Consider the following 121,896-nt stretch of genomic DNA (forward strand, 5'->3'; position numbering starts at 1 on the left):
ATATTTTTTTTAGACTTATTCATTATATATTGCATTAAAATGATGTTTTAAAAAGTATGCAATTCCATTAAACTTTCTATAAAGCTAATAAGAAGTGCTAGACTATTAATGCTATGTGAAGAAAAACACAGATTATACATAAACTGACTATTGAAATCACATCGGCATCAATAGGTTCTGCTTGTAAAACATTAAAAATCATTGTCTGTTGATAGTTTCACCCATAAGGTGAGAGATAGGCTATGATCAAAATACATTTCACCTGTAGAGGTGAACACAATTACATGCTAAGCTGGAGGTGCGCATGACACCAAGCTGAGTGGTGTAGTTGCCACAGTGGAAGGTCGGGATGTCATGCAGAGGAATCTGGACAGACTGAAGAAGTGGGCCTCTGAGAACCTCATGAGGTTCAACAAGACCAAGTGTAAGGTCTGCACCCGGGTTGGGGCAATCCCCGTTTTCAGTACACGATGGGAGATGATGTGATTGAGAGCAGCCCTGCAGAGAAGGACTTGGGGATGCTGATTGATGAGAAGCTTGGCATGAGCCGGCAATGTGCGCTCGCAGCCCAGAAGGCCAATCCTGGGCTGCATCAAAAGAAGCATGGCCAGCAGGTCGGGGGAAGTGATTCTGCCCCTCTATTCCTCTCTTGTGAGACCTCATCTGGAATACTGTGTCCAGTTCTGGAATCCTCAACGTACGAAGGATATGGAGATGTTGGAACGGGTCCAGAGAAGGGCTACAAAGATGATCAAAGTGCTGGAGCACCTTCACTACAAGGACAGGCTGAGAGAGTTGGAGTTGTTCAGCCTGGAGAAGAGAAGGCTCCAAGGAGATCTTATAGTGACCTTCCAGTACCTGAAGGGGGCCTGCAGGAAAGCTGGAGAGGGGCTGTTCGTAAAGGCTTGTGGGGATAGGACCAGGGGGAATGACTAAAAACTGGAGAGGGGCAGATTTAGACTAGACATTAGGAAGAATTTCTTCACCGTGAGAGTGGTGAGGCACTGGCACAGGTTGCCAAGGGAAGTTGTGCCTCCCCCATCCCTGGAGGTGCTCAAGGCCAGGTTGGATGGGGCCTTGGGCAGCCTGATCTAGTGGGGTGTCCCTGCCCATGGCAGTGGGGTTGGAACTAGATGATCTTTAAGGTCCCTTCCAACCCTAACCATACTATGATACTATGATAACATTCAACAATGCTCAGTTTGTCTGCTTTCTCACTTCTCTAACAAAGCCAAACAAAGGACAGAAATTGTAAGGGAAGAACTGGATAATGACATGAAAACCATTATTTTGACTGCTTTTGTATTTTGAATACTGAGTGTAATTCCTGGTCTCCTCATCTTCAAAAGCATACAGTACTGTTCAGAAAATAGGAAAAAAGAGAGATAGAGAGGTTAATAGTAACAAGAGAAAATCAAATAGAAGAAAACTCTTCAGCTGGGAAAATACAGCACTAAGGAAAGATATAAAATAATGAGTTGAAGACAGAAAGTGAGTAAAGAGCAACTGTTCATTGTTTCTACCAAAATGAGAAGAATATCATCAACTAAGAGAGACAGCAAAGTTTAAAAAAACCCAAAACTACATTTCATGCAATTCATAGTCAACTGCTTTGAGCAAGAAACTCTTCTTGTAATATCCTGTGAATGCCAAAAGCCTACCTGGATTTAAAAAAAACTAAACTATAGGACAAATTTGTGGAATAAAAATCTACTGAGAACTGTTAAAAATAAGGCACTACTTTTGATTCAGAAAGTGCTAAAGCCACAGATGATTGTATTCAGGTTATTAAGTGATCCTATGATGTCCTATCTCTGTACTCTTCCTTGAGCACTTCCTAGTGTCCACTGCTACAAACATATATAAATAGGATATTTTAATGAAGACTACACTACCTGGTTATTTCTAGAATGCATTTATTTACATCTGAATGCAAAGGAATTGACAAATAAAGGATATTCTTAATAGCAAGATACATCTCAGCCTTGAAAACATTTACATGTATTGATTGTGCTCCAGTCGATATAAATAACATAGGAATAGAAGTAAATGTAAGAATAATCCCCAAAGGAACTTCACAATTTCTCTTTTGAAAACTTTTTAACAAGAATTCTGTACCATGATATTGGTACTAAGTATACAAAGCCAGTACAGAAATTCTTCTTTTTTGGGGGAAGATTGTAGAAGTATTTCTAAAGGAGGAAAGTGTATGACAGTGTTGAAGTTCCATCAATTTGATCTGCCTTTTGAAAAACAAATCATTACTTATTTCCATCTTCTTACGTACAGAAGTTACTTTGTTTGCCACTGCATATGTCAGTCAGTAATCATGCTGGATGGTTTGCTCATATTGTCAACTTTTAGGCCTGGCTCCTGCAGCAGCACTTCCTGCTACACCACAGCTTCCCCAAAGCAACTGCTACTCGAATGTTATTCAAATACAACAAATCACACGCAATGGCACCAAGTTATTTCAAGAATTCCTTGTTTCAATAAGCAAGAAAAAGGTGCAATCACCCACTTATCTGATGCGATTTCTAAATCAATTTAAGTAAAGCAGTACAATACAATGTGGAAAAGTGGCTCGAAGGACGTTTATTTTAAGTAATAAGGTACAGATGCAGAGTTATATTTTTAAAAGTGCTAAGCAGTTACTTTTCCAGAAACGAAGAGGAGGAATGAGCAAAAGCATACTCAAAATCCCATTAGCTGCCTATTTTTACTTACAGCCATCTAAATCCTTCTATTAGCCTGGTCCAAAATGATTATTTTGATCCATTCCAAAAGGATTAGCTGTGCAAATAATCAAACCTAGTTGAGCAATGCGTTCTAATCCATAATAAAGTTTAAAAAGACTGGAAAAAAAAAGTGTAGAAAACTACTGTAAACCATGCTTACTTTTCAGGTGTGAAAGAGAAAGAAGGAGAAGGAGGAAAAGAAGGAGGAAAAGAGAGAAGGGGGAGGAGAGAGAAGGGGGAGGAGAGGGAAGGGGGAGGAGAGGAAACGGGGAAGAGAAGAAAGGGGGAAAAGGGAAGGGGAAAAGGGAAGGGGGAAAGGGAAGGGGGAAAGAGAAAGGGGAAAGAGAAGGGGGAAAGGGAAGGGGAAAAAGGGAAGGGGAAAAAGGGAAGGGGGAAAAGGGAAGGGGGAAAAGGGAAGGGGGAAAAGGGAAGGGGGAAAAGGGAAGGGGGAAAAGGGAAGGGGAAAAGGGAAGGGGGAAAGGAAGAGGAAGGGCGAAAAGAAGGAGGAAAGTGGGAAAAGGAGGAGGAAAAGGAGAAGGGAAGAAAAGAAAGAGGAAAGGCAGAAAGGAGGAAAAGAAGGGGAAAAGGGAAAAGAAAAGGGAAAAGAAAAGGGAAAAGAAAAGGGAAAAGAAAAGGGAAAAGAAAAGGGAAAAGAAAAGGGAAAAGAAAAAGAGAGGGACGGTCCTTAAAGGAAAAACACTTCAAAGGGCTCTGTGCGCTCTAGAGCCCGCACGAACAACTTTTCCCGCAGTATCTCAAAACAAAAAGACACCGAACACCCTCGAAAAGTTAGAACAGCTCAGCGTTTCTGCCCTTAAACCGCTTGACCCCACGTCCCCTCGTGCTGCCGCTTCTCCCCCAAGGGCCCAGCGGGTCCCAGGACCCGCCTGTCACCCCGGGGCGGCCGCGGGAACCCGCCGGCGCCTCGCGCCTTCCCGCCGCCCCCGCTGCCGGGCGGGCGCGTGCCGCGAGGGGGGGGACGAGAGGGCGGGCAGGGGCTGTTCCTCCCCCCCCCGGGCTGTTCTTCGCCGCGCCCCCTTCCCCGCTCCCCGCGGGGCTTCGCGAGCGGCCGCGGCCGCCGGTGAGCGCTGGGAGGCGACAGCGAGGCCCCCGCCGCCGCCGGATCCGTTCGAGGGGTCGGGGAGGGGGGAAGAGTGGAAGCGAGCGAGACTTTTACCTCTTGTCTCGTTCCGAGCCCAGCATGCCGCCCGCGGAGGGGCCGCGGCGGCTCAGCTCCGCGCCTCCCTGCTGAGGCGATGCGGGCGGCGCGGCCGGGCCGGAGGTAGCGCGTCCCCCGGCACCATGAGGGAAGAGCGCGGCGCCGCCGCCTGCCCCGGGCCCGGCAGAGCCCCCCCGGCGTCCCCCGAGAGCCTGCGGAACGGCTACGTGAGGAGCTGCGCGACCCCGCTGCGGCGGGACCCGCCGGGCAGCCTGGTGTGGCTGCTGCCCGCCGCCCCGCGGGCGCTGCTCAGCCTGGGCGCCCTGGCCGCCCTCCTGCTCTCGCTGCTGGCCTTGCAGGGCCGGCAGGACGGCGGCGGCTGGCGGAGCCCCCGGCCGCTGCACGCCGTGCTGTGCCTGTCCCGCTGCCTCAGCCCCCTCTTCAGCATCGCCTGTGCCTTCTTCTTCCTCACCTGCTACCTGGGCGCCGGCGGCGCGACCCGCCGCTGGCTGCTGGCGCTCCCCGTCTGCTGCTACTGGGGGGACTTCGTGGCGCTGCAGTGGCTGCTGCCCGCGGAGGGGCGAGAAGAGGAGCCCCGGCCCCGCGCCGAGCCGCAGATGGTCCCGGGGCGGCTGCTGACCGTGCTGGGCTCGGTGGCGGCGCTGACCCTGCTGCGGAGCTCCCTGAAGTTGAGCCGGAGCCTCCTCGTCTTGGTCTTCTCGAGCCTGGTGTGGCTGGTGTCCCTGACCAGCCTTCACTCGCTACCCCCAGCCCTCAGACCGCTGCTGGCCGGCTCGGTGGCGGTGGCAGGCTGCCTCCTGGCACTCTGCGGCGCGGAGCGCGGCATCTTCTCGGCTCGGAGCCCAGAGGAGCACCACCAGCATCATCACCACCACCCACGGCTCCCCAGCGTGGAAGAAAAAGTGCCTGTGATCAGACCCAGGAGGAGATCTAGCTGCGTATCCTTAGGAGAAACTTCGGCCAGCTACTATGGCAGCTGCAAAATGTTTAGGAGACCCTCGTTGCCTTGCATTTCCAGAGAGCAGGTAGGTCTCGAAACCGGAGGGAGAAACTTTCCGAGGACTGAGTGTCACTCGCTTTTCCTAACTGCTGTATATGTCTGTGCTGGATGTCTGCTAACTGTCAAACTCCTGTTAGAGGAATGGAGGAAATTGCTAGTCCCTTAGCGGGTTTCTCAACTCGGTTCTGCAGAATCGATGTAATCCTTTATGTCTGCATAGACGCTAAATCATAATAACGTATTTCCTATAGGAGAGAATACTCGCTTGCTGTTCATACGATCTTAAATATTATAAAGCATTTCTTATTGATTTATACAAAACACCAGACCAAACATCTTCAGCTATCAGATGCCTTGTCATTTTGGTTGTTTCTTGTCCAAAGCCCACCACCTCCTCTGCTTCTGACAGACTACGAGAGAAAGAAACCGCAGCTTTCTAGCTGCTCTTCAGGTTCTTCCCGCTTTCTATCAACAAAATGATTGCCAAGTGGTAAAGAAAAATCAAGTTTTGTGGGATATTATTTATCACATGTTGGCATGTTTGTTTCTGCCTTGCAGATTACTGTCCCTCGTTTCTCTCCATTCCTCTCACCCTCTCTTCCTTGCTGCACATAAATTACCATTAAGTTTAGGTTGATGTGATTTAAGAAACTTCTTTTTACTGAAGAGAGAGCTGTTCAGCAGAGTCTGGAGGGATGCCCAAAACCCTCATTTTTCTTGAATGGAACTCTGTTGGTTTCTACCTCCCGGAAAACTTTTCAATGAGGCTTGTTTTTTGTAACTCAAACCCCTGCATGCGTGGGGAGTTTGTTTATATTTGGGAACTTGCACGTGAACTGCAGGAACATCGAGTTGTGTTGCCAGTGGAACTGGTCCGAAACTGCTGCAAGTGGATTATCAGCGAGTAGTAGGAGGGAGAATAAGAGGAGTGTATTTAATAAACGTGGAGTGGATAGTTTCTGGGAAGTGATTGTTGCTGCAGAATCTCCCCCATCTGCTACTATTGTGGCTGAAACTAATGGATACTAAATGAAATTTTCTAATATTGCTTTACGCATTCTGTAATGCACTTCTTGTGATCCACTGTGAAATAGGTCTGAGGAAATAGGAGGAAATGGTGGAATAGTTTTTAAGCATTTCTTTTCCCTGCGTTTCCATGATAAAACAGCGCAGTGGTAATTGTTATTGCATAAAAGGTTAAACTGCTAAGCCTTCAGAAAGAACTAATTCAATACATTTCAAATTATCTAATGCATACTATGAAAGAAACATTAAAATATTGTACTAACTAACAGTTAAGGTATGTAGGGAATATTGTGTAATTTACTTTCTCTGTTCCCTTATGGATAGCAAATGCTCTCTTTTTTCTGTTGCATTTGTCTGCAGTACAGAAAACTCGTAAAATGTGATAACATCTTTCATTAACCTTTCTAGATGATAGCAGATATTTGTTCTTATGCAAGTTACTGAATGCTTCCTTTGATATTCAACTCACTTCCGAAAAGCATGTGCATATTTCAAGTTAAGGCATTTATTATTCTTTAAGTAACATCATAAATGTCAACCATAACAAAATAAGTAGAATTTATTGGCAGTACTTAAATCATAGGTGTTCATAATAAAATGTTTGGTTGACTTCCCGAATTTGATATCTTTATTATAGCAAGAAGTGAACGGGAACAACAAAGAGATCTGAAGCTCTTTATTTTCCTAATAGTCTATTATGCTTTACAATAAGTGTTTGTGTTTTGTTAACTACAATTTAAATAGGATTCCTATATCTATGTTCTGTGTAGTATTTTATATGTGATTTTATAAGGAAAACACAGGTTAAATCTTCTGATCTCCTGTCTGATTTGGCAAGAGATCAGACATTGCAGACCTGATCAAACATCAGTTGTTTGTGTGTGTGCATGTGTGTGTGTAGAAGTAAGCCCGTAATGTGTGACTTTATTTGGATAAACACTATGAGGTTTTTATATTGCTTCCTTGAAACAGAAGAAATGTGTACACTTAATGCTTTTCAGAGAGTGCTTATGATGTGAATTTTCTTTAAGGACTGATTGCATGTTCTGCAGATCTTTATTACATATTATAATGACTCTTTCCCAATATTAGTAATTCAAAATAGTGAGTTTAATGAGCATTGTTAGGAAGATCAGTGGAGTACAAGGAATATGCTGTAGGTCCACTGTGACAGGCATATTTTGATGAATGAGAGCTAAGTTGCTGTTGTAATTCTCTTAGATGTATTTTATATGATTGTTGTGAAGCTGTTGTATGTAGAGGTTTGTATGAACCTCCCAAGCAGGGATGTGTAAGAACAAAAAAACAGGTGTAGATTTTAGTTACTTTTTGAGGAAAACAGGGAATGCTAGTATTGACCTTAAGTATTCAGTTACTTGTTGATTTGAAGTTATGCCTCACCCTCTGTCTAGTTAGATACATTAGACAACAATTATATCGAGTTGACTGATTTCTTCATTAATAAGCTCAAGCCAACAGTTCTAAGGGGTCTGTGTGCATGGAGAGTGTGTGGTGGGGAACAGGATGTGTAGCTAATGTTGTCAAATCAGATGGAGCTATCACTGTTGCTTGGGATAGAAGTGGAAAGAGTCTCTGTGATCATGATCTTGTAAATACTTTCTAGTTTGAGCAATCCTTATGTCCAATATTTAGATTATTGCTTTCAGTACTTGAACAGGTATGACAACTTTAGTGCTCAGAAGTTGATATGTTGCTTTTATTCTTACCTTTTACATGAATATCCATGCTTATTTTAGCTACCAGAGTCTACAAATTCATGCTGCATGTGGCTTTTCTGCAGTGCGTGTGGCTTTTCTGCAGTACACATGCCTAGCAATGTAGTTGGTAGGAGGGAGGAAGAATCTTGACTAGATTATGTCTGTAATTTTTTTTGTGAGTATATTGAAATGCCATTGTCAAAATAGATAAACATGCATAGAAGGAAGAAACATGACTAAAATTAAGGCTAAAATTTATGCAAATGCAACATCTATTCTGAACTTTCCTATATTTAACACTTCTCCTGCTCATAGAAATTAATATGATTTTAGCAGTTATCAGATTTCTTTTTACTTCAATATTCATCTTGGACCTAGGGAGGAATGGCTTATTAACAGTATGACTGCAGTATTGTTTGGCGTTACAGATTTTTTGTGTAAGATGTTTTGATTCCATGTGCTAATTGGTTGCTAATCTGTTAGCTGTACCTACCACTACTGGTACAAAGGGGTTATCTTCATTGGCTGTTGCATATCTTTTTTTCCTCCATGAAAGCTGAATCAAAAAAACATACTTATCAGTTTTGTAGATCTTGTAAACACTCTGTAGACTGAAAAATACTGTAGTAAACCATTCTTTTCCTTTAACATGATGGTGAAAACGTATATAAGAGCAAGTAACAGTGTATAGGAGCTCATACATGGGAACTTCTCAGAATCTAGAAAGAAGATGTGATTTCTAAAATCTGTATTTTTCCTTGAGTACAGAATAGGCCTTCCTAATTAAATATATGGGACATGTGTCCCAAACAATCTGCAAACTCTGATGATACCTTTCCCAGCTACCTAAGTAGGTTCAAACACATTAGGAAGGCTGGGTTATTTCATGAATAGACTGCTTTCCTGTTGCACCCTGTTAATTACAGGAAGAAATGTCTTGGGTTTAGGTTGTTGGATTGACCGCCACCTCTCCTCAGTTTCTGTCCCAAGCTATCTCGTACTTTTGCATTACCTTAGGAAGATCAGGACTCAATTTCAGGTGTCTAAAATATTTATGTAACTTGAAACTAATACAGTCCTTTATTTGCTTATATACTAAAAACAGTGTCTGTTTCCTATTTGTAAAACAAATAATATTTTTTCTCTAAGTACTTGGGTTATGAATTTTGTAGTGCAGAAGCTGTCTGTTAGTATGTATTTTACAGTATCTTAAAATTGTTAAATTTAGACACTGTTTGCCACCTAGAAATGTGAGTCTTTAAGTGCAGCCAATAATATATAGCTGTAACTCTTCTTGTTATGTATTTGACAAAGTAGCTCTTTGAAATGTTAAGTTTTCCAGTAATGGTTACAGTAACTATTACCGCAAGTGTACCTGCCTGCCAAGATTTGTTTCTGTTCTTAACAGAATCTTTGTATCTCTTCAGTTTTTATTCTTTGACTTACCTGGAAAATCAAGGTAGAAATGTAGGAGTGTTGAGGTGTGAATATAATCAATTTCAATGAAATGCATCTGGTTCTGGGGAATATACAAACAGATACAACTCATGGTTGCAAGTATATTGTTTGTGCCTGGTTCTCTCTGACCTCGGCAAAATGTTTTGCACTAGGTGAAACGTGAAATGAGAAGACTCTTGGTAAAAGTTGCATGTGTTTTTGTGTGTGTGTGTGTTTTTGTTTGGTTGTGTGTTTTTTTTTTCTCTTCCCTTTTTTTTTTTTTTTTTTTTTATCCTGAAGTTATATTCTTGGAGTGTCATACCAGAAAGAAAGGATGATTTGAGCTTGGTCTGCCCATAGAGACCTGTAGGAGAGGTCAGAGCTTAAGCCAAGTATCCTCTGGCAGAGTGACCACCAGGACTATACAGTAGTTCACAGAGAATGACAAAGAATGCTGTTAGGGAGACTGAATGCAGTTAAGAACTCTAAGACAAGTTTACTGTAAGCTAGTTTTTAGATATCCAAGATGTAAGCTAGTTTTTAGATATCCAAGACTTGGTAGCAGTTCACGTTGTGGACAGAAAAAGTATTGTAAAAGCAAGGAAAGGTGTCTGTAAGTTGTCAATATAGCAAAGGAGGTTGACTGTTTCTGCAGATGTAGTTTCCTGGAAAGAAGATGTAAAGAGAGAAAGGAAGAACGTCAAGGACAACTGCTGTGGAAATGCTGGAGAGAAATTTGGAGGAAGATGAGGTTGGTGTATTACAGGAGTGACCAGAGTCCCAGTAGGGAAGAAGTGGAAGAAGCTGGGAGAGAAAGTTCCAAGAACTGTATGATTAAATCTTACAGGATAAATTGGATTACATACTAATTTTCAGCCTTGACTAGGAAGACATTTTAAACTTATGAAATAAATTTGTAGAGCTGAGGAAGAAAAGGTTCCCTGGAGAATCTATAGAACGGCAAAAGAGGACAGCCTCCACACTGCTATTTGTGAACGGTATAGTCTGTGAGGTTAGACATGAAAGGAAGAGAATTACAATGAGATAGGTATATCCTCCTGAGAAAAAGACTTACCTTTTGACACAATCTATCTGTGTGCATCTATATGCCTGACAGTACGATCCTCCTAGCTGAACTTGACCACCAAACTGACTGACTACTATGGCCTTAGAAGTTTCAAAGATATCAAATTTCAGCAAGTTATATGAAAAATGCTGAGTGGAAAGTGAAGAGACCCTATGGAATTTGCCCTGACACAAGGCAAATCTGCAGTGTGAACTGAACTATTAAAAATCCGAGTAAGAGTGTCTCTCATGTCATAAGCAAATATCAGAACTGGGTAAGGATGGGGATTCCGTTAAAGCCTGGGCCTTGTTTGATATTTGATAGGAAAGTTATATACTTTTTTAAAAAAAAAAAATTTCCCTCCTGTTTTTGTTTTCTGATATCTAAAAATGAAAACTCTATGAAGCTTTACAAATTCAAACAAAGCACTAAGCAAAGCCAACTGTAATGGTTAGGTCTGCTGAAGATGGAAAAGAGTAAATCTTGTGTTTCTGTGCAATGATAAGCGTTACAAGCAGGGAAATTAGGAGATGTAGTCTGTTCTATTGTTAATGCAAAAACTTGGGGAAGAAAACAGATGAGAAACTTCTGCCTGCCAAATAAGAAGGGAGGGCAGACCACAAGAGGTTACAGTCATAGAATATTTTGTTGGAATCTCACCCAGCATAAACTAATGTGGAGAGGGAGCTGAAAGAATAATTTAAGATTAGAGTAATGGGGAGTGAAAGGAAATGTTGAATTTCAACATGACTTTTTCACTGGGTGAAAACAATACTTAGCAAGATGGAATGACACAACAGAATAAATTCTAATGGAAAAAAATAGCAGGAGTGGAAGTTTAAGGTAAAATATATGAGCAAATGTTAGTGAAGCATAAAAAAGGATCGATAACTGTAAGGATCCAGTGGAAGTAAAAGAGTACTAGAGCTTTCCAAACAGACAGGAATAATGGATGCTAATAAATTAGAGTTCACAAGGTAATGAATAAGCTGATGGATGATGGTATTCAGGAAGGAGGAGTGTGACAGAAACAGATTGAAGAGACCTATATTTTAGGAAGACCTTTTAAGTCATTGGCCTTATTGGTAAGGGTGGCAAAATCAAGTGTTCTAGGAACTAGAGATAGCATAACAATGAATGACTGCTGACATAGGATTGTAGTTTCTGAAGCAGTTTTAAATTTGAAAAAACATCATACAGCTTTGGGAAATGACACAATTCATATAAAAACAGGCAGCTGGTGACCAGGAGTAAGTTTTGATGTGATGAGCCATCCCTACTTATTCATAGCTTTTATATGTAGTGTGTTCCTTTAAAAAAATTGCAAATTTACTGGGAGAGGAACAGAATAGGGCATGGATATTCAAGTAATTTTTTTATATCCCTCTATTTGTTTGATAGTTTAATATTTTTGAAAACTGATGCCACTATGTGAAACAGTCATGACTACAAATGCTAACCTCACTTTGTACAGAGGGTGTGAAAAAAGCTGACAAGTTTCCAATAAAATGATTGAATAGTAATCCTGACACGTTTTGTTACCCAGTACTGAATTGCCAACCTTAATGTTCCTTTATGCAAACCCAAATACCTTCACTAAGTTAAAGGCATATTTGCAGCAAATGTTCTGTTTGTTGTTCATCTGATAAATAAAAATTTGTTTTACGGAATGCCAAGATGATCTTTTTCCTACATAATTTACTACAGTGTCTTGAATAGCTTAAAGAAGGGAAAACGTGCTATGTGATGCTCTAGTTGGGTGCTTTGGATTTAATTTTAAGAGGTCTTCTCTCTTTCATGAGGCACATTCCAGGCTTCTTGGGGTATGCTAGTTTAGCTATATCCATGCTGGTAATAGTGACTGAGGACTATACCTGGGGTTTAATTTGGAGTGAGTACTTTCAAAACAAGCCAGTGCTGCTTCCTCACCCCAGACGAACTGCACCACTGTTAGGTGGTGATACAGCAAGCCTGTGTCACAGCTGCCTGTTTATAGGCAGTTCAGTTTTATCAGCAAAGTTCATAACATAGTATAAATTCTTCCGAAAGTGTGTGAAACATAAGGTTGGCAAAGGGAAGTTTTATCAATTTTATTGAAATAACAGCTTGACTATGACCCCGTGCATGGGCAATATGATATTAGAGTGTCTCTTTTAACCTTCATTGTTGGACATAGGACATTTATTTTTTTATTAGATTAAACCCTCTTAAAGGGATGGAAGCTAAACTCCAGGTTAGAAAAGGCATTCTTACAGGAGACTCACTGCATCATTAACATTATTTGTGTTCCAATTTCCCCTACAACTAAAGGCCTATGTCTACTTTTAGGGTCTTTTTATTTTTCTTAGGATCTATTTAATATTGCAGTTTCAATCATATACTATTTTCCAGTTTTTAATTTTTTTTTTCCTCTCCTAAGCACTGTTATGCAATATCTCTTTGCCACCTCAGGAATACAGTTTTATTCCTTCTACCTGATGGATTCGCTTAAAGGAAGTGTATTTCTGGGTACTCTTAAATTACTAACATAGGATAAAAGAAGTACATTTATTTTTTTCTTAAGAACAGGTGTCAGTGAGTTTTTTTTCGTACTTCTGTCTCTCCAGAACAGTTTCCATCATGCAAATTTCTGATACACCTACTGTTTTTTCAGCATTTGATGACCTGTAAGGACTAACCCTCAGATATCTCATTTTCTTCTGTGCGAGGGTTGTATGGTGCCCATGCTTTACAGAAGCAAATGGCCATTTAGCTGGACTTGTAAGTGATAGATAAGAACTGACTTTGTGTGAGCTTTCTCTGAGGCAGGGATTGATCTCTGTATGTATAGGATACCATTAGTAGATAATAAAATTCATTGTCATCAGTAGTTTAATGATGCTAACTTTCTTTTTAAAGGAATGTATTTGATAGAAGTATTAAGTGATTTTCTTGATTAATGTCCACACTAGCCTGCATTTCATTTGGTTTGCCACCTAGACACCATGATGTACAAATGCTCTCACAGACTCTTTGCTACTCATTCCTGCAATTCCACAGTATGCCATAGATTCTGCCTGGAATTATCCTCATTACATAGTCTGAAATTAAATTTCAATTAATTTAAACTGCATCTTTGTAGATACAAAGGTGTGTGAGTAGTAGGGGAGGGAGATTTGTGTTGAAGCCTGAATGTGAGATTCACAGACTGAAAAAGTTTAGATCCTGCTGTGCCTGTGAAATGCCATCTGCTCAGGCACTGCCCTGAAGGAATTGGCTCAGACTCGAAGTAAAGGCATGCTAGCAGTTTTCCTCTTGACTAGCTGGATCTGCGAGAAGCAGGCTTTGCTTTGCTCGGAGAAAGATGAATAATCTGAGTTATACTGCTTCCATCAAGACTGTCTGTACAAAAGTGCACCGAAACTCTGATGTACATACTGTGTATTGTTGTTTATAGATTGAGGTAAATGAACACGTCCATTAATGGTGACAGGGCTTTTGTTCTTCCTGACATGCTAACACAGGACAGAGCAGTATATTTCATACCTTAACTAGAAAACACTAACATGCTTGTTTTGTCCACCCTGTATGGTGTCCTCTTTCTGTCCTTGTTTCAACCAACTGCATTCTTGGGGCAGCATAGTATCTATTTGGAGATTAGTGAAGCAAGCTTACAAAGCAAATTTCAAATGATACTTGCAATGAGGGAAGTTCAGTTGTTTATGCACACAGAAGTTTAACTAAGCATCTTCTAGTCTTTTTTTTTTTTAATTGTTAAAAGCTGGAGTGTTACTTAGGATCTTTCCAATGATAAATGAAATGCAGTATGTCTGTCTGAGGTTAAAATGTGTGATTGCTGTGATGTAAATAACTGCTTTGTGCTATTACAGCAAAGTGCAGTTGAAAGTATTTTGAATACAAGTATCTGTTAAGTTATTTTTATGTAGTTATAGAAAAGCATTAATTAGAATCAGAGTCTCTTGCTTCGTTTTATTCACCATAGCAGAATGTTTCGATGCCATGGTTGAAATGCTAGCTTTTCTTTCTATTTGGAGGTTTTGGTTGGACAGATTTGACTTAAAAAGAAGAGTTTGGAACAGCTTTTGTGTTAGTGACAAATCTTTTTTGTCATTAATTAATTTATTTCTCATACCTAACAGCCTGTTTGTTTGGTGCTAAAGAATTTTTAAAGATGTTTGAAAATAATTGGTTTGCAAGTGATTTTTCTATGATGTCAAGATGTAAATAAGAAAATGTAAGTAGATGAGCAGAGGGAGGTGCTTTTAAGGGTGATCTATTTTCAAACCCTCTGAGACAACGACTGTCATTGGAGACTTCTGCAGAATATTCTGAAGAAGAAAATAGTTCTTCAGTCTGTGTGTGAGGGATAACATTTTATGAATACTAAAAGTCAAAACTAGTTAAAAGACCCTAAACTTCAAACAATCATGTTAGAAATGAATAAATCTCTATGTTTAAGTATGAAAGATCACTAAGGATAAAATTTCAGGATAAAGTAATTTAGAAACTAATGTTATATCTGTAAATATGAAATTGATACCTTGTTCAGGAAAGTGTCTTACAATTTTAGAAAAGCTTCAAACCGTGCTTCATGTAATAAAGAGATCACATTTCAGGATGAATGGCAAATGTCAATATAACTTTAATAATGGACCTATAAAGGTATACAGTTAGTATTATGTAATTTTTCTTGTGTGAGACTAGTTGGGTGTTGAAACGTAGTTGCTAAAGACCTGTAAGCCTTACTTGCCTTAACACTTATTCTAGTAGGAAGCTCCCTAGAGTCAGGAGTACTTAAGCTTTCAAGTGGAAAAGAACATGAGTTTTGCAGTATTTAAGGACTGAAATTATAGTCCTTGTTTAAAAATTCACAGGCTTTAAAGTAATTTATAACTTTAGCTCTCTAGTAGCAAGTGTTAACAATCTCAAATGAATACATTCTTAAAGCTATGTTCCTTTCACCTGTCTGATGATGGACAGGACTGATGTGCCTTTTAAAGGCACTAAAGGCCCTAATAATTAAATTATTAGGCCTTTTAAAGGCCCTAATAATTAAAAATAGAGATGTGCCTTTAAAAGGCACATCTCTATTTTTAATTATTAGGGCCTTGAAAGTACAAGAAAGACAATTTCCCAGGAGATTAATGTTCAATAGTAAGTTGCTTTCTTGCTTGTTTTATCTTTTTGGAAACATCAGTTTTCTTTCTCTTTCCCTGTCCTTATCTGTTCTTGATTTTACCATAATTTTAACACCTCTTCCTAACAGAGTGTTCTTTTTATTTCTATATGTTACAAGATCAGTAACTTTATGACGTTCCAAAACTACAAGTATCTTTCAGTAAAGACGTAAAAAATGTTCTGTCTGAAAACAGTTTACTTTTTCAGAAACTTGGCAATGAAATTATTGGTTAAAAAAGTGTAGAAACATAATTTATAAAATAGAGGAAATAATTATTTCATTGTATTTACAACCTAAAAATGTTTCTAGAATCCCTTAATTCAGGTCTGTGTAAATTTCCATTATTGAAAAATGATACTTAATTAGACTGCATTTGAACAGGTGCTTACGTTTATTTTTTTTACATACTCTTACAGACCTAATCCTTTCCCTGGATACTATACAATACTCTAAAGTTCTTTTTTTCATTTTATTCTTTTAGTTCTGCAAGTTAGATGCAAGGTGCTTACTCACCTGCTTCAACCTCTGTAAGCACATCTGCAAATTTATTTGGGAGATCTGAGCTCTTAATATGTAGGCTTTTGTATTTAGGAGTAGTATCGACTCAGGTGCTGTAGTTGTAGCAAGACTAGCTGGCTTACTGCTAATGATAATAGTGAAAGAACTGTACCTCAAAAAAAAAAATAAGTACTGGAAAACTTACTGCCTTCACTTCTTCTCCATTCAAAATGGACGGAAAAAATAGAGGATTTGTATTTGTCAATGCATCTTCCTACATGATTTGAGAGCTATAAGAAAGCTTTGCCTGATTTTTATAATGCTGACATTCATATATTAATTTAATTGAAGTATTCCATTCTGATTACAGCTTAGGTTGTGACAGAGTCAGTAGGAGCAGAGGAATATTTTCTGTCCTAATGTCTTGAGCTTTATTTGACCTCTCAGGGCAAGCAAATTTAACTGGAATTCTGCAGGACTTTTTTTTTTTTCTTTTTTGAAGGGCAGTTTGAACTTTATTTCCAATTTCTGAGTAATACTTTAGCTCAGCATGACTGTTAGATTCCCAGCTGCGTCCCAGGTCTGTCTTTTTCTTCCTATCATCTCTGCTTCACTTGGAGATGTTTGGCAGTGGTATCCTGCAGATTTCAGGAAGAGGTGTAAGCCAAGAAAAGCCAGAGTCAAAAAGAACAGTGAGTTCCTTGCATCTGTATTGTCATAAGTGCCATTTGAGAGGTTCTACAGCTTGGTGGACAGAGCTCTATTTTTCTTATTGTATCCCGGTCAGAGTATAGCAGGAGAAAGAGTGTCTCATGCTGGTGGATTCTGTAGATGACGGGTTATTATAAGGCAGATAACAAATGAGTATTGCAAAAGTACTAAATCTTTAGTGTTTGGATAGACTTCCAAGCCTTATAGAGGCTGGCTTTCTGTCCATAATTGTCTTGTTCTGCATCAGTTATGCAATCAAAATGTTTTGGTCATTTGGTGCCTATGTTCCTTTTTAGATGTAAGTATTTTTTAGTATCCTTTGGAACTTGCGTTTGGATGTTCCTGCACTTGGTTCTAATCAGGGATCTGGAAACTCATTTTATCAAAGATGTCCTCAGTAAACATTTTACGTTTTAGTTTTGGAGGACGTATCTGCAACTTCAGTCCCATAACTTAAAGCCATCATGTGTCTTATGATTTTTCTCAGGGTTCCCTGATCCTTTATTGAATAAAGCTGGGGTAAGAATAGAGTAGAGTTGGGGCATAACACTGCAAAAGTAGTCTTGCTAGTCTGTGCTGGTTCACTTCCTCTCCCTACAGAGATATTTGGGTTCTTCGTGCATCATCATGAATTTTCTGCCTATTATTGCCCCTTCATCCTGAAACTTCTTGATCTCTTCCTGTTATTTCCATAGTCACATACCATACTGCATCCTATAATATTTTCTAAACTGTTTTTTCATTCAACTGAGGAAAATTGTCTACTGGTGAAGAAAAAATTCGTTTCTTTTTCTTTCTGCCTGCCTAACAACCTACTATGTGTGTATTGCAACATCAAAATTAAGAGGAATGCAGGAGTGTGGGAAGAAGCTAAGAAGTGATGCAAAGGCAAACTATACTAAGAGAGAAGAAAAGCTTGCTGATGGAAACATCTACATTTAGACAAAAACATCCCTGAGATGCTAAGAAGCGGTTAAATGCAGACTAAACCAGAATGTTGGCCGTGTTGTGTGAATGTGGTAGCCCTTTTTATTTCTTATTTTCTAGACAGGTATGATTGCCAGTGTATACCTGCATACTGTTCTTCAGAGTTTTATTTCAGGTCACTGATTTGTCTGTACCCCTTGGCTTTTTGGACTAACACCTGATATTTTGCTTTCTGGAATATTGATAAGTTATGATATGAGATTTGAGTAAGAAGGCCTCCCAGACAACTGGAGAATCCATGATGTATTTGAAAGAACGAGACTTCCAGATACTGGAAAATCAGGACTGGCTTAGATATTGGAAAATCAGGACTGTTTTAGATCTCCTTTTAGAGCAGTTCTGACTTGATATGAACCTGGCCTTCTAATTGAGTAAGCTTTTGTGAAAGAAATAGTGAAAAGTTCCTATAATGTTGTGTCTTCCCTGCAGCTTCACATCTTTGATACCTAGTTCTCTGTGGCAGTCAGAAAGCAGCTGTGACGGGTGGTTCTACCAGTCTGTCATCTGCCTATTTTAGAGCACTTTAGGGGATTTCCCACTTAAAACTGCACTGTGTAAATCAGTCAATGAAGGTGGGAGACTTTTTTTTAGCAGTAAATTTCCTGTGCATTTTGCTGTGGTGAAACATTGCCCAGAATTTTAACCAGAAAATATTACTTTATCTTGCCTTTTTACTTTCTTTGTGCTGCGCAACTATTCCACAGTACAGAAAAAAGTTACATGTTACACCAATAAGGACTGGCTGATGTCAGAATATAAAAGATTTGTGCTGGAAATAGTTTGTTTCATGTTTATTCATGTCTTGAAATAACCAAACTGACATTTAAAAATAAACCCTAAAATGATCTGATGTTTTTTGCACAATATATGGTCAGAAAGGCTAATGTTTGCATTTTTTTGATTAATATGTTTGATTTGTTTTTTTTCATTTTGCTCTAGACTCTGCAGTTCCTGTGAAAGATGACTGATGAAACCCATGTTCTCTACATTCTTTTAGATCAAAATGTAATTTTTGCTTTCTCTGGTACATATGATTAAAAATATTAAATATTAAAAATATGATACATTTTTAAAACATGCTTCTACTTATATATGAATACACATCTGTTTGAAGTGAATGAAAAGTAGTTTGATAGATCCTTTTATGTTTGTATCTAATTTTTTTTGGCTGTCTTATAAAATGAGGAAAATTCTGGAACTTTAAAGTTAAAATCAAAGTTACAGATAATTCAATATTTTATGTAATATCTGTAGTTGACTAATTTTTTTAAACTTAATTTGTGACAGAAACCTTCAGTAGCCTAAATACAAATTAAAAGATATGTATTTTTTTATTTTAGATTGTTTTCTTTCTCATGTTTTCTTTCTCAGTTACAAAGAAAATGCAGTGTAGACAGCTACTACAAGAATGTTATAAAATTAAAAACAAGCATGCACAAAACATCATTGTAAAAGTTAATGTATAGATGGGATAGGTTAGCTGTAAAGATGTTAGTCAAGGGTTAAGCTCAGTATGTTTCACTGGCTGCTGAGTGAAACAGGATGCAGTGACTACATTGTCAGACTGCTGGTGTGAGTGCAAACAGATGAGGAAATGCTGGATCAGGCACTTCAGCAACTTGGGCTGTTACCTAGGAAACTGCTTGCGTCATACTTGCCAGCAATTAGCTTACAGTTCTTTTATTTTTGATAGTGTTGCAAGCTGAACTCAACTGTTACAAAGGAACAGGACTTGCTTAATCGCAAACTTTTGGTTGTGACTGTGGCTATGGTGCTCATGAGAATTTGCAAAGTTCTGCTTCGGATAAACTGAAAAATTCTTTAAACTCTCCAGTCTACTTCTCCAAAGAACATTGTAGTTGTGCTTGATTCTGAAAGATGTACAATCAATTTCTTGTGTTCTATATGAAAAGGATTTCCCCTAGTTACCAGAATTAAATACTGTTCAAGTTTCTGTAGCGCTTTGGGTGTTACTGCTGTTTCCAGCAGCTATACTGAAGTATTCTTGTGCTACACATTAAAGCATAGTTTTCAAAATTAATGTTGTCCGAGGTTTAGCCTCTGAAGCAAGGGATTCTTTTTCTAAATACTATTTTCCTGCGTTGATTAAAATTCAGTAACTTCTAGCGGTTACCTAGCCACTAGTATAAACCAGTTAGTGTTGAAAGTAGTATGTGTTTTGTCTCAGAAAATCATCATGTCTTCTGCATTAAACTTAAAAACTGTTAACAAATCTAAAGTAACTGATTTAATATTGAGGCATGTTGCTAGCATTGTTATTGCCTATGGTTAGTTATTCTTTTAGGGAAAAATCATGCAGTGAAGAGGCTAAATGGAGAGTGTGTGTATGGTTTTTACTTTTTTTTTGGGGGGGGTTTATAGGCAAGCACATAAATAAACTTAGATTTGAATGAACTGGTACTATAACATAGTTAAAGGCTAAACTTGTTAAAATGTAAAGGTTAATACAGAATACACTTGTGTTTCTGTGTTTGTGTGAAGCTTAAGAATTTTATAAATTTTAAACATTTCAATACTAGGATTTTCAAATTGTTTTGGAAGAATTCTTCCATATAAAATCCCCGCATTTACTTCCTTGTTAAAAGAATAACTTTGACAGATCATCGGTTAGAGCTATGATAGTATCTGAAGTCTATATGCAAAGCTCTTGTGGAAAAAAACCCAACAAACGTAACCACCACACCTCCCCTGCGTCCCTTCCCCCATAAGCTGCTCCAAACAAAACCCTCACACTACACCTCCCCCCCCCAATTCTACTCTCCTTTGAACCTCTAAATACACGGCTTAGAAAGACTGAATATCTCTGTTTATGGACATTTAGGATAGATTACCTTGGGTGAGAGCCTAGCAGCCCATATTTTTAGGGCATTTTTCACTGTAGGCCAGTGCCATCTATGGTTAGGTGGTCATTGGGGTTGCATTACAAATAGTGATCACTCTCCACCTGGCTTGGGATCTTAGTATAGGTTTCTCTTCAATTCTATTTTATAAAAAAAAAAAAAAAAAAAAAAAAAAAAAATTGATGGGTGGGTGGAGTTGGCTAAAGCTGCACGTGCTGCCATTCTAAAGGAAAAGAAACTGGTTTTGCTGCTAGTTCAGAGTTGTTTGACTGACTTGTCCAACCTCAATAATATACCATTGCATGTGGCCATTGCTTTCTATGTGGTTTATTTGCTATCTATTCATAATAGTTCAATTCCGAATTACGAAATTTTACCATTGAAGTCAATGAGTCTTGGGATATAAATTGGTATGATTAATAAATAGCTAATGTAGATGTTAACAAAGCTAGATCTGGAATCTCAATTTTAAACTGTGAATTTTATGCTTAATCTTATTTTTTCCTTCAGTTCGGGACAGTAAAATGGAGGTTATAATGTCATAAGATCACCATTGGGTTCTGTGTCCAGTAACTTTGCGATTTATTTAGGGCAATGCCTGAAAGTTATGCTGTACATCAAATGTTGAATGTTTTGTTTTATCCTTATTTACTTATCTTCTTTCTGGCACTTGTTAGCTGTTATCAAAACACTTTTATGAGCTGACAATATTCAGTAGTTGTTTCCTGAATGCCATATTCTCAACAAAGCTGTTTGGTATACATGCATGTTTCCACAGATAAGTCTGTAATAAAAGATGGAACTGCAGTATAGTAGGACACTACTTGGCTAATTAATCTTTCAGTCATTAAAGTAAGGTACTGCATTTCTTTCAGCAAAGTCTGTGAGGTTTTGTGTGATTCCTGGGGAAACATTTGATTTACGTCTGCTGTAGTGCCTGGACTTCATAAGATAACCTAATACTGTATGTTCTATAACTTTCAGAACTAATCAGATAGGTGTGTGTGCTATGAAAGAGAAAAGGAATTAAAGTTTCTTCCATCTTTTTCTGATTGTGATTTTTATTGAGGGAAGAAAATCAGTAAAATGTTCTTTGCAGCTCTTATTCAATGAAGTATTTTATAGACAATTCCCCTGAAAATATCAAGAAGATGACTGGCAGTCCATCGTTTCCTTATGTATGTAGCTAAAATGGCCAGCAGTTGTATCGCTTTGCAGAGATAGTTTTCTGCATCAGGAACATTTCTATGCTTTAAGCAAAAAGGGTTTTTTTTTAAATTTTGTTTTGTTTTCTCATCACCTGGTTATGTTTCCAAATGATCAGTAGAATCACCTAAGATGGGCAAGATTTTAAAAATATTATTCCCATTGTCTAAATTGAATAGCTTTCTTCCAGGTCTTTTTATTTTCAAACCATCTTTGTCAGTAATGTTTTTTTTGTTTCCCTGTAATCGTCAGGATCAATAGATGAAATTATGTAGACATAGTTCTGTTCACTAGCCCTTTTCTCCTGATATTAAAACCTTCCTCCTTCCTCTGAATAGGAAGTTTCTCTACAGTTCCACCCTAGGACATCGAACTTCAGCATGCAGTAAACCTGTCATTGGGCTGCTTTGTTTGATTTGGATTTTCAGAGGATAAAAGCTGGGGGAATTACAGAAAGGCATGCCTTAGCCATCTCTCAATTTTCCTGGCATGTCACAAGTTTTCCTCTAATATTTGGTGATTTTCACCATTTATATATTGTTTGTGTCCAAGTAAGTTTCTTCAGTGTCAGGCTTTCTCTCAATATGTTTGGTATCCATGTAGGATTTGAGTCCTTAATTAATCAGGAGAATGTAACTATTCCCTAAAATCTCATGGAATGGAGAGCTCGTTTCTCCTTTTCATTGCCTTTGATGACAGTTGCAGGTGATTTTTCTTAGTCTTCATATCCCTCTATGGTTTTCTTCTGGGATAGTAATTTTATATTCATCTTTGACTTAAATGATTGTCCTCTGTGTATGGTAGCTATTTAGAGGAAGTGGTTTTGCTAATATGCACATTGGAAGCAGAGACTTCAATGGCTTTTAAGCACAAGTGATATAGGTATTAAAAAGTTACTGATATCACTTCCTATTTTTCTTTTCTCTCTTTTTAAATTTTGGCATATTGAACTCCTGTATTTGTCTTTGAGATCTTCTATTTTTTTTCCCCAGCCTTCCTCATTGTTCCTTCACATGTCACATATTGGTGTTCTTTGGTTTGGGAGGTTTTTTGCCTCTTTTCTGGCTGATAACGCCAGCAGCAGAACTAACTAAAATGTGTGGTGCAACAGCAGCTTTTGTTGGCTGAGAGGTACAATTGTAGTACAAGTCTTGATTAAAATTTTGAATTCTGGGGTCAGAGCAAGATGATTTTCTGATGCTAAGAATATGTCCAATTTATATTAGTCTTTATGTAGTCAAAAAAAGGATTTTAAAAAAAATTTTGGACATATTCTTTCTAATCAGAGCACCTCTGCTCAAATATTCCAATTCCCTGAACGCTTTGTGGTGCTTCCATTAAAAGGAGTGGTCCGTCCCAGCACTGTCTGCTCATTCCTGTCCTGGCACCATTCCCCTTTGTGCTGACACAAGCATTCATGAGACTACACAGTGAACTAAATTGAGGAACTAATCCATGTTAAAACTAATCAGTTCTATTTGTAGTTCCTTGCTGCGTGTCTGCCTGAATGCTTTTGCTGCATAAGGGAGGGAGTGATATAGGGATGGGAGTGAGCAGCTGGGGGAGGGCAGGACTGCTCCTTTACTGTGGCAATGCCAAGTTGTGCTGATTTAAGAGAACTAATGGCCCAGCAGTGTGAAGAATGGATGTGTTAGAACTTTCCAATAAATCAGTTAAAGAGCGTTCCCTCACACCCAGAGGCCTCTATATTTTTCCTATGTCTTGAGTCAACCGAATTGTTTATTTGAAGTTAAAGGAACAGAATGCTTCAATATCTGATAGCTGAAATATGGCAAACAGGTACTTAAAATGTACAATATTAGGCAATTCCAGTCAGATGTGGTACCACACTTGTGACATATAATACACACAGTTTTCACAAGGACCTTGACTGGAAAGGTGCAACTTAGATATCCAAGTTACACTTGTACAGTAAATGGGACAGAGGGTTTTTTTTTTTAAAAACAGTTTAATACCTATGGTAACAGACAGAATCATACCGTGTTCATATGTGAGAACAGGTTGAACTGGTAAAGGACATGTGAATCAGATTCTTCCTAATACTTCAGTATTTGGCAATCATTTAAAACAGTGCTTCAATACTGTTGTATGTGAAAATTCTTAATTATTTTCAAAATTAAGTAGAATCATAGAATCACTAGGTTGGAAGGGACCCACTGGGTCATCAAGTCCAACCATTCCTAACAATCCCTAAACCATGCCCCTCAGCACCTCATCCACCCATCCCTTAAACACCTCCAGGGAAGGTGACTCAACCACCTCCCTGGGTAGCCTGTTCCAGTGCCCAATGACCCTTTCCATGAAAAATTTTTTCCTGATGTCCAGCCTGAGCCTCCCCTGGTGGAGCTTGATGCCATTCCCCCTTGTCCTGTCCCCTGTCACTTGAGAGAAAATGCCAGCTCCCTCCTCTCCACAACCTCCTTTCAGGTAGTTGTAGAGAGCAATAAGGTCTCCCCTCATCCTCCTCTTCTCCAGGCTAAACAACCCCAGCTCTTTCAGCTGCTCCTCATAAGACTTGTTCTCCAGCCCCCTAACCAGCTTCATTGCTCTTCTCTGGACACGCTCCAAAGCCTCAACATCCTTCTTGTGGTGAGAGGCCCACAACTGAACACAGTACTTGAGATGCGGTCTCACCAGTGCCAAGTACAGAGGGAGAATAACTTCCCTGGACCTGCTGGTCACACCGTTTCTGATCCAAGCCAAGATGCCATTGGCCTTCTTGGCCACCTGGGCACACTGCTGGCTCATGTCCAGTTGGTTGTCAACCAACACCCTCAGGTCCTTCTCCTCTAGGCAGCTTTCTAGCCAGACTTCTCCTAGTCTGTAGCACTGCACAGGGTTGTTATGCCTCAGGTGCAGGACCTGGCATCTGGCCTTGTTAAACCTTATGCCATTGGTCTCAGCCCATCGGTCCAGCCTATTCAGATCCCTTTGCAGAGCCTCCCTACCCTCCAGCAGATCCACGCTTCCACCCAGCTTAGTGTCATCTGCAAACTTGCTAAGGGTGTACTCAATGCCTTCATCCAGGTCATTGATAAAGACATTGAACAGACCTGGACCCAGTACCGAGCCCTGAGGAAGCCCACTTGTCTTCTTGTCATAGAAGGCAATCACGTTAGTTTGGCAAGACCTGCCTTTCATGAACCCGTGTTGACTGGGCCTGATCATCCAGTTCTCTTGCATGTGCTTCATGATAGCACTCAAGATCACCTGTTCCATGACTTTCCCCAGCACCGAGGTCAGACTGACAGGCCTGTAGTTCTCCGGATCCTCCCTGCAACCCTTCTTGTAGATGGGCACAACATTAGCCAGCCTCCAGTCCAGTGGAACTTCCCCAGTCCGACAGGACCACTGGAAGATGATGGAAAGGGGTTTGGAAAGGACCTCCACCGGCTCCTTTAATGCTCTTGGGTGGATCCCATCTGGCCCCATAGACTTGTGGCTGGGCAAGCAAGTCTCTTACAACCTCCTCTTGGATCATGGGAGCGTCATTCTGCTCCTCTAACTCCTGGGTTTGTAAACAGGGGGAACAACTTCCCTTACTATTAAAGACTGAGGCAAAGAAGGCATTAAGTACCTCAGCCTTGTCTTCATCCCTTGTCACTATTGTTCCTTCTGCATCCAATAGGGGCTGAATATTCTCCCTGGTCCTCCTTTTCTTGTTAATGTATTTGTAGAAAGATTTTTTATTATCTTTAACAGACTTAGCCAGTTTGATTTCTAGTTGGGTAAAGTGAAAACATAAAAGTGTAACAACACTATTGTGAGTAAAGAAGCAAGACTATAAAAACATAAAATTTGTAATTAAACCTAACATCCAGCTAAATTCACTTGAAAATTTTTTTCTATCTTTCATGCCAATTATTCCTAGACAGAAGATGGAGTTTAAATACTGGGTTTTTTGGTACTATGTCAAAATAAGGATTTAGCAATTCTTAAGGCTTTATCTGATTGCTAGTGATTGTACAAGATAAGCTGTTGTAGATAATGCTGTGTGAGGTATGAAGGATGTTCAGGGTCCTCTGTCACTGGAATTCCCAGAATATGGTCTGTAAGGCCTTTAATAAGAATGGCTAGTTGGCAGATATATGCTCAAGACATAAAACAGTAAAAAGACTTTTCAGCTGAAAACATTATTAGAAATATATTGCTAGAAATATTTGAGGTAAATTCTGCATTGACTGCCACTGTTTTGGCCACCGCTTTTGAAGTGTAAGAGTGGCCCTTTAGCAGCCATCCACTATAATCTCTGCAGAAAGGTATACTGACCTTACAGCATCTCAAGAAATGGGGTGCAGTCTCTACTGTTTGTGATGGCTTTTAAACAGCTGTATATAATACTGCTCATGGTACAGCTGAGGCAATTTGTAGCACACTATGAAACCTACTCAGGAAATTGGGTTGACCATGGGTGGATATTTCATGTTGAATTCCATTCTGTCATTAATAATTTTTGATTAATTGAACATTTGGAAAAGTAGCCCACAAAGCTTATATATTTTGCCAAACCTTCTTGTTGCGGCTGATAAACTGTCTAAAGTTGAATGTTCTGTGCAATTGAGCCAGTGTTTTTTCTTTAAGTTGTCAGTGCTGACAGGGATATAACCCAAGTTCAGACTAGGCAATTCTAATCTGATATCCCTGCCTTATTTTCTGTGCCCCATTATCTGGGAGCCTCCAGGAAAACCTGATCTTTCTTACATGTTAAAGGCTTAGTTCTCTATTCAGATATGCTGTGTGCTGATTCAATTAGTTAATTACCTTGGCTACAGTTCTGTATTGGTTGCAGAAAATTAAGATTACATTTTTATCTATTAGTCAGAAACATGCATCAAGTAGAAGTGATTTCAGAATCTCTCAAGTGTTTGATTGTGTTGGTATTTAGTGTAACTTGATCCATGAGAAGGTTAGAGATTTCGTTGCTGTGTTAAAATGCTAAAAGAAGCTGTAATAAATTTGTACTTATTAGATTTCATTATATTAAATAGAGTTTTATTCTTTCCATTCTTGGAATGCTTATGAAGCAAATGAGTCTTATTTTGCCAAAATACTTAAAAAGGGGACTTAAAAAGGCATAGTATTTTGTCACGAAATTTCAATGAATTGTTCAAAATATTTCAAATTTTCAATATGAAAACTAGGAATATTGAGATTACCATGAATATTCTTTAATGAATTGATGTGGATTTTAATTTTGTTTTAACTACTTTTGTAGCTTTAATGTTTTTACTTTATTTATGGATCACTGCATTCTGCTGTGGCAGTTACTAATGACTGTTGGAACATTTACTTCAAACTGAAGAAAAAAAGGAATTAATTGTACCCTAAAATTCTACATTTTTGTAAAAAGAAAAAAGAAAACTAGAACGCCTAAGAGTCACGAAAGATTATTTTTTTCCCATCCCAGTGTCTGACCTGTGTGTCTAATGACTGAGTTGTTATGATGTATCTGAATATTATCAAGTGCCCTGTATGTTCACACTGAAATCTCAGAACTTCAAAGCAACTTTTTTATATTAGAAAAATTGTCAATGTAAAAAATATAATCTAAAAAAGCTGAAATTAAATTACAGTTTTTGCATCTTGACATTTAAAGCATCTTCTTTAGCATTTTGACTAGTTTCGAAACCTATATGGATGCTATAGTATTTTTTTTGAGCAGTTGAAGTCATTTTTAGTAAGTGTTTATACACACTGAGAAACTGCATTTTCTAGTTTGCAAAGTAGTAGCTCATTTTCTGTGTCCTCAGGCAATTAATTAAAACTGTTTAAGTGTAGTAGTGAAAGTTAACATTGTTTCAACACAATAGTGCGAGTCATTCTTATGGTGTTTATAATAACAAGCTTCCACATTGCTTTTTTTAAGCATCAATATGATTTATTTTTTTTATTGGAGTAGATAAATCGAACTGTTCATTTCTGCAAATGACTTGACATTTCTTTTAGATGCAGCTTTTTCTGGTCTTAACCAATTCATTTTTGGGAACTCCAAGTTGAGTTTCCTCTACACATCTTTTTGTTAAAGCTTTAGTCCTGAACTTGCACTTACAAGAAGCTAAAGTGTCTCTTAGCTATGTAAATATATTCCTAAAGTTTACATTGCAAGACAAAAGGTGTTCAAGAAATAATTCCCTGTCTCCTATTTTGTCTTCCTGTTAAATATTATTAAAAGACACTGACCCATGCTGTCAAATATCTGGACTTAAGTGAGGAATTTTTGTTACCTTACCACAGGCATCCAGTATTTTCCAGGTAATCTCTTAAGTGGCCTTCTTTTTGAGTGTACTTCTATAGGTTAATTTATTAGCAGTATAAGTATAACCCTGTATTACATTAAAGCCTTAACATTTTGTAAACAAAACTAATTTCTATTAAAATTTATGTGTGTGCATGCACACATCTCAGACAGTTTAATTAAATTATCTTATGTGATCATCCATCCCTAGTATCTTTAAATTAATTGGCTTAGTTCAGTTAAATTTGAGAGAGGATGACCATCTTGAATAATAGGTTTCCTGTAAATTTAATGAAAATCAGTAACTAGCAAAAAAAGAGAGCCTACTAGCATCCTCGTTATGAAAAAAGAGAGGAGAAGCTCAAAAAGATAGATAGAATGACTACTCTAAATACTGGAAAATGGTGAATTTACAGCTTGCATCTCCACGTTGTCGGATAATCTTGTTTTAAGAGAAAAGTTCCAAGTATCTCATCATTTGTTCTTCTCACAGAAATACTTACTCCTTTTTCCGAAAAAGTGTGTATACTGTTCTGGTATTTCTTGACGAGATGTTTTATTCAAGTTTTGGGAAAATGGTCTTCTATGTAGTGAAATGTGACAGAGTGTTTTCTGTCAAGTTATGGGACTTGATTCGCTGTTCTTCATTTACAGAAACAAGATGTCTGGTGATGACAGCTCCAAGATAAATGGAATGGTGTCTTATTTATTGGCTGGTTTATTTATGCTCTTAGCCTTTCTTGCAGGAGGCTATACATTTTTTCATTTGTAACAGCCTACTAGGTGGGAATGGCAATGGCCATTCTTTGAAGGAGGTCCTCAGTCAGGTTTTGAGTTAGCGTGAGGCATGCTTCACTGCTGTTGCTGGGATGTGAAAGCAAGTTGTCTCACTGGTATTTTATTTCGTGTTGTACCTATTCAGAACTAGAAGAATAGGTCAGTGTTAATTCTTGTGGAGCCCTGAATAGTAAAATGAACAGCAGCTAAAATAATGTAACAAAGAAGCTTGCTTTTCAGGGAAGAGATGAATTTTCATAGCATTTTCTTTTCTCAGAATGATGAGAGAGCCTAAAGTTTTATTAACATTGATTCCTACTCACTTTCCTCTCAGTCTTTTCTGATGCTCCAAGTTATCTTTTCCCCTCTAAGAAAAGTAACTTACGTGTGAATGAAGTATGTTTCTCCTTGTATATCAGAGTGAGTTTCATTTGCAGATAAGATTGTTTGTATGTTTATCATTTATTGTATTGTTTGTATGTATGTATTGTCTATTTCAGGAGTAAGGTAACTTTTTAAAACAAATTTTTTAAAACAAGCTTAAGAAGGAGAGAGTGAAAAAGGAAAAAAAGACACTTAAAACTCATCTGTTTCGACTGGTTGTTAGAACAACAGCAACAAGGTTGGTCTCCCTGTAAGTCTTCTTTATGGAGGTACAAAGCTGAAATCATAGGGGCAGAATTCTAACTAGAATTCTGCAAGTGTATGCTTAGTGAATTTGCTGCTTCTGGGTTTTTGCTTCCTACCGCAAGTTCTATTTGAGACATTATCATTGTGTGTTCTGAATGTCTCTGTATGGGAGTTCAACCAGCAATGAGCCTTGGGTGCCAGAGTTTTCTGCTGCTACTGTCCCTTGAAGCACAGCTGAACTGTGTTCTAGCCCCTCAAGAGTTGTCCAAGTATAGCAATTTTAACAGCTAGTTGTTCCCTTTGGCACTTTGATTGTTTCCAGATACAGCAGGAGAAAAACGATGCATTGTTTCCCAAGGGTAATAGAAAACCGGCAACTCAGTTCTTAGCTGTCATGGTGGGAGTTGTGATGAGAAGTAAATTCAGAATTTTGGAAAAGTTGACTTGAAGTCCTTGTATAAGAGCATAAATCAGAAAGCAAGCTGAAACAATTTCTGAACTCTAACAGAATAATTGAGGAAGACTTTGCTGAGTTTAGTAGAGCAAATTTTTAATTCGGTTCCCTCTGCCTGACTTCCAGATAAACTACTTAGGACTTTGGCTGGTGTTGGAATGTTTCAGTTTGGGATCAAATAGCTATTCTTGGCCCAAAGTACTTCTGGACATTGTCCAGAGACTATATTCTTTAGGGGTGCATTGAAATCACAGAAACAGCTTTCTCCTGCTTCTGGTAGCAGACCAGAAAAATACTATGATTAATGAAACCATGCATTAATATCAATTTGATCTGAAGTAGATACTTGCTTGTTTCCTTGTCTTGGTTTTGGACATGAATTGAATTAAATCTGTATAAAACTGTTCATTTGTAAAACTGTAAAACAGTTTACATATCAGGAAATCAATATTTAAAAAACAAGAGTTATCCCTGTTTACTGCCTTTTATATAGCTTTCATATTTTGCATATGGATAGTGGGTTTCTTTTAGTGGGGTAGAGGGGGAATGTTCCTGACTTTGATCACTTCCATTTGATATAGCATATGTTCTAGTTAGCCTTCCCAAATTCATACCAATTTTTATGTCAGCTTAAAGGAAGAAGCAGATTGTGTTCTCTTGCCACGGAGCTTCTTGATTGGAGATGTATACAGAAAAAAACCCTGTGATAAACGCATGCACAGCTTCTTGTGTTTGAGAAACTGATTATAGTTCAGGAGTTGAGAGTGCCTGTTGCATGTGAGGTTTCATATTGGAAATACGACAAAAAAATATGAAAATAAACATTTTATTTTTTGCAATATTTACTTGTATTATTCAGTTTTCCTCACTGCAATACCCTTTTTTTTTTTTGTCCATTCTAGTTTTAGCTTCTTCCTTCCTGTTTTCTCAGAGCTAGCAGGAGGAATGCAAGCACACAAGGTACAGACTCTCTCTGTTATGGTGTCTGACGTTACAGCACATTACTATTAGACCCAGCTCTGATGAGAAAACTGCTTAATTTCCATAGCCTGAATCTGGAGCATGCCTACTAGTTGTGTAATACCTAAATCTAGCACTTAATTTAAATAACATTTTTTGAGCTTATGCAAACCATGCAATTTTTTTTTTCTTATTCAATAAGTTTCAAAAAGTGTAACAAGTGGCTAGAAACTTTATAATATGTTGTTATATAATGGAAAATAGCAGGGTAGACAAAAGTTGGGCTTTATTTTTAAATTACTGTGGACTAATAAATAAATCTGTACATACAATTTTCACACACATTCTTTCTACATTAGAATTCTTTAACTGTAAAATTAAATCTATCTGGGAAGCTGTCACAACCAACTTTGCAGCTGCATAGCTTTTTGTTCTTTTTCCTTGAGGATCTTCAGGATAATTTTTGTATTCAGTTTTAAAAGTAGAGCAGTTCTAAGTTCCTTAAATTGTAGACTTTCTAACAATTTGAATATTCTGAAAATAACGATGGGATGATTATTTCTATTGGTGCAGGTGGTTATGTGAGATCTTTTGTTTTCCTGCTATGGGAACAACAGGGCTTTGTCCCTGTAAACAGTTACCCAGTGAAGTTGTTACTGCATTTGAATTTTTTGTTTACAGATTAAACAGAAGTGAAAGAAGCTCAAAGCATGCATTCCAAAACTGATTTTTTTTTGAAGGGTGGTGATGGGTGGTGGGAATAGAAGTTTTATCATTTAAATATTAAGTATATATATTTTTGTATTTAAAATATAGAAAATTAAATTTATTACTTTTAATGTTCAAGATATTTAAGCATATAAACATCCTTTGAAAATCTGATGAAGTTTTAGGAAAGATGTTTTGTAGTTTTTGATTTATGACTTTGTATCTCTTTTCCTGAAGCTATGGTGAGCCCTGCACACAGTCATTATTTTTCAATTGTAAACATAGTTTCGGTACTACCACTTTTGCACCAAACCCTGTTCCTAAGCGACTGCTGACGTCAGTTGGTGCTGCACAAGAAGGTTTGTGTGTTTATCTACTGTGGGCAGACTCTTAGAGAAGACGAAAGTATGTAACTAGATTAGGCCAAAGTGATTGCTGCTTTAAATAAGCATACATACTGTTTGCAAAGTCATACTTTATTTTTTACATATTTTATTTTGATTAGTGGTTGTATCTTCTATTGCATATGTCACAGCATCTAGTTTGCAGGAGATGATAAGGAGGGCTAAATAAATATCCTTTTTGCTATTGCTTTAAAGGGGTAGACTTTTTTTCTTTTTCCCTATAACATAGTTAGAATGAGAATTTAAAAGGAGTATGTGTTGTACTGTACAGCTTTCACATACCTGATCTTAAGCTTAGAAATAGGACTATTAGAAATGAAAGCAAACATACAATTTCCAGTTCAAGTGAAACATGTTTACTTAGAGATTTTTGGCCTGAGTCTATACATTTGGAAAAACCAGAATGATACTCTTGGAATATTTTACTGCATGCCTTTGTGTCAAATGGAGTTGGAGTGGAGTTGGCTTAATAATCTCTGTGAATTTTTTTTTTTCCTTGATTACGTTTGCAGTGACCCACACTGAATAAAACTACCTGTAGCAAGAGATTTATTTCTTATGAAAGTAAAGGAAATAGTAGTGGGACTGCATCTTTTTACTTTTCGTGTACCGTTACATTGTAAAATCCAGCCTGACCTTGAAAACCTTCAAGGATGGAGACTGCACAGCCCCTCTGGGCACTCAGCTTCATCTTCTCCCATGCTTGTCTGTCCTCATTGTGATTTTTTTTTTTCTTATGTCAAGTCTAAATTTTCTTGTTTCAAAAAAAATTCTGAATTCTCTTGTTTCAACTTTGCCTTTCACCTTCCCACTATGCACCAGTGGGTACAGCTTGGCTTTGTTGTCTCGATGGCCTCCTTTTAAACACTGGCAGGTTGCTGTTAGATGCCCCCCAAAAGCCATCGCTTCTCCAGACTGGACAAGCCCAGCTCCTCCAGCCTCTTCTCACAGAGTAGGTTCTCTAGTCCTGTAGTTGTCTTGGTGGTCCTTTGCAGAACTTGCTCCGTTTTATTGATGTCTGTCTTGTATTGAGGAGCCCAAAACTGAATTTACTGTTCTAGGTATGGTCTCACAAGAGCTGAGAAGAGGGGGCAATCATTTCCTTGGTCTAATGGCTGTGCTGCTGTGAATATAGACAAGCATGCTGTCGGTTACCCTTGCTGCTGGGGCGCACTGCAAGCTCATGTTCAGCCTGTCTAGGTCCCTCTGGCTGACAGCCCTGCCCCAGCATGTACTGCCTGATCCACCCAATTTGGTACAATCTCTTAACATATCTTGTAAATTTTTAGTGTTCGGATGAACATTGTGTGTTTTAATTCAGGATAATAAAAGTTACGTAGCTGTGGGTGCTATTACTTATTTGTCCTTACTGCTGCTTCTTCTAGGTCTTCATTGACTCTTCATACCCTTTGACCATATTCTCCTATTATAAGAATTTTTTCTCCAGTTTTTAATAGCAAAGTTAGAGTCAGGAAATTACATCTAATTCAGCAATCTGTTCTTAAACAAATGGTGAAATTACTTGTGAGTTTCCTTATTATAAAAACATAAAACGAGCTCAGATTAAGAGTTCATTTAACTTAATATCCTGTCTTTAATATCGGATCTTTGTCTAAGGTCAAGTTTAATATCTATTCTTATCAGCTAAATATCTTTTATATCCTTGACTTGATTTTGGGGACAAAAAGATGGATTAGAACTTCCTCAGTCTATCCTATGCATCTGCATGTTATTGCAGTGTCTCCAGAAGCAGCACACCAAGGGAAAAAAATCAATAAAAACAGTAATGGTAAGTTGCCATCTTCCCATCCATTACAAGGAGTAGTGTGCAATTAAATGCATTAAAGAACGGGAGGGGGTAAGAAAGTAGCTGTAATCAGAGGCTGATGGAAGGATAAAAATACATGATACTCTTTCACCTACCCCTGCTTCCTACACTCTCCCAGTTTCCACTTGTTTTCAACTCAGGGGACTTCCTAATGTGGTTTAGCTATTTAGCGCCTTTTCAGTCTCCCCTTCAACTTATGGGCACTTCTTCCTTTTGTCCTGTTCCCCCTTGACCTTAAACTTCTTGCATCCACAACTGCCTTTGATGAGGCAGGTTACTTACTGCCAGTTAGCAAAGAGCTGCCTCTTTCTGTCTTGGACCTGGCTTGTCCTCGCTCCTTCTAATAGTTTCTGGTTCTTGTGCTGTAAAAGGGTAGTCTGTTGAGTTTAACTTCCTCCTGGGTGGAATTTGAAACAATCATGACTTCAGTGTAGCAATATACATGACACCTAGCAGTGACAGTAACAAACTTGTTTAAAATTATTGTAAGACGATTTTAGAAACCAGCTTGATGTGTCAGAGTTAATGACTTTGTATATTCTTGGACTGATGGTATTGCAGTAATATAGAGGTTTACTGTTTCCTGGAAGTTTATAGCTGTCTGCCATTAGGACTGTTTGTTGCAGGATTATACCACACAAAGTTCTGCCCAACAATAGCAGATGTTCTCACGCAAAACACCTGGAGACATATGAAGACTAGAAAAATGTGCTCACTGAGAAATGATAACATGCTATTACATTAATTTCCTTTTGCAGGGAACAGCTGTTGATCACGTGTTGTGTAAGATCACGTGTTGTGTAGGATCACGTGTTGTGTAAGATTGTGTTGGAATTACTGTAACTGTCTTTGCATACTTGCAGAGGAATGGCTGCATCTTGAACTGCCCAATCTAGTGGGATGTCCCTGCCCATAGCAGGGGGGTAGAACTAGATGATCTTTAACGTCCCTTCCAACTCAAACTATTCTATGATTTTATATGTTTCGTGTTTCTACAAGTATTTGTTCTATAGGTTCTGCTCTTGTTCACAGAAAATAAACTTTGTGTTTTTGTAAATAAATTGATTATTCCAAAACTTATCCTTTCAGTGTCACTAACTTCAAAAGGCAGCCACAGCAGAGATCCCAAAATACAGTTTTACAGAGAGAGGAAAGCTCGCTCTTTCCTTGTTAGGTCATGTGTTAAAAGTAAAAATAGTAATGAATTATTATATATATATATTTTTTAAGTAACTCATTGCTTATGACTTATGGTCTTCTAACATCCTATTTCAAATGTTAAAAGCTGTTGCTCTGGGGTACTATTAAAATACATTCCATTTCTATAATGATTTTTTAAAAAATGAACTTGTTTAATTTGTTAAACAGTTTAAGCAGTTACTATGATCTCGCCTTGAACTAAGGGTATAAAATTTAAAATCAGATTTTAAAGAAGGTCTGTGGGTTAGCCATAGTAATCTTAAATTAAGACAAAGCAACAGGTTTTTATTACATTTTCTAATTGCAGTACAACCTATAGCAACCATTCTTGTCTCAGGTTTCTTAGTTTCCATCTTGTATTTTCTAACAGTTTCTGAAACTATAACTGGGCTCTGTTTAAAAAATTTCTTCCTGTAAATTTCTTCTTCCTACTATTAGTTTGACGGTTGCTTCTATTTCAGATGCACAGTTAAGCATGAATAAAGCTAGCACCTTCAGAAATATGCCTGAAAGTCTAGGAGACTTCAACAGATATAGCTTGATTTTTGTTAGTGTGTGTTATATAGCAATTAACAGAAAAATTGGCTCATAAGGTGCATTTATAAAGTTACAAATCAAACGTATTTGTACATAAGTGGTGAAGATGCTTTTTGCCTCTGTTGACCAGAATAAACACTTCTATGAGGGATAGTCCACATAAGGCTGCCTAAAAAAGGGAAAGTTTGTAGATAAACTAGACATAATGTATGAAAAAATTAGTTTCAACTCGGATATGGTAATGCCTAGTGTAGCCTTGAGAGGCAATTTGGACATATAGGTTTTATTTTGTGATTTCCTTTTGAGTAATTCTTTTTTTTTGGAGGCAACACCTTTAATATGTTGTTCCTAGAGTGGAATTGTAGCATATTTTGTGAAAAATTAGTTATTATCTTTCTGCTCTGGGTAGCCTTGCCTCATTGCCTTACTTCAGAAAATGACCATTTTTTTTGCCAAATAATTGGTTCTCTTACATGCTGTACAGCAGTAGTGCCCAGACTAGTTGGGGTGGCTAGTGGTTACCATCTCAGTTTGGGTTACAGCAGCTGTAAGGGGAATTCCATCCCTGATGTAAAAACTTAACTGCTTGTTCATATTTGAAGTTCTAACCTAGCAGAAATGAGGCTTGAAATGGAAATTATCACAACATGGAAATAAAATTGCCAACTACTCCTTTTGGTATAAAGGTGAGATAAGGATACAGGAAAATATTTATTCCACCATAGAAGACCTCTCCTATTGACCTATTATGACTCTATGACCTCTTGAGGTTCCTTTCAAATGGGACTATACTGGAAGACTATGTACCTGGTGGTGAGAAATTTGGTGTAGACATAGCTGACTAGTTCAGGTACTGCTGAGGGCATGTTTGCAGTAGCATGTAATTCTTCTCAGGCTTTGAATGTTGGGAAAGGAGCTGAGCAAATATTTAAGTACTGAGTCAATGTTGAACTCCGGCCACTGTGGCGACTGAGCTAGTGCTGCCTAAGTTTTTTAGCTTGTTGTTCTCTAGGAGTTTCTAACATACTTCTTCCTAGCTTGTATGAATGAATTAGAAACATTTCAGTACCTTTGACTGCTATTCATAACCCTTCTGTTATTATAGGAATAGGCCATACAGCTTCATATGTCCCTTCTTTCTTCTCTTGAGATTTAAACTTGTGAAAATCTGGAGAGGTCCTCATTACTCTAACCAGTACCTCAAACAGTCTGTTAGCTTACTGTGTTAATGCAAACTTATCAGCATGTATTGAATTTACATTTCTAAAGGTGATGGGAGCAGACTAAATGTTTAATGTTCTGAAGCATGCATTTTGGATGCCTGTAATATACTGTCACTGTACAGCCCAGCAGCCATAGCAACTGTGTGTTCAAACCATATTATGCCTTTCAGATATTGAAATCTAAAAAGTTCTGCTAGCATAATTAAATCAGCTAAGTATGTAATATTTAATGAATAAACTATATAGATGATTCACATTACAATTTTTAAACTACTTGACTCTGTAAGCACAAAAGTATTTTAAAATTCTCAGTTTGTTATTCATATAAAATTTTGTTGTATTTCATAAACGGATTATGGGTAGATTTTGAACCCACTGATCTTTAGTTTAACTGCTAGTACTTGAGCTAAAGAAATAATTTTGAAATCCCTTTGTAGACCTTTCCTGAAGAAAGATTTGATGCATGTTTACCCAATTAATTAGTGAATCTTGGGTAATTTTGTGAGTAGAGTGCCTTGAAGTAGGAAGAGTGCTGGATCACACAGCAAGCTGAGATTTCAGTGCTTAAACAGGCTAATATCTGGTAAGGCCCTGTCAGATGTTTCTCACTTCCATTAGACTTCCATGGTCTGTTTTGAGACTTTGATTTTGAAGTTTGTTAATAGCTTCATTAACTATTATAAGTGTTGAAACAGCTGTTTGATGGACTGGACCATTAAGAAATCATTATTAAATATTCTGTAACAGAGAAATATGCCTCTAAGGTCTACGAGAATTCCTCGTTGCATCAGTAGTATACCGGATTTATGACACAGGACTTTTAAATTGGGTAGTCTATCAAATTCAAATTGTTGAATATTGAGTGGGTTGTAGTTAATAGCAATATTATTTTTAAATACTTGGTAAAGAATGAGTTACATCTAATGACAGTAAAATAAAAATGTTGGAAGCTAGAATGAGTATCTCTTCATGAAGCTGTACTGTGCAATGTCAAGACTGTCAAGAGTAGTTACCGAGTATTGAAGTAGATGGCTTATGTGAGTTAAAACAATAAATCTTCTGTGCAGATAATGTGAATGTCTTCAACTGAGTATACATTTGAATAATTATGGAAACTCTTGCAGGCACTTGTTCATTCCTCTGCTGTCAGCTAAAAAATCAGATAAATAGCTAAAATTGCTTTTTAAATGTTTGAACAAAACTTTTTCTCCCTTTAGACATTTTTGCATTTTGTGGTACCTCGAGAATCTTAAAACCACATTAATTAAATATATCTTTATGTATATTGTTTAGATTTTGCATGAGGGTGTGGTGCTCAGATTAAATCTTTAGATAGCATCAATGACTGTTTATTGAAGCATCCAATCAGAGAAACCAGAAAGAAAACCACTGTTAACGTTTTCCTGAGGAATATTTAGGATCTGCTTCAAAATAGCAATCAGAAATCATCACTGTAATGATGATTACAATGTCAGTGATCATTCAGAATTTATATTGGAGCAATTGAAACAAAAAAAAAGTCATTACACTTGTGCTCAGAAAAACTGTTAAAATAAAAGGGGAAAATAAAGTAGAATCCTTGCAGGCAGCATAGAGACTATTAAAAAACTGGAAACTTGATAAAAATATATGCAATTTATCAAAACAAGCTATAAAGATAAAAAGAAAGACACTATGATTAAGCAGGATGGCAGAAAAGGCTTATAGCAAAAAGTATGCATTCTTGAAAAAAAAATTAGCTTGTATCTGTATCGGACAGGTTAAATGTAATAATTTAAGGTGGATAAAAAGTAATCCGAAGAGCAAATTGTAGAAAATATTTTAAAAAATTAATAATATTTGCAGAAATACATTAGAAGCTTGAAGTTTCCCAGAATGCTAGTAGGACTAGTAGGTTCTCAAAAATAGAAGGAGCGCCTGTATAGTATGAGGCCATAGCAGGAAGAAAATATTATTTCTAATAATGTTTGCTGTGGGAGAATCTGGAGAAAACTCCTATGCTGGACATTTACAAGCAATGTTTTAGAGAGTTGAAGTCAAATTTAAATGTTGTAAAGGAAATTTGTTAAAAGAAAACCAGGAAAACATCAAGACTAGATAAAGCGTGCCCAAGGCTTTTAAGAAACTTGAGGATGAAACAACAAATGTAATGTGCAGTTTTCTACTTAAAATTGATTAGGTCACAGCTGACTGTAAGTTTGCTGACGTCCTGTCACCTTATGAAAGCTCCCGGGAGAGCTCTTAAGAACTGTTGGCCAATAATCATGACTTTCATAGCAGGCAAATCAGTAGAAATCAAAACAAACATTAACATTACTCATTTCAGAGAAGGGTGACGTTTTGGGGAAGAGTCAACACTCCTTTTGTTAATCAGTCTTGCATCAAACAAACTTAAGAGAATTTTTGAAGGAACCAGCGAGTTTGTAGATAATAATAGAGATCCATCTGATACCTAAAAGGCAAGATTGGTAATAGGAAGAGAAAGGTAACGGGGCTAATGAAAGCTATTGCAAACTGTTTCGTACAAGGCATTATGAGGGCTGCTATGGTGGAGGTTAACTCCGTCCAAACAGACCCTATATGATGGGCTGTGACTGACACATTGCAAAAAAGAGCTGAAGGGAGGATATGACTGTGGTCTGTGAAATCATGGATGGTGGAGAAAGCCATAAGAAGCTAGAGGCATTAGATGTTCGAGCCTTCCTGAGATGGTGGTGGTATTTTAAACTATGGAACTTCTTCCGCAAAGACATCACAGTTTTCAGAAGTTTAAGGAAGAAAATTCATTGCAAGCAATTAAATACAGTGTGACTTTGAGGAAGCACTTGAGGTGCAGATTGCTGGACACTGGGAAGTTTCAGGAGAAGAGATTTTTTTTTTTAATTCTCCATAGAAATCTTCTATTGACTTGTCAAAGGCAGGATACCAGGATAATGACATTAGTGGCCTGTTCCAGTGTAGTTATTTTATATTCGTGTTTGAACCAGTAGGACAATGTTTGTTACTTCTTTTCTAATTTAAGTGCCTATTCTTGATTTCAATTGCATACAGAAGAGGGAAGAAAGCAGGTAACAGTTTTAAAATAATAATCTGGGGGTTTTATTTAATTAGAGATTTTGCTGTTAATAAACTTAATTATTTGTTTTAGAACTTATATGAGTGAAAATAACAATAGCCAAATTCCCAATACAAACTTACCTTATTTTGCCATGATTATAAAGAATCTTCTGGCTTGTATCTCTAATAGTTAATAACTAACTTTTCTTCTTAGAGAAGATGAGATTCAAAAGTAGGCTACACAGTTACTTGTTACTGTAAATGTGCTACAGAACTTTTTTACAAAATATTATTCTGCAGATCCAAGTTCTAGATTTAATTTTTAATTTTGCCAAATATTTCTCTTTTCAATATTTAATAATATTTTGTCTTTTATCTTCATTGGTTTACAATCTCTGCATAACCTGACCCATGAAGCACATTTAGGAAAAAAGGGAAGTTACCTTCTTCCATTTAGAGTTCTCAGAAAGTGATTCTGAATATTTATACTATTTGTGGACCTTCCACTTTGTCATCTGAATTACCAGTTATTAGGAGTTTGAGGAACTGGAAGAATCTGTTTTGATTGGAATGCTAAAGGCAGGGGCAGCTGGTGTATGTGACGGCAAGTATTGACTGCTGTTTCATTTGATATATTTTGTTAGTATGAATGCATGTAGTCCCTCTTGAGGAGCTCAAATTGCAAGTAAATAAATCTCATTATATAGGTCATGAAAATGTAAAATCTGGGCTGAACAGAGACATATTTGAGTAGAAATTTGAATGGTTTATTTTTTAGCTCTGTGCATAGGAGGACAACATTTGTTAGCTTAGATATAGGGTTCTGAAGTGAAGCCAAACTTTGTTAAGCCCATCTAGATAAAACTGATTAGTGAATTGATTTCTAAATTATTCTAACTTGTCTTTGCCTCCATTTTCCAAAATGGAAACTACTGATTTGGCACAAAGACTACACGTACCTTATTATTTCTTTTCTTTTCTTTTCTTTTTCTTCCATTGGTTGAAAACCAGCTCCTCTGTTGTAGGACAAGACTGAAAATAGAAAAGAAATAGTACTTATAGGCAAGGGTGTATGTTTTGTTATCTTTGTAATCTGCTCTCAGATCAGCTATACTTTTAAAAATTGTAATTTGCATGTGCTCAATAGAACTTCTTTTATCTTTATAGTGCAGTACCTGAAGATTCCACTGTAATGTGTAAGATTCTGTCTGTAGTCCCAGCTCTGAACTTGGACTGTGCCTCTAAGTTGAACAGGAAGATGGTTTCTTCTGTACTTTGTCTCTCCCTTGCCTTGTCTTGCCTGATAAAACAGCTTGTGGCTGTGGGGAATAAAATAAGTTAAAATGTTTTGGTAAGCAGAGGGAAGAAGCTGGGGCTGAAGAAGATGCTCAAATGGTGGTTTGAACTTAAATGAAAATAGGATTATTTTTTGTCTAATGAGATTGACATGCTAGATAAGGAGGTTATGATGAGAATCGTGGAGGGGGGAAAATTTAGATCAGACATTAGGAAGAAATTCTTCACAATGAGGGTGGTGAGGCACTGGCACAAGCTGCCCAGGGAACATGTGGCTGCCCCATCCCTGGAAGCATTCAAGGCCAGGTTGGATGGGACCTTGAGCAGACTGATCTGGTGGAAAGTGTCCCTGCCCATGGCAATGGGGTTGGAATTAGATGATCTTTAAGGTCCTTTCCACACAAACCGTTCTATGATTCTATGAAATAAATATAAGTGGAGATACTTAAAGAATGCAACTGAGATAAATAGGTAATGGATGGATCTGGATCAATGCTGAAAGGGACAATGCTGTAAATCTCGTATTTGAGAGAACAAACAGAAGTTTGTGCCCGCTGTAGAACATTGCAGTCAGGAGCCTGAATGACACCATGTCCCTCTCCTGTAAGCAAACACCTGAGAAAGGCTCTTAATGCTTTCTAATATTCATCTGAATAAAAGATACTAACCTAAATTCCACCATTGCTTGCCCCAGTGGGACAGATCTTCTGGTGGCTCATCATTCCTTTAGTATGATAACATATGATAGAATTTGATACTTTTGGTTGCCTTCTTGAGAATAATTAGGCAGTAGCATTAAGAAAGCTGAAACGGGCTGTGTTTCTGAAGGAACTAAAAATTTAAATAATTCTTGAAATAAAAGTGCCTATGATTTTGCAAATTCAGGAAGTGCAGTAATGGAATGGAGGGTAATGGTTTTAAGCCAAAAGAGGGGAGGTTTTGATTAGGCATTAGAAAGAAACTTTTGCTGTAAGGGTGGTGAGGCACCGGAACAGGTTACCCACAGAAGTCATGGATGTCCCATCCCTAGAGGTGTTCAAGGCCAGGTTAGACGAGGCTTTGAGTTTTATATATTTCAATTCAAATATTGGAGTTCTATGTACAGCAAAGCACTGTGATGTTTTAAGAAACCTGCATTTATGCTTTGCAGTTTTGCTTTAAATGTTACTATACTAATAACCCTCAATTCACTTCAAGTTTACATGATTATGATAAAGCCTTTCTTTTTCCAGCAATTAATTATCTTTTCTCCAAGTTCAGGCTGGATGTATTCAGAGAAAATAATCAGTGTACATAATTAGAAATATGCAGTAAATTCTATAGCTGATAAGATTTCTTAAGAGCTATGCCTTGCTTTGTTTCAGGATTGAAAGTATGATGCGAAAGGATCATTTTGTGGTTGTAACGGTTGAATGACTCTGATGCAGTGTTGTTATGCTGATAACCAGTCTATTTCAATTGTTTTTCAATCTTGGTCTGTCTTTAAAATATTTATTATAATGCTTTCATCTGTCTTGGGAAAGATTGAAAAAGAGGGGTATTGTAATAACGTTATAGAAAATTCATTAGAAAATTAGTTTATATTCACTATTTGCAAGGTTTACAGAAAAGAACAGGTGAGGTCACACTGAAATGCATGGAATAGAAAGGAATATTGAATTGGTTCCTTAAAATGGTCTAAGTTAACCTTTCATCCCATACTCATTTAGACATGTGGGTGGGTATTTTACAATGGCTTGGCTAGTTTGTGAGACATCACTATTCTGCAGTAATTGCTGGTGGATTTGCTTTTATTTCCAGTGTATTTTCTCTGAGGAGTGATAACTTGAAGTATTTTGTTTTTTAAAAAGAGTAAGAGGCTTCAGATGGAGCAGCTGAAAAATAGCAGCTTGAAATGTACTAATTGCCTAATGGATGGGTCTGAGAGGGACTAATGGTTAGAAAAATGTCCCACTCCACTGGGGTAGATTCAACTCTACATGAAACTGCAGCAATTCTCATATCTCAAGTCATGCTTTATTAACCTATTATTACCGATTGAGAAACCAGGTAATTTATATTTCCTGGAGTTGAGGCATATATATTGAAAGCTTGGATTTCATTAGATTGTTGCAAAAGATTGCCATAATACTAGGGCTTTTATTATTTATCCATAACTGCCAAGAGTTTACTTTGCACTTTCTTTACAATCCTAAAAAGGAACTTGGCCTACGACTTACACAGAACATTTAAGAATGTTAAATGGTCGATTTAATTTATTAAACCCTTCATATTATGAATCTCAGCATTTACCTTTGGTTCAGCTAGCATAATTTCTGTTCCATTAATTTGACCCAATAGTTTCACATGCTGAGACACAGTTTTAAACTGATGATAAAAGTCTCTTGAGCTATTTTTTATTTAAGATATTTCACCATTTAGTGTATTTTGTGGAGTGTATTTGCCAGCCTCCACTGTGGCTGGCAGCTCTATCATTCTCCAGTGGCATACCAGTTTTTCTAAATTGTGTCAGAAAAACAGTCTCCTAACTTTTCACTGCCTATATTGGTGTAAACCTGCTGTTCAGAATGACAGATTGTATCTCCTTACTATGTAGTATGCTGATTTCTCAGCAGTTTAACTTCTTTATCTTTCTCAGCAGCCTGTAGCAATTTGGTTCAAGCATTTGCATGTTAATAGTATGAAAAAAGTCAAATTTTTGTCTTTTACCACTAGCACTCCTTTTCTCGGCAGACTGATGATGCAGTAATGAACGAGTTATGAGAGGGCAACCCGTGAATATAAATAGTCCCATTTTACAAGTATTTTACTAAGATCAGCGGGAGAGAGGGAGGAGGTCAGAAGTAGCTCCTTAGTCACAATCACATCTGGAGCTGAAACAAAATAATTCTTTGTAGAAATCTGGCAGTGTTTTAGAGTTGCCAGATTTTAGATCCTAAAATCTGGGACAATGATAGAGACCTAAACTATGCATACACAGATTAAATGTGCATGAAAGATACAATTTATCTGCATAATAACCACTTTTTATGGATGGAAGCCCTGTAGGCTTGATTTCTGCATGTTTGTAAAAACAGCTGTGTATAGCCATACCCTATATGCTTTTCCTAAGGCAATGGTTTTGACCAATAGAATAGAATAGAACAGAACATACAATCATCTGGCAATCCTATGAGGTTCAGTCTGCATTTTTACCCTCATCACAGAAGAAATATTAATTCATCACCAGAAGCATTCTTTGGATACAGTGATTATTGTTCAAGATAGCACCCCTGGCACTTGAGTTTGACCTCTAAACTTGTTTCTGCTTGGCAGTGGCTTTCAGTATTGTCCAAGTGCAAACTGGTGTCTTCTCAAAGAAAAAATATTTTTGTTTTCTCTTATCTGTCAATCTGTCCACTTAAGTAGTCTCTGTTATCTTTATACTTTAAAATGTGACTCAGGAATTGCCTCTGAGTGGAAACTCTTCCCCGCCATGCCTTCAAGTTCCAAAATGGTGGTGCTTATGTGATTCTTTTTACAGTTTCTCAGTTTCATACTCGACTTTAAGGAAACTGTTTTGGAAATGTTTGCTCTTCAGGGAAATAGGACACAGGCTGTCTTCAAAGAAAAATAAAAATAAAATTAGCAACTGAAAAGGTCAAAGATGTATATTATTACCCAAAGAACACCACAACCAAGAGACATGGTGGTAGGCGCTTTCTAGGAAGCGTTTTCCTGCAAAAAGAGTCCCCATTTTAAAGTATACAGCAGTTATTTTTCTTCCATGTCCAACATGTCAAACAGATGGAGTATATAAACTTTTTCTATAATTACTGACCAATCTTGTAGTTTCATTGAACACATTTTTTATATTTGACAGTCATTATACATAATCTGTCTAGAATAATGCCATAAAGAGGAATTACTGAATATATGCTTGAGGAATGAGACCACCGTCCCTTAGCTATTAGCTGCTGAATAATCCAAGCATTGTGTCCTCATGCCCTCTGAAACATTCCCACAGGTTTGAAGTACTGTTTGGGTACGGGACTTAACACTTTGCCAATTCAAGGCCTTTTATGTTATGATTCGGTGTAAAACTGTGGTGTCATATTGATTTGGGAAACTTGAAGTACTTGTATATCACCATGGCCATTAGGTAATTTAAGCCTGAAATGCCAGAGTCGTGGTGAAAGCTTTTGAATATGTTTAATTTTCTCTGCTGCAGCAGATGAGGGACAGTTCATAATCTACTGTTATCTGAGCTGGAGCAAATGCAGGTGCAGCATTAACTTACTGTGGGCATCATCAGTCCGTTGCAGTAGCCTTAGCACATTACTTAGCACAGAGAGCGCATTAAGCTACCCGAGTTATTTGATTTCTGGTATCTCAGATACTTGACAGAATGATATCTTGAAAACAGGATACCTCCTTAGACCCGTAGAAGTTTCAAATGATAAGGCTGTTCAAATTTAGTGTTCAGTAATTGTGTATAAGGTTATTGTTGTCCCTCAGTTGAGGTTTAGGTTTGTGCTTGGTACGTAAGGGGCCAATGAGCACACAGAGTCAAAATCAACCTTCTAACCTTTTAATCCAGTCCTGTATAGAAATGAGGTGCCAGGTGATAGTTCACAAAGCTAGGACCCACTCCAGAAGGTTTATAGACATTTATGCAGGTTTCAACAAAGAAAAAGTTGTACAACACTCATTTTTTTGGTTTTCCTTGATGGCCTTAGGTCATTCCTCTGTTATCAAGGCCCCAATGATTCTTCGCTTTGAGGACCATGTTATGACCTGCATGGATATTACAGGATGGCACTAGCCTTAGTAATATAAGAAGTTCAGATCATTTTGAAATAGGAAAGCTTTTCAGGAACTTCTTTGAGAAGGGCATTATTAGCTCGCTTCTGAAAAGCTTCATTCTATGATGAGAAAGCCATAGTGTGAAAAGTGGATCTAATAACTATGAACCATCAAGTGAGTTTTTTAGAAAAACTATTTTGAATCAATACAACAAATAGTGGAATAGTATTGGGATTGTTATTAAAAATAAGAAATTGGTGGTGGAGAAATCGAACTGTAAGCTTTTTATGCATATTTTCATACCACTGGAAATATCTATTGGTTGCATCTATTTTGTGTTTGAATAATGAGTATTTATATACTTCCTTTTTTATTTCAAAATGTAAGGCCTGATATAGAAAAGCAAACAAGGCAAAAGCTCCTATTCAAGCCATGTATGTACATCATTGGTGTGTCCTCTTTAAGTGGTGTGTCACTATCCTCCCAAAAGTTCATAACTAAGAAGTCGATTTCTATCCTAATTTCAGAATTTAAAAAATCTGTTTGTTCTCAACTGAGACGGCAGACTTGTGCACCAACCTCACTTGTGTGGTTTGTCAAATCTCACAATGGTTTAGATTGGATGGGACCTCAGGACCAGTTACCCAGGTCCATGTCCAGGGAGCAAAGGGCAGCCTGAATGGAATGTAACTTTTTCTTGGGAAAAAAATAGATAAAATAATAACTAAAATAATAAAAATTGTTGTGAATTTTTCATAATAGACTCAAGATTTTATTCTATTCATTATTTCTTACAAAAAGCAAATATAACATAGCTAGAAAAACTAGCAGAATTATGAAACATGTTCGATTTCAATTTTAAGAATTACTAATTTTTTGTTGTTACTCTACTTTAGGAAGATGGTGCAACTCAAACCATACAAAGAATATAGCTAAACTTGGGGTTTTGTAAATATATTGGCTGTTACATTGAAAGAGCAACTGATAACATTTATTCAACTGGTTTCTATTGAAATGTGATAGTGAAGCTTAAAATATGTCATTGTAGAATGAAGTTCATTTCTGACGTAATACTTTTGACTTGCTGAGTTTATAGCACTTTGATTTTCCTGCAAATGTCTTTTTCATTGTTTTAACTTCTTTGAAGACTTGAGTAATCTGAGGATGGGAGGAATTAAAAATAAAAAAATAAAAAAAGGAGACTGATATAGTTATAGATTAAAAAATTGGAAAAGAATCCTTTAGTAATTTTATACACTTAAGTTATATTGTTATACATGAATCACGTAGCTTGCTTTTCACTTTACAAGTTAAACTTGATCCTTGCTTAAGTGGACTTCATTAGAAAAACTGAAATCTTACTGTTTTTACAGATTGTACAAACCACATTTATATTGCATAAAAAGGGATTTGCTTTTGTTTAGCTATTATACAAAATGATTATTTATGGGTTTGAACTGCCCATAAAATCAGAAGTACTGTGAAGTGGAATGGAAGATTTCATAGATGTGCGCTAGTATGGCTAACTGAAAATATTCATATGGCCCTTCAAGCACTTGTAGTATGTTAATGTCTGACAAATGTCTTCTAGTTCTCAGCTTCTACGTCATGATTGTATTACCACTGTTAATTTAATGACAAGCCTCAATAGATGCATTCCTGTCCTGTCCGGTTCACGTGCCATTCCTGGCAATTGTTTGTAATATAAGTATAAATAATGAAATAATAGCATGCCTACAGCAGGTTTTTATAAAGTTTGTTATTAACTGGGTAAATCTTGCATGATAAAAGTTTGTAGAGTTATTATCCATCTAAATAATTTTTTAAAGTTTTCATTTTCTTATGTCATTATTTAAAGGTGGAAAATGCATTTGTAAGTATTGACAGTGCACTTTGTATCAAAGTGTTTTGAGGACTGCAAAGCTAAATTTAGGATTGCACAAGTAATAAAACTATACTATAGCTGAGTTCAGAGATAGCTGTTGTCCCTGTCTGGATCTGAGGGGTAACTGCATAGTCTCAGCATTTGTGTGTAATACAGGAATAGAAAGATAGTGCAGTGACAGGAGACGGACTGCAGCTCCTTTATATCCCTTAAATGTCCCTGAAGAGGTTGCCTGACAGCTTTACCATGTCATTCACCATTTTGATATTCTAGGTTCATGCAATAGATAGATTTAAACTCTTGTATTGCATATTTTAGAAATTAGTAGATTGGAAAGTACAGTTCCTGTAGAGGAAGTACTATGTTCACTCAGTGAGTAGTAGTGGAGGTATAATATGTCATTTAGATTGGTTTCCAAAGGAATTGAAGCTTATATGATTCTGCCTTGCAGGCAGAAAGGTGCAGGATACTGTTTGTGCTATCTGCATTTGCCTGCACACCTGTCCCCTCTTGCCTGGTGTTTTTCAACCTGTTGTTGCATCATTTAAAAAAAAATGGTGGAAGAGTAGTTATTTTACTGAGGACACAGTTCCTGTAAGTTTTGGGGTTGTAGGTATTAAGAATTTCATTGTAAGCTTCTGTGTGAGCTCTGCTATTTGACAGAGATCACCCGTGGGAGAAAGACCTCAGAAACATTTTAAGTTTCAATTTAAATTTTTGTTTTATTTTTTTGACTATTCCTTTTTGCTTTTTTTATCATACAGTATTTCATTACATGAACTTGGGGGCATTCATATTGAATTTTTGTTTATTTTTTAAACTTTCTCACTTAAATAGTGAGCCCTTTCCAAAAGATTTGCTAAAATTATGAGGAGCAGAGTTCTTTTCTGCAAATCTTTAACTGTCTTGCAGATACCAGACAATCAAGAGTTTCTCTTCTGCCTCGCTAGTCTGAGGTTCCTAAAGATGTGGAGTTCTTTATGTTTGTTTGTGTCTTATTTCAGCTACTCCTTGTCTATTTTGAGCATGCCTTGTTGACTAAGTAGCCTTGTTTGAGTACATGTATGATATACTATTTGCTATTATATATACTTATTCTATTATACTTTTTTTATTAAATGTAGTTATAATGATTTTTTTTAAAATTCTTGCTACAACTGCAAGGAAATTACCAGTTTTATGAAAAAAATTATCTGGTGAGGGGGCAGAGAAAGTAAAAAGACAGAGAGATGATTGGTTTAGGTACCTCATCATTTTTTTTCTAGTTTTAAAACCAAAATGTAATTTTTATACATTTAGTTGGGGAAGTTACATTGTGATGGGACTTGTAACAGAGGTACAGTTGTAGTCTTAATTTTAGAGTATCTTCTGCTGTAGTGATGGTTGCCTAGCAGTGATACTGTGGTAATATTTTGTCAAACAGCTATTCCGGCATGTTAGGAAGCAGAACAGAAAGCCATCATCAAATTAAGTCCTATTTACATGTTTAATAATGCTTCTGTTTAGATTTTCCTATTATGCATGTGAATTAGTGTGTGTTGTCTTTGTAAAACTGGAGATAGCCTCCCTATACACAGTTCTTCCAGTTAATCTGTCAAAATACAGTGCAGAATAATGTTTTTAGCTATTACATAATCTGACTGTTTCCTGGTGAACAGAAGCCCCCCCCCCCCCCCCCCGAGATTAAAATACTTGCAACCTATTTTTAATATATTTTGACAACTACTGAAAACTTGCTGTGAACAGAAGAGCACTGAAAATAATAATTTTATATGATACAACTGTCAAAACTTATTCAGATGCACTCAGCTGAAATCTTGCTTGCTACCTGTCAAAAAACCCCAAATCCTGGCTGCTTTTCAGTTCATGTCTGGAGAGGATTTCTTTTTAACATTCTTAAATTATTAATTTTTTTTAAAGAATAATATACATGAATCTCAGATTGCAATATTTGTAAGAGAACAATAGAAATAATGTTTGTTTTAATTCCTTCACATAAGTAGGGTAAAACAATGTTACTCGTGTAAATAATTATTCACTCTCTTTTCTTGAATAAGTACCATGTACTTTTTGAATGAAAGGCAGTATTGCATGTGTCTTAGGCTTTAAGCAATTGTTTAAAATATCTTCCTGCTATTTAAATATTGCCATTTGGCTTAATGGTTTTTAAAAAAGCTTGCTAGCTTTTAGGTGAAGTCTAATTTCCCACTTTATCTTGTGTAAAAGCTGATAAGAAGGAAAGATCAGGTGGTGGTACAGCATCCATACACTCTACTTCAATGCTGAGAGTTCCCTCAAGCTGTCTCATACTCTCTCAGCCCTGTTCTGAGCCCCAAGATTGAAAAATTCTTGCATAATTAGGTACTGTTTTGTGACTTATGAATTGCTCTCTTGGGCATATAGTTGCATGTGAGCCAGATTGGCTACTTCCCCAGCTTGCATCACTGGCAACTGTTTTGCTTGAGGCAGATGGCTGGTAAGAGAAGCACCCATAAATTAGGGCATTACCAGTTTTTTCAAACCGTTCTATGAGAGAGAACCTGATGATATGACATTTTGAAGTGGGTTTTGTACACTCTGCTAAACTTCTTTGTAAGTTTGTGAGTGTCTAAATAGCACATTTTGCAGTCATCTCTATTTCTAAAAGAATTTTAAGGCAGTAGAGACGCTACAATGTAGTAAACATGAAAGCATTAAAATATATTAAGAGCCATTGGTGATGTTTTCTGTATGAAAGAAAGTTCTGAAAACAGGAATTCCTATCAGAAAAGGGAAAGTGCCTTAAATACCCTTTATATAATGCAAGTAAGAACATTTGTAAGGGCAGTACCTAGAGAGGAAATGGAATAGTGGACAGTAGGAAACCTTCAATGATCTAGTCAATTTTTTTAGACATATTTGTGTGTAACATTTTTGTTCTGGACCTCATGCTCACAGTTCCCATGTAGAAGTTCAATAGCTAGACTTCTAGAAAACTACTTCTAAAAAGCAGTATAAGACTCATGCAATTTTCTTGTAGTTAAGATTTCTGTTATTGTGCTTCTCCGTCCATATTTTCATTCTGTATGTACACATACTACTGCTTTGGAAATTGGAAAATTTCTTGCATGAACAGGATCCACGGACACACACACACAAACCTTGCCTTTCTATCTGTCTCCACACGAACATAAAACAGAAATCTCATTCTAGAGCCATCATTTCTTAAACTACATAGCAATTCTAAGCCAGAGCAACTTACTATTTTTCCTGTCTGTTTATTCTTTTGTTCCTGTACTGCTGGATTTTCTTAAAGCTAATTACTTTTGGTTTTTGTTAGTCTGTGCCTCAAAGATTCTCCACTGTTGACTGTACCTGCTATTCTCCAGTGGGTTTTAAGAAGCACTTTTACTCTAGAGACTGCTTCTGAAATTCATGTCTCTCTGTGTACATCTGTGCAATAAAGCAAGCATTTGAGAAATATGATACTTGATTTCAATTCATACTCCAGAAAATAAAGGGTTATTAGGAAACATCAGTTATTTCCTTCAGTGAAGTCCTAAGATTTCATGCTCTGGTGGCAAGTTGAGAAGGTTTCTAAACCTTACTTAGACCCAGATAGGGCTTGCTATAAAGGAAGGAAAAATAGACTTTGGAAAAGAATTGGTCTCTAACCAAATTTAGTTCAGAGAAAATAGTTTTTCTTTCTCTTCCTTTCCTCTTGGGAAACAAACTTCTTGAGTTGAGCTGTGTCAGAGCTTTTGGTCTACAATATTGCTCCAAGCTGCCTTCGTACCTGGGCTACTGTTAAATCTGTTTCATTGCCTTGCCTTACTGTGAAGAAGTGCTTGGGAGCAGCTCTGCTCACAAACTGGCCACAGAACTAAAGTCTGTCTGTCTTTATCATGCTGTTTTGTATAAATTTCTTTTTAATTCTTATAATATTTAAATAGACAGGTGTCTGTTGATTCCCCCTCTCCCCTCCAATATTTTTAACTTTGTTGAAATTCCAGATCTGTTCATCGTTATTACTGAGAGGAAATGCTGAAATGTGATGGCACCTTCCTGCTGTAGTAAAACTTACATAATTTCTTTTTGTTCTTGCAAAAGATGGGGTTTTGATGCTCCCATAGTGAGATGAGGTGATCTCCCATATAGAGATGAGGTGATCCATTTTGATCTCCCATATAGAGATGAGGTGATTTAAAGTACTCTTAGTTAGATTGCATATGACATACTATAGTGCAAATATTTAAAACATCCATTTTCACGTGCTCTCTTTCAACTAAAATTAGCTTCTCTGAAAAGATCCAGAAGTTCTCAGAAAAAGTAGATTCTAGAGTAAAATAGTTAGTGGATATGGGATGGGTATAGAAATTACTACAGTCTGTTCCGTCATATGTAAATAAGAGTAAAAATAGTCCCTTTGGGCCTAATATTTCCTAACTTTGTGCAAATCCTCTTTTATCTTCTGCTGTTAAAACTTAACTTGGCTGCTCTTACTTTTTCAATGTTATAAGATACTTTCAACAAACAGTAGTATAATTGAAGCACAGGAAACACAGGTGACTGCTATCAGAATTGCAGACTACTATCAGAAACGCAGAGCTCCACAGCAAGTAGAGTATCATCCGTGTTTGTATTAACCAGGATTTAGTAACAGCATCTTTAATGACTGTTACCTGACTGATACCTGCATAACTGTCTTCACTGACCAAGAAAGCACTACTGCATAGGTACACCTGGAAAGATTAAAATCACAATATTTTGAAGGACAGAGAGGGTGAAATAAAGGCAAGATGTTGTGCAGTTTGTTTTTTTTCTTGTAAAAATGTGAAAGCAGAAAAAAAAGAACAAAGGCTGTTGACAGTTTTCAGGCGAGATGTTTATTTTCTTTTTGTAATATCTGTCTTCATCCAAACTTGAGAGAGTTTTGGTCTGTTTGTTTTTCCTGCCATCTACTTCTTCTGACTGATGTCTGGGTCAGAATCTCTGGTAATATGTATGGCGATTAGCATATGTCTTGCTGATCTAATTACCCTTGTAGGCCAGCTGACTGTTCTTGGCAGAAACAAATACAAAAACTTTAGACAGCATGAACAGAGAGACTGAAAAGAGAGGATTAAAAAAAAAAAGCAACCAAATACTAATGCAACAAAGTTAATACAGAAGAATTCGTTCCTCTTTCCATATGTTTCAGACAAGGTTCTGTCAATGTATTTTTGCATTTCTGAGTTTACGGCAACATAGATTTAATCTTATTCTTTCATTTGAAACATTTGGTCTGAAAAGTATTTTTCTTTTCAATACCATCAACAACATATAAACTTACTTGTCAGTGATTTCTTTCCATTACCACTGGAGAACTTAAATAGGATAAGTAGAACTTTTTTTCTTCTATATATAAAATTTGTTTATTCCAGTCTTAAATACATATTATCTGCTATAATATAATTGAAACAAAGAGACAAATGTTCTGTATCTACTTACAACTGCTTTTCATTGGAATAAGATATGAGTTACTTTGGTCATCCTTATTTTGAAATATTCCTGCTTGAATATGAGAGATAAAGTAGTTTAATCTTACGTTTTTGTATTTGCAGCTGGGCAAAGAAAATGATTTAGTGATAGACATGAGGAAACCTAGCTTGGTTCGGAAGAATGAACACCCTTCACTTGAGGATTTGCTGTTCTACCCTTTTCCTGTCGTATGACTATGTTTATTTAAGAGGACATGTAAACTTATTTTTTAAAAACTGTTCTTTCAAGTTATTTGATCCTACACAGTGGAATGCACTCATATGATCATCAGCAATCATCATCAAATTAAAATAAATAAACTGTTATTTAGATAGAGCAGATCATCGGCATTTGTATGACAATCTGAGCAGTCTGGAAAATGTACTTAAAATATTAAATAATCCTTTTGAAAGAAAATAGCAAATTAGGGAATGTTAATTTAGAATCTCACCAGAATATTAGTCCTTCCTTATTTATTTTTTTCCTTCCCCAAACTGGTGCTCATGTAGCTTTTCTCCAACAGTAACAGTAAAATTATTGGAGGATAAATAATGGGGAAATGATTGAACTTGTTTTCATTTAGGACTGTAATTAGTAATAAACAACTTTTAATTTGAGATTTCAAATGTATTTTCTGAAGGCTACTAGCTAGTTTTAGGAAAGTGCTAATCTCTTCAAGAGTTCTTACGCATCTTTTCTGAATTTGGGTTCTTCTAAGCTATTCGGCAATATGACATTCAGTTTAGAGGTATAAACCTTTTGCCTTTTAAAGCTGGTATGGCTAGAGTTGTGACAGTGCCTATTATCTTCAGATTGGACTTGCAATTCACTCTGATCTTCCAAAAGTAGATTCTAATTGGATGTGTTGATAAGAGATTCATCAACGTGTTTATTTAGTGAAGTTTGATTGTAAGCTAGTTCTCAGCTTTATTGGCTTGCTATCTACAGCTTGATTCAGTTTTGTGTTTGTTTTAATATTTGATGTTGCATTCTGTTATTTGGAGATCTGGGCTGCTTTTCTCTTTATCTGTCAGTACTGAACCTTCCAGGTTATTTGTAGTTACCAGCCTGATACTCATATTTTGAAAGTGTAACGAGAAATAAAGTTGAGACCCATTCAATAAAAAAGCAAAAGTTCTGTAGCTTACTTTTCCAGTGGATTTTCTGAGCATTATGCAAGATTACTGTGTTTTTTTTCATTTATTTTGTTGTTACTTAGTTTGCTGATGTAGTACTATGACAGAGGTGATAATGCTGTTAGTGAAATGATATCTTTTAAGAAACTTTCATAATGTGATTGGATACTTTATATACCCGTTTCTGTAGGATTTTTGTGTACATATAGAAGTATGAACGTATATATACATGCATACATATATATATATTTATATATGTATATGTATATAAAAAGATAATATGCCTGAAAAGGAAATGTAACAGAGGTCTTCCAAGCTCCTTGATCTGTCTACAGTTTAAGTTTTGAAGAAGGTACATGCTTAGTTAGTGGTCGAGGAGGGCTAAATTGTTAGTGTCAATTATTCTGCAAAAGGAACAAATAGATTAACTCTTATTTTTGACCTGTAATATAAACAAATCTGGAGGATAGTATTTGTTTTTTAAAGTTATATTTTTTTAAAGAGAATGACTGGGTCATGTGTGACTTTCTGGAGGGAGTAGAAGACTGCTGCTACCCTTGGGCACATGTTGGAGAGGTGGGGGAAGGAAAAGCTTTCAGACTAAAAGAGTGGAGGAAGAATAAGCTTTACAGTAAATAGCTTGAGACCTGTAGTTCAAAGGCAGAGATGGGATGAGAGAAGCAACCCATTGCCAGGCCTCAGAAAGGAAATTCCCAGGGTTACAAAAGGATAGGATAGTACAGCATGCTGCAAACAGGAAAACTGCTAAGATTTGTCCTCTTCTATAATTATTCATTTTATGTTAATTGGAGATTATATCAAAATGGTCTGCCCAACCCAGGCTTTCTATCTTTAAAAATAGTCAGTAGCAGCATTTGTTCAGGAAGTGAGTTTTTTGCCCTCTGGGATTATCTGGCAGGTTCTGGCAAATTACGGTTTGGGTCATCCTTAGATGGAGGGTATGTTTGGGCTGTGATGAGTAGCCATGGATTGATGGGTCTGTGTGAACTTTTTTTAACATCTTTGGTTACATTTAGTTTCTGCAAAAACCTACAGTAATGACTGCAATAATGTAATTACGTAGTGTGTGAGAAATACGTCCTTTGACTTGTTTTAAGCCTGATGTTGGATGATCTAATTACATGGCCCTCATTCATCTGCTTGTGAACAGTACTGACTAACAATTCTGTATTTGCCTTCTCCATAACATTGGTAACTATAGACTGTTCTCCTCATACTTGGGGGATCCCAGGCTGTGTAGCTTCTCACAGTAGAAGCTGCTCCATATCTTTGATTTCTCTTATTAGCCTGTCCTTTTTTATTTCTTCTATAATTCTGTAAATACACTCGGACTGTGGGCGTAGCACGTATTTATGCAGTGACGCTGTTTATTCTGTATTGTTTGATGTTCCATTTCTAACATTTTATTTAACATCTTTGACAATTGGGTTGATGCAAATGACTTCAAGATCTTGTTCCTGGTTGCTATTGATTCAGTATGAGCCCCATTTTCTATATAGGTAGTTTAAAATTAATTTTTGTTCTCAGCATCTACTCATTAGTTAGTAGTGAATTTCAGCAGTGTTTTATTGCCTAATTAATAGTGATATTAAGATCCTTTGATGCTTTTTTCACAATCACTTCTGTTTCTGACTATCCTCAGGAATTTTGTCATTAGTGCATGTTGACACTTCGGACTTGTAGTACCTTTTCAATTCATTTTCCACAGGTTGATTAAGATAGATCTCAGCTTTAATTTTTGAGGAGGTCTCTATTGGCAATTTCTTTATTTTGTGAACTTTCTACACTTAGTCTTCACTTCCTATGTTTTAACAAATTACTAATCCAGAGGAGAGCCATCCCTATCTTCCCATATAAATGTGATTTCTTCAGGAGCATTAAGGGCAGACCATGTCCAATTTTTTTGTTGTTATGTTTTGTTTTTCTTTTTGTTTGTTTGTTTGTTGTTTTAATCAAAACACAATGGCTGAATTTTCCACTTCTATTGGTGTGTGCAGTCTCTTTCAGATAGTACAATAGTTTTGTTAGGCATGGTAGCCATATATGAAAATCCTACTGATTTTTGTCGATGTTTCATTTAAAAGGTGGACCTACAACTTAATTCTGTGGGACTTTCCCCTCCACTCAAGTTTTTCTCCATTTCCTCTGACAACTTCCCCACATTCTTTGGAATCCCTTTAAAAACTGGTGTTACAGCTGCTAGTTTCTAGTCCTGTGGTACAAGACACAACTTGTGATTGGTTGTACCACATTGTGCAGATTTAACTTCTTTGAAGGTTATTATAATAAAATCTTATCTTTCATGTGTTGGATCAGGCATGATTAAATATTTGGTTATTTGTTTTGGCAGCTCTATGTCCTAGTTTAATTCGAATGTGCTTGTTATCTGTAATTAATTTTAGATGAAATCTATAATTCTTGTAATGGAAAACCTCTTTGTTTTTAAAGCAAAAGATGTGTAGCTTTCAGTTAAAAAAAATGAAAACAATTCTGAAAAAATACTCTAACTATACAACTATTTGCCTTTTTCATTAAGATTATGAGTATTTTTTTTTAAACAGAGCAGCCAATTACAGTGGTCTGATAGGTCTTGCAAAAGGGTTTCTGCTTGCCTCATGGGGACAGTTTTTTCCTAATCAGATTGGGAATCTTAGTATACTATAGTTTTTCTATAGTTGGTGTTTGTTTAAATTCTAGGTATTTTCCCCTTTTCTGCTTTAAAAATATAAAAATCAAAACATGCAAATTCTAGGAGATGCTAGTCCGCAGTTGAATTTGTTGATAAGAACATAAAATGTTCTTTTCACAGATGAGTATAGACTCCTTTTTGTTAGTTTCATCTCATTAATTGCTATTTTGAAAACAATCTGAAAGAATTCATAATGAGCACATTAAAGGCTATTAGAAAAAGGCTGAAAAAAGAAAAAAATAGTGTTGTTTCCCAAGGAAAAGTTACTTTGTGTATATTTGTACCATCTGATGAATTAATTGAGCATGCTACACTGCAACTTTATTGTAAATAATACTTGTCCCAAATGGCAAAGATTATTCTTGCTGTCAGTGTTGTACTCTGTAGGCATTTATGTGACTTTTAGTATCATGATTTTACTAAAAGCGTCTTGCAGTTTAAAAGAACATCTCAATACTTTTCTGCTTGTACCAAAAAGGCTGGCAAGCTACTCTTATTGTCTTACAATGACTAGAAAACTCTTGACCCATCTTGTCCTCCTTCTTTCATATTAGTTTCTTTATCCCAGTCATGATACCTGAGTGAAAGAAAATAATAACTGGGTTAAGTCCGGGTATTTTTAAGATCAACTCAACCTGATATAGGTTGGATATTTTTGGAAAAGTATCAATTTCACTCATCAAAATCACAGAAAAACCTATTATAGAAACTAAATAGGTCAATTAGAGTAAGGAATAAGTCAGCATTATTGTTTTTCACGGTTCTCTTTTATGCTAGAATACCATATGCTAGACACCTTTGCAATAACAATATTGTACATAACTAATTTGTGCTCTATCAACAGGATAGCAAAGTGGCTTAGAGAGTAACTTCAAACACTGGAGTGAAAACAGGTTATTTCGATACAATTTTCCATTACCTTTGAGTATAGGTCATACAGTTATGTCTTCAAGTATGGGAGAGTCCTGTGATAGTTTGAATAGCTGAGTAGAACATAATTTATGAAAAGGCCAATGAAGAAAAGAAGGTGTAGTTTTGGATATGTTGATTATGGGACAAAGATGATTTTTCTTTCCTGGAAGGGTGCCTTTAGTTAAAATATTAGCAGTGTGTGAAATTCGATTTATGTCTACATAAACTGAATCAATTTCAGGAGGACATGCTATTAAATGTTATAAAAAACTTAACATTTCACAATGACTTCTGAAGTTTCAAGGTTCTGGGGATTCTTTTGCCATCTTTTAACTGAAGTCTGAGCTTGTCCATCCCTCAATATTTTCATAGAGAACTTTTTCACAACAAGATTAGTAATGGGTAACAACTACCAGTGGTGTCAGCCTGCATATTCTGTTCCTGGATGGATAAGATTATGATGAGGTAAGGTGGAAACGTGTATGTGGCCCTCCCCGTACCGCTAGTGGTGATTCCTTTATTCGCTTTGCACATGCAAGATACGCATGACAGAAACTATGCAAGACTTGCCATTTGAGGACAAAATGGACCTCACCAAGTAGTTTTATTTCATCCAGTCATTATCTAATGTTACAACAAGTGAGACAGCATCAATTGTTCTTTCTTTTACATTTAGCACATTATTGCAACATTACTGTATGGAAAAAAAAGGTCTATGTTCTTTCAAATCAGCTGCCATTTGAGTTTTTTCTCAGCTGCTTACAAAGCTGCCAACTAAAGTACTACTTAACATGAATACATTAGTGAAAAGTAAATTGACATTTTCTGTAGAATGCAGCAATTTGCATTCCGTTGTTCTTCTCTGTTTCTGACAGCAATCTGTATTGCATTCTTCAGAATTCAGTTCTTTAGAGTTTCAATATTTCCCCAAGATATTTCATCTTGTATTTACAGACACTTCAACCAGAACCTTCTCCATTAAGATTTTTTGTTTTGTTAATGCTGATTTAACTTTCACTAACACAATTGCTCTTGTAATTAGGCTCATAATTTCACTCTCTCATTTGCTTTTAAATTATTGCTTTTAATTCTTTAGCTTAAGCAACTGAGAATTTAGCTGATCCAGTCCCCATGTATAACTTCACTCCACAGCACTATAGTAATATTTGCTTTCATTTATGACATAATATCTTCTTTGGCTTCTTGACCATTTTCTTTCAGCTTACTTCCCTAACTTCGGTCTCTGTAATGTTTCTTTTTGCGTCATCGTCTTCCTTGATTGGATAAGTTATTGAAAGAAAACAATGATGATTTGTTTAAAGCTTGTACCTTGTGCCAATTTTGTAAATAAAAAATCCTTAAGACCTTAATGCAATCAAATAAAAAAGTGGCAGTGTTTAGTGAATTGGAGGCTTTGTAACTCTAAAGATGCTGTGACTCTGAATGAACTAGCTTAGGGTATTTGAAAATATAGGCTCATAATCTGAAAAAAATGCATCTGAAAAAAATGCTTGAAGTTAGTTGGAGAACAACTATAAGCTTTTGCAAAAACTAATCACTCATCAGTGAGTAGACTGCATGAAAGTGCTGCTGATTGCTTCCTCCCTGTATGAATCTGACATTGACAGATACAAAATAAAAGGGAACTTTGCATAATCTGTACCTAACTTATGAAATGCCTCTGTGTATAATATTGGATCTGTTAGAAGTTTATGTGGATTCTGAAAATGTGATCAGGAAAAGCAAAGGTGAAAAATCTATTGACCTTTATAATGTACAAAGGCATACAACAAATAGCTCCTTGAGTTGTGTTGCTGAGGCTGAAAGAGTATTCTGAGAATTAGCACTGCTTACTTAATAATGTTCTTATCTTGAGGTGGCTGCTCTTGTCAGTAGCAAGATACTGGACTAGATGATCATTTGGCCTAATTCATTTGATGTGAACCATTCTCATGTTCACATTAATTTTTAGCTGAGAGAACCGTACAGTTTTATTTTGCTGCTTGTTTTAGAGGGGACTTCAGGAGAGAGAAGAAATGTAAGTATTTTTATGAGATTCTGAAGAGAAAGTTGTTATAAAACTTCTTTGTGAAAACATCAATATCTCCTTTTCTTCACTTCAGTGCTGAAAAAAACTCCAACAAACTTGTGGTCATATGAAATACTTTCTTAGCTTGTTGCAAAGAAAAAATATTGAGATCTCTAGTAAGTGTTTTTAGTTACTGCTTTAAGAATATATCGGCGTATAGTAAAATGCTTCTGCATAAGATTTTTGTGCATACTTCTGTTGCAGAAAGATAAAATTTAAGGTTTCTCTCTCCATTTTTTCCAACACAATATATTAACAGCGGGTCAACACAACAGTAAAGGCTTTAGCTTTTACTGTGTATGATGTAAAATAATGCTAACAGGTAAATGTGAAAATGAGGTTTTGGGAGTAATTTCTGTATTTTGCTCTTTGTAAAATAGGCACAACTTTAAAAATGGTTTTAAGTTTTGAATGACAGTAAAAGTAGTATAGAATTCCAGAACACCAGAGTGACTGCACTAGATCAGAGCAGCAGCCCACCTTGCACTCTTTCTCTTCTTTGATGGTGATTAGAACCACATGCTCTAAAGGAAAATGCTTATAATAGGCAATTAAAGGTTCTGCACATAGCACGCTTTTTTTTCCTCTGCCCTCCCCCAGTTGCCATAAATTACTGGTTGGCCTTTACTCTGACGTGCAAGTCTGACAAAACCTAGAAGGAACAGGAAATGACCTAAGTGTGGTTTTAGCCGTTTTTTTAATTACCTACATAAGAAAAAAAACAAACCTACTTTCCCTTGATAGATAAACCAACTTTTTGAACTTTTTGAAACACTTGAAGATCTTAAAAATTAGTAAAAGGAAAATTGAAGCAAACATAACAAGCAATAAGAAAACTGAAAAGTTCCTACGTCAAAATAGAAGCTGACCTGCTCATACTCGTAGCTACAAAAGCAGAAGTAGCACGTCTTTTAAAAACAAACAAGCCAAACACAAAAAAGAAATGAAACCCCAACCAACCAACAACAAAGAAATTTCCACTTGCGGGGAGTAATAGTAACTTTATGAATAAGCCTGCTGAAATCTTATTTGAAACTTTAGCATAACAGTGGAGAAATTTTGATCTGTTTTTCTATCTATGCTGAGGACACAGTTACTGAAAACAGTGACTGAACACATGAAGACTCTGAAGTAACATTAAAATATACTTAGGTGCAGCTCTTGTCCGAAACTTGTATTTGCAGGGAAGATCAGAATACTGTGGAGTCTGGTGAAGACATTATGGTGGCCAGACACCTGTGTTTTCCAGTGTTGTTCTAATGTGTCCAGCCAAATATGTTGCAGATAATATTTAATGTCTAGAATAGTATGTACTAAAGCAATTAAGTAGTAGCAAGTCTTTTTCCACTGAAGGAAGATTTTAGGTGTCTTAAAGTGACAATGCCTTTTATGAAAGAGTTCAGTGGAGTGAACACCGGAGTCCAGGATGGGCGATATGGATGTTTCCTTTGGTACATTCACCTGAATCTTAGAACCATGAAAGCACACTCGGTTTCCATTCAAAGACTGGCTATCTGCAGACTTCACAACCTATTAGGCATTTCACAGCCTTGGATAAATAAGTTGTATAGAGTCAGGACGTGGTAAGTATTAGAATTCGAAAAATACCATTTTTTTCCTGTCCCTTTTATTTTCATGGGATGGTTTAGTAGGTAGAGAAATATCGTAATGACTCTAAATGCTTTAAGTATCATATTGAATACTTTTCTAAGTGCTGTATTTTGTCTTGATTACAATAGTCCGCTGAAGTGGCTGTTGTTTTGGCCTGTAAGGTTTCACAACAGAGTGTTGTCTGTATGTCTGCTTTGACAGAGTAATTCCTTAGTTGCATCACCTGTAGTCTTATAATGAATGCAACTTAACTACTTGATAACATCGATTTTCAAAATCTACAGAGAGAGGGAAAAAAAAACTAATAAATGAATAAATAAAACAAGACTTTAAGGTTGTATACTGCTGAGTTTGGGGTTTGTATCACTAAATTACATGGGTTTAAAAAGCTAATTGATTATAAGCTGTTTCAAAACATTAATTTAGAAATAAAAGCAATAATTCTAACATCAGTCTTGTTTGAAAGGCAGTCATGAGAAGAAATGGACATGGACCCTTTTTCATATTTTACAGTAAACTAGTTTCATATCTGTTTGTCGAATTTTGCTTTTAAATGAGGTGATTTTTTACAGTTAATTTCTGAATCAAGTTGCTATGGTGTTGGTTTCATTGTTTAGTTAATTCTATGCTTGGTTGCTATAGAAATAGTTATTTACAGAGCTAATGCCTAATGGTGTCAAACAGATGCTACTAGCAACTAGCAATCTTTTATATTTGATCAATGAAAGACTCGTTCAGAAGTAGAAACTTATTTTTGTACTCATTTTTTCTCCATTAACATTTACGAGCATGGAATTTGAATGGGTGGTGTCAAACAGAACAAGTTTTCTTTTCTTAACAAGCATTAAAGCACGTGAAGCTCTGATGGCTTTCATTGACTCTCTTCTCCCATTTCTCATCTCTTTTCAGTTTATTTACACTGTAAGATTCTCAGAGGAGCACTTTCTTCTCTTTTCTTTGTAAAAATTAACACTACTTGTTTCTGTTGCTGTATTAACTATAAACTGTGTCAGTGAAGGCCTTTGTTACTGTTATCTTTTATACTTTTTTTAACAGCTGTTTCTGATGTTGCTAACAACACATGCTTTGCACAAGTGCTATCATAAAATTCGAGTAATTCTTGGGTTAATATTCAACAATCTGGATTTTTTTTTTCTGTTTTCCAATGAATAGCTGGATTACAAATAGTGTCAGATAAGTTGATTCTAAAATTCCTGTGTTCAAATTGCATGACAATTCCTCTGGAGCATGGAAATACTGTTTTCATTGTTTGAGAAAATATAAACAAAGGGTAATACCTGATGTCTACTGTCAATTTTCCTGTGTATTTCTACTACGTGATTAGTTAAAATCTCCTAAGATCTGAAAGAAACATCCATAGAACTGACTATAGTGTTCATTCTTCAGAATAGCAACTCTGTGGAGAATTTGTTGAGCTTTAACAACTTTGTTAGCCTTTAAAAAAGTGTATTTCCAATGATGTAAACTCCTGCTGATGGCAGACAAATCTGTAAAGGTCGCTTGTACTTAAAGGGGTTTTGCACACTGGCTGGTCTTCTTTTAACTGTGTGGAAATTTATTTCATAGACCAAATAGATTTAATTTTTATAGTTAAGCATAAATACATTTCCTGAGTGTTACAGATCAAAGCATAGTACTGTGTTATGTATGAGGGTTTTTTCCCATTGTTTATTAACTGTCCTTCAAAACCCTGACCAGGTTGACAGGCAGTTGCATATAATCAAGGAAGTGTGATCATTGCTCTTTGGATGGACTGGGAGACTCTGGAGTAAGAGTCAGGTTGATATGAGAACTTTTTCTCCAAGGTGATTGGTAAACCGGAATACACAGTTATGGGCTCTACGTTTCTCACTTTTCTGAAGTTCATCTGCAGTAGCAGAGCCCACTGCAGTTTTATTTTCAGCTGAGCTCCCAAATATGTGATTGCTGTGATGTTGGCATTGACAATGGGTGCTCAAAAGGCAAAGTGTGTAGGAGTTGCTAAACAGATATTTAAATTGTAGCTTGGAACCTTTATGACTCCAGTCCCACTTAGATCAGGTGTTTCTTTTTGGAGGAGGTGAGGAAGAATGTTATGTGCAAGGGATTACAAAATCTTGGTATTACAGAGTACGGATCTTTCTGCAACAAGCCTTACGCTTGCAAAACCAAAAATTGTTGAGGCTCTGCCTAAGACCTATTTTAAGGTCTGTTGCGCCGTTCACATTAAGTCAAAATAAAGGGTATCCTTTTTACTGCTGTTATAAGTTTAATGCAACTCTGGGAATATTTTGTAACTTTTGTTTATTATCTGCAATAATTAATTGAAGCTTTGACTGCCATACTGTCAACAGAAATAATGCCAAAAATGCTGCTTTTCTAGTAATTCAGATTTAACTTGTAAAGCATGAAGTTAGGCCAATTAAACCAAGTCTGGTAGGTAGTAATAAACAAACTAAAGCTTCCTTACAGTTAGTTTCTGAATAGAATAGTAAGGAGTAAATTTTTTGTTTAAACAGAGACATTTCTGTAAGGAAACAGAATTTATGAGCTGTTAAACTTCAAAACTGTCACCCCTCCTTGTCCTTCAAATAATTTCAGTTCTGCAGAAGGTCTACTAAAGAATATGCTGCTGGTTTCTTTTCTTCTCTCACTAAATGTTTCTTGTAGGGGAGGCTTTCTGCATTTGACTGCCATCTTGTGGTTTATTGTAATCACCTAAGAAAAGGTAGTACCTCCCTTTCATTAATAACCCGTAGCGGTTTGGTTAGTGTAGAAAAAAAAATATGCTATTGTATAGTGACTTACATTTTTTTCCCATTGTGCATAGTAGAAGAGCTTGCCATTTTGTGCGTCAAATTTTCATCAGCTCATTACTTACTTCAATGTGTGGCACATGGAGTGAACCCCAAAAAGTTTACGGGTACTATGGACTGTAAAGTCTGCTAGCTGTATTACTATACCACACTGGTCTTCTCTCAGGAAATATGACTTCTAATTAATGGTGATATATAGTAATTTAAAGAAAAGTTCTGCTGGTAACATGCAGGTAAAGTTGAGTTCTGTTTATTTCAAAATAATTTTAGCTTCTTTGCTGTGAAATTGGAATCAATGGAGAAGCCTATATCTTCTTGTTTAAATAACAACAGAAAATTTTCAATGAGCCCAGGCTGTGAAATTTTTCATTAAAATAAAATTGTGTATAAAATGGCACACTGCCATTTAAAATATCAGGCCATTATTTACATTGGAAGTAGATTTTGCATGAGCTGTGCACATTACTTTGTGTTATGTTCTGGGTGAGTTACAGGATAGAAGATATAGCAATAACACTTTCCATTGAGTAGTTTCTGCCTTTGCAACTTTGAGCCTGTTTCTTTACCATAGCACCCAAGATAATACCAGAGTAGTTTATGTGAGCGTGTGTGTACATACATGTATGTAAAAATTCCTGATGGCTTAAAGAATGAGTAAAGGAGGTTGCATCAGTAAAGACATAACTGTTAAAGGTTTGGTACAGAAATGTTCTTGAATTAGCAAGAGCATAGGCATTTTATTAAGATCTCATTTACAACAAATAAACAAAAATAGCTAACATACCACACTTTTAAAAGAAATATAGAATATTAGAAGAGTTGGGGGGAGGGAAACCTCTTTTTGTCCCCTAATTGAGGTTGCAAGATTGCAAGCAAGCTGACGCAATTTCGTGGACCATTAGTATCAAAGGTTGCTAATACAACCAGCAAAACTGATGTGGACATCTGATCTTTGTTGCTGGTTGAGTCAAAATTCAGTGAAGCAGATTAACACAGTCTTTGTGCCCAAGCTGAGGACGGAATGAAACTGAATGGTTTACCTATTTTTGATATGGTAAATAGATGCCAGTCTGGAAAGAGAAATCGAAGAATGAAGAAAACCAAACTAAAAACCAAGCTGCCCAGAAAGATGACTCTTTCTATTTTGTTATGGAAGAAAAAACACTTCATCTTTATGATCATGCTAAAACTAAATGCATCGCACAAAATGAGTGTGCACAGATAATGCTGGTCATTATCTTAACTCTTGTCACTGACAGGCAAACAGTCATCTTGCATGCTTAGGTTTTTTTTTCAAAAAAATATATATAAAAATTGATGAATGAGGAGATGGTAGCTAGATTCATCACTTAAACAAACTCCTCAAATTATCAAAATTTTAGTTCTTTAGATCTACTTGCTTTATGCAATATGACTTTCTGATATAGCATAACTTACTCCCCGTTTGACCACATGCTTTATGATAGATCTCTTCATAGCAAGTGGATGTCATAACTATTAACTTTAAACATAGTTTAATGGTATCTCTGTGAAGGCAATAGAAGAGAAAAAGAGCCTTTAAATGCAGCCCTTGCCTGGGTACTGCAAACACGTCAGCCTGTGTTTCTTTATCAACACATTATGCACCTTCTGCTGGACAAGTGCCTTCCTGGAACATTGTGTTTTCTTTATGAAAGAGCTGTTAGTCTACGGGGAACAAAACTAAAAATAGTTCTCACCTGTAAAAACAAGCAGAAAGACTTCAGAATATGAACTACCAAGTGGGGTCTTGGCACTTCGTTTGTGCTCCATAGCTATGGAAAAGAGGAGAAAAAGTTTGTCTTTATATTGTTTAATTTTTGAATGAATGTTATGTAAATGAATTCATTTATCAGAAAATAATTAGAACCTGTCAATAAGTCACGAAGACTGAACACTTTTGAAATGTACAGACAACTGAATTTCAATATTTGTCTGTTTTTTTTTTTTTTGTCAGTCTAGAAGAAAAATTAAGCAAGTGCTGTTGACGTACTTGAAGCTGATAGTATCTTCAGACTGTGTTGCTGACGTTCTTTTGTGGGTTTGGTGTGTTTTGTAAAGTTATTCAGAACACGTAGATTTGTAACCATATTCAAGCAAAACCTAACAAAACCTTCTAAGAGAAAATGCTTTTAAGGTTACAAATTTTTAACCTGACCTATTGGGGGATCTTTTTGTCTTTTTGAAATGTTGTTAATGTAGTTCTTTCTGCACTGTATTTGCAAAATTGCTAATGTTTTAGTGGTCCTGAAAGAAAAAAAAAATTAAATATTTTGGGTATTTTAGAATAAATTTGGTTTTATATGTTTAGGTTAATAGAAGCATAAAAGCTCTGTTAACACCTGGTTTAGTATACATGTTAAATGTTTTATAAATAATCCAGAAATATTGAAATCAGGTCATATAATTATTCCATCATCAGTTATTCTGCATGTGATTTCTTCAAGCTCTTTCTGACTTTTACTATAGTAGCATTAACTAAGAAAATTGCCTAACTTACATCTAAAAGCATGAAGGGAGAAGTATTTTATGTTCCATTATATAATCAAGATTTATTCCGTTGTTGGGCTTTAAGTATTAACATATCACTTCTTTTTTTCTTTCTTTTTTTTTTTTTTTTTTTCTTTACAGATGATACTTTGGGATTGGGATTTGAAGCAATGCTACAAGCCCTATTACCAGGTCAGAGCATTATGAATCTAATTATTCTTTTGTTAAATGTGATTGAGTAGAGTTCACTTTAACTTGTCAGATTTCAATTATTCTACCAATATTTAATTTACCTAAGTTGTCCTAGTTCATTCTAGCTCTGTGTAGCGGAGACTTGATATTTAACAGTTCTGACCAAGTTGATATGGATCTCTTTTTGTGCTGTATATGAGAACAGTCTCAAACCTAAGATGGGAGTGGGTTTTTTTAAAATATCCATTAGCATAAGGTTAGGGAGTGATTCCTCAGCAGAGTCACCAAACTCAGGTCACCCAGGTTTTCACCCTTTTTCCTGATTGCTTGTTTCTCTCCCTCTCTCCTAAATCAGTAGTGGCATCCAATCAGCTATTGCTGCTCCTGTTCAGAGAATTGCGCCAAATGAAAACTGATCACTTTTTTTGATGGAATTGTTAGGATTTGTTTCAATAGAATCGGGCTTAATAAAGGCAATGAGGTGATGGAAACTGTACCTCTATAAGGGGCTTATAACAGTTAGGCCACCAAAATTTCTGTTGATGTTATTGGAGGAGATTGAATACTAAATTTAATTCTGAGACAAAGTAGTGAGAAATTTAAAATAAAAAATCGGCACCAGATCTTTATTTCAAATAGAGAAAAATAAACTGAAAGCTAATGTTGAATTCTGAAATATTTTTTATAGTATGAAAAAGCCCCACAAAAACTGGTATCTGAATATGTCTATATGTATATATTTTCTTTAAAAGAAAAATACTTTGCTTTGATTTTTTTTAATTTTATGTTTTTAATTTGCAATGGATAACATGCTTATTTAAAACTTAGAATGCTGTGAAATGTTTTGACATGTTAATAGTTTGCAACATTTCCATCTATTTTAGAATGCTGGCAGTGGAAATGGAGTTGATCTTTCAGTACTAAATGAGGCTCGAAGCATGCTAACAGACCTCCTGACTGACCCATCCCTTCCACCACAAGCGATTTCTTCCCTTCGAAGCATTAACAGTTTGATTGGTGCTTTCTCAGGCACATGCAGGCCAAAGGCTAGTCCATTCGCACCATTTCCTGGTTTCTTCCCCTGTCCTGAAATAGAGGATCCTGCTGAAAAAGGAGATCGAAAGCTGCTGAAGGTCAAATGACTTTAATTTTCATTAATGTGTTTGTTGGAATTTAAAAAAAAAAATAAAATCAAGGAAAATTCATCTGGAAAGAATGTTCCTGCATGGATAACAGCCTCCTTACTGAGTACCTGTGAACTATGTTTAAGGTCAAAAGAGAGCAGCTGTGGAAACACATTGAATGAAATGCAGATAGGTACCAAATACAAATTCAAGTCATTGATGACAGGTAAAAGCATTGGTCTGCACTCTGCACACCTGATTCCTTGAAATAAACACAGGCTTAAAAAATCCCCAAAAGCAAGTATAAAATGAAGATGTTATGTTCCCATGATATGGCAGAAATAGCTGTTCTTGATTCTCCCACGTTCTTGACCTAATGTTTACTGTCAGTGTGGCTTTTTCAGTGACTTTTTTGTCTAAAGAAATTTACTCTTTTGCACATCAAACTAGCCATAAGACAGACGCAAATCAGATAAGTAAAAGCCAAAACATAACTCCTTCCTACGCAGCCCATCATTTTATGGGACCAGAGTGTAAATCTGTTGTCGTTTCTCCTTTATCTAGTGTAAATAAGTAGAAGCGAGAATGTAGTTACTATGTGATGTGCTAAGGAATGTGATGGAAAAACATTCAAATAGAAACTCAGCTGCAGTGCATTAGAGCTAATAATTCTGGGCTAGCCAGTCTCTATAGCTTGAGACTGTTTATTGTGGGATCTGGCCTGGGATGTTGCTGGCCAATAGTTGCTTCCGTATCCAGGCAGTGGGCAGTTTGGCCCAAACTGATCGATTTGTTGGCTTAGTGTTTTGCAGCCAGATAAACTGTCTCAAGCCACATACAGACTGTGAAATGTCTGTTGGGGGAACCATTGTCAAGGCAAACGTTTTTGGGGAAAAGCTCAGTGTCTACAGATTACTCTGTGGAAGATACTGTAGGATCATTGCAGGATGAAATTCCTCAGAATGTCACACAGATAACTGCAGAACTCATTTGGGTAGAAATCATAGTCATTCACTATATGTTTTTCTTTGTTGACTTTTTTGAAAACTGCTAAGGCTTGGTTTACCAATGTGGAAAATATAACTTATATGAATATGCAAATGTAGCTTATGATTTTTAAAATTTCTGTATAGCTAGTCAAAATTGTTTGAAATGAAAAAAACATTCATTGCTGAAGACTGGTTATAAAGACTATATGAGAGTGAAATACTATGTTTTTTCACAGCTATTCTCTTTTCCTCCTCTTTTAAATTCAACTTTGCTACTCTACTTTTAATTTTCTTTTCTGTATATTAAATTACCTGGTGGATAAAATAGTGCTTGTCACGGTAATTCAATGAATGTTTTACTTTGGTATGTGTTTAGGGGTAAGCCAATAGATCTACCCTTATGTATGTTACAATAAGAACGAAAAAAGATTTCTCTTCCCCTCAAAAATGGGGTAAGTCAGCACAAACTCCAGATTGACACACCAAAGAAAATAACGAGAAATATTTCTTCAAAATGAGAGCTTTCAGACTATACTAAAAGGTTCCTATTCTGTCTTTCCCTAATCTGGAATATGAAAGATTTCCTCCATATTTCAAACAAGTTGTTTCTTAAAGATAAGGATTGTATATCTCTCCTTATTTTTCCCTTCCCTGACTGGCTTCCAAAGTGCATTCAGTTATTTTTTTTTATGTCTGAAAGGGCACTGCCTGTTGTCTTTGATAGAAAAACAAGAAAAAACAAGGAAAAGAAAGAAACTGGGCTTCAGACCTTGGGCTAGCAACAACTGGTTATCTAGTACTAACTCTTCCCTCTAAGTGTCTTGGTAGCAAACAACTTAGGAGACATAAATGGCCTAGTTAGTGCCGTTCACTGGTCAGACTCTTTAAATTCCTAAGAAAGAAAAAGGAAATCTTAGACAAGAAACATCTCAGGGCTGCTCTATAATAGAAACATTTTCAATTCTTTCATGATAGAACTGTCTGCAGTTTTCCTAGTGTATGACAGTAGAATCCCACATTGGTGGATTTCTGGTGTTATCAACAGTCATGATCTTAACAGTTTTCACACTGTATGCAAGTAAGATTTATCTAGGCAAGTGCTTGAGAATCCACATCCCTTGTCTCCTGACCTTGTTATTGCTGGTAACTGAAATTCTTTTGATAAAACCTTTGATTTCTGGCATGGTCTAAATTTTCTTTCCAGAGGAACTTTTCCCCTTGTATAGTGATTACCATGGACTTTGCCAGCATAGAGTTGACAATGGAGTTCCTGAGTGCTTGATTACCATGGACTTTGCTAGCATAGAGTTGACAATGGAGTTTCTGAGTCCTTTGCTACCCATGTTTTGTTTATTCTTTGCTTCTTTAGCTAATAGGGGAGAGCTCTGCAGATTTTTCATATCCCCACTGTTCCCTCGTTCCTTAGAGTAGCCAGGATAAAGAAAAAGTAAGTGCAGGTGCTGAAGTGTGATTATTTTGAGGAGTAGATATTTCTCCTCCAGTGTTGAGGATTTTCAGCTGTGTTCTCCATGCTGTAGAGAGCATGCAGGTTAGATCAATGTGGTCCACTGACTGAGAAGTCCATTCCAGCCCGAGAGCACTACCACTGTATGATAGCATACAGAATACACTCTGCTTCTCTTTCTAGTAGAACTGGTTAAGGACTACTGCATGTTTCTGTGAGGGATATGGTGGTCTTGTTCTGCCTGTGCAATTCCACTTTTGTGGCTGTGACGGCAGCTTTGCAGCAAAGCAAACTGAGTCAAGGTACACCACGTATCAAGAACTCAAAACAGTCTGATTTTTCAGGGTAAGAAATTTGTACTTTCATGTTAACACTGTTTCATTTTTTAAATATGTGACTTAAGTATGATCTTTGACCACCTAATGAAGCTTAAAATTGCAAAGTCACTATTTCTGCCAGACTTTTGAAGTGGTAGTATCCAAGGGTCACCTGTTCTCACACGTGACCCTGCAGACCTTACTTAATACTGCAAATATTTCTCTGGATGTTTTGTTTTAAACATTTTTTTACTTTGCAAGATCTGATTACACACATCTGTATTATGCAGAAGAATCTTCCTCCCCCCTACTTCCCTCCCTCCACTGAATGGCCAAATCTAGGTATGAGTTAAGAAGTGGATTGTGGATTGAATGCAGTCAGAGAGAGAGACAGATGTATTATAAAAAAAATTGTTCAAAATGCAATGTATAGGTTATCATCCGTGTAATGGACGCAGATATGCCAGAGCTGCCTTAGCGGTTTCAGTTCAGTGATCCTATCTTTTCTATCAGTTAGGTTCTACCAGTTGCTCTTTAAACACGTATATACTTTTCTGGGGGTCTTTCAGTAAGACAGAACTAATAAATCCTGATTTCTTTCCATTCAGGGCTGTTGGAGTGCCATTGTCCTGCATAGGACTTTGTTCAAGTACCAGCTTGATTCCCAGCATTCAGGCTGCAGCGTGCCTAACTGGCTGGGGGTGGAGATGGAGCCTTGTTGGGCCGGAACTGATGCTGTACATTATGCATCACATTTTCCACAAGTTCCACAATATTCACACAGCCAGTGTTTAGTATCTGAGTTATTGAAATCTCAGGCTATCCTGAGAGGTGGAGATCTGACTCTGTAGTCATGCAATTGGGATGTGTAGAAAGAGGATCCATAATCCTACAGCAACTATCTCTATAAGAGCTCAGTTTTTAAAACCACTGAAGAGTAGTTGTTGGACCACATGGATTTCAGAGTACAAATGTCTCTACATATTTTAGTTGAGGAAAGAAAAAAGATATGAAAAATAATTATTGCTAGTAATAAAAATAATTTGCATCTTTCTCATTTTTCTGAGCAGTAAGAGTAAATGTAAGCTAGTATGCTTACTATTTCACTATAAAAAATTAACAATAAATAGCCTTCACAAGCAATAAATAAAATTATAATGTCTGTTTTCAATTATATAGATTTTAACCATGGTCGAATTGCTCAACAGGGATTAAATAGCAGGAGTAGCCTGCCAACACCACAGCTGAGAAGAACTTCAGGAATTTCTCCTATAGAATCAGCGTCTTCTAGATGGGAACGGAGTAACAGCAAGAGATCTCATCAGGAATATAACACATCAAGGTTAGCACTTAACCACATATTAAGAGCGATAATGAACGTAGCCCTTCTTAAACTGTTCATATCTGTAATGTTGGAACTTAGCAGTAGAAGCATTTAATGTAAAATCTTTTAAATGAAGTCTCCAAATTCTGCAAGCATAAACTGGAAAATGTTCCAAACTAATTATACATACTTCTGTAACTGTTTGATCTCAACTAGAAATCAGGTCACTCTGAGGTTGAATGGCATGCTCTGTCATCATAAGTAGACCTGCGTATCAGTTTCAGTAGGAAATTAAAAAATAGTCCAACATACACAGTAGCAAAACAAACTAGTTGCAAAACTCTTAATCTTCACTGACTTCCCCCTTCTCCTTTATATTAAAAGTATGTAGCACTTTCTGACTTCCACGTACCCTAAAACTGGTTATCTAATGGGAAAGATGATATAACTTTTTTGAGTTTGGTAGCCACTGTTGTGTGTATTGCAACATTTACTATTCCTGGTCATCATTTGATGATGAAAGTCATCTCTTCTCTACTTATTAGTCAAGATGGTACAAATAAAACTTTTATTTCCAGAATTAAGATTACAATTTTAATCAGGATTAAAATAAATGTTTTTTTCTCTTTTTTTTAATGTTGTATATGAGTGAAACTTGACATATTTAGGTTTTTTGAATGTGTAAATGTGAAAATTTGCTCTTGTAAGAAAAGTACAACAGGTAACTGAAAATGGAAGTAACCAGAGACCAGAGAAATTGCTTTAAGGTTACAAACCATGGGACTTCAGATGCAGTGTACGTTTACAGAGGGTTTCCTTACAGCTCCCACCATCCAAAGAACCTACTCAAACTCATTTGATTAAGAGTAGTACTATGGAAAACTGCCTTGTTTCTACTCCATCACTTGTAAAATACTCCTTGTCTGTGACGACAAGGCTCTTCTAGTTTGTCATGTTCCCCTGCCCTGCTCCTATCCGCCCCAGTACAGCCATAGAATATGTGCTCACTTTTTGTGGTTTGTGTCCTGCCCTTCAAAGTTCTTGCCAACATTTGCACTGTCCCTGTCTCCTTGCATCTTCAAGTGACCATTTTTACAAGCTTCCCTCTAACATCTAACATACAATCATCTCAAAATCCCCTATGGGGACCTGCCTTACAGAGAAGGCTAGATGAAATACCTGAACTGGCGTAGCTGTTCCTGCTGCCATAAGACGCAGTACTGCATTCCTGGAGCACTTTGTGCCACTGGCTCTGGCCCCTGAGTCAACCCCATAAATTGTCAGAAAAATAACAGCAGTAAAAAGGCAGTTTTTCCTGCCTTGGGAAACAGATTCAGCCCAATGAAAGATCCAATGAATGTTAGAAGAGAAGCAAGGAGGAGCAGTCCAATAGCATAAACAGAGTGAAACAGCAAACTGCTCACTAGGAGGAAAGCTTAACAAATATCAAATTTTTTTTTACATACAATGACTGCTTTCAACAGAATTCTAGCTGAGCAGAGAAAGTTAAGATATTACATAGTGGTACAATAAATTAATATTGCTAGAAAATTTGATTTAATGTTGTAGAATTTTTTAATCCATCCAGACTCTTGAGAGCTGTTGTTTTATTTGCATGCAAATTCTTGATTTCGTTCCCACTCAAACACTAGTTCAAGATGAACTGACCTTGCTTAATATATAGACTTCCGACACTAAATACTGATGCAGCATTTTTATGTGGTTTAAATGAATACATGTAAACTATGATAGCTAAACAATATTCAAATAGTGAAAAGTTCAATCTGTCAGTTAACCCAAATAGTTTTAAAGCTGGCTAATGTCAGCATCAGACGTCAGAAGAAATCTGTGTTTATTCTTAAACTAATTTTTTATATTTATGCATTTAAAGAAACAGTTGGAGATCAAGTATTATTTCTGTGTTTGACTTCTGTTTGAAATCTGATTAAACAAAAATAACTGTTTTGGTAAATACAGTTTTCCCATACTTAAATTAAATAATTAGTTTTACATGAAATATTTGCGCTTTAAGGTACATGTGTGCACTTATCTTTAATTGCATATCACATTTTTGTTTACTAAACGAAATATAGAATTGGAATTTTGGGGTGCAATTTCATGCCTAGAACAGCAGATGGCATATTTCAACAATCGACTTCAACAATGTAGATCCTGAAGTAGAATGACTTTTTGTCAAAACCCGCTTTACTTTTAGATGATACTAAGTAAAATTATTAACTAACTACGCAAAATTTATTTCAAAAGCAAGAGTGGCTGTGTAAGATTGCCGTGGTATTTCCAAAGTAACCAATCTTTCAAATGTTCACAAATCTGTTAGAAAACAGTCTCCTCTGTTAAAACATTTGAGAAAAGCACATACCACATTAGAAAGTAAGACCTATGGCACGTGGTCTGCATACACTTCCTATGTCATTTTAGGACAGCATAAAGTTTTCTGTTGCTTTCATCCAGTACCCAGCTTTTTTTATTCTACATAGTTGACATGTATTTTCAGGATGATTTTGAGTTCAACTTCTTTCCAGTACTTCTGTTTTCTTGAAGGGCAGTGGACTTCTAACAGAGCAGTCTGCCTATTTATTAGCATTTTATTTAATAAAAGTGGAAGGCAAGATAGGAAAGGAAAAAAAAAAATCTTACTGTTTTGTTTTCAGCCAAGGATCTCGTTCAAATGGGTCTTTTGGTGCAAACTTGCTGGCAATACCAAAACAAAGATCATCTTCTATGTCATTGACTCATCATATGGGTCCCAGACGAGGAGGTAAGATCGTACAATTTGTATAACTCAGTGGCAGAATGTCGAAGTAGTAGTACATAATGTATTACAGTTGGGGTTTTATGTAGATGCAGCACTAACATAACATTAGCCTGTTGCATATATTTAAAAGAATATTTTATTTTTATCTACTTCTAAGAATACTCAAAATTACAAGTAACATCAACTTTGTAGAAGTCTTAATTATTCACCTAATGCTGTGTTGCCGCAAGGTGGTATAATGTTCAGTGTAGTCAGTATCTGTTGAAAATTACAAAGTATGTATACATTAATAAGGGACATCTTTTTACTAATGCGTTTTGGTTTTTTTTTAAATGGAACAGTGTCACTTAGACACTCCTGAGTACCTGATAGCCATCTGAGATGAATATTTAAACAAATTATTGGAAGGAGTGGAGTAGATTTTCTTCTAAACACTGTCAGTTTAACAAGCTAGTGGACTCTGTAACAGCAGTGATGAAATAACGTGTATATCAGTATTCCAGAGGTGATAACTAGTCTATTTGCCCATATTAAGTGAAAACTTGAAGACTACTTTTGACATTTTTGCCTATCCATTTTAACATGATTTAAAAATAACAACCTGTCTAGTAATTTTGTTTCCTAAAAGTTTAATTGTGCAGGTTGATGAGAGAGATGAATGCACTTTAATTTTTTTTTGTAAACCCCCAAACTCACCAGTTTTCCCTGAATGACTTCCTGATGGCTTGGTTGTCTGGTTTGGTTTTTTTTTCTTTCACTCTTCTAAACACCAAGAAACACGCAAACTCAAGCCAGACCCACACATAAACATGTTGTTACACATTCTCAATGGTTCTGTGTTCGGAAAGAGCTGAGTCCCTTCTCCGCTTCTCTACTTTGAATGTTGTGGAAAATAGCGCAATGGTATTCGTTAAAACCTGCTGAATGTGTACATGTAAAAAGGATGAAATAAAGTAACCAAAATTACAGTATTAACATGTTTTAGTTCTGGAGGGGAGTTTACAAATTGCTTCTCGACTTTCCAGATCGTTCTTTGCAGCAGAGAAGTGACGTTTGCTTTCTAAAACTTCTGCATCTGCACCTAGCAATGTGGCCTTTGAAACATCTTGTCTTTTGCTGTAACAAAATATAATTACATATTTCTCTTGGGATGTGTGAGTCAAGTCAATGTAGCCTATGACACTGCTGCAAGTGTGTAATTTATTCATTCCTTTAAGGGCAATACTGTATATTCTCTTAGTAATTTATCAGGCACTATACAGCCATAAAACTTATGATGGAGTTATTGCTTCAGAGTTTACAGCATGGTAAGTAGTTCAGCCTTGGAAAGCTTATTATTTTGCTCATGGGCACTTTATTCTTTTTTATAAAAGTATGTTTACTATGTCTATAACTTATCTTGGGCATTTGTAAATAACTTGTCTTTTGTACATTATTACATGGGAATGAAATGATGTTTTGGCTTATTGCAAAATTGTGTTGTAAATTCATATGAAATGCATAGGGTGCAAAGTACCAGCTTGCTTTCCTGGCTTTCATAGACAGAAGCCTGAAGTAAACCCTAGCTGTTTGAAAAGGAATGGGGTGTTTCATGGACCTAAGGGAGAGAGAGTTGTTGTTATTATTTTTTTTTTGGGGGGGGGGGGGGAGGGGGTTGTGTTTAATTACCCATGAAAAAATTTAGGGTTTTTTTTCCAATAGCTGATTCGACAGATTTGGATAGATTATTACACCAATTAAAAAATAAGTTGTATCACTGTCAAAACAGACTGGAACCTCCCCAATTTTATCTCTTGCTTCAAAAATATGACTACAACATTTCGGGTTTTTACTTTGTTTTTAAGAATTTCTCAAGCATTTTTTATCTTTATTGCAAAACAATGAGGTAAAAGAATTTTGTTGAGGTCAGTTATTGTCAATTAATTTTGGTCTTTGTAAACAGTAATGTTTTTATTGTAATCTGAACCCCATTTAATGTTTGTTTTGGAAGGTACTTCTCCTGGTGTGAGTCCTGTGAGTTCCCCTGGTCATGGATCTGCCTCCGGTGGGGCTTTCAGCACCTGGTCACCTGTAGAATTTCCTGATACTGCTGATTTTCTTACAAAACCAAGCATTAATATACATAGGTCTCCAGGATACACATTTAGTTCTCCAGATTTTCAGCAGCAAGTTAAAACACCTGTAGGTTATATGTGTAGCAGGTACTGTAAACTTCGTAATATTTTTAATAACTTCATGTGCATTGAAAAGAATTCAATTAAAATGAAAAACTATAACAAGACCTCTACACATACTAATATTGAACAAAAGGCATATCATCTCATAATGATCTATAATATCCAGGGGAGACCAACCTACTGATAACTTCCTACCTGGGAATTTAATACTGTATTTCTGAATACTTTCTAAATAATTAGCTCTATTTTATTAATTTGTGGAGGTGAGCCATGGGGAGGTGATGGTTGATTATTTTCTAAGTATAGACTAAATCTGTATGTGCCAAGTTTAGGTGAAAATACTAACTTCACTTGCTGGAGGAATCTTAGAAAGGATGTCTTTTTAAGAAAAGTAATTTATAGATATTTTTCAGTACAACACAGCAGTAACAAAAGAAGAAAATTACTGAATGTTGTAAATATTTTTCATGTATTCTGTAAGCTGTGGACATCAGATACTCAAGCCTATTCCAACACCAGAACCAGAATTTGCAGAATGTAAAGACAGAAAATCAGGTGGGATTTCACAATAGACAAATATTTTATGTTAGCTTGGATTTTTTTTTAAAGTCAATTAAAATAAGATTTGTATATTTCTACATTAATTTTTTTTCCTGTACTTTCAGTAACTCTTATGCATATATATTTTAATTTGTGACTTGGGATAATCAAGATAATCTAAAAATATTGCCTGCTTCAGGGTGAGGATTTTATAGTGGGCTTCCACTCATAGCTTTATAACCCTGTACTCCATATAACAAACAAGTTCTTTGCTATCTCAGCTAAACTAGACACGGAACCAATATTTGCAAGTAAAAAGTTATGTTTCTAGCTTTCCTCAGTCTTTAAAGAGTTTTTTCTAATAAATTTTGTTCTTAACATTTTTTGTGATTAAATTCTTAAATGAATATGTTTTAGAAGCAATTTATTACTGACATTTCTGTGAATGATCTGTATGATCAGTTTGAGAATTATCAGTCAGTAGTAAAATACAGGTCAATTATTGATATAATATTTATTTATGTATTTTCTTTAAGGTGAAACTGGAATTGCTAGTGTTTCAAAAGAATCTTTCCACCATACAGAGAAGAATAAAGATGAAAGGAAGGAAATGGTCAATCAAACACAAAATAATCTGCTTGTAAGCATGCAATTGTAAAAAAACTTGCAATAACTTTTATCAATACAGTATTTATTTATCATTTCTAACATGCTGTAGAGAGGTGTTTTCATTGCTAAGACTTGTAATGTCAGAAGGGAAATGGTGCGTTGTTGGATTTAAAATTTTCATTTAACAAATGTGTATTTCAGCTTGTGTAAATTTCGGTAGCAAATGACAGTATGGTGATTTGTATTAATTTTTTGTTGATCAAAATTAACTTGTGTAGATTTAATGTTAATAGTATGCTCAAACATTGGTTGACTAGTACTTTCTCTTGGAAGTTTATGGAAGATGTGACAGTTTCTGTGAGATAAATGTTCATACAGTACAACATGTTGGAAGTGCAGGGAAACAAATAGTTTCAGCTTGACTAACATTTTGGGTTTATATATAATTATTTTTAAAGCTTGTTCAATTAATGATCTGTCAAAGCTCAGTAAATGTGTTTTTTTGCTTTGTTTCATTAACTCATCTTGTTTAAAAAGAAACAAGAATGACAATATATAACCATCTCAGAAAGCCCTAGAATCTGCTGCCCCAAAATAAGAAAAGTTAAGCCATTAACTGTGCTATTTGTACTATTGATTTATGATTTTCTCATAGCTGTAGTTACAGCACTATTCAATAATTTCAATAATGATTCATCATTTGTGTGGCATTTTTTTGCCAATACAACTGGCATATTAGTTTTCATTGTTATTTTAGAGATGATAAAGTACCTTACTCTCATATAGGTGGAGGAGAGTCCTACATTAGAAACAATGTTGTTAGACCATGATTCACTAATGGAGAAGATGAACAATTGGAATTTCCAAATTTTTGACCTTGTACAAGAAATGGGAGACCAGTCTGGAAGGATCCTTAGCCAGGTTTGTTATATTTTATTACCTGGGGGAAGGTATATAGAACTGTCATGCTTATGTATTTTATCTAAACCATGAAGAAATTTTGCAGTCAAAAAATATATGAATGCTAATTTGAAAAGCAGAAATATAAATTCTCATTTTTCCATTTGATTGTAAATCATAAAAGGTGATTTATCTATAGACAAATTTTCTGAATTTTGTTCTCACTGTAAAAATAGGTTAGATTCACACTTACTAGGTTTTGTAGTAATATGCCATTTTCTATGAAAAATTGTCTCCTGCTTTCAGAATTGCTACCTTGTTTGTCAACCATTTCTTTTTTCTTTATTTCAGTAAAATATTTCTACCAGAGCTACACCTGTGGGGGAAGAGAAGTGCTCTTTTAGGCAGTCTTTTGCCTCTTGATACTACAAACAATGGGATTTTTTTTCCCATGCTGCTTTCTGCATATAGTATCGCTTTTGTCTCTTTCTGACTTATTACTAAGCTCTTCTGTGCAGTTTCATGTTGTGCTGAAGCCAATCTAATGGCAAGTGCAACAGTATGATCCTGTTCACTCTTCCCCAGCTTCTCCCATTCATCGATGTCATCTGAAAGCTTCTGTCTCTTTCTTTACACTGGATTTAGAAATCATGGAGCTATAGCATGAGCTGGATTTGCTTCTAATCTGTCCACAAAATTATTGCCAGTATCTCATTAATAGTTTCCTACTCTGGAGTAGAATGCCTGTTACTCTTGTTCAAGGGTAGAGCTAGGAACAAGCACCGAGAAGGAAGGAAACAGGTTAGAAGCACTCAGGTGCAGTTGGAACCACAGGCTTGCACCTATGCTGAAGACAGAAAAAAACAACACGGATAACTTCATCTTTTTTTTTTTTTATTAGACACTGTCTTTAATAATACACAGTATTCTGAGTATTGTTTTAAATCTTCAATTAGTCTTGTTTGAGCAAATGTTTTCAGGTCTTTTATTACCTCAGTTGATATACAGACCAGAATGCCACAATCTACAATCTAACTTTGAGTGATGTCTTTGCTGTAGTGCTCTGTGATCTACATTGCCTTTCATTTCATTTGTGTGCAATTGAGGGGATAGTTCAAACCTGTAAGAACTTAAGTGTGCAGGTTTCTACAAAACTTTAACAGATTTTTTTTGTATCAGTTCTTCCTGATATTGTATGTATGTGTACTACTTGTCCTTCTCCTCCTCCCACACCAGTCCTTTTGTCTGTTGTGCTGTAAGCATTGGGTACATATCATACTTAAGAGCCAATTAAAAACTGTATTTTACCATCATTAGTTATAAGATCGAGTTATAAGGATCTCGAGTTGGGTATGTATAAGTGGAATAAATGGGACAGATGAAAGTAGGGATGTCTCCTCTGTTTGTTCTTGTTCCTTCGAGCACCTCCACACTTCAGAATTTATTCTTTCTCTCAAGTGTCAGGGAAAGAATTGACAAAAGTGAGTAGTGGTGACTTGTTTTGAAAAGCTATCTTAATGGTTACAGTCTTGGGAAGGTTAAGTCTTGGTGAGTAGTCACCAAGTTCTACTCATAAACCATTAAATATTTGCACAGTATATACATGTGTGGGTGTTCTGGATACATTTTTGAAATATTTTTTCATTTAATATCTAGCTTTATTCAAAATATCAAAGATAAGTCATAATGAATAAACAAAGCAGAATTTCTTTGCCAAAATCTCAAAAATACATACAATATTGGGTTAGTTTTTTAATATTAATGGCTCTGCTACAACATCTAAGTAATTTGAATTTTTTAATAATAGATAACAATATAGATTTCTTCTTCTAGGCAAGTAATGGAATATAGCATGAGTTCTTTACCATTATGAAAATTTTGGAGAATATTGTTAAGAATGATCAGTTGGGTATAGACTTTATCAGTTAAGAAATAAACCTTTTATGATCCTTTCAGGTACAGAATAATGAAAATCTGCATTTTTGTGCTAAGAAATCATTAAACATATCTCTATGACAATAACTTTCAGATAATCTTTAGTGAAATGCTGGTAATAGCCATCTCTATCAGCAAGCAAAATTTAAAGAACACATGTTTTTAAAGCTGAAAAAGCACCATATGCTTAGGTACATTTTTCAGACTAAAATTAATTTTATTGTGCATTTAGGTAACTTATACCTTGTTTCAAGACACTGGTTTGTTTGAAATTTTCAAAATTCCAACTCAAGAATTCATGAATTACTTCCATGCACTAGAAAGTGGCTACCGAGATATTCCCTGTAAGTACTATCCAATTACATGTTTTTCTTTTGTGTTAATGTATGTATCTCCTTTAACATGTGTATTAGTTTAATGTTTATTACAGAGGTAGACAATGTCTGACTGTAGTATAGTTTTTATTAATATATTTGCCAGAAATTAGAACTCATTTAATGAATGCAGCAGAAAAATTGTGGACTTCAAAACTGAAGTAGTTAAATCAAACATACTGAAGTCAATGGGAGAATATTGGTTGATTTAAAAGAAATTTCATTAAGGCCTGTAATAAGCTAATAAAGAAACAGTGAATTTTGACAATAATTATTAATCGTGCTGTTTAGGGCAGCCAAATTTATTGGAAAACAAACCAAACCAAATCACCCCTTCCCTACGTACCCCTAGTCACAGGTGTTTCTACCAACCCAGATGCTTGTAGGTATCAGATTGGAAGCAATGGTACTGGCTCACCATCACTGATTTAAAAGGCTGTTTAATCCCTTCCTGACTCTCAGGTAGGATGAAGTATGTTTAGAGGATGTTTGATATTTATCTAACTTTCTTCTTTAAAACATTTAGTTTTACTAATAATTTAAATTCAAGTTTTCCTCATGAGACCCCACCTGGAGAATTGTGTCCAGTTCTGGAATCCCCAACATAGGAAGGATTTGGAACTGTTGGAATTTGTCCAGGGAAGGGCTACAGGGATGGTCAGATGAATTAAGCACCTCTGCTATGAGGATGGGCTGAGAGACCTGGGGTTGTTCAGCCTGGAGAAGAAAAGGCTCCAGGGAGACCTTATAGTGACTTTCCAGCACCTAAGGGGTGACAAGAAAGCTAGGGAGGATTTTTTTACAAGGACATGTAGTGATAGGATAAGGGGGAGTGGCTTTAAATTGGAAGGGGGAAGATTTAGATTCACATTAGGAAGAATTTCTTCGCTATGAGAGTGGTGAGACACTGGCACAGGTTGCCCAGAGAAGTTGTGGATGTCCCCTGGGAAGTGTTCAAGGCCAGGTTCTATGGGGCCTTGAGCAGCCTGGTTCAGTGGGAGATGTCTCTGCCCCTGGTGTGGAACACCAACCCAATTTCCAACCCAAAACATTCTATGATTCTATATCAAAATCTTCCTTAGAGTAAATTTGGTACATTACTTTTCTTTTTTGGTTTTGTACCTTTTGATTATACTTCAGATGATATTTATGATTATATTTGATAATTTTTAGATCACAATCGTATACATGCCACAGATGTTCTTCATGCAGTATGGTACCTGACAACACGACCCATTCCTGGATTTCAGCAAATTCATAATGAGCACATAATGGAAAGTGATATGGGTATGTATTCATATAGATTATTTTATTCTTTTGCTGTAAGAATGCTTTAATGGAACTAAAATAGGTAAAACAAATTATTCTAGAAGGAAATATTTAATTACTCTCATAACTAATTTTTTTTTTTTGTATTTTAATGTAAGGTAATAGCAATATCATGTTACCACACACCATTCAGAAAGATCATGCAGCAGGTTTTTAGAAAAAGTATTAGATGAGTTTAGATGAGTTATTAGATTAGTTTATTAGCCAAGAATACCGGTTCACTTAATAAATTTTCTCTGCTTAAGGAAACCTCTGTATAATGCTACAGTCAGCATATCTTTAGCATTTGAAATACATTAGACTTAATATTTCTTAACTTTATTGGCAAATTAAGTAGACCAAAGGAAAAAAAAAACAAAGTCAAAGTATTTAACTTAATTGAAGTTCCCCTTAATAGTTTTAGTGTAAAAATGAGTATTTCAGAATTCTGCATTAGATATCACATGCAGACATTCAAGCATTGAATTGGCTACCCTAATAATAACTGCATAAGACCATCCCTGCAAGAGAAATAAAGATTTCAAATTTTTATGACGTCAGTTCTAATAAGGCTTGCTTTTGTGTTTCTTCTGACATTGTGGAATTTACTTTTAAGTTTAGATTTGTAGTTTTCACTAAAACATACATTTTAAGAAAGGTATCATTATTCTGAATACACAATTTTATACTAAAATGTACATGTTTAAGAAAAACAAAATGGGGAAATCCAGTTTATATGTACAGTAAAAAAAGATAAGATGCAAGTCACATGGCTTTTAAAAGGATGCAATTGTGCAAAGTAATTTGTGAAATGTACGGAACATCATACAGGATATGTTATTTCTTCCTTACTAATTAGACCCTCTGCTGTCACTTTTTTTTGTGAAGTTTGTCCATATGCACCGATTGAACTTTATTGCATTTTCTTTCTTAAGAAATGCGTTAAAAGAGTTGGGACTGAAGACTTGACTGAAGGAATGAAAAATTATGAAAATCCTTTTGTTTCAAAAAAATAAAATTTAATTAATAGATTAAAGCCTTATTGCTTTAGGGCTCTTCCAGGATAAATGTTACTAGGATTTTTTAATCCTCACAATTCCATTAAGGTAAAAGAACCCCTTTTTATTATGTGAGGATGAAATAAGTACTACTGCATTTTATTTTTTTTTAATTTTTTTAAGTAGTGAATTTGTCCCAGGGAAAAAGGAGACTAAAATTATGAATCTCCTTATCATGCAAATATTTCTAATTTAATGGGTTTAGTTTCTTTTGCAGTAATTTCCTCTGTCCCCAAGCTTTACCTATAGGTCTGCAATTTCAAGAACAGACAAATTATAGAAATGCCAAGGGAGATGCTCATTGATTATTTTTTGGCCTTGTTGAGGTTGGAAAGAAAATGTAGAATGCTCTTCTTGTGCTGTCATTTTAAGAAGGAACTGAAATTCCAGGTCTGCATAACAGCAAGAGGTCTTTAGCAGCGTGACAGTAAGGGGAAGGCAAAGAAGCGTTAAAGTATTTAACAGTAATATGTAATCATTGATACCCATTTTGGATTTTCAAAGTTCTGTGGTTTGGACTTAGAGATGCACATTTTTACTAGTTTTTTGCCTTGTCTTCACTCTCTCCCATGGAACAAATACCTACAAGTGCATTTTAAGAATTAAAAGCTGATATTGTTGTGGTTGCTTTCTAATCGAAATGACAATGCTGTTGCAATCAAAAGATGGACTCGATGGCCAGTGTCTCTTGTTCCTCTGCACTGCTTTCCGTGCTTGCTGAAATGATCCTCTGACCCAACCTTCCACAGCATGAGTGAACTGGGGTTGCAAAGAGAGTGACATCCTCTGTTTTATGTCTTCTAAGGCATCAAACAATTTCAAGGACCAAGTCAAATATTTTCTTCCTTCTTCTCCCCTTCTGATGATGGCAGTAAGTGTGGATATATGCCCGACACACGTTGCCAGAAGTGTAAAGTCTACATTTCTTCTTCTAAAATTGTGTGGCAAGAACGAGCTCTGACTGGTGAATTAGAAGTATATCTTTTTTTGCTGATTATGACTGTTGACACCTCTTCTGAAAGTCTCCTTTATTTGTGTGAATGGTAGTTATCTCTCAGCATTGTAATGGCAAATCTTGTCTGAAAAAAATGAATCCTGAGTTATATTGATATGTAGTAGTACGTAAAACTGTTCTTCGAACAGGAACATTCCCCTTTTCAGTTTTGGAACACTTCTTACAGGCTCCACAATGTCCTGTAGGATTTTGCCCTCCTCGTGTAATGTCATGAAATAAAGCTTTTTATGTATTTGTAGGACTGTATCTACCCTTTTGCACAACCTGTGTGGCCATGACAAATTTCTGACTTACTGGCATTTCAACTTTTCTCCAAAATTGTTGTTTTACCTATAAAAAGCACTGTGACTATTTCTTTTTTTCAAGTATATCCCTTTCTTTGCCAATTATTCAGCTCCACAAGTAGAAGTATAATGATATTAAGATTGTTTGCAATAGTATCTAGCTGAGTCTTTAAAACATATTAAAAAAATGAAATAATGTTCTAAAATATTTTACTTTTGCATTTTCAATTTTCGTAGATGAAGCCAGTGATATTGCCTCTGTTCAAGTCAGCTATATTTCTTCAAAAAGTTGTTCTATTGCTGATGACAGTTATGGGTGTCTAGCATCAAACATTCCTGCTTTGGAATTGATGGCTTTATATGTAGCAGCTGCCATGCATGATTATGATCATCCTGGTCGTACAAATGCTTTTCTAGTGGCTACAAATGCACCTCAGGTAAGAAATTCTTTAACCAGAAAATTATTTGTCTATATCTGAGATCAGAATAATGAAAATTCTTCTCTTCTGTGTCTCTACAACAGCATGTTTATGATCATTTTTGCAATTTAAGAAATGGGGAAAATAATTTGAATTTAACTTCTGCAATGTATTATTTCTTGATAAATTCTGATGTGTTTTGCATGTGTTGGTTGTGTAGCTGTAAAAAATAATTTTCAATTTACAAAATTGACAATAATAACATAAATCAATGCAGGTTAGAGTAAGATTATTTTATAGATAGCTGGCCCTAAGCCTTGTCTAAGAATCCAATTTATGGATATCTTACAATTTTTATTCCTCTGAAATCACAGCGGTGTCTGCAATTACCGTGCAAACATAGGTTCTTGTAGCAGTCCAATTCACTGCATCATCTAATCTCTATTTCATATTAGCCCTTTATGGTAAATAGCCATTACCTTTAAGGGAGGCTGAGTAAAATAAGAAGAAATCAGCAAGGTGTCCTTGTCTTTATCTCCCATATTCAACTTTATGGTGAAAACAGAGAGCAGAAAGAAAGGAAATGTTATGCTCTTCAGGATCTAAAAGGCTAAGAGGAAAGGTAAAAAAGAGTAGAGTTAGACAAAGTAGCAGACAGGAGAAAAAAAAAAAAGGTGGGACAAGGAAGAATTGGAAGGAAAAGTACTGAAGAAAAGATGCCTGAACTGCCTGGCAAAATATTTTTATTTAAAGGGTAGAATGCTATATGAGGAAGAAAATTTATGATGGATATTTGGATTTTTCTTAATAAATTAGAGAAAAAATACAGACATCAACAACAATAACAATTGTAAATGTGAAACCAATACAATTTATCAGTAGAGAGAGACACTAAAAGTGAAGTTTCCAGTCAATTTTCAACAATCTCTTACTGAAAAAAAATGCTTAGGTTGTAGGCAGTTATGGATTCCTGCTGAAAACTGTATACAAGGAAGAATAAACACAAACAATGCAGACGTTCATCTCCAATTTTTCAGTTCCTATTTAATCTGTATTCAGTTAATTATCTTCTAGGATATGTTGTATAAACATGGGAGTTGTGAGTAAAATTTTCTACTGTTTTAACATTTTAATTAACTCATTGGCAGTTAAACTGTATTCATCAGCATTAGACATAGCACATTAAAAACCATTATTTCATCCATAGTTCGTAAATGCCTTGGAGTTTTTTCTTTTATTTTAGACTGTGCTGGAACTAAGAGGAATTAAAAGCCAACACTTCGATCTGGTTTTTATTTTAGTGGGTTTTGCTTGTGTTTTTTTTTTTTGTTGGGTCTTTTTTTGTTTTTTTTCTTAAGTTTGTTTGTTTATATGTCAGTATATGTGCTTCTCTCATACTGCTCAGAGTGCCAATCTGCATTGGAAGTGGTTTGTGTACGTGTGCCTACAGTGTGCATGTATATATTACTAAACATCATTAAGGACTTTTAAGGAAAGAAAAAACTTTGCTAATTGTTTGGGGGTTTTTTTCCCCCCTCATCTGCCATTTCTGTTTAATGCTTAAAACTAGAAGGCAAAGCATTGTTTCCAACAGATGTTTGCAGTTTCTTTTTTAAAAAGTTAAGGTTTGTTTCTGACTAGCCATTAAGCTTCAGAATATTTAGTTACAAATTGAAATCCTTACTCAGTCATTTATGATTCTCTTTTTTTGGTTTTTCTCTCTTTTTATAGGCTGTTCTCTACAATGACAGATCAGTCTTAGAAAATCACCATGCTGCTTCTGCCTGGAATCTTTTCTTATCACGACCAGAATACAACTTTTTATCAAATCTAGATCATGTAGAATTCAAGCGTTTTCGTTTCTTAGTGATTGAAGCAATCCTTGCCACAGATCTCAAGAAGCATTTTGATTTCCTTGCAGAATTTAATGCCAAGGTATGTTATGTTATAGTGTCTGCACTGAGCTGGTCATGATATACTGATGTTAGTGTTGCTACTCAGTAGTTGTTGGTATTACTATACTGCATTTAAAGTTATGTTAATTAAAAAAAATGCAAATAGAGTGTTTCCTTTGTACAAACCAATTGTAGATTGTTTTGTATATTGCCTAGTAAGCCGAGCAGAGGTGACATAATGACCTACAGGAAAACTCGATCACATTTCACATTTCCATCTTCTGAAAGATAGTAAATCACCTTTTTTTACTCTGTAAGACAAAAAATTATATAAAAAAATTAATGCAAATATCTGTTGTGTAAACCCTGAAAAAAAAAAACATTAATGAATAGTTTTAACTTCATTTTTAAAAATGTGTGCGCTCAACCCAGGTCAATGATATCAACAGTCATGGTATAGAATGGAGCAATGAAAATGATCGCCTTCTGGCCTGTCAAATATGTATCAAACTGGCAGATATTAATGGCCCAGCAAAAGTAAGAGAGCTGCATCTGAAATGGACAGAAGGCATTGTTAATGAGTTTTATGAACAGGTAGGTGTTGAAAATGTGACTTACTCATTTTTTAATGTCAGGCAGATGCTAAATTCTTTACATTACCAAATGTATAACTGAATTAAACATTATTCCTTCTGTTAAATCTTCAGGTGAGGTATTTCCATCTTCTCTTTCTTGATACTGAAAAATTATTTTTATAGCTAGAATACTAACATAATCTTTTACTTCCTGACAAGTTAAAGCTTGAAAGCAAGCTCCCTGCCACTGTTGTCCCTTTTTCAGATACTATTTTCTTCTGTTTTTTTTGTTTTGGGTTTTGGTTTCTTTGCTTGTTTGTTTTCTTAGGATGATGCTGATAAACCAAAGTAACTTCTTCCACTTCAGAAAGTTAAGCTCACTGGAATGCTTCCAGGTCAAAGAAAATGTGTATAATCGACAAGACTGGAAATGTATATTCAGCTAACTATTCATACACAGAGAGAATTTATGTCAAAACTTTCAAAATTAAATATTAAAAATACTGTAACTAACAGTATTAAAATGCAGATTCAGTTTTTAAAGTGGAACTTCGATAAATAATTCTATCAAGATTAACAGTAAAAAGAGTCTGATAATTTGTTGCCTATTTTTACATTTACAACTTCTGAAAGCCCCCCAAATACATCCTGTGTTTCTGATCTGTTATTTTTCTATAGTCAGCTTTCTGAGGTGTTAACTATTTATGAGACAACAACCAAGGACTGAAAAATATTTTTCAAACTAGGAAGATAAAAGTAAACAACAAAATCACATGGGAGGTTTAAGCAATAGCAATAATAATCTGAAGTGCTTACACTTGCTGTAAGACCTTAGTATTGGAAGATGCACCTTTAGGAAAAAAAAATTTTGTAAAAAAATCAGTTTGACAGAAATGCTGAGATAAATTATTATAACTCAGAGTTCTGTTTGAGCAACTGTTCATTTTTTAGATCTCCAATTTATAAAATGGGAAAACAACCCAGAACCAAACCACTTTATTCTGAATGTTATGGTTCATTTCATTCTATGACTTTTGGGGTAAGCCATTTATCAGAATGTCTTACTCTAGCTGATTACCTTTCCATTTTCTCTGTTCATTAGCTCAGCAGCTGAATTCAGATCTCTGCCTACCCTGAAACCTTCCCGCAAAGGCAGAGGAATAGAAACTTCAATAGAACTACTTGTCCATCCATGCATAAGGGTATCTCGCAGCAAAGCTGAAGGAAGAATTGTGGGCTATGCAAGACTGAGCCATAATATGTCTTGATTTTAAATTAGTCAAATTACATTTTCAGGTGTTTAGTTTATACTGTTATTGCCTCTAGTAAAAAGATACCATCCATGTTATGTTTCCTTGGCTCCTTAAAACTAATATTTAGAATAAAAAATTAAGGAAATTTTGTGAGAAGTTATGATTTTTTTTTTCATTTATTTTTCAGGGTGATGAAGAAGCAAGTCTTGGATTGCCCATAAGTCCCTTCATGGATCGTTCTTCTCCACAGCTTGCTAAATTGCAAGAATCTTTCATCACTCATATAGTTGGCCCCCTTTGTAATTCCTATAATGCAGCTGGGTTGCTTCCAGGGCAGTGGGTTGATGAAGAGGAGGAGGATGCAGAAAGTACTGAAGAAGATGATGGAGCACAGCTAGAGAGTGATGATGAAGAAATGGAAGATGGTGTCATTTTAAGTAAGTTTCTGTATTTCAGTTGGTTCATATTGTTTTCATTTAATGGACTCAGACATAGCAATGATGGTTGAAATTGTGTAGTATGAATATTGCAGATTTTGCAATTATGCTGCTTCATAAATTTTATCCTTTTAATAAAATTTTTGTTAATACTAGGGGTCTTGCAGTTTGAAACAGGAACTTGTTGTTATCCCTTGCCATGTTGCTATTTAAATATTCTGAATACGTATCCATGTTTTTTGCTTAAGTTTACATCTCTCTAACAACATGACGTTGGGTTTGTATGTGTAAAATGGAATTGAACCTCTAATAATCAAATATGCTTATAATTCTACAGAATCTCAAAGAAAAAAAGGAAGACGAATATTTTGCCAGCTAATGCACCATCTTAGTGAAAATCACAAAATCTGGAAGAAAGTGATTGAAGAGGAGGAAAAAAATAAAGCTGAAGGAATTAAACTGCTGACTGAGATCTCATCTTTACCTCAAGCAGATGAAATTCAGGTTATTGAGGAAGCTGACGAAGAAGATGAGCGACAACTAGGAGAAGACAAGACATGCTAAGGAAACTTCAGTGGTGTCCAGTATGATGACAGCCTATTTCACTGTGCTGACTTTAGCCCAACACAGTTCACATAAAACTGAAAGGCCTTAATACTGTGAGAGGATTCTTTCTACTCTAGTGGAATCCCACTCCTATGCACTTTTGCCACACAGAGTATGAAACTTTATTCCAAGATTGAGTATTGTATACCCTGATGCAAAGTTCTTTATGCCTTAGTTGGTATAAAATATCCTGATATAATGCTGCCTTGCTGAATATGGAACTTTCCATGAGGTACCTGCAATTTTTAAAACATTCAGTGACCTAATTACCAAAGTGGCAAGAACTTTTGCTGAGAAAGAAATGTGGGATGAATCCTAGTATTGTCTTGAGTTGCTTATTTCATGTTGGTTTCGAACATGAATAAGAAAAAATCTGTGCCTATATGAAAAGTATATTACCGTTGCAGTGCAAGCCTGTTGTGGGGTGTCTACTTAGTGCAGTAGTGTGCTTAACGTAGTCATCTCAGATCAACTGTTCAAGGACTGTGACATAAATGCTGAATTCTGATATTTGTGGTTTAAAAAAAGAAGAAAAATCCAGGTGCATCTGTTTCTGATGCTTTTTATTATTGTGCATAATCTAATAATGTTTTATTTTTGCAGAAAATATTCAGGTTTGCAGTGGATGTTTATGATAATTCATTGAGTACAAGGCCATTATCATCTGTTCCCTTGCTGGTTTGTGGCAGAACATTAAAAACCTGTTCAACTACTTAAATTATTAAGGAATTTTATTCTTTTAGTCATAATACTACATTTTCTGCCCTTATTTAGGTTCCTGTTTAAAAACAAGTCAACCACATGACAGATTTTTATCAAAAATTTACCAATTTCCAGTATTATATTTTAAGGAAATAAGATCGTATTTCATTTATTCTTTGTATGTAAAACTTTAGAATAATTAAAGATTTAAAAAACAAACAAACAAAAAAGACATAAGCTACTGTTTCAAAATGGCTAGCTTACTGTAATGTGCCCCGCATATTTTCTCCCTTCACAGACATAGCTTATATTACCTTCAAGTTTGATGTATATCCTGAAATATACATATGGAAAGCAGAATGTGAAAACTCCATGTAAAGCCTAATAGTGAGATAAACATCATGGTACTATATTACATTTCAGATTGTTGAGTTTTTGAATAAGAAATTTGGAAATTCCACACAAATACTTTTTTAGGAGCACTACCATTGTAGGTTTAATTGGAAAATAAGGAGCATAAATTAGGCTACAGGTATTTTGGAAAGCCACAAATAAAGTTAGTTTTAAGAGTACATCTCTTAGTACTAAACACATATATGCTGTGCTGTTGAATAAAAACAACTGCACAGGTGCAAGTTGCTAAATGTATCTTAGCATATTTGTGTTTATGTTTACATCGGTTGACTTGAAAAAAAAAGGTAACATTCTTAAGACCACCTTGCATAATTTGTATTGCGGTATTTTACACAAACACGTTTTTATTCTGCTCTTTGATTGGCCATTTTAAATAACTGAAAGGAATTCTTTTTAATTTTCCACTAATAAGCTTTTTGTTGATCCATTTAGAAGACCACTGAGAAGTGCTTTTGCTATTTTGTATACTCAGTGCCAACCCCCCTTTGCTGGCATTACTACTATCACTGCATTTTTTGTAACACAAGCAGTGTTAAAACCAGATATTTCTGTCATTAATAAAATATTGCACTATTGAAGCTGGCACTTATTGATCATTCACTTGTGTTTTACATTTGTTGTTCATATGTTTTCCTAACAGATAATTTGAAGACAACAGAAATTATGCTTCTTTCAGCATGCTGTTCTCAGGACTTTGTGTTTAGCCTATGTGTTTGTACATAAAAAAAAATTACTTTAATACTGTTTAGTTACATTTTTGCTTTGACTGATAAAAAGGCACAAATGAGGTTGTCTAAAGTTACTGTTATATTATATAACAGTTTTCCATTTAGTTTCTTCTCTTGAAAAAATAATTATAAAAAACTAATATAAAGGAAGAATAAGCAAGTAACAACAACAAAAAAATCTTTCACCAAAGCATTGGCAGCATTTATATCTGATGACGACACTGCCAGCAACTTTCTTATCTCAGGTTTCCATTAAATTCTTACTGAAGCAATTTTTAGATTCAGAAACAAGTAACAAACCCCAATTTTTAAATAAACTATAATGCTAATAAATTTCCAAGTAGATATTTTCAAGTTACAATAGCTTGCTTCAAAGATATGTTTAATTATGAATGTATTAAAAATTCACCTTAAAATGTCTATTATTTATGTATACATTATTTGTGACGTTACTATATGAGCAAGGGTAGAAGAATGTACAAATGTCTTCAAAGGTTGGTTGAGGGCTTTTGCAGAAGTCCATATAGGTGTAGTTGGAAGTGTCTCAGTCTTTCAAAAACATTGATGGAGAGTCATTTGAATGTTGATTGAGCTGTTGTCAAGAATAATACATCTCCATATAGAGCACAGCAATTATTTTGGTATCAAGCCACTGAGAAATTGCCATCAATTTAAATCTGTGATCACATTTCAATTCACAGCTATCAAGTGATGCTAAGGAGCACAGAAAAGCACACAAAAGAACACTTGAAAACTACTTTCTAAAGTAACACTACCTTTTATTTTTTTCAAAGAAGCAGGCCAAATTAGGCTATGGTAGATATACTTTTTATGGATAATATTCTCAAGTTTCAGCAAAGTCTTCAGCCCCTTTCCTATCAAGAGTCTCCTGTCTCCTCATTGCCTTCTTTTACAATGCATGTTGGATTACTTGCTTCTGTGCATACAGTGCATACAGAACTAGGCTGCAAATGTTCCTACCACGACCCAAACTCCCTCCATGCCTCTGAAGCCCTCTGGGTGTGATGGTGGTACTAAACTAGTCAAAAAGTACTGCTTGTATCCTCTTCTTGTGAGTTCTTCCTTCATGAAAATGTTAGACAATGAGTCTAAGATCCAAAATGAAAGACTGGTGTAACATTATTTAAGGTAAGTCCAAATTAACAAAGTTTGCACAAGACCTGATTTGCTTTCTGCATAGAGCCATTTCTTCTCTGTACTTGCATTCAATTTTAGGCACAACCAGTGGCAGGTGAATCAACGAGAGGATTCAAGAGCTCACTTTTAGCTCTGGTGCTTCCTCCTGGGCAGGCATAGTTGAGGTCGGACTTCTGGTTCCTCTAAAAGCACACACAGAATTTGAGGTAATCCAGTGTGTGGCACTAACAGTTGTGGGGCAGTACTTTCCCTTTTGTCCAAATAACCTTTGAGAAGATGTGAGTGGTGCAGAACTGGAAGTGTCTCATGCTGATGAGTACGAGATAAGGAATCCCCAACTGTGAGACGGGTTTTAGAGTAAAGGAAGTGAATTAGCTTAGGTGATAAGAATTATGAAGAACAAGTAAGAATGGCATACACACACACATAAAAGATACATTCTTATTCAGAGGAGAACCTTGTTGTTTCAAGCTAGTTCTTCACAAGAATATAGGAACAGGATTGTAAGAATATTTTGGATTGGATATTTTATAAACTGGACTATTTGGATTGTTAGAAATTACAATAGAAGTGAAAATTTGTACTACTAATGATGATGCAATTAACATAAGTTGTGATGGAAGTTAAAGAAAATGGCTTTTTCTGTTGCCAATAAAGATTAGATGAGAGAAAATAAATATACTAAGTTGATTAAATGAGGTACAATGAGTATGATTAAGGCAGTATCTTATTTTGCATTTTTTCCCCCAGCTTTCTTCAGAACTGTTTTTCTGGACAACTTGCTTCTTCATGTCTGTGTTAAGGAAAATGAAGTAATTAATTGCTTTCCTTTTCTGCAAGGAAGAACTTTCCTTTCAATATATTCTGAAGCAAGCCTTAAACTTGCTCTAATAATCCCACTGCAGGTTCTCAGAGATGAAGCTGGCAGAAGAACACAACTGTTCAATAGTCCCTGCCTGATCTTAATTCAGTAGGGCATTAAGAAATTAGTACTTTTGTCTGCTGCTACATGAGAAATAATAATATCTTGTATTTCAGAGAAAACAAGAAAGAGCTTATAGACTTAAGCTGCTATAGGCTAAACGTTCCAGTGTGCTTGAGTTGCTACCCGGCAGTGACCCTCCTGGAATTGTGTACATCTCCCACTTCCTCATGAATCCAGCTAATTGCTCAGTTAAGAGTTATGTATCTATCTGCCTCAATGGTTTTCTTGTCTATTTCTTACTCTCATTTCTTTAAGACATTCTGGCTTAGACTTGTGCCACAGTTTAGCCTTGGCCCTGCTTGATTGGCAGCTAAAAAATGATCAGTTGGGCTCTTAATTCCCTTCCGACGCCCACCCGCACAGAAAGGGGAAAGGGAAATGAGAGGAAAAAGATTTGTGGGTTAGAAACTAAAACTACTTTAGTGAAATAATAATAATAATAATAATAATAATAATAATAATAATAATAATAATAATGTAGAAAATACTATTAATAAGAAACTAATAAAATATATACAAATATATGAAACCGCACCCGCACCCCTCAATGGCTATGACACCACAAATGCTGCAGAGCAGACACTGGGAAAAGGTCAGTGGCAGGAGGGAGCTGGACTCGGAACTGGATTCAGGAAGACATGGATCAGGGATCAGGGGCTAAAAGGCAGATGAAGTCCTCACTGGTTGTCAGCCATCAAAGAAGAGGGAGTGACCCTCAAGATCCCTCAGTTTTATACTGATATATACAGGATAGAATACTCTGTTGGTCAGTTGGGGGTCATCTGTCCACTGCTCCATGATGACGTGACTCTTTCCTACCTCTTTGACTTATGGCATTCCATCAGATTGAAGATGGCTTTGGTTTCTATAGGAGTAAGTATAAGCAGTGCATATACTTTTCTGCATACCAGTGCCTCTTGTTATCACCTCTAGACAGAAATACTTTCTGAAAGACATGCAGTTACCTTTCAGAAAATGAAGTTACTTAGACAAGACTTGCGTGAAGTTAGAAAACTGATTTGACTTTAGGTCAAGCCACAGCTTGCAATAGTACTTCTGGTTAGTCTGATTTCTGTAATACTTAAGAAAAATTAGAGTAACAAACAATTGCTTGTTCTGTTAATAATAGTATTAAGGTAGAGAAAGTGGTTCCAGTAAAGAAGCAGCTGTTTTCCTTTGGTACTGAGATTGAAACATCTGTCCGGAAACTGGCTGACTTTAAATGCTATCGTTGTGATGCAGTCAGGGTACTGAATAATGGATGCTTAATGTATTTAAGCTATTGACACTCTTTTGGTTCTATGTGACACTACAGACACCCTTTAAAAGGCACACAACACAATCAGAAATATTTGACTGGAAGATTTCTTTTAGGATGTGAACACGGTGAGTCATCCTTTGAGTTCTGTACTTCAAGAGATCACAGGTTATAGCAACTGGTGTCTGAGTATGATAGGTTCTAATAAGCAAACTGTGTTGCCTGGCAGAAGGTTAAATCTGTGAAATCTAAGTAGAGAGAGTAAAAATCTTAAACAGCGGAGAAACCTTCTGCCTTTTGGTTTATCTGTAAGGTTTCAGAAAAATAGAAATGTGTAACATTAAACCAACAGAGCCTCTAAATACAGTGAGAGAGTATAGTGTTTCAGATGACTCCTACCATTCACCTTGTAATTCGTCCATGTTCTAAATATCTTGCCAAAAAACAGGTGATGAGTCACTTATGACTCATTTCTCCAAATCAGCAGAACCCTTTGCACCTTGAATGAGATCAAAGTCTTTTCGTTTTACTTGCATATTAAAACAAAGATGAATGCTTAGCTTAAAATATAAGTATTACACCAATAATCGGAATATAAACTTGACATTACTTATAGAGCATGGGGAGCAAACTGCAGACTTTGCCACCTGTGCCAGTTAGATGTAAGCACTTACTACTATATGTGGTCATTCGAATGGACCTAGTATACCCCTCTTTCTTTTATCATGGCGTTCATCCTGCTAGAATTTATTAATCTCTGTGGTATTGCCAATTTATGTGACTCATATATTAACTAAGCTTTCTTTCAATCAGAAAAGTGAATGAAGAAGCCCTCCTATTTATCTTTGAGAATGTGTTTGTAATAATTTTGTTCTATTCATCATAAAGAAGGTATTACCAAAGTACTGTTTCTAATTTCAGATGTCACACCCCAGGAAAAATATCTGCGCATTAGACAGATTGCAGAATTCCAGTACAGACCAGTGAGACTTACCAGAAATATGGAAGACATGGCCTAAAGAAAAGGAGAATGACTAAATTACTACAAGAGATTTTCTTGAGTCTAGAGAAAATGAGACTTAGGTGAGATATTCTAAGGTTTTAAATAATTATTAAGGGTGCTTCAAGGAGCAAAGTAATCAGAATAATGTTTTCAGTGTTCATAGTGCTTAGGACAGGAAGTAGCAGCTTTTGGTTGGAAGAAGGAGGACTCAGGCTTGACACAGCTAATTGTCTAAGGATTGAGAGGGCTGTGGCTCACTGAAATGGATTCCCTTGGAGTACTACGGAAGTCTTTAGAAATGAAAAAAAAAAAAATCTGAAAAACAGCTTTCAGAAAAATATATTTCTGAGTCAGATGAGTGAACTGCATAACTTCCTAAGATCCTGTCTGGACCTATTTTTTACATACTAGGACTAGAGATGAGATCTGGTATGGAACACTTTAAATAAGAATAAGAAAATGTGCACAATGATAGAAAATAGCCAATACCATTCAAACAACAGGAACTGGATTTGTCAACTGTCAGTGAATATTAAAAGCTTTTAATTTACTGCTTATTTAAGTGGTAATGCATCTCCCACCAGAATTAGTTTCTTTTATGTGTTAAGGGAGAGTTCTAGAATCCTTTTGAAAAAACAGACAAGGTTTGAAGCTCAAACAGAGTTAAGATTCTTTCTTGTTGTCAGCTTAGGGAAATGCAGTAGCCAAAATATATTTTTTAAAAATATGATTGTCTAAAGGTAGTTTGCTAAAGCTTACATTTAAAACATAAACTATACAGTCCTCTCTAGATCTTAGGAAAGTGCATACTTAAGACACTGTGAGATCTTGGATGCATTTGAAGATGATGTAATTTCTATAATTATGAAGAAGATTCAGATTAAACAAGTGGGGATTTTCAGATAAATTTTAGCCACTAGCACTGAGTTTTATTGCAATCAACCACGAATTATTCTTACAGTCTCTTTTCAAATATATCTTTCATGATATTTATTATGACATGAAGAACTTGAATATTCTATAGACTATATCTACAATATCTGATGAAGTAAATGCAATATTAAGGTATATTGCCTTTGCATCTACACTGTGAGAGTTTAGATTGTACATTCTTTGAGAGACATACAGTATGTCTTTACACAATGTAAAATACAATGGAACAAGATCTGAAGGTGCCTTGAAGGGGTTTTAACAAGCAGCTTCCAAAAAAAGAGTGATTAAATTAACTTTCTAACCTGTATAGGCACAAGAAGAGGGTCCTAAGTACCCATGTTTTTCCTGGAAAAAATAGGCTTACAAAATTCTGCTGTGGTGTACGTTCACTAGCATTATAATTTTAGCTGAGCTTACTATGCAAGTTGAAGAGAACCAAAAGGGCACTTGGATTCCTTAAACAGGGATGCACTTAGAGAAAGAAAACTTAATTACCTGAGAATAACAAATTCTTTAAAATATTTCATCCATAGTGATTCTATTACTGGACTTTCATTTCTTATTGGTATAAAACCCTGCCTGGATTACCTGTATTTAGTGAAGAACCTAAACAACAGATGAACCCTCCTCCTTTATGGGTCTAGGACAACTCTCCATGGACAAATCTGTGTGGAAACTCCTAATCCTCCCCACGGAGAGTTGTCCCTTTCTGTCCTTTATTCCCTTGTTTTAGTGAGGGTATAAGAGCTTCCACGGGGCCATGTTGTCTAGAGGCTAACAGTGGGACTAATGCGCTAAGCGTCCTAACAAATTAACTGTAACATAAAAAGCTCATCTTCTTTTTTTTTATATGTAATATTTTTTTCATGCTTCTGGTAAGTCACAGCTTATAACATTTAAAAATATTTCTTTTGAGAGTTTTAGTATAAGCATACAAAAGGAAGTCAGCATTTGAAAACAGCAAGGAAATAAATAGTAAGTTTATTCTGTTTTGTGGTATATTACTATAGGCTGGTATATAGCACTTGTAAAATTTTGGGCAAGCAGCCATCTTCTGCAGTAATAGTAAGCGATTGCATTACATTGCACATTCCTGATATGCTCCATTATTTTAATGGATTAAATCTATTTGGAATGTTACTTGTGCAGAAGAATGTAACAAATGTAATGTCTCCTGAAGTCTGGCAGTCTTCCTAAGAAATGATCTTTCTGAGTATGGGGTTCTGCCTAATTCTAATCACACCAACATCGAGACAGTTGACAGCCTTTAAAAATATCTAGAGGGATAATCTAAAAATGGAAGAATCTGCTGATCCTCAAATTGTATTGTATGAAAGGACAGAATAAAGCATAATATTTCCAGAACACAAGTTTAATTTTATCTTGATTAGACAAAGGGTTTGAATTATAAGGCCTAATGCCAAAAAAACACCTCAGACATCTGGCTGCTATAAAACGCATGTCTATACCTTCACAGACGAATCTGTGAGAGAGTACCTTTCACACTCTTACTGAATAGTCCACCATACTTGGCTGCGTTACCTTGTATTTTCATCATTCCATCTACCTCACCCAAAGATAAATTCTGATCTGGCAATTTCACCATCATGATTTTTTTTCCTGTTTATCCTTAATCCTTATATTTTCTGATTCAATGCATTGTTGTAAAAGATGCTTATTTTTACCCTTTTTTCAAAGTGATTAAACTATCTTTTATTGTGTTCTCTCTGAACTTGCTATTATTCAGGTGAATGTGCTATCTTAACAACAACATAATCTGCCTCCTCTGCTCACTGGTGCTTGTACAAACCATTAGGCTCAATTCAAGCTAATAAAAATGCAGATTAATAGTTCATTTTCTCTGTTTGGACAGCCTGAATCAGAATTTGATTTAGGATCTAATTGTGTAGCAGAATAACATACTAAATCAAGAAAAGACCTACTTGCTATGTGAGCTCAGGCTCCTTTAACTAGCAGAGGTTGGGAATTCAGAGAACAGTAAATTTTATAAGCTGATGATTGAGACAGAAGGGACTACTGTAGCCTTAAGTAGCTTACTTCTAATTATGAAGACAGTCCAAATTAGAAGGAGAGCACAGGAGAAAGGTCCAATAACTGGTTTTAAAATGTCTGTAACAATCCAGGAATGAGCATCTTTACTGTTAGTTATAGACCTGATTCTTCATCTAAAGCTATTCAAAGTATTCATCTGCTTCTTACTTTGAAGATATTTCACCTTGACTTATATATATATATATATATTCTTGTCTACTTTCTAAAGAGATCTCTTATCAACATTTTCTTCTCTGTTTAGATAGCTGTAGACTGTAATCAAGTGACTTAAATGTGTGTTTGGTAAACCAAGGAAAAGGATTGTCCTCAGTGGATCACTAGCCAGTATGTTCTACAGTACATTTCTGTGGTGTTTATTCTGGAGACATGATTGAGCCTCCTACTTACCCCAAAATTTTCTAACAGTGCCAGTGTGTCACCAAGTCTGAAATAATAAATCATTCTGAAATGAAAGCTTATTATCTTGGACATGGTGCTATCCTGACATGATCACATGCTATTTGGTCAGGTTGTAAATCAGTAAAGTACCCTGCAGCAATCCAGAATATATAGCATAAATGTATTAGTAATTTTTACAGCTTTATAGGAACAATACCAATTTCTTGAAATGGTCCTTCAGTTAGAGACAGCAGAACAGGACACAATATTCAAGGAATGCTTGTGCCACCACCAAATACATATATATCTTCTGCATCCTCACTGAATATTCTATCAACACAAGATCTTTTGGCTGCACAGTTAAAGTTCATTTTAACTAACAATTCATTATGAATCCCTGGCTCTTTTAGAATTACAGCTTTTCAATATAGACTTCCCTTATCCCATGCCTGTTTTCTGTGTCATAGGCTCATAGACATCTGGATTTGTATTTGGACATGTCCAAAAAGGCCAGAGTCCAGAAGGAAAGACCTTCCTTCTATTGATATTGGATCTGGCCCACAGGGGTCAAAAACATACTCCGTGAAATGAATAGATTGTAACCTGAGTGTATGAAATGAACATAAATCAACTGGATTCTTTTCAGGATTACAATTTTATAACTTCTGCCACATCACTAGGAAATAGTGTGATCTTGTTCTTGAAACTTATCTGCACAACAATGATGCTTAAGGAGGGATCACCAGAACAAACGCAGAAAGATCCATGGCTTTATCCCAAGCTCTGGTTGCATCTAGTGATGGGCAAAGAATTCTTGGAGAGAGATGCTGAATACCACAGAACAGAGAGTGTGCTAAACTCCTGCAGCGTAAAGTCAATGCCCCTCAGATCACCCTGTGCGGTACTGTGATACTGTTTATCAACACCACCTACATTATGGAGGCAGAATTATCCTCCTGCTTGGAGTATGCTGAAGTTTCCTTTGCAAGAAAACCTGGTGTAGGGGAAAGGGAGACGTGCACATCTGTTCAGTAGTTTTAGATTCAGCAAATATACTTGTAAGCAGGAAGAAGAAAGGGCAATGAGTCCAAAAGCACGCTTAATGGTTGTTAAGAGTATGTTGGATTAATAAGCAGAGAAACTGCATTAGTTTGATGGCTGCTACGCAGCAGGTACAATTGGGCTTCTCTTTCTTTGCAGTCTAATCTGTGCAATTCTGCAAGAGCCTGTACATCTGTAAAGCCAACACAAATATCTCACTTTGGACACTACTAGGAGCTGATCTGATATCCTACCTGGACTGTTTGCTTCAGTAACCCTTGTTGAACATGATCTGCAAAGAACTGAGCTCACCTTACACATCTTTATGCAATATCACCTACCTTCTCTTTGGCATGCCGAGTAACTTTGGAGGTCTAGACCAGCCAGTAACAGAACATTTTGAATGGCATGTCTGTTCTCTCAACATACAGAGAAACTACACAGGGAAAGAGATTTCTCTCCCTCTGACAGCTATCCTCAACAAAACACCTGAACATTTACCAGCAGTTGTCCAGCCACCCACAGGCGAAAGATGGCATTGCCATGGATCTCCAGGGCTATTTCAGCAAGGTCCCTCAGCTAATGCCAGACCATGGTCCCACACAAGCTAAATTATTCTAGGTCTACAGACAGCATATTCACTTTATTCTCTTTAAAGGTGTCTAGGCACCTGGGCACCTCATTTCCCTTTACCTGCTGCACAGTGGCATACCCCCAGAGGAGAAAGAACCATTGGTTCTGCCCAATGAAAAAGCAATTTTCCTTGCAGGTTCAGTTCAGTTTCCTGCAGTGATACTCAAACCATGGACAAGGGAGATCACATCTTCCAGGCATATTTTAGCTTGCAAGCCACTATTTGCAAGCTAAAATCTTAAAAGTGGCAAGTTTCGCTCCTTTTCAACCCTGATTCTGTACAGAATTAAAAATTACCGCAGTTTTATGATACACTCTGTTTAAGGATGAGAGCAACAGGCTCTTTTAAATTCCAGTCTGCTGGAATTTAAAATTTAAATTTTGGCTGCTACAGATACAGTGATTTCTGGACTTAGTCTGAAACATTTTGACAACTCAATCCAGAAATGACATCAAAAGAACTCTAGTTATTTTTCCAGATAAACCACTCATGCATAATAATGACTTGTAAGTAATTGCACAAATTGGGACAGGTTACCTTTTTGCTTTTAGTCTACTCTTTTCTTCCCTACTTATAATTTTTCCATTTATTCAACTTTCTTTTATTTTCCATATGACATGACCAGTTCTCTGGACAGTTCTTAGCTCCCAGTTAAAGCATGGTATATGATACACATCACCTGTAATATTCTTCTTTTCCTATTTCTATTTCCTATCATTCCCATATTAAGAGATGTTTAGATCAAAGACATGATTGTTCGCTGGAAAAAAGATGTAGCTGGCATACAGTCTCAGCTGAATTACTCCTAGTAAGTACTGGCAATAACAAAAAAGGCATTATTATGATTCTCTGGGTCTTTCACAACATATTCTGGATATGTATAAAGAATATACAACAATAAATTCTATTTAATTTCAGAGAAGCAGTAATGTTTCTTAAACTTTTATAAAATCTCTGTACAGTAAATATCTGAAAGCATAAATTAATGAACTTTCTTGCATTTGTTAGGTTCGCACGGGGCTTATGTTCACCAGTATCACGGAAACATGTTGACGTTTAGGAATTTAAGTCTTAAGAGTAAGATTTTCTTAGGCATTCTTTCAGTGCCACATATGACATGCTTGTAGGTTTCCCTTTTCATTTTCTGGGGATGCTGGAATGGCCAAACCCCCCCAGACCTGATCTTATTTTAGAAAGGAGGATTTAAAATACTATGATGATACAGACTGAAGCTCTTGCGTCACTGTTAAGAAGGGGATCTCCTGGTACACAGCAAAATGCATTACCCTGGGTCTGAACTTAAGCCTAGGAGATAGAGGAATAGACTGTGAGAAACAGGGCAGAAAGCGCCCATCTTCATGGTACAGAAATGGCACAAAACAGCAAAGGCAGGGAAGCTGTTGTAGAGTTTCTGGTTTAAGGCAAATACACAAACCAGAGCCAACACAGAGTAAACAAATGTAGGTGAAATATACAGTTGCTCACAAATTTCCTACTGCTATTACACTGCAGTTGGCTCTGGAGAACTTTGAATGGGATATGGTAAACTAATTCAATGGTGAGTTGGCTATATTCTCCTCCAAATAACAGAATTTCTGTGATTATATGCAGAAAAGACAACTAGTTATTGCTCAAGGAAAAATTAAAATAATTAATATAAATACAAAATCTAGTTATAGTCCTAAAATTCCTGTTCTTTAGGAGAGGCTGCTGAGCCTAGTCTGCACTTACAAATACTGAGCAAGACTGAAAAATAGCCCAAAGACCGCTGCAATAATCTCACAGGAAGGGAAAAAAGCTGAAGTGGATTTTTTTCCTGGACAAACTAGATAACAGAATGATTCAAAACTGTACAGGGGCTGAGAACAGCAAAGGCAGGCTTAATATGCATTTTTAGCTACCTTTACAGCAAAGAGCTCTTCACAAAAATGAGAAGACTATAAATACTGGAGGGAATAAAACAGGTAAATGGTGAAACCAAGAGCACAATAGACAGAAGCGGAGAGGTTACAACTTAAATGTCAAGAAATCTTTCCATCAGTATCTGGGCACATTGTTTTAATCAAAAACAATTAGGGCATTAAAAGTCACATAGCAAAAACTTCTGCAAATGTGAAAAATCTTACCTCAACACATTAGTTACCGTCTTTTTTCATCCTCAAATCCTACAACCAGGAAAAGATACACTGGTTAATATGTCAACCTTTAATCCCAAAGCAATGTTAAACAGCAGCCAGCTATGCTAGGTATTTCAGCTGTACAGCTCAACAGGAGAGTCTGAACATCTGGCTGGCTACTGATCATCTACTACTTACTAACCCATCTTGATACAACGCAGAAATTCCAGGGGACTGGAAAAACCTATTATTATTATTTCAAATTTTTAGGTTGGATCATTAGGATAATTCTAAGAAGTTGGGAGAAACAATTAAAAAGTTGATACAGAATGAAGCATGTTAATATAACTATTACTAATATAGATTTACACAAAAGACAGTTTGTCAAATGTACTTGATTGCTTAAACGAGACCATAAGTTGGCAGATAATGGTAGAAGTCTGGATTGAAATTCTGAGGTTTTTATAAGGTGTTTTGATTTAGGAACCAGAATGACATATAATCAATACAGTTCTCATTAAACAGATTAAAGGCTAGCCAGGAGTTAGAACTCAAAATACCTCAGCAGAAGGGAATCATCACTGGACAGCTGCATTTTAAGTGTAGCCCCCGCAAGAACCAGTTCTTGATTTTTTTAATCCTCCCTTCACTTCAATTAGGATTATTTGAATCATGTTTTAACCAAAGGATATCCTAGAGGTCTTGCAACCCATAAGGCAAGCCTAGACTCTGTCTGTCTGATCTAAGACCACAGTGTGGGATATAGGAAGAATTGTGAGTCCAGAACTGTAGCACTGAACTATTCTGTTCAGTATTGCTTCATACTGAGGGCACCTAAATTCAGTAGATTCCACAACTTCTTACTTCAGCATTTCACAAGCACCCAACATGTACTTATCAGGTATCCAGAAAAGCCTCAATTTTGACTCCTAAACCCCACTGTTTGCCAGTATCTTATGAGTGGTTTAGTTGCTGCTTTCATGGTGTGCCAAATGGACAGCAATCGGGCTTACCTCCTTCCTCTTTCTGAAGAGGAATCTTCTCTACCGAAAAATGGTTACTCAGCAAGAGGAGTAGCCTGCCCATCCTCTTCAGAGCACCAGAAATATGTGTTTGAGATGTTGTCTGTGGGACACGTGGGTCTGACTATCTTCAGACAGAGAAAATAATTTAATCTGGCCCTGCTGCATCTTATATCAATAGGCTATTATATATATGGACAGATATCAGCTCTGTTTGATCCTTCTCTTTCACTATTTCAGAAGAAAGCAAGTACTTCTCTCAGTAAAAGCCGAAAACACCAGGTCAGCAGAAAACCACCAATCCCTGCCTTTGAACATCCCTGCAGCTACAAGTTGAAGAATAAACTGTATAAAGAACAAGGTCTAACATTCAGCCCTGTCCTTAAATAGCCGCTGGCTCAGTGTGTTTTGTTCTGAACCCTGTTCCAAGGCCCCACTTCTCCCTACATGCTGGGGACTGAACACACCACATAGAGTGTTAGGTTCTGCTATAGGGCTGTCAAGAACAAAAAAAATGATCTTAGCAGAAGTCAAGGGTAGCTGTTCTGCCTAAAACGTGTGCTTAAAATCCATTCAAAATCTGTTTCTCCCCAACCCATTCCATTCTCCTCCCCAAGGACGTCTCAACTCTAGTAAGACACAAGCAGCTTATATTCTTGACTTGTAATATAGCTACGTGTGACTCTGGTAGCACAAACACTGTTTTTTCCAGGCTACTTAGGCAGAGATTAATCATTAAATAATGTTTGAAGGCGATGGAGAAGATATGTCTGGAAATGCCATAAACTGGCAAAAAAAGATTCCTGTGATTGTCAGCAATACTGCAATAACAGAATACTTTGTACTAAATGAAAAGTAAGCCATGAAAGATGTGATTTCATAAGTGAATTCATAGTCATCTGATTGTGATCAACAGGGCAGGCAAGGCAAGAAAAAGGAAGGATTAAAATGCTTTAATAGACGATTTGCTTGTCAAGGCTGGAAAAAATAGTTTATTCTGAGTTGCAGAAATTTAAATGGATACCTTTAAAACCTTTCCAGCTATGTAAATTTAATGGAGAATTATAAAGAACAGCTCAGCTGGAATAATGTAAATGAGATTTCCATAGATGAATCAGAGTACAAAAACTTTCAGTCACGTTCTCCATACTTATACAAATAACCCCCAAAAGTAAAACGGTTTACTAAGTAATTAAATATTTAAAACCTGAATCAGAAGTTAGATTCAAAACAGACTTCTGGAGTGAAAACATCAAGTTTAAACACATGATATGTTTCACAACTTTGGTTGAGTAAAAAGAAACTATTAACTTGTGCACAAATAATCGGAATTTGTTCGCAAGTCCTTTAAAGTTTTAGTTCTTCTGATATGAACACCTTTAGAAATAGAAGGTAAAGTGGATCCTCAGCTGCATCTTGGAATATTGTGCTCAACTTGACAATCTAGACTCTTCTCTTCAACGCCTTTCTGCACAGATGAGGTACGGCTGTGGTTGTAATGTCATGCCTAATCTTGGTTTGAGATCTGGAATCACACCATGAGGAAAACACAGGTGGAATCGTTGTAGTAATGAAGTGAAAAACAAAAACATTTCCATTCGCGCTAGTTGTTCTCCAAGACAATGTCTTCTTCCTGTATTGAAAAGAAGATTTTGAAAAGACTTAAAATGTTTTCAATTAAACTTTCACTCTTCTTATGAATACAAATGGTCATTTCTGTGTTCTAAGAGGAGCTGTATGAACTCAGTGGCAGTATTCTGTACGAGAAGATAGGCAATAAGGTACAACAAGAAATGGATTTTAGAGAATTTGTTCTTTTTACTACGCGAATACCACGGTAACTAATACCCTCGCATTTCTTTAGATAAGCTATTAGCTACTTTGTCTTGTCTTGAAGTACCATCTAGACAAAAGATGTTTTAAAAAAATGATAGTGTGACTTTCAGCCTTTGTTCCTACTATTTTCTTAATTACATGTACTGCCAGTCATTATTACCTGGCAATTATTATAACTTGGCAAGTAGAAAGATACAAAATAGGTTGGGATAATGACTTTAAATACGACTTCCCATTCCATGTATGACTAGTTCCAGGGAGTAAATGTGGTTGTGGATGACGCAGATGAATGGATAACAATATCTGGAACTGGTAAGGTCAAACAGGCAAAAAGAAATGTAAAAGAAGACACAATAAAGATGGACTTTGTCAAATCTAACTTCAGGCATTTAGATGTCATGCATCTGTTTCAAGAGATTTGTCTTGTCTTGTGTCCTACTTTTTGGAGAAAGAGTATCCCTGATTAGTAAACTAAGTCACCGTCTACACAAGGCCATGTCTTTCTACAGACTGCAGAGGTAGCCCTGGCTGTTAACTTATACAGAACACCTAATAATTAGCTTGATAATCATATGTAAGGTAAATTATCCATCCTTATAAGCATGAAAAGAAAAATACATAATGATTTAGGACTGCCAGGATATTTCCCCAGGACAGAATGCAGTGCTACATGCTGAACCCCAAGCCAGTTCTGGATAAAATCTGCAACTTCTCGTGCTGATCTCAGTGCTGAAATTTGAAAACTGGTTGTGTAAATTACCTATATGTAATGACTTTAGCAGCAAATGACTATTAATTGTGAAATGAATAACACTTATGTATTGCAAAGACATAAAATGTACACACTCCTTATACTGAATATCTTTAAAATAGCTGTTTCATCAGAACAATGGATATTTTATATCATTCCTGATCTGTTGCCATCACTTGTATGTTATACATCCCTAGATTTATAAAAAGGAACAGTGGAAGGAATCATTTTTACCTAGTGAAAAAGGAATAAATGCATCTTTCTTGACAAACTGCCCACTGCTGTCCAAAAACCTCTCAGGAAAAAACACTTCTGGATTGCTCCAGTATTTTTCATCAAAATGAACAGAGTAGAGATTTGTAATGACTGTGGTGCCTTCAGGAATAGAGTAACCACGGACAACAGTCTCTTTGGAAGTTGCGTGAAAAATACCAAGTGGAGCTATATTGCAGAATCTTAGGACTTCATGTAGAACAGCCTCAGTGTATGGCATCTTGCACTTCTCTTCCAAGGTAGGCATTTTGTTCGGGCCGATGACTAAATCGATTTCCTTTTGAACTTGTCCTGTTAGGAACAGGAATAAAAGCTGATGTTTATTGTGCAATATCCTTCAGTTTTTAATTAAAGCTACAAAACATACACTTTTAAAAGGATAATGAAACATGAAGTATCTTACATAAAATACAGTAGCTTATAAATTTAGACTTTATATTCCTTATCCTGCTAGTAGGAATTATTAGCAGCACATACACCAGTAAACTTTATTTTGAAAGTAATTCTCAGTAAAATAATGTTTTAACACAATTTTGTTTGCTTGTGTTATTTAAATAATCTCAAAGGAATTTAAACTGCCTCTTCTATTTCCTGATACACTTTCTTTGTTGAAACAGCCAAACAGCTCCTCTCTAAAACAAAGTTTTACGATTCATGTAGAACCAATAATGAAAATCTGGGCAATGGCACAAAAATTCCAGAATCATCAGGGTTTTTTTTATTTTTATCCACATGAACTGATTTTGAATCCAAATCATATTGTGAGATCTGAGAAGATAATATCATTTTATGTGAGTGGATGTCTACAAAATGGACAACGCACAGGAGATGCAAAACTAGAATATTTTCTTGATCTTTATTGAAAAATAGTGTCTTGGTCAGATCTCAACAGAGAAAGAACAAGGATGGTCTTGTTTTAAGACATACAAATATTGTTTGTGAGCCACGACAGAAACTTTGATTTAAGTAGACCTTTTTACATTTGGGCTTTTTATATAACATAAAGCATAAATGTATCCTATTGACTAATTATGGCACTCACTATTGTTTTAACTAAAATATGGACAACGTATATATGCATCATATAAAATTGGATTCTATTTTTTTTCATTTTATTGTTTTTCAGTTTTGGTAGATTTTGTTATTACACTGTGTAAAGCATATAGATCAATCAGTGAAACTCAGAAGCATAAAAGCAATTTTTTTTACTTTTTAAAACCATTTGATTCAAATCATCTGAAATGTACTGACTGGTTAAAAATAGCAATGTCAGTTCCAAGCTTCCACAAAAAAATTATTAGTTGTACTTAATGAGCTAAGCTGCATATTTCTCTTAAATATGTTCCCTCAAATTTTTTAAAACTAACAATGCAAATGGTGTTAGATCTTACTTTCAATCCTAGGCTAGAAGAAAGTTTTCTTATTTTTTCATCTTAAATCAGTTTCCTCATATTCAATTGATTAATCAACTAACTAAAATAGTTGTGTAAATGAAAATAAGAAAATACGTAAGAGGTAAGAGGTCTTGGGAGATATCTGAGTGAACTTTGGTTTTGCTTGCTTAGATGGATATTTTAACCAGCTCAGTGAACACAGGACTTAAAGTAATGATAACAGCAGCAACAAATGAGCTTTAGCATCAAGTTCGCTACTTAATCTGAATGATTTTCACTGTTTATAGCATGTCAGGCCTTGACAGACATCATCATCTACTTCTATTTTAATTTTTTCAAGTAAAGCTGTATTTACCTTAAACATATTTATGACATTCGCTGTCTAATTTTAAAATAATAATTGCGTTTTGTCCACCCAATTTAAATTAAAAATTATTCTAGCTGAAAAAACAGAAGGTATAGAGTCACGCACCCACTACCATAAGAAGGAAATATAAAGTTTTCATGCATAAAGATATCTGCTCCCTACGCAGAACTTCAGATCTGAAAGCCTTATAGCTACAGGTAGTGTTGATATGAAATGATGCTGCTGCTGATGATGAAATTGATGTTAGAGCAATATTCTTTAGTTACAGTATCAGTAGCAACTTTCCATGTTATCTACTAGGCTGCTCCTTCTCCAAATACTGAAAGTCTCTAGTTGAACTAAGCATTGCTAAGGTTTTGATAGCAAAAAGATAAGTGGAGGCAGTGAAACAAGAAACATGGCTGTTCACTTCTGAAATGCAAACTTCCACAAAAATGTCTGGACTGACATTTAATTGTCTATTGCTGTCTTACTTCAGAATGACTCTAACATTTCTTTTTATTTTTAAGTGCTATCTTTGTTCTTCCAAAAGTATAACTATGCATGTCTATAACACAAGTGAATTTTGGCACTTAAGGAAAAGAAATTGTATGTAAACTTTTAACCACAACTTGATTTACATTTCTGTTGACATTCTTACATTTTTGATTTAGTGTATTAATTTAATATTTAATTATTAACTACATAGATTAGCACATCTCCCAACCAATATTACGCATAACGCTAAACTTAATATATTAGAAATACTTCATTAAAATCTTAAAGCTTCATTAAAATGTATTCACAAAATAATATGCTAAACCGTTATAATCATACTTGAATTTTGATATACTCTTCATCTGCATATAAAATAAGCTTTTCACATGTGTCCAGAGCGTATTTGGTGAATGATACAGTAGAACAATATATTACAAACCTTTCTTTTTGATTATGACTATGGATCACTCCACCACTTTAAAAAAGCATTTTAAATTGGCAATAGGGAAGTGTATCAGTTTGTCAAAATGTAAAAAATTCTTACCTTGAATGTTTGCATAAAGTGCCATAAATAACACTGCCCATCTTAAAACATTTGTTGTGGTTTCTGTCCCAGCTATGATGAGTTCTCCAACAGAGAAAATTAAGTTTTCTCGTGAATATGTAGATTCCGGATCATTTTTATTGCAATCCATCTCATCTAAATATGCATCTACAAAATGTCGAGGTGACTGAGGCTTCCTGTTTTCAGAGACACGTTCAATAAGCTCATGAAGAAAGTCATAGACTTCAGCTGCATTTTTAAACAGTTGCTGGTGTTTCCCAAATGGCAAGATACCAATCCAAGGAAAAGCATTATATAAAAACACAGAAGCACTAGCAGCTAATTCAATGTTTTCACTAAAAATCTCAATCATGTGCTGAAATTCAGTATCTTCATATGTAAAACGTTTTCCAAAAATAATCAAATTAGTGATGTTTGAAACAGCATTTGTTATCAAGTGCTTAAGATCAAATGGCCTGCCTTTGTACGTATCAATGGCATCAAGAAAAAACATAGATTCTTCTGAAATTTTGTGTTCAAAGGACCTTTGACCATATCCAAAAATTCGAAAGGTATTTACAGCTAATTTGCGATGTTCTGTCCATCCTCTGCCATATTTACTGTTCAGTAAGCCTGAAAAAATATTTTGACACAGTATTTTATGCCATGTTTTATTTTACCCCCATAAGATATTAAAATTATTTAACAAGCCAAAAAAATGAGACAAAAAATTACACACATCTTGCTATGGAACGTAGTCCAAGATTTTTAAAGAAGCATCGAGTATTTTATGAAAGGAGACAAAGTAGTAGGGAAAATGGCTAAAGGAAATGTTTCATGTGATCACAAACCCCTCTATTGGGCAAAAGCGACACTTTTCTGTAAAAGATATCAGCACTTACCTCCCATATTTGTCAGCTTCTTAAACAAGGGAAGAGATGGTCTATCAGAAAAAATTTCACTTTGATGAACAAGGCATTCTTTTACTGCATCATAGCCATTCAGTACAATAGCAGAGATGCCTCCAAGATCGAGACTGAAGATCTTTGAGGGGAGGGAAGAAAAATCAAAACCGTAGAATACTATTACAACCAAACCTTAAGAACAAATAATGAAAACAAGCTATGAAAAAGTGAAACAACACTAAACATCAAAGCAAAGTACAGACTTCAATAAACTTCAGAAGGGCATACAGGTAGCATTACACAGTGGTGTCTGTTGTGAACTAATTTACTCTGTCAAAAAGATAAAATAAATTAGCCCAAAATACATTTGGTGCTTTGCTGTACACCTAAAGCAAACAGCTCTTCAAAGCAAGGACTGGGGATGCTGGAGGTGTCCAAGGCCAGGCTGGATGAGGCCTTGGGCAGCCTGATCTAGTGGGATGTGTCCCTGCCCATGGCAGTGGGGTTGAAACTGGATGATCTCTCAGGTCTCTTCCAACCCAAACTATTCTATGATTCTATGCTTTCATATAGTCATTAAAAAAATGTGGATTTGGTACCACAATGCGTATTTTACAGAAAAAAATGTACTATCCCTTAACATTAGTAGATATAAGTAGATATTAATACAAGTATATACCTAGGTATTATTAGATATAAGGTATAGTTTTTACATAAGAACTGGAAATAAAATACATATATTGCCTACTTTCCTGATTTGCTGAGACTGTTTCCACAGGAGGGAGGAAAGCTTTACTACCATACCTGCTCTTTCTCCCTGCCTCAGTAATGGTAAATTCAAATAGCCTAATTTGATTGAGGGCACTATGCCTGAGGCTACAGGTTCCTATCACAAAGACTTTCAACATATCACTTTGTAATGGCAGACACAGAGGCAGTGTCAGTTGTGAAAAGAACCGAGCTGCCCCCAGCCCTTTCTGTCTCTGAAACTCACCCCAGCTTACTTTGCGCAGGCTCCCAAAGAACCATCAGATGACAGAAATGAAAGCCATAATGATGGCCAACAAATGATAGCATAGCCCAGCTAGACCCATCTCCTGTTTCCAGAAAGGGTCAGCACCAGATGCTTTGGAGAAAGATGAAATACATCCTGCAGAAAGATGTATACAGGATAACATATAGGATAACAAAACCTAAGTTTTAAAAATTAAAACTGGGGCTAAATTAAAGGTTGAAATCCTATATCCCTTTCCATACTTTCTTTAGCATTATAAATTTGTATTTTAATCTGTTCAAATCTCTAGTTTTTCCTTCATTCCTGAGCTGTAGGCCTCCACAATAGGAAATAATGTTTCACATTCTGTGAAAAACTGCCTTGTCACCCAGAGGGTTGTTAATCATTGAAACAGGCTGCCCAGGGAAGTGTCACCATCCCTGCATGTATTTAAAAGTCCTGTAGATGTGGTGCTTAGGGACACGGTTTAGTGGCAGACTTGATAGTGTTAGGTTAACAGTTGGAATGGATGATCTTTTCCAACCTAGATTCTATGACTACTTTGTTTTGGTCAACTTCGTATCTTCACTGCTACAATGGCTCTTCATTTATGTGACAAGAAAACATTTCTGATGGGTTTCTGCAAACCACTTGGAAGTTTTGTATACTTTGAACATAGCTTTCTTCCAATGTCATACAAAATTTTAAAACATTTCCTTTCACTGGATTTTTCCAGAACCTCCCAAATCCTGATCTGCTGCCTTCCGCTTCCCTCAAACTCTGCAGGTTCTTTTCTGACAGCAGGTGACGAGAACTACACACAGTGTTCCAGGCAAGTAAAAAGTTTAGTTGATTTTATGACACATTTTCCTTCTTATTTCCTTTCTATTTGTCCTAGTGTTTTGCTTGAAACGTACTATTTTCTATTGCCAAAATAATTGAAAAAAAAGATAATTCTATACTTTTGTTTCTGCCATTTAGCATATTTTTAATTTGTGCACTCTGCTTCGCTTCTCAATCATGACAAAACTATGACTATTCTGTTCCTGCTGTAGCTTTCAGAGATGATCTGGACAAAGCCTTTGAGAGACTTAATTTCTAGCAACAGTTTTATTTGCTTGCTAGGGGTGTTATATTTAAACATTTCCAGCAGTTTGAAGGACCTAATTTTCTAGACAAACTGTTGCTTGTTTGGCAAAAAGGTCATTCCTTCACAGGCCTCCAGTGATAATCCTGATAAAAAAACCCCACTAGACACGGTATAAATAGTGTGGAGATGTATAAGCACATGGAATGGGTAGCCAAGGGTGCATACTGACTGGCCAGCCGTTACTGAAACACGTGTGTGTGTGTGCGTGTTTACGTATGCATACACAAACACTGACAAATGCTAATGCCTGCCAGCCTTTTCGTGCTAACTCTAGTTAGGTCTTAACTTTTATGAAGCTTGTAAGAATAAATCAGTTGCTTGCAACTCGTTGGTGTAAAGAAAAGCCTGGATACGTATGAAAAAGAGAGAAGAACCCATTCATACACAGCTGTACCAATTGGCTGTAAGCAAATATTTCAAATACCCACTGAAGGTACTTTGAAACAAGGTGTTTTCAGCGAAACGTTGCTCTTTGGTTGTTGTAACTTCGTTAAGTTTAAGCCCTTTTGGCATGTCTAAGACTTGTGGATTATGAAACAACTGAGTTAATTGCATTTGAAGCAGGACAACAGTTCGAGCCCTGCACCCAAAAACCCGAAGTGGAGCAAAAGCCAGGCAAGCAGACAGGTCCTTTCTGCCTCCACCATCCCAGGAACGTGATACCGAAAATGCTGGCAAATAAAATGCTTTACGATTTGTTTTGGAGTTTTGGAAAGCAAGCACTCTTTATCTGGCCTGGGCAACATGCCTGAGTGATCTCCATCTATCGTGTGCCACGAGACACAAGCTGGTTCCAGAATATATTTCCAATTTACAGGCATGTGTATAAATTTTCCCAGAAATCCTATGCAGATTCTATTACTTTCCGAGGTCTAATTTTAATGTTATTATGAAACTTTGCAACAATCCAAACTTGCTAATTCAGAGCTGGTTCCAGCTCTCTGCTTGACTTTGCCTTTGAGACAGGGAAAGGCTGCAATCAGAGGTGATCGCAGAAGAAGACAACTGTTCAGCATGGATCATGCTTGACACAAGAAATTATCACCTCCAAAGAACAAAGCGTCTGGAAAAAAACACTGCTTGAAAGAAAACACGCTGTCAGAGAGAGAAAACATGGTGTCAGAGGGACGCTGGCTGACTTTGGAAGAACAGAATGACTCAGATGAAACTGAACTTTAGCTTAGCTCAGAACATCCCACCTCTCGTAGCAGTAACCCCTCCCCGGCTCGGAGGGAGCAGGCGCCCGGGGAGCCCCTCTCCCCCGCCGCGGGTCCGCCCCCGGCCCAGCGCTGCGCCCCCCGCGGTACCTGCCCGTGGATCTGGCTCTGCCGCCGCATGTAGACGTGCGGCTGCTCCGCGCCCAGCGCGTGGATGTTGCCGATGAGGGGCAGCCCCGAGGGGCCGGGGGGGAACCCGGGCGGCCGCCGCTGCTTCAGCAGCTGCCGCACCACCAGCGACAGCAGCAGCAGCGGCGGGAGGAGGAGGAGGAGGAGAAGGAGGCAGGCGCCGCTCCCCGCCGGGGCCGCCGGCCACATCGCCCCGCGCCGCCGCTTCCTCCGGCGCTGCCACCACCGCCCCTGGCACCGGCCCGGAGCCGCTCCGCCCCCGCGCGTCAACCGAGGAACCGGGCGGGAAGGGGAGGGACGGGGCGGGAAGGGAGGGAGGGAGGGGAAGGGGCGGAGGAGAGAGAGAGGAGGGAAGGGACGGGGCGGGATCGGCCGGGCCTGAGGGTGCTGCTGCGGGAGGTGCGGCTGCGGAGCCGTCACGGAATCATAGAATCACCAGGTTGGAAAGGACCCACTGGATCATCGAGTCCAACCATTCCTAACACTCCCTTAAACCATGTCCCGAAGCACTTCATCCACCCGTTCCTTTAACACCTCCAGGGAAGGTGACTCGACCACCTCCCTGGGCAGCTGTTCCAGTGCCCGATGACTCTTTCTGTGAAGAATTTTTTTCTGATATCCAACCTGAACCTCCCCTGGCGGAGCTTCAGGCCATTCCCTCTTGTCCTGTCCTCAGTCACTTGGGAGAAGAGGCCAGCTCCCTCCTCTCTGCAACCTCCTTTCAGGTAGTTGTAGAGAGTAATGAGGTCTCCCCTCAGCCTCCTCCCCTCAGCAGGCTCCCGATGCGCTGCGCTCGGGCGCGGAGCTGGGAACTGTTGGGAATGGGTGTCCTGGGAGCGGAAACCGGGGCTCGTTCGCCAGGGAGGTTGTTTGGTTTGTTTTTTCTTTTACTGGAATAAAGCGAAAGGCTTGTGACGCGCTGAAAAATCCCTGCTGGGTGCTTGAAAACAGAATCACAGAATGACCAAAGTTGGAAGGGATCCACAAGGATCATGGAGTCCAACTCCTGTCCCTGCACAGGACAACCCCAAAATTTACACCTTCATACGCGCGGAAAATTGCTACTGACTGACTGCTTGAAAACACCTTCACGTGTCAAGCGTGACAACAGAGAAAATAAGCAATCACTTGCTGGTTGTTACATCCCTGTAGAAGTAAAAATCCAGAGTTTTGAGAGGTCTTTCCCAGAGCCTCTTCAGGTCTGGAGAAGGTCGAGACAATAAATCCTGCGGTGATTCTCTGTCTGCCCTTTCCACCCACTATATCTGCATATCTGGCAGGTTTCTGCTCGTGGCTGGGTGGGTGGCAGCTTCCTGTGCCCTGCCTGTGATTCCTGGTGTTGCTCATCCTCTCCCAGGCTCTGAGAAAGGGCCTGGAGACTCAGCGCTCAGCTCAGCACAGAGGGAAACATCCCCAGTCCATGGGACCAAGCAGCAATGAAATCACTTGCATAACTCCTGAGGGTTATTGTTGCTCAGCAGGATGATGCCTCTGGAAAGAGGGCTTGAGTAGCTGCAGAGACCAAGAGAATATACTGCAGAGCTAAGAAAGCTTAGAAGCATTCCTGCCCTGTTAAAATTTCCTATGCTCTGTGTTTCCAACTTGAGATTTAATTTTTTCTTTTTATCGAACGTAACTGAGTATCTACATATCTACTACATAGACTCATAGAATAGTTTGCGTTGGAAGGGACCTTAAAGATCATCCAGTTCCAAGCCCTCTGCCATGGGCAGGGACATCCCACTAGATCAGGCTGCCCAAGGCCCCATCCATCCTGGCCTTGAACGCCTCCAGGGATGGGGCAGCCACAGCTTCCCTGGGCAACCTGTGCCAGTGCCTCATCACTCTCATGGTGAAGAAATTCCCCCTTATGTCTAGTTTACATCTGCCCCTCTCCAGTTTATACCCACTGCTCCTAGTCCTATCACTACAGGTCTTGGTAAACAATCCCTCCCCAGCTTTCTTGTAGCCCCTTTCAGGTACTGGAAGGTCGCTATAAGGTCTCCTCAGAGCCTTCTCCAGGCTGAACAACCCCAACTCTCTCAGCCTGTCCTCGTACTGGAGGTGCTCCAGCCCTCTGATCATCTTCGTAGCCCTCCTTTGGACCCTTTCCAACAGCTCCATATCCTTCTTATGTTGAGGATTTCAGAACTGGACACGATACTCCAGATGAGGTCTCACAAGAGAGGAATAGCGGGCCAGAATCACTTCCCTCGACCTGCTGGCCACACTTCTTTTGATGCAGCCCGGGATACAGTTGGCCTTCTGGGCTGTGAGCATGTGCTGCTGGCTCATATCAAAGATATGAGAAGATTGTTAAGATCTAAACTGATAATTTATGCTCATGAACTTCATTAATAACCTGACTGATTAAAACATGTTACATACTTGATGACCTAGCCATTGACTAGTTAATTCTTAGTAAGTTTCTATGATGGGCCATTCTGCTTTCAACGTAGCAATACTGACCTGACAGTACATGGCATGAAGCTGAGGAGGGCTCCAGGCGTTGCTCATAGTGAAGTGGCCCAAGAACTCAGACACAGCAAGGGCCGTTGCTTTGAGAGTACAGTGAGTACAGCTGTGGGTACAACAGAGGAACAACAAGGAAAGCTGGAAAGTGATGAAGTGTACATTTTTGGCTGGTGATCTGGCTGCAAGGCATCTGCAAGGCTTCAGAGCACTCAAAGTGGCTATCTGGTTGCTTGCAGAATAGAGCACGAGCCTATGAAGTGTAAAAAGAACAGGATTCAAAGACTACTCACTCACATTTGCCCAGGATGGGCAGATTGAGAAGGAAAGATAACAGTCACGTGTATTACAGAACAATACCCTAGTAACTTTTGATGAAGGTGCAATGACGCCAACACAGTTTTCTCAGCTGGACCAGGGTCCGTGCTGTTTTCCATGGGTCAATGCAGTGACAGAATCTGATTTTCAGGTGAATTTTCATGCAGTGAGTAGTCAGTTTTATTTGTCTCAGGATATTCCCTAGTCCTTATGCAAAACACCTGCAAAGCCTGTCTTAATGCCATTGTCCTGTATCAAAATCTTACCCAAGTTCATCAGAATACAAAGTGGCTTTAACACTGATGGAAGTTTACTTTTTCATTCTTCAAGTTATTCCTTCATCATTTCTTCCAATATGACACTGCTGCTGTCTTAACTGAATTACTTGGGCTATACCTGCAAAAAATGTCACTATTTCAAAGTCATTGCCTTAAGATTTCTTACTAGAGAGTAGAAGAGATTCAGGACCTCAGCTTATCTCCACACAGATGCAGAATGAGGAGAAATCGCCAAGGATTAAAACAAGATACACAATGTGCTTAAGCAGTTGTGCTAGAGCACACAAACTCAAACAGATAGATTTAAACTTACTTGTACACATTTAAACAAAGAGGGTGTCTCCAAACACTTTAGCTCAGAATAGTCAGGTAAATAGAAGTATGCAGACTGGCTGGTCAGAAAACACTTTGAAGCAGTGTGAGAAAGTCTAATTTGCAGCCTACTGACAATTACACAGAATTAACTTGCAAGATGGAATCGCTGTTGATAGCGGGGGTAGAAATGCTAACATGCCAGATACATCATGCAATTAGGTGGTGTACAGTATGGTGTATATGCATATGGTTATTATTGCAGTCTCAGGAGAATGTAAATCACTTATGACACAAGCCTCTGTCTGGAAAAAAAGAGGCTGGTACTTTTTTCCCCTCATTCTCCCCTCAATAAGGTGAATAGTTCTCAAAGTGCCTGAGGAAACATCGGAAGAAGTACTATTGCTTTGATTGTTTGATTTTTACTGCTTGTCTTCGATGTTCCATTATTTTAGTATGTAATATCTCACATGCACCTAAAGTTTTAGATGATCATGATTTCCACTGCATCTGTATGAGAAAAGAAATAAAAGGGGATTGACGGTTTTGGCAGGAAGCATTTCGAAAGGGAAAACCAGGGAAAAAATAGCATAGGAGAGACTCAAGAAGAGAAAATAGGATATAGAGGATAAGCCCAAATGCTTGGCAAAAAAAAAAAAAGGAAGTAATAGACTTTATGGGGGGGAAAAAGCAAGAAATATTTGACAATTATCTTCAAGCAGAGAAGAGAACAGTCAAAATTCACATTACCATAGTGTTTGAGCCTTGGTGGTGGAGAAGAGATGGTGGTGTTAGCCTCTGTAACAAAGGAAAAGAAACTGACGAGCATGATTGCAGAACAATAAAATCTGTTTTGATCATGCCAAATGCAAAAAGGTGGTGAATCAGCTAAAATTAAAGATCCGGGAACCTCTAAAGGATGAATGATTAAATGGAGGGGAAAAAAAGGATCAGCATGGATAAATATGACTGAAAGTTGTCAGAAGTAAGTGATAAATAAACCCTTGTGGACAGATGAAATCACTTAAGGGAGGTTTAGGGATGCAAGACTCAAACAGCTATCCAACAGCAGGATTCCTTGCCAGTTTCTGACTGATCCTTTTATTTTTTTTTTTCTTTCATTCCTTCAGAAGTGTGGGGGCAGTTTGTGCTGAATTGCTTCTTTGGGAAGGTTTTACTCATCTTAATTGTGGTTGATCAAATGAGCAAACTCATAGGATGAGCAAAGGTTTTTTTTTTTAGCTCAATTATAAAAAATGATGGCTGAGTAAAGAAACCCATTAAAGCACGTATCTTTATTAAATTCTAAAACATTCTAGTAATCAAGATTTACAATTACTTTTCACTGTAAATCCTGTAAGAAGTTGGAGACAATCAAGTAATAGGAAATGATTGTGTTCCTGCCTTCTCAGAAAAGGGGAAAGCAATCCTTTGACAGGGGTGACTACACATATATACACAGAGCTTTGACTTTTGAAGAAATATACTGATATATGTGGCCTTTCTTTTAGTAACAATATTAAGATTCTGATGATAACTCTATTAAACTCTTGGGAGAAAAAATTAAGCAGCTTGCAGGTTCCATTAATTATCAAAACTTTTATTCAGCTACAGTCTGAAACAGACTTCACAGCCCTATTGCACTTAAACATTTTAGGTTTGTCAGGCAGACTCAGAAAACTGACACTGGTTTGAAGACTATAACTTCGAAAATAGTTTTGGCATATTTTATTTGCTGGCCCTTTCAGACTATACTCTTTCAGAGACACCTACTCTGAAAGTAGGTCAATTTTATGCATAAATTTAGAAATTTACCTTTTTAGTTTATAGCCTTGTATGACTGTTGGTTCCCAGAACTCTGCTGCAAGTAGATTAGCAAACGCTATGTTGTAATAGCCTTTGCCTTCATATACTATTTACCAGCACTGAAAGGAGAGAAATCATTTTTGGTCCCTATTCAGGTGAAGGTATAGGTCCTTGCATAAGTTTCTTTTGTCATGAGTCAAACAATTAAACAGGCAGCTGAGAAACAATTGCACCCGGACCTCTTCACACCGAGGGCAGTACTGGACATGGTAGGGATATGTAGTTGTAGTATCTACCAATGCCAGTGCCACCTGGGAGGGACTGCAAAAAATACTAGATTAAACTGTGGCTTAATCAGACCTTAGTACTGTCAAAACGAAGGATGAAATAATGACATGAGATCTTCCACCCTTCTTATATCCTGTAAAGAACAAGCATGGGATTGACTTGTGGACTTAGAATGTAGTTTCTCACCAGATTTTTGCTGACATGCTCTGATGACATCTAAGATAGTAGCACAGCACTTGTGCAATCAATCATATTGAAATTTTATAACTATTGCTTAACAAGGTTAGTTTTCTGTTCTGAGATTATTACCAGATAAGGAGTTTGTTCAACTCATATCTTACTTAAAGAACGTATAAAACTGAAGTGGAAATAGGTACTGATTTTTAATTATTTTCAGGTGATATTTCCCTCCATAGTTCATGCCTTTGTGTTACCCCTGGTCATGCTGCTAGTCTGACCCTGGTTATATTTGGTGAGCTGTGAGTTCCTTTTGAGAGATGCCCCTTGTCAGCCTATTGGAAGTGCAGCCTGGGCCAGAACTGGATCTGGATGGAGTGTAGCTGAATTTTGCCAGTTGTCAGAGAGTGGGAGCATGTTGGTAGTGTGAGATAGGGCTGGAGCCTCTATGAACCTGCTTGGAAGCTGAGCAGTGATAATTCAGATCAGAAGATGACCAAGCCACAGCCAGCTTCCTTGGGGTCTGCCCCTTCTGCCTTGCCAAGCAAACCTCAGCGCAGGACAGTGTTGCATAATTTGTTTTAAAAGATTGTTCTGCACTGGGTTTTGAATATATATATATATGGGAAACTTGCAAAACCTACTCAGCTCAGTAGGAATGTTTCAATGAGATTAAAACAATGCAACATGGATCTTCAGTTTAAAATGTCTTCCATATGTCAGGCAGGAAGCTTTCCTAGGGCATTTTGGAAGAAAATTTGCTTCCAGACTGATTCATTGATTTCTCAGCAATTACTTCAACAGCAGTTTCATTTTCTTGAAAGTAGCCTAAATCCAGATTTAATGTGCATTAAAAAAGTAAATGCTTTAGTGCTGGAATCTCTATCAGTGGTTCTTAGTAAGTACTATGTTTTTATAGAAAAAAGGCTCTAATTTTTGGGCCAAATTAAAAATTAACTACAAGATGGATAGGTAAAATATTATTTTTATGCTTGATGTGAGCTTATTCTAAATTTGAATATAGCCTTTTGGAGACTATGGAAGTAGAATTAAGCAAAGGATTAGACCAACTGAGGATGTAAGTTTTGCAAAAGGAAATGCTAACAGAAGTTTAGATGATAGGCAAGGTGTTATGCGTCAGAGTTGAGGCCAGTCTCTAGCCATTACAATTACAGACTCACATAAATTGGAGGCGAAATATATGAATATATGAAGAGAGCATATTTAGTTGATTATATTCCTTCACCAGAGCATATCAACTTTATGTGTTATTCCTGATAGATGTTAGACTACCATGCCATA

The 121,896-nt window shown here is 36.6% G+C and overlaps 2 protein-coding genes across 6 annotated transcripts; one reads left to right on the plus strand and one right to left on the minus strand.

Moving 5' to 3' along the window:
* The first annotated feature begins 3,901 nt into the window (after positions 1–3,901).
* Positions 3,902–94,150, plus strand: PDE3B (phosphodiesterase 3B). Of its 3 annotated transcripts, XM_054067714.1 has the most exons (17): positions 3,902–4,943; positions 67,030–67,080; positions 67,965–68,213; positions 72,184–72,317; positions 74,972–75,078; positions 77,066–77,276; positions 77,734–77,807; positions 78,329–78,432; positions 79,188–79,322; positions 81,469–81,580; positions 82,784–82,897; positions 84,782–84,847; positions 85,513–85,712; positions 87,426–87,629; positions 88,022–88,183; positions 89,605–89,854; positions 90,192–94,149. In XM_054067714.1, exons 1-17 carry the CDS (start codon positions 4,041–4,043, stop codon positions 90,416–90,418), a joined length of 3,303 nt encoding a protein of 1,100 aa, XP_053923689.1. In that variant the 5' UTR covers positions 3,902–4,040; the 3' UTR covers positions 90,419–94,149. The 3 variants fall into 3 exon arrangements, with proteins under 3 accessions (XP_053923689.1, XP_053923690.1, XP_009570202.2); XM_054067715.1 differs by lacking the exon at positions 67,965–68,213 and having other exon boundaries at positions 90,192–94,150; XM_009571907.2 differs by lacking the exon at positions 84,782–84,847 and having other exon boundaries at positions 90,192–94,147.
* On the minus strand, positions 84,919–115,230 carry LOC104068952 (vitamin D 25-hydroxylase). Of its 3 annotated transcripts, XM_009571908.2 has the most exons (7): positions 114,905–115,230; positions 111,451–111,592; positions 110,549–111,181; positions 107,728–108,057; positions 103,894–106,539; positions 87,837–87,900; positions 84,919–85,055 (listed from the first exon to the last, which is right to left on the minus strand). In XM_009571908.2, exons 1-5 carry the CDS (start codon positions 115,130–115,132, stop codon positions 106,364–106,366), a joined length of 1,509 nt encoding a protein of 502 aa, XP_009570203.2. In that variant the 5' UTR covers positions 115,133–115,230; the 3' UTR covers positions 84,919–85,055; positions 87,837–87,900; positions 103,894–106,363. The 3 variants fall into 3 exon arrangements, with proteins under 3 accessions (XP_009570203.2, XP_053923691.1, XP_053923692.1); XM_054067716.1 differs by lacking the exons at positions 84,919–85,055; positions 87,837–87,900; positions 114,905–115,230 and adding an exon at positions 112,448–112,998 and having other exon boundaries at positions 105,606–106,539; XM_054067717.1 differs by lacking the exons at positions 84,919–85,055; positions 87,837–87,900; positions 114,905–115,230 and adding an exon at positions 112,448–112,995 and having other exon boundaries at positions 105,621–106,539; positions 110,549–110,745.
* Between the last annotated feature and the right edge of the window lie 6,666 nt (positions 115,231–121,896).

This window comes from Cuculus canorus, chromosome 5, assembly GCF_017976375.1.
Source record: "Cuculus canorus isolate bCucCan1 chromosome 5, bCucCan1.pri, whole genome shotgun sequence".
NCBI lineage: Eukaryota > Metazoa > Chordata > Aves > Cuculiformes > Cuculidae > Cuculus > Cuculus canorus.

Excerpts from the sequence above, each read along its gene's own strand:
- LOC104068952 (XM_009571908.2), bottom strand. The coding sequence starts at position 115,132 with ATGTGGCCGGCGGCCCCGGCGGGGAGCGGCGCCTGCCTCCTTCTCCTC. Across the intron at positions 111,593-114,904 it reads AGAGCCAGATCCACGGGCAG|ATCTTCAGTCTCGATCTTGG; the intron begins GTACCGCGGGGG and ends CTCCCCTCAAAG. Across the intron at positions 111,182-111,450 it reads GAAGCTGACAAATATGGGAG|GCTTACTGAACAGTAAATAT; the intron begins GTAAGTGCTGAT and ends ATATTTTTTCAG.
- PDE3B (XM_054067714.1), top strand. The coding sequence starts at position 4,041 with ATGAGGGAAGAGCGCGGCGCCGCCGCCTGCCCCGGGCCCGGCAGAGCC. Across the intron at positions 77,808-78,328 it reads ATGTAAAGACAGAAAATCAG|GTGAAACTGGAATTGCTAGT; the intron begins GTGGGATTTCAC and ends ATTTTCTTTAAG. Across the intron at positions 82,898-84,781 it reads CATAATGGAAAGTGATATGG|GCATCAAACAATTTCAAGGA; the intron begins GTATGTATTCAT and ends ATGTCTTCTAAG.